Source organism: Choloepus didactylus, chromosome X (assembly GCF_015220235.1).
Source record: "Choloepus didactylus isolate mChoDid1 chromosome X, mChoDid1.pri, whole genome shotgun sequence".
Lineage (NCBI taxonomy): Eukaryota > Metazoa > Chordata > Mammalia > Pilosa > Megalonychidae > Choloepus > Choloepus didactylus.
The window spans coordinates 59,609,553-59,753,731 of record NC_051334.1 but is presented as its reverse complement, the minus strand read 5'-3'; the positions used below and the strand labels follow the sequence as shown (position 1 = coordinate 59,753,731).

Below are 144,179 nucleotides of genomic sequence, written 5' to 3'. Positions count from 1 at the left end.
TTTAATAGAATCATTGTTATGCCCCCTGCTGGAAGCATTCCTCCATTTGGATCTAAGACCTCTAGACTAACAGAGAATAAGGTCATGGAGACAGGAAGCAAAAATTTTGCTAGAGGATCACTACAGCTAATAGTGAGTAGTTTCACTCCCATTTCCAAGCCTTGATTGTTGGATCCATGAATGCTGGATATGGAAGAAAAACACCATATATTTGACACTAATTTACAGCATATTCAGCCTCTGAGGTAACATTACCCCCACCCTACATGGTATTTCTATCTAGATGTCACTGCAACTAAGTATTCAAAAAGGCACTCCAAAGTTTTATCAAGCCAGCTGGTCCAGGATGATGGAGAACATGGAAAGACCAGTGAATTACATGAGAATGGGTCCACTGCTGCACTTTATCGACTGTGAAACAGATACATTTATCAGAAGCAATGATGTGTGAAAGACCATGATGGTGGATAAGACATTCTGTAAGTCCATGGATAGTAGCTTTGGAAGAAGCATTGCATGCATGGAAGGCAAATTTGTACTCAGAGTGTCTATTCAAGTAAGAGCAAAGTGCTACCCTTTTCATGATCAAAATGGTCCAATGTAATCAACCTGGCACCAGTTGGCAGGTAGATTACCTCTGGGAATGGTGCCGTATTGAGGACTCAGTGTTGGTCTTTATGGCTGACAGATTGGGCACTCACCAGTGGTTGCACCCAGGTCAGACTTGTGAGTAGAAATTCATGTTGCTGAGCCTATGCATACCTTCCATTCCTGCTGATAGAATGACTTTATTCATCAGTGGCTGGAAAAAGGGGCAGACTGGTAATAATGAAAAGGTCATCTTATCCATTTGATTATTAAAATCATTGTCTGTGGTGTCACCCTTTGGTGAGCATTCAGATGGAACACAAATATCTTCATGTGTTTTTCTCATTCAGAAAGGTCTATTCACATACCTCTATCCCAGACCTCCTTGTTGCAATATTTCCAATCATGACTAGCCAGTCAAACCATTGGTCACAGATTATGAAATGGGATGCACTCATAATTCTGGCTATTTCTCTCTCCAAGAAAAATGAACAACCAGGTGCAATGCTTGAAGTTCTGCCACTGGGAGGATTTCCCTTCACCACTGTCCATCAGGAATATCCCAGAAAGGGGCTGTAATGCTGCAGCTGTACACTTTTGGGTAGTGCCTGAATATAATGCAGAACCATCCATAAATTAGGCCTGAGTTTTCTCTCTTTGATCACCTGATTGTATTCAACTCTCCATTAGGTCATAGGTGTGAGCTGAGAAAGAGAAGATAATATATCAAGAGTAGTACCTGTGATCATTTGAGCCACTCCCCCATGTAAACTACTTGTGCCTTCAGGGAATGCTTGAGTCTGATCTCTTATATAGCACTTCCATTTGATGATGGAGTGCTGCTGTCCACAACCAACTTTGTGGTTGAGTAGGTTAGTAAACACTGTTAATGATGGACAGCTCAGGTCTCAGCAATTTTGTGGCCCTTGGTTAAGTGTTCTATTTCAACTAATGCCAAGTAGCAAACAAAAAGCTGTTTCTCAAAAAGAGAGAAGTGCTCTTCAGAGTGTGGCAGGGAGTTACTCCAAAATCTTAAGGGTCTGTGCTGTGATTCTCCTGTAGGGGCCTGCCAAAAGCTCCAATATAGCATCTACCACAGACACTTCAAGCATCATTAAATCTGCCAGTTCATATGGCCAAAGTGGTAAAAGACCTTGCATGGCAGCCTTGAGTTGTTTCAGAGCCTTCTCCTGTTCTGGTCCCTACTCAAAACTAAGAGCTTTTCAGGTCACTTGGCAAATGGGCCAGAGTAACACACCCAAAAGAGGAATCTGTTGCTTCCAAACTCTAAAGAGACCCACTAGGTGTTGTCCCTCTTTTTTGGTTGTAGGAGGGAACAAATTCAACAACTTATCCTTCACCTTAGAAGAGATATCTTGAATGCCCCATACCCCTGGACCACTAGAAATTTCAGAGGTGGAAGGCCCTTTAATATTTGTTGGATTTATTTCCTACCCTCTGACACATAAATGCCTTTCCAACAGGTCTAGTAGCTTCTGCTTCTTGTTCAATGGGTCTAATCACGGTAATGTCCAATCAACATAATATCACCAATGTAATATATTATGCAAGGGAAAGGCGATCAAAGTCCCTGCAGACTAAATTATGACAAAAGGCTTGAGAGTTGATATAACCCTGTGGGGCACTGTATAAAGATGTACCGCTAGCCTTTTCAGTTGAAAGCATGTTTCTTCTGATTGTCTTTATCACCAGGTATTGATAAAAAGCACTTGACAGATCAGTAGTTGCATACCTTGTACCAGAGGATGTTTTCATTTGCTCAAGCAATGAAACCACATCTGGAACAACAGCTGCAACTGGTGTACCACCTTGTTGAGTTGCAATAATTTACTCTCCCCCAAGATCCATCTGTTTTATGCAAATCCAAATATGCAAGTTAATAGGGGATATGTCGGAAAGCATATTTCAAGACTTGGAAGGTGGCACTAATCTCAATCCATCCAGGAATGCAGATGTGCATTTGTTTTACTATTTTCCTAGGTAGAGACAGGTTCTCATGGCTTCCACATGGGCCATCCTAGTATAATACCCCTCACTCCAGAGCTCAGGGAACCAATGTGGTGATTCTGCCAGTTACTGAGTGTGTCTATTCAAATTTTGCATTCTGTAACTGGAGAAATGACCACAAGATGGGTTCAGGGACTCACTGGACCCACTGTGAGATGGGACTGAGCTAAAACTCCATTGATCACCTGACCTTTATAAGCCCTTACTCTGACTGGTGGACAACTGTGATGTGTTAAGTCTCCTAGAATTAGTGTCGGTTCAGAGCCAGAGTCCAGAATGCCTGAAAAGTCTGAATATTTCCTTTTCCCCAAAAGACATTCACCCTGAAAATGGGTGTTGGTCCCTTTGGGGTAGGCTATGCGAAAGATTAACAATATAAATTTTTGGCCATGTAGCAGCGTCCTTTCTTAAGGTGTTCTGGGACTATTATCTCACTCAAAACTGGGAATTGATGGAAAGGTTGTCACTCTCTGTTTTGGTGATTGACTTCTGATCACTTTACTTAAAACTCTTCTGCTTATACAGACCAAGTAAGAAGGGAGTAGACTGTTCTTTACTAGGCACACCATAATCAACTAGCCAATGCCATTGATCTCTGAGTCAGAGTACTCTGATTACTGCTTTATTAAGTGCCACCAATTGGCCCATGTTCCCTGGGATCAAATGATCCCTATTGCACTTAACGATTCCAGTTCAGTGGCAGAAGTTGCCACTGTAATTCCTGACCTACAGAGAAGAGTGACCAAAGAGATATTTCAGGAAGCTGGGGATCCTCTCACAAATTTATTTCTCACATTTATGGTGAAAGCTGTGTCCTCTGGACCCTTCCAGGGTGGGAAAGTGGGTCTCACATTGCAATCTCCCTAAACCTTTTGATGCCTTCCTTTACAGTATACCAAGGCAATGCTGGCATTTAAGTTTAATTTAGTCTTAATTTAGTGTAGGCCATCTATTGGTCCATGTTTCAACTAACCAACCAAACTGTTTGAGCTCTTTCTAACCCCTTACAGGACAACATTGGATCCAGAATCTCTGTGGGCCCATATCAATAAATTTGGCCTAATCCAACTATGTTCCTGCCAACATTATCCCACACCATTAATATATTCCCACATATATTCCATAAATTTCTGTTGTATAAATTGGAAAGCCCATGCATTCCTTTGGTGTGAAGCACATCTCCTTATGGGTTACCCTTCATACCTCAGCCTTCCTTGTCTCCTGGGGCATGAGTCTTGTTAAAAGTCTAGAAGAAAAGAGCAGTGGTGGGGTAGGTCCTGGGAACCAAAAGCAGTGTCTTGCAAGGCAACTACCTCAGGGGAGTCTATTACAGATTTCTCAGGCTAAACAGGTTAATCTACATCCACAGGGGTGGTAAGGCTGCTTTTACTGGCATATATGTCTCAGCAGAACTTAAGTATTCAATGTCCCAACTTTCATCAAGTTCTGCTCCTACTTCCCATTACAATTTTCAGGATCCCATTCCTACCTATCCCATGCCTACCCATTCCTACAACAGACACTGTGAGTTTGGGAATGCAATTTACACTGGACTTCATTGGATTTCACAGGATGAGATTCTACATTTGTTTTTTGGAAATATAAGCTCTGTAGCTATAGGAGATAAGGGTTACTTGCAGGACAGATGTAGAAACTTCAGAAGTTCTTATGCTGGGAATTTGAAACCTTGAGCTCAACCTTTCCTTTCCCCACTCTCTCCAGTGCAGTTAGAAGCAAAAAGCTATTCTCATTTTACTCACTAGTTTTAAAAAAATGTTCTAAGTAATCAAATACAAAGTCACTAAGAACTTTGCATTTTATAAGTATTTGAATAAGAGTATCTGTGCCAGTTTGGATGCGTTATGTTTCCCAAAATGCCATTATCTTTGATGCAATTTTGTGGGGGCAGATGTATTAGTGTTGGTTAGATTGGAATCTTTGAGTGTTTCCATGGAGATGTGACTCAGTCAACTGTGAGTGAAATATTTGATTGGATAATTTCCATGGAGGTGTTACACTGCCCATTCAGGGTAGGTGTTAATTAAATCACTGGAGCCATATAACAGTGCAGCTGTGAGTGACATTTTGGAGAGCAACTTAGAGTGACATTTGAAGAGGAGCTGCAGTTAAGAGAGGACAAAATACCCCATGAGCAATATTTTGGCGAATGCCATTTTGAAACACAACCTGGGAGCAAACAGATGCCAACCACAAGCCTTCTGAGCTAACAGAGGTTTTCTGGATGCCATTGGCCATTCTTCTGTGAAGGTACCCTATGGGTGATGCCTTAGCTTGGACACTTCTATGGCCTTAAGACTGTAACTTTGTGATACCATCAGAAAACACGGTTCTAAATAGTCAGGCCTGCCTGATTCTGCATCAAACAGAGAAACAAGTCTCTGCTTTGGTGAGAAGATGAGTTTATTCAAGATACATCAACAAGGAACTGGAGGAAAAAAAAGCTTTCCAAGACCAGTTCAGAGTGAGAAGAGTTCTTTGGGCTTTTATAACCCCAAACAGACAAAGAAATGGCCAGAATCCAGAGGAAAGTAGGAGAGAAAGAAAAAAAAAAATAGAAGAGAGAAAGCTTTTGGTTAGAATCTTCTGTTATCTTGAAGTCCTCCCCTCATTCAGGCTTGTTTTTCAAGAAAAAGGCAGTGGCCTTGAGACCATCTGGTGATATCCCTTGCATGTTCCTGCAGGCAATGCTAGGAAAGTTCCCAGGAACAAAGAGTAAGTTTTTGTTGTTGAGATTAGAGCAACAGCAAGTTATTTTAACAAGGGCTTTTTATGCTTAGAATAACTCAAAGATGCTTGTGTGAGATGAACTTAATAAACATTTTCCAGGTAAAGAATTATATTGAATATTTTATAGTTATCCAGCTATCAAACCTCCCCTTTTTGTGAGACATTTTATTATTCTTAAGAAACAGTATCTTGTGAGTATTTCTTATAAAAGAGAAAGTTGGTGGCGGTCTTTCTTCTTGTAACTGCTTCCTACTGAGCAAGGGCAAAGAGGTTTTTATATTAATCTGGAAGATGCTCTGGGCATAAACCTACATATACAATACAGGCAACAGTAAGACAAACATATGGCAAGCAGAATAAAAAACATGCTCATAAGGGCTATTTTCCATTTTATAGTAAATTCATTAACCACTCAGAAAATGAGTCCAGTTTACTATAATCTTTAACATGTTCAATATCATCCTGCATATGATTTAATATTGAAGAGATATTGTTATATTTATCTGGTATATATGTGCAGCACTTAATGCCAATGAATGCACAAGTTTTCTCCTGAGCTGCATTGGGTGTCAAGCTTGCAATACTATACATGCTGTCTTCCCATAGGAGCAGGACTTAGTGTTAATTATGTTTTTAGGTTTCAAACACATCACTCTGGTAATTATAATTCTAGGAGGTATGTCCTTTGTACAGTTGTTATAGAGCAGCATCATTGCTCCTCTGGGAAACAGGACAGTGGGCTCCAAGGTTCTATTGGTCTGTCTCACAGTGCCCTCCAGCACCATGCAACAGAGCCAGTCTGAAGGCAGTGTCCACTGAAGAGCCAAAGTGACTGAGTCTTTTCTGGCAGGCAGAGGCAAAGTTGTCCATGTTAAAGGTGTTTGCAGTAACAGAAGAGTCCCATCAACTTCTGGAGCATGTCCATGTGATGTGGTTGATACCTTTATAGTTTTAGGGACCACAGAAATGGGTCTAGCTAATAACTCCAATGGGGAGACATCATGCACAGTACTAGTATCCTAGTTTAAACATGTAAGCACTTTAGTTCAAACAGAGGTCTAATTTTTTTCTATACATTTTTACTAAGGTTATGTTAGATAATGGATAGAACATAATTTATATACTTGCCTTTTTTAAAAAGTTCTTTTTTGTTGATGATGATGAAGCTCTGACTTGTAGCTAACTGCAAGCACTTTCAGAGAAGCATCAGAGTAAAACAATGTACAAACAAGGAAATTTGGCTGCTTCTGTGACATATAACATTTTTTTCTTTCTTTTTTTGCTTTTTTCTTTTGTTAGTTTTTTCTTTTTTTTTTCCTTTTTTTAAAACATTTTAAAAAATAACTAAAACCATAACTAGCAGTACTATATTGTTGTTTAATATTATGCAGCTTAGTAAACAAAAGCTTAGAAAGTTTTAATTTTTATAATGTTTAAATATTTCTTCTGTAACTTATAACATATTACATGAATTTAACCATTTTTAGCACTTTATTTTTTTTCAAGGTGAAAGAACAAATTCTTTGTAACTGTTGGGAATAAAAAGATATTCTTTAGGGCTTGACCTTGAGAAAGCAAAATGTTAAAAGTTGTTATGTTTGAGACAGAATTTGGTTTTTCATTTAACGAAAGTTAAGGAAAAGACTTAACTTTTTTAAAAGTGAGAAGAAAATATTTTTAAACAACCAAGGAATTGATAAAGTTAACACAAAGTACAAGAATTTATTTTGATAAAACACTGATTTTCTGCTTTTTTACACTGATTATTCAGAAAAAAAATTTTTTACAACCTCTTACTAGAAACACATTAATAATCCAAGGAAATTTTTTTACTTTTAAAGAGAGAAAATTATTTTTTTTGTTTGACTAAGGCTTAAAAAATTTTAAGATAGACCCATCAAATCCTTTCTGGACAAAATTACTTTCTTTCTTTCTTTTTTTAAATAAATACAGATTTTTTGTTTCATATTAAATGTTACCAAAATGATTTTGGATTTTTTTTCAAGCAAACATCTTACAACATACAATTACCATTAGAATTAAACTTGTTAGAATAATATTAAATATTTTAAAAACTTTAGAGAATGCTTTTTGAAACAGCAATTAACAATCTTTTGACAAGGATTTCCCACCAAAAAACACAATGATTTCATTTTGTATGAATTTTGAGATTCATGAAAGTATTTTGTTTTCTCAGTTTTGTTAAATTCTCTATAGGCATATTGGCTCTATGTATATGTCGATTACCATATAACTGAATGAGGTGAAGCCACAAATAAGCTTTACAATCTTGTATAACAATTATTAAATCAGAATATTTGAGAGGAATTCTCAATGTTTTTGCTATTTGGAATCCCATGGCTGCTCCTCTATGCCCACATTTTTATGTATCATAAGGCAGCTTCCTCAGCAGGTGTGGTACATATTAGGAGGATATGGGCTAAAGCATTTGCTTTGTGGTTACTAGAAGTTTTCCCAAATTAGTTAGTTACCCAGCAAAGTATTCTCTTATTTTTTAATGTAGTGTGCCAACTTAGTACTGCTAAACATTTGAGGTTTGATGACAAGTTGAAGTGAAGACATTTAGTTTTTTGTTTTTTTCCCCATATACTGTAGATTTACCATGGTGATTACCAGGTAATTGATGGATACATCTATTTGGGGCATGGATCACTTAGGAAACAAAAAATACCTTTATACATTCACAAAGTTTTATTTAATATAAAATGAGTAACTATAGTTTTATTTACTGGCCAAACATGGCTGTTAAAGGACTTTGTGCTAGTGTCGTGGGTTTGTTTCTTTACATCTCAAACCTATAGTTTCTATTAGAAAAGGCCTGAGCCTTATCAGGTCACGGTTCAGCCAGTTTGAGCTTCATTAAGTAACCTCCCAATCAAATAAGAGTATAGGGACAGACAATATTTTAAAAGTAAAGAGCACTTAATACAAGAATTCAAATTTAATGTATATTACTGAAGGAGCACTTAAGGTAAAAGGAGCATGTTTACAATGCAAAAATAAATTGATACATTACCAAGCCTGGGGACTTCTGTCCCTTCAGGATGTAAGTGGATAGGAGATCAGAAGACCCCTCCTGTTTAAGTTATAGAGTATTTATAGAGCCTTGATTTAAGGTACATTTAATTAAGTCATATCCTATATGTTTGAACCACGGGTGATGAACTACAGGTGGTGAACCACAGGTGAGCAAAAATAAAGGAAGGTATACACAGTGTTATCAGAGATTGAAATTTAACCTTAAATGTCTGCAAAACTTTACTGAACATATTTTTACTAATTAAGCTCTTATTTCTGTAAGATCAATACAACACACTTTTTACTTATATAAAAACTAAAATTTAGAAATCACTATTAGTTATATCTAACTTAGTATAGTTTTTTATTTCATTTTATAATTAGTTTAACCATTGCATCATGTTGATAAGTATACATTTGATCAAAACCACATTCAGCTTTGTTACATTACTTATGATTTATTTATGATTAAAGTAACAGCTACAGCCCTAATCGGTTTTCTTTTTTTACACAGAGGACAGTATGGTTACATGTTATCTTTATCTAAGAAGGTTGAGAGGGGCTTTTTGCTTTCCTGAAAATATTTACAGCTTTTAACTGTTTAGCTTCTCCTGTAGTACAAACTTCTAATATAGGACTTGAAGGATATGAATCATTTGTCCCAGTTATTATAGTAAGGCTTTTCACTTTCTATTATTTGGAAATTGTAGTTGAGTATTTGGGGGTAAAATTCTGTTGAATATGCTTCTATTTCAGAAGGAATAACTGGTTCTTCACCATCAGAACAGAAAGAATCAGGTGGTATATGAGAGCAGCAAGGCTCCTCAGCTGTCTGATCCCTATAGAGAGAAGGAGTCAGAGTTCTCATTTTTAGACTCCTCAGTAGAGATATTATCCTGAGACACTGGTTTGAAAATTTACACTTTTGCTGAATTTTAAATTGTATCAGTTACTTTTGATGTCCTCCCAGCAATTTCAGGTTTTTGCAAGGACCCCATTGGCCAGGTTCTTTTTCTGACTTCTTAAATTAAAAAACTGGCAGGCCAGCACTTCTGTATGATTATTTCTCTTATCTAACTGCTCTGGAAGTCCTGATATTAAAGCAGAGGTGGAAGTCTGCATATTTTTTTAACTGTAACTTTTCCTTTAACTTGCAGATTTCTCTTTCTTGAGACAGCTTGCTATAGCTAGCCATACTGCATACAATGGCCAGCTGACTGCAGCTGTAACTCATCTGTTATTTTTACTAAATTTCATAAACTTTTGTTCTTGTAATACATTTTTAATTGAATAATTACCTGAAGGTCATCCCATTTTCTGGCCACTCTGCCCCTTTACTCAATTTATATTGTGGCCACACAGATTTGCAATAATGTACTAACATTTTTTAATGACACTCTCCAAGTCTAGACCAATTATTAAGAATAGTTCTGAAGGGAGATGTAGCTGGCACACTTTGAGAGTTTCCCATGGCTGAGCAATACCAACAGAAATTACAAATCAGAGTAGGAGCTCCTCAAATACAACTCGTTCCTGACACAAATGCAAACTGTGCAAACTGCACAAAATTCAAAAGGAGAACCACAAATCTGGGGTCATGGAGAGTGGGGTTCAAATCCACCGAGTCTGCATGCATGACCCCAGGATCAACTCAACTAGCCTTTTCACACAATAGGCCAATTGAAACAAAGGAAAACAAAGTGAACACAAGAAACAAAAGATCACACACTTACCCAGCACAGGGAAAGTCTCCACTGCAAAGTCACCTTCACCCTGATGTCCCTGGTGTCTGTCTGTGACAGGCACCTCCACCTGAACCCTCCAGTCCCAGTCCTCCAGGAAAAATTCCAGGGCAGCTACTAGGCACAGAGCCAAGGGGCCCAGGGGAGCCCCACAGTGAACAAGACATGGATCAGGGCTGCATTAAAGGCAGTGGGGGTCCTATCTGGGTCACCAAATTGATACCATCAGAAAAGACAGTTCTAAATAGTCAAGCCCTCCTGATCCCACATCAAATAGAGAAACAAGTGTCTTTGCTTTGGTGAGGTGAGTTTATTCAAGATGCATCAACAAGGAACTGAAGGAAAAAATAGCTTTCCAAGACCAGTTCAGAGTGAGAAGAGTTCTTTGGGCTTTTATAACCCCAAACATACAAAGAAATGGCCAGAATCCAGAGGAAAGTAGAAGAGAGAAAGAAAAAAAATAGAAGAGAGAAAGCTTTTGGTTAGAATCTTCTGTTATCTTGAAGTCCTCCCCTCATTCAGGCTTGTTTTTCAAGAAACAGGCAGTGGCCTTGAGACCATCTGGTGATATCCCTTGCATTTTCCTGCAGGCAATGCTAGGAAAGTTCCCAGGAACAAAGAGTAAGTTTTTTGTTGTTGAGATTAGGGCAACAGCAAGTTATTTTAACAAGGGCTTTTTATGCTTAGAATAACTCAAGGCTGCTTGTGTGAGGTGATCTTAATAAACATTTTCCAGGTAAAGAATTATATTGAATATTTTCTACTTATCCAACTATCATTTGTAACCAAATAAACTACCTTTATAAAAGCCAATCCATTTCTGGTATTTTGCATTCCTGCAGCATTAGCAAATTGGAACACATTTTGGTACCAGAGAAGTGGGGTGTTGGTGATGCTGTTTGCGAATACCAAATATGTTGGAACAGCTTTTTAAATGGATAAGGGGAATATTCTGGAAGAATTGTGAGGAGCTTGATAGAAAAGGCCTCAACTGCTTTGAAGAGACTGTTGGTAGAAATATGGACTCTAAAGATACTTCTGATGAGGCTTTAAACAGAAATGATGAATGTGTCATTGCAAACTGGAAGGAAGGCAATCATTGATTAAAAGTGGCAGAGAATTTGGCAAAATTGAGTCCTGGTGTCAGATGGAAGGCAGAATTTGAAAACAATGAGCTGAGGAAATTTCAACATTAAATATCAAAACATGTGGCCTGGCTTCTCCTTGAAGCTTATAGCAAAATATGACAGGGCAGAGCTAAGCTGAGAAAAGAACTTTTGGGTACAAAGAAACCAGAAATTGATGGTTTGGAAGATTATGGACTTCCAGAAAGTGAAACCCCAGAGGCTACAGCCCCACATGAGGATTCAACCAAACATGGAACCCGACCACCATTTCAGTACAAGCCAGGATTGGAGACAGAGTTATAGAAAGGATTTGTCAAAAGCCCTATTGTTTGATGGTTTTGGCCCCTGTGTGCTTCATGCCAAGCCAGTGAGATTTTTGAGAGAACTGTATAGCTAGAGCCATGGCCAGAATGGACTGGAAAGGATAGAGGAACAAATTGAAGGAAAAATTTCTCCAAAGACAGAGCCATGGAGATTGAGGTCTGGAGTCAAGAAGTCTCAGGCTGGGAGAGTGGAGCAAGCCCATGCACGTGGAAAGGGTGAGTTTGCCCTGCAGGCAGCATGTGGTCCTTCCCCCTCTATTATCAGGAAGAGTGCTGCTACCTGAGACCCCAGAGAGGTTGGAGTGTTATGGTGCCCGCGAGTTAAAGTACGAGACAGCCAAACAGAATTTAAAGAGCCTTTTATTAGCCAGCTAGCAGGCGGCTGCCATCTCTCACTCCGCGCAGGGAGTTCAGCAAGCAGCCCTCACCTGTGTGCGCTGGTGCCTTATATAGACAGAAACCGTATCCTAGAAACGCAAGCAAGCAAGCTATTCTAACAGAAGCAGAGTTGGCAGTTTAGCTCTTGATCACAAAAAACAATTACACAAAGAGTTTCACTTGGAACTGGCGCAGTTATTGATCATACAAAACAATTTCACAAAAACAATTTCACAAAGAGTTTCACTTGGGACTGGAGCAGCTATTATTAAAGGGTTACAAAAAGTTTCACTTGGACCTGGAGCAGTTATTGTTAAAAGGGTTACGTTTGGCTGATGCGTGCAACCACAGCTTTGCCTCCCCTAAACGGTAAAGTTTTGATTTCTTTAACTGGTACAGGCCCAGTCTCACTCCCCCCTCCTCATGGCCTAATGCTGTTTACACAACACTGTTGCTTTGCAGATGTTTTGGGATTAAGGGAAAGGGACCTCACTTCAGGAGCACATTCCCCAGGGATTGGGGAAAGCCTGGCTGCCACCCCACTGTTTGGAGAGGGGAGAGTCTTTGCCCCGGAGAGGCAGAATCTGGGTGGCATCCCAGTGTTTGAGGAGGGTGGGGCTGAGAAGAAGGTAGTCTCCCCAGTGTGTGGATATGTTGGAGCACTTACCCCAGCATTTGGAGAGAAAACAGCTGCCACAAGGGGCCTTCGGAAGGGTTGGAGTCCCACTCTCTCAAGCCCCAAGGATAAAACATGGTTCTATAAATGACTCTCAGACTTTGAAGTCTAATGGAGTTTGCCCTGTGTGTTTTAGGAACTGTTTTGGTCCTGTAAAACCTGTTTTCCTTTCAGTTTCTCACTATGACAATAGGAATGTTTATCCTATGACTGTCCCTCCTTTGTATATTGGAAGCACATAACTTGTTCTAAGTTTCACAGGTTCACAGCCAGAGGGGAGTTGTACCTTAGGAAAGACCATGCCTGTAACTGATTTTGATGGGATCTTGTAACTTGACTATTGTTACTGAAATGATTTAAGCTTTTTTCATATTGTGTGGGGATGAATGTATATTGTATATGGAAAGATCATGTCATTTTGGGGTCCAGGGTGTGGAATGTGCCAGTTTGGATATATTATGTCCCCCCAATCACCATTATTTTTGATGCAATTTTGTGGGGGCAGATGTATTAGTGTTGATTAGACTGGAATTCTTTGAGTGTTTCCATGGAGTTGTGATTCAATCAACTGTGAGTGAAACATTTGATTGGATAATTTCCATGGAGGTGTTACCTTGCCCATTCAGGGTAGGTGTTAATTAAATCATTGGAGCCATATAACAATGCAGCTGTGAGTGACAATTTGGAGAGCAACTTAGAGTGACATTTTGAAGAGGAGCTGCAGCTAAGAGAGGACAAAATGCCCCAACAGCAACAGTTTGGAGAACACCATTTTGAAACACAACCTGGAAGCAAGTGGACACCAGCTATGTGCCATCTAGCTAAAAGAAGTTTTCTGGATGCCATTGGCCATTCTTCTGTGAAGGAACCCTATGGCTGATGCCTTAGCTTGGACACTTTTATGGCTTTAAGTTTGTAATGTTGTAACCAAATAAACCCCCTTTATAAAAGCCAATCTATTTCTGGTATTTTGCATTCCAGCAGCTTTAGCAAACTGGAACAGTATCTAATAGTGATATTTTGCACATTTACACCACGACATCACACCAGGGACTATCAATGCTCTTGTAATCAGTGGAAATAGAGTGTTAGTGTCTTTTAATCTAAGTAGATTTGAGAACCAATTCCAAAGACACCATAAACAATTCTGAAAGTTCATCCTTAAAATTCTCTTCCTTTAGAACCAGTCTGGGTATTAAAATCCATATCAGTCAGCATTCATAAGAGAAATGGAACCAATAGGGGGTATATACATAGGAATTATTTTAAAGAAATGGCTCATGTTAATGTGGAGGCTGGAAAGTTAGAAAATTGTAGGCAGACCAATAGGCTGGAAACACAGGCAGAATTTCTTCTTCTCTTGGAAACATCAATTTTTGTTCTTAAGGCTTCAACTGATTGGATGAGCCCCACCCACATTATAAAGGGTAACTCCCTTTACTTAAAGTCAACTGATTGTAGATGTTAACCACATTTACAAAATATCCTAACAGCAACACATATTAGTGTTTGATTAAATAACTGGGTTCCATAATGTAGCCATGTTGACACATAAAATATATCATCATAGTGCTGCATCCACATGACCTTTTATTTCCAGGTGACTCCTTAACTGTTTTTATTAGAGAAGTTGTAGGTTTATGAGAAAAATCATGCAAAAAATAAAGAGTTCCTATACACACCCTATTATTAACACCTTGCTTAAGGGTGGAATATTTGTTACAATTCATGAAAGAACATTTTAATAATTGTACTATTAACTATAGTTTATCCTTTATGATATGGTTAACTCTGTGTTGTACAGGCCTATGTTTTTTATTCTGATTTTTATAAAACCTAAAATTTCCCCTTTTAACCACATGCACATACATAATTCAGTGTTTTTAACTATGTTCACAAGGATGTGCTACCATCAACATTCATTACCAAAACTTTAAGATAAACCAAAATAGAAACTCAATACAATGTAAGCATTAATTTCTCATTCCCTACTCCCTCCCCTTCCCCTGGTAAACTATATTCTGGGTTCTGACCCTATGAGTTTGCTTATTCTAAATATTTCATACCAGTGAGTTCATACAATATTTGCCATTTATTGTCTGGCTTATTTCACTCAACATGATGTCTTCAAGGTTCATCCATATTGACACATATATCAGAACTTCATTCCTTTTTTAATTCAGTTTTATTAAGATATATTCATATACCATAAAATCATCCATGTACAATCACCTGTTCACAGTGCCATCTTATAGTTGTGCATTCATCACCCCAATCTATTTTTTGAACATTTTCCTTACCAGAAAGAATCAGAATCAGAATAAAAATAAAAATAAAAAAGAACACCCAAATCACCCCTCCATCCCACCCTATTTTTCATTTAGGTTTTATCCCCATTTTTCTACTCATCCATCCATACACTGGATAAGGGGAGTGCGATCCACAGGGTTTTCACTACATTGTTATACAATCATCTTCAAGAGTCAAGGCTACTGGCTTGGAGTTTGGTAGTTTCAGGTATTTACTTCTAGCTATTCCAATATATTAAAACCTAAAAAGTGTTATCTATATAGTGCATAAGAATGTCCACCAGAGTGACCGCTCACTCCATTTGAAATCTCTCAGCGACTGAAGCTTTATTTTGTTTCATTTTGCAACCCCCTTTTGGTCAAGAAAATGTTCTCAATCCCATGATGCCAGGTACAGATTCATCCCTGGGAGTCATATCCTGTGTTGCCAGGGAGATTTACACCCCTGGGAATCAGGTACCACATAGGGGGGAAGGCAGTGAGATCACCTGTCAAGGTGGATTAGCTAGAGAGAGAGGGCAACATCTGAGCAACAATGAGGCACTCAAGGGGAGACTCTTAGGCATAATTATAAGCAGGTTAAGCCTCTCCTTGCAGCAACAAGCTTCATAGGGGCAATACCCAAGACAGAGGGCTCAGCACATAAAGTCGTCAGTCCCCAATGTTTGTGAGAACATCAGCGACAATCCAGGTGAGGAAGTCCAGCACCTCTGCATTCTCCCCCAGCTCTTTGGGGGGCTGAATATATATTTTTACTCTCCACACAAATTACTTTAGGATGTGTTGCTATTTCATTCTAATCTATACAGACCTACCATAGCTCACTTCTTATTCAAAGTTCCATGTAATTGTAGTGTTTGAACAAACAACAAACTGTAGGAGTTATATTGTTTAGAAAATACAGAACCTACACCAACTAAACATCTCTTCCTTTGGTCTCACATACTTCATGCCTTTTGATGGCTGAATAATAGCCCATTCTGTGTATATACCATATTTTATTTATCCACTCATTGGTTGATGGACACTTGGGCTGCTTCTATCTTTTGGCAATTGTGCATAATGCTGCTACAATGAATGGTGTGCAAGTATCTGTGAATCTCTGCTTTCAAATCTCTTGGGTATACACTTAATGGGATTGCAGGCTTGTATAGTAATTCTATACTTAACTTTCTGAGGAAATGCCAAACTGACTTCCAGAGCAGCAACACCATTTTACATTCCCACCAATGAATGAATGTTCCTATTTCTCCACATCCTCTACAACACTTACTATTTTCTTTCTTTTTTCAAAAATAGTAGTCATTCTAGTGGGTGTGAAATGGTACATCATTGAGCTTTGGATTTCAATTTTCCTAATAGCAAGTGATGCTTAGCATCTTTTCATGTGCTTCTTGGCCATTTGTATGTCTTCATTGGAGAAAAGACTATGCAAGACTTTTGCCAATTTTTAAAATGTGTTGTTTGTCTTTTTGTTGATAAGTTGAAAGATTTCTTTATATATGCTGGATATAAAACCCTTATCAGCCAGAGGTGGGGCAAGATGGTGGAGTGGTGAGATGTGTGTATCAGTTACTCCTCCAGGGCAGTAGGTAGAAAGCCAGGAACTGCATTGACCAGACACCACAGAGCAATTTGACTTTGGGCATACTTCATACAACACTCACAAATGCATGGAAAAGCTGAGATCAGTGAAATCTGTAAGTTCTTGCAGGCAGGGTACCCATGCTCCTTCCTGCCAGGCTCAGTTCCATGGGAGGAGGGACCATCAGTGCTGGGAACCAGGAGGGAGAACTGCAGTTGCAGCTCTGATTGAAAACTCAGACTGCTGATCAAAAGCTCCAAATGTAGATAGACTGAGAGCAGACAACCTGGTGGAAAGGAGACAGGGATAGCAAAAACAGCAAAAAAAGAGAGAAAGAAACAAAAATAAAAACAGAGACTTTTTGGAGTTCCAGTGAACAGAAAATGGAGATGGGCAGGGCTTAAACAGAATCAGGCACAAATGAAAATCCAGAGGACGAGGACCCTTGTCTGAAGAGGTGGTTTCTCTGCTTTCTTGATTGTAACTTAATGGCCCTAATCTCCTTGCCTCTTACCATTTCAATAGCCCATTAGATCTGCAAGGAGGGCCCCTCTATATTTTTCATTTTTTTTTACCTTTTTCTCTTTTCCTAAAACAATTACTCTAAGAAACCCTTACAGAAAGCCTCAAAGACTTGCAATATGGACCCAGGCAAGAGCAGAGCTAAGATAGCTCTGAGAGACAAAGCAATAAGCCTAGTGGCTGAGAGAATTCATGAAACACCATAACTTCCCAAGAAAAGGGGGGTGTCCCCTTATAGCCATCTTCCCAGTGGGCTGGGAATGCTCCTGCCTGGTGCCAGCACCATAGCCCAGAGCTGCCCCCAAACAATCCAGTGTGACAGGAAGTACTTCCAACAACACACACATGCCACAATATCTGACATGGACAATAGCTTTTCACGCACCCACAGCTAATTTTCCAGGAGCTGGAAGGCACAGCTGTGTGAAAATGGGGAAATTAACGCACACCATTCAGCCATCTTTTCGGCAGGCTGGGAATGCTCCTACACAGCTGTGCAGCCCAGAACTTCCCTTGGGTGACAGGGCTTACCTGTGATGTAGCACAGTCTTCCCCCAGCAGAGGCCCTAGGAGGGCACGGCTTGGAAGAGGGACCCACTCGCAAGTCCCAGGGACCATACACCAATACCAAGGACTTGTGGGTCAGCAGCAGAGACAAACTGTAGTGAGACTGAACTGAAGGATTAGACTACTGCAACAGCTTTAAATCTCCAGGAACACCTGGGAGATTTGAATATTAAAGCCACCCTCCCTCCCTATACACTCAGACACATGCCCCACATTCAGGGCAGGCAGCACCAACTACATATGCAGACTTGGTGCACCAATTGGATCTCCACAATACTCAGACCCCCACTCACCACAAAGAAAATGTTGGGGAGAACAGGCTTGAGGGGAATAGGTGGCTTGTGGACAATACCTGCTGGTTATTTAGAGAAAGTGTACTCCACCAAACTGTAGATCTGACAAATCAGAGATAAGTGTTTGAATCAGTCTACATATCTTAAAAGAACCCTATCAAGTTAAGCAAATGCCAAGAGGCCAAAAACAACAGAAAATTTTAAAGCATATGAAAAAACCAGATGATATGGATAACCCAAACCCAAACACCCAAACCAAAAGATCAGAGGAGACACAGTACTTGGAGCAATTAATCAAACAATTGAAGACAAACAATGAGAGAATGGCACAGGATATAAAGGACATGAATGAGACCCTAGAAGAGCATAAAGAAAAAATTGCAAGAGTAAGTAAAAAAAGATCATCGTATGGAAATAAGAGATTGACGACCAAACTAAAAAGATTCTGGATACTCATAGTACAAGCTGAACAGAGAATCAGTGACCTCAAGGATGACAGAATGGAAAATGAATGAACAAAAGAAAGAATGGGGAAAAACTGAAAAACACAAAATGGACCTCATAGATATGATAGATAATATAAAATGTCTAAATATAAGACTCATTGGTGTTCCAGAAGGGGAAGAGAAGGGTAAAGGTCTAGAAAGAGTATTCAAAGAAATTGTTTGGGAAACCTTCCCAAATCTTCTAAACACCATAAATACACAAATCATAAATGCCCAGCAAACTTCAAATAGAATAAATCCAAATAAACCCACTCTGAGATATATTCTGATCAGACTGTCAAACACTGAAGAGAAGGAGCAAGTTTTGAAAGCAGCAAGAGAAAAGCAATTCACCACATACAAAGGAAACAGCATAAGACTAAATAGTGACTACTCAGCAGCCACCATGGAGGTGAGAAGGCAGTGGCATGCCATATTTAAAACTCTGAGAGGGAAAAATTTCCAACCAAGAATTCTTTATCCAGCAAATCTCTCCTTAAAATTTGAGGGAGAGCTTAAATTTTCACAGACAAACAAATGCTGAGAGTATTTGCTAACAAGACACCTGCCCTACTTGAGATACTAAAGGGAGCCCTACTGACAGAGAAACAAAGAAAGGAGAGAGAAAGATGGAGAAAGGTTCAGTACTAAAGAGATTCAGTATGGGTACATTAAGGGACATTAAGGGTGAGAGGGAAACAATATATCTGACAAACATAAACCAAAGGATAAGATGTCTGGTTCAAGAAATGCCTGCACAGTAATAACATTGAATGTAAATGGATTAAACTCCCCAATCAAAAGATAGAGACTGGCTGAATGGATGAAAAACTATTAACCAACAATATGTTGCATAGAAGAGACTCATCTTAGACACAGGGACACAAGAAATTGAAAGTAAAAGGATGGAAAAAAATATTTCATGCCAGCTACAGCCAAAAGAAAGCAGGAGTAGCAATATTAATCAAAGATAAAATAGACTTTAAATGCAAGGATGTTATGAGAGACAAAGAAGGCCACTACATACTAATAAAAGGGGCAATTCAACAAGAAGAAATAACAACCATAAACGTTTATGCACCCAATCAAGGTGCCACAAAATGCATGAGACAAACACTGGCAAAACTAAAGGAAGCAATTGATGTTTCCACAATAATTGTGGGAGACTTCAACACATCACTTTCTCCTATAGATAGATCAACCAGACAGAAGACCAATAAGGAAATTGAAAACCTAAACAATCTGATAAATCAATTGGATTTAACAGACATATATAGAACATTACATCGCAAATCACCAGGATACACATTCCTCTCTGGTGCACACAGAACTTTCTCCAGAATAGATCATATGCTGGGCCATAAAACAAGCCTCAATAAATTTTAAAAAAATGAAATTATTCAAAGCACTTTCTCTGACCACAATGGAATACAATTAGAAGTCAATAACCATCAGAGACTTAGAAAATTCACAAATACCTAGAGGTTAAACAACACGCTCCTAAACAATCAGTGCATTAAAGAGGAAATAGCAAGAGAAATTTCTAAATATATAAAGACAAACGAAAATGAGAACAAAACATATCAAAACCTATGGGATGCAGCAAAAGCCATACTGAGGGGGAAATTTATAGCATTAAATGCATACATCAAAAGGGAAGATAGAGCTAAAATCAAAGAACTAATGGAGCAATTGAAAAAGCTAGAAATGAACAGCAAACCAATCCTAAACCAAGTAGAAGAAAAGAAATAACAAGGATTAAAGCAGAAACAAATGACATATGGAACAAAAAAAAAATAGGGAGAATAAATAACACCAAAATTGATTCTTTGAGAGGATCAATAAGATTGACAAGCCCCTAGCTAGACTGACAAAATCAAAAAGAGAGAAGACCCATATAAACAAAATAATGAATGAGAAAGATGACATTATGGCAGATTCCAAAGAAATTTAAAAAATTTTAAGAGGATACTATGAACAACTGTATGCCAACAAACTGGATAAGGTAGAGGAAATGGACAATTTCCTGGAAACATATGAACAACCTAGACTGACCAGAGAAGAAACAGAAGACTCAACCAACCAATCACATGCAAAGAGATCCAGTCAGTCATCAAAAAGCTTCCCACAAATAAATGCCCAGGGCCAGATGGCTTCACAGGGGAATTCTACCAAAATTTCCAAAAAGAACTGACACCAATCTTACTTAAACTCTTTCAAAAACTGAAGAAAATGGAACACTACCTAACACATTTCATGAAGCTAACATCAATCTAATACCAAAAACCCGGCAAAGATGCTATAAAAAAGGAAAACTATAGGCCAATCTCCCTAATGAATATAGATGCAAAAATTCTCAACAAAATACTTGCAAATCGAATCCAAAAGCACATTAAAACAATCATACACCATGACCAAGTGGGGTTCATTCCAGGCATGCAAGGTGGTTTAACATAAGAAAATCAATCAATGTATTACAACACATAAACCAATCAAAAGAGAAAAATCAAATGATCATCTCAATAGATGCTGAAAAGGCATTCAACAAAATCCAACATCCTTTTTTGATAAAAACAATTCAAAAGGTAGGAATTGTAGGAAACTTCTTCAATATGATAAAGAGCATATATGAAAAACCCACAGCCAGCATAGTACTCAATGGCGAGAGACTGAAAGCCTTCCCCCTAAGATGAGGAATGAGACAAGGATGCCTGCTGTCATCACTGTTATTCAACATGTGCTAGAAGTGCTAGCCAGGGCAATCCAGCAAGACAAAAAATAAAAGGCATCCAAATTGGAAAAGAAGATGTAAAACTGTCATTATTTGCAGATGATACGATCTTTTATCTGGAAAACCCTGAGAAATCGACGATACAGCTACTAGAGCTAATAAACAAATTTGGCAAAGTAGCGGGATACAAGATTAATGCACGTTAAGTCAGTAATGTTTCTATATGCTAGAAATGAAACAAGAGAAAAGACACTCAGGAAAAAGATACCATTTTCAATAGCAACTAAAAAAATCAATTACCTAGGAATAAACTTAACCAAAGATGTAAAAGACCTATACAAAGAAAACTACATAACTCTACTAAAAGAAATACAAGGGGACCTTAAAAGATGGAAAAATATTCCATGTTCATGGATAGGAAGGCTAAATGTCATTAAGATATCAATTCTACCCAAACTCACCTAAAGATTCAATGCAATCCCAATCAAAATTCCAACAACCTACTTTGCAGACTTGGAAAAGCCAGTTATCAAATTTATTTGGAAAGGGAAGATGCCTCAAATTGCTAAGAACACTCTAAATAAGAAAAATGAAGAGGGAGGACTTACAGTCCCTGACTTTGAAGCTTATTATAAAGCCACCGTAGTCAAAACAGCATGGTACTGGCACAAAGATAGACATATTGATCAATGGAATTGAATTGAGAATTCGGAGATAGACCCCCAGATCTACGGCTGACTGATCTTTGATAAGGCCCCCAAAGCCACTTAACAGGGACATAACAGTCTTTTCAAAAATGGGGCTGGGAGAGTTGGATATCCATATCCAAAAGAATGAAAGAGGACCCCCACCTCACACCCTACACAAAAATTAACTCAAAGTGGACCAAAGATCTCAATCTAAAAGAAAGTACCATAAAACTCCTAGGAGATAATGTAAGGAAATGTTTTCAAAACCTTTTATTAGGTGGCCATTTCCTAGACCTTAAACCCAAAGCACAAGCAACAAAAGAAGAAACAGATAAATGGGAACTCCTCAAGCTTAGAAGTTTCTGTACCTCCAAGAAATTTGTCAAAAAGGTGAAGAGGCAGCCAACTCAATGGGAAAAATTTTTTGGAAAACTTGTATCTGACAAAAGACTGATATCTTGCATATATAAAGAAATCCTATAATTCAATGACAATAGTACAGACAGCCCAATTAGAAAATGGGCAAAAGATATGAAAAGATAGTTCTCTGAAGAGGAAATACAAGTGGCCAAGAAACACATGAAAAAATGTTCAGCTTCACTAGCTATTAGAGAGATGCAAATTAAGACCACAACGAGATACCATCTCACACCAATTAGAATGGCTGCCATTAAACAAACAGCAACCTACAAATGCTGAAGAGGATGTGGAGAAATTGGAACTCTCATTCATTGTTGGTGGGACTGTATAACGGTTCAGCCAGTCTGGAAGTCAGTCTGGCAGTTCCTTAGAAAACTAGATATAGAGTTACCCTTCGATCCAGCAATTGTACTTCTCGTTATATACCCAGAAGATCTGACAGCAGTGACATGAACAGATATCTGCACGTCAGTGTTCATAGCAGCATTATTCACAACTGCCAAAAGATGGAAACAACCCAAATGTCCTTCAACAGATGAGTGGATAAATATAATGTGGTATATACACACGATGGAATACTACACGGCTGTAAGAAGGAACGATGTGAAACATATAACATGGATGAACCTTGAAGACATAATGCTGAGTGAAATAAGCCAGGCACAAAAGGAGAAATATTATATGCTCCCACTAATGTGAACATTGAAAAATGTAAAATAAATGGTTTATAAGGTAGAATGGAGGGGAACTAGCGATAGAGAGCAATTAATGAAGGGGGAACGATAACCCAATAAGAACACATAATTTATTGTGGGTATTTTTAACGCTCTGGGAATGCTCAGGAATGACTATGGTTTGTTAATTTCTGGTGGGTATGTTAGGAACAAGTTCACAGAAATGTTGCTATATTAGGTTATTTTCTTGGGGTAGAGTAGGAACATGTTGGAAGTAAAGTAGTTATTTTAGGTTAGTTGTCTTTTACTTACTCCCTTGTTATGGTTTGCTTGAAATGTTTTTTTACTGTATGTTTTAAAATTTTTTTTGATATAGTTAATTTAAAAGAAAAGAGTTAATTAAAAAAAAAAACAAAAACAATGAAAAATATATGCCCCCCTGAGGAGCTGGTGGAGAATGCAGGGGTGTTGGGAAAGCTTCCCCACCTGGATGGTTGCTGATTTGCTCACAGACATAGGGGACTGGTGGTTTGATGGGTTGAGCCCTCTACCATGGGACTTGCCCTTGACAAGACTGCTGCTGCAAAGGAGAGGTTAAACCTGCCTACAATTCTGACTAAGGGCCTCCTCTTGCATGTCTCTTTGTTGCTCACATGTGGCCCTCTCTCTAGCTAAGCCAACTTGGCAGGTGAAATCACTGCCCTACCCCCTACGGGGGATCTGACACCCAGGGCAGTAAATCTCCCTGGCAATGTGGAAAATGACTCCTGGGGAGGAATCTAGACCTGGCATCGTGGGATGGAGAACATCTTCTTGACCAAAAGGGGGATGTGAAAGGAAATTAAATAAGCTTCAGTGACAGAGAGATTCCAAAAGGAGCTGAGAGGTCGCTCTGGTGGGTACTCTTACGTGCAATATAGACAACCCTTTTTAGGTTCTAATGAATTGGAATAGCTAGCAGTAAATACCTGAAGCTATCAAACTACAACCCAGAACCCTTGAATCTTGAAGATGATTGTATCAAAATGTAGCTTATGAGGGGTGACAAGGTGATTGGGAAAGCCACATGGACCACACTCCCTGTTGTCCAGTGTATGGATGAATGAGTAGAAAAATGGGGGCAAAAAAAAAAGGCACCCAGTGTTCTTTTTTAATTGTTCTTTTTCACTTTAATTGTTCCTTTTCACTTTATTTTTTATTATTATTTTTGTATGTGTAGTAATGAAAATGTTCAAAAATTAATTTTTTGTTATGAATGCGAAACTATATAATGGTACTGTGAGCAACTGAATGTATGCTTTGTATGACTGCATGGTATGTGAATGTATCTCAATAAAATTGAATTTAAAAATAAATAAATAAATAAATAAACAAATAAAACCTTATCACATATGTGCTTTCCAAATAACATATATATCTTATTTGTCCTTCAACTTATCCTTACCAACCTGAACATGTGTTTTTCCTCTCCTGGTGTCACACCTGTATTTCCTCTTCTTTTCCCAATAGCAGTGGTTCTCAGAGTGTGGTCTGTGGATCAGCAGCATCAGCATTATGTGTGAACCAGTTAAAAATGCAAATGCACGGGCCTCACCCTGGCCCTACAGAATCTGAAACTCCAAGAGACAGGTTGGGGGTGGAGATGCAGCAATCTGTTTGTTTTTTTTTCAAAAGCAGTGTGATTTAGCAATCTGTGTATTAACAAAAGCTACTTCTAGGTGATTCTGATGCATGCTCAAGTTTGAGAACCACTGCCTTAACCTACTAACATAGTTAATATAGCCTGTAAAAAGCATCATTTTGTTTTATCACTAATCCCATAATTTTCACATCTGATCCACCTCCTTCTGCATGCATGCCTTCATACACACAATTATCCACCTGCATTTACTTTAGTTTCTAAATGGATCTATCTTTGGATAAATATATTAAATATTATTCTGTCATCAGTGACAAAGACTGGTTGGTCATCACCATAAGAAGAATTAAGTCAAATCATAACCTGAATTTTCTAACCTTTTTCATCCTTTCACACATCCTCTAAATGCAAATTATAATCAGAATCTGAGCAAAGGTTGAATCAAGAACAAATAGTGTGGGGATATAACTTTATGGTTTTTCCATGTTCATATAACTTAATATCTATATTTATCTATTCACCTTTTTACAAAACAAAACACTTTTGAGTATATCTCCTTCTAAATCCCACCCCAGACATTGAGGATAATAACATAATAACATTTACTCTTTTATTTTCCTAGATGTTAATAGGATAAAGAATCTGGAACATCTACTTCAAAATTCTCCTTTTACAGAAGATCAATACAGCTGTTGATAAAATTGATAAAATTAGTCCCATAAGGATCTGTTAGACTTGAGGTTTTTAATCTATATAACTTTAGATCATGACATATTCTTTGCTGCTCAGTGAAAACTACTTATCCTTCAACTGTGGATAATAAAATAAGACAGAGAAAGGTAAGGGACTGGTGGTATGAAGTTTACGATATGGATACAGGAGAAATGAGATGAATCTAATGTTCTGTAGATACCCTAAATGCTTTGTGTTCTGTTATCCTTTCTATGGAAACTGGATAGGTTAGGGCTTTGAGTAATCCTAGTTAGTGTTGTTAATCTTCATTTCTTCCACTTCACCATGCTACATCTTTTCCCTATGTGATAAAGTCAAACACACCCCCAGGTTCAAAAAATGTTTTACTAATCAAGGCATATCCCATTAGGTGTTATGGAATGTATAAAATCAACTGCCATCACTCTACCCATATAATGTAAGTTAATTTTCTTTCAAAATTCCTTTCATGTAATTCCCCTGCTCAAAGCCTATGATAGTTTCTTATTTCCTATCACATTACATGTAAACTCTTCTGCATATAGATTTTAAGGTTATAATCTGATTCTATCCTTCTCATTCAACTTTATTTTGTACAGTTCCCAACCAGGAGGTCCCTTTCACCTAAGATAACTGACGTTCATTTTCTATTTGTTATGGCAAAGTTGAAGAAACAATGAAAGGAAAAACAGACACTAAAATCCCTAACAGCAAAAGTTTATTTACAATTAAAGTTAAGGAACATTTTTAATGCATGCTAAGAAAACAGTAACATTCCAAACTCACAGATTACAATCTGATAAGGAATACAAGACAATACTGGGAAAGGCTTTGGCATACACAACTATTGGAACCAGGTTATCAGCACACTTATACTATTAGAACTTTGTTATCAGAAGAGTTACAAATCACCTACTTTTATGTTACACCAACTTCATGGATAGCTTACCTTTTAACTTCTCACTGGCTATTTGAGTAAATAGCATTCAAGGTTAAATATTAAGACTGGGGAGTAGGGAAGAAATACAGATGTGATAAGCATCACAACATTTCAGAGCCTACATATGCGAATACCACATTAAAATTAAAGAAGAAACAGTATTTCCATTTTTTTCTGAAACAACATTTGGCAATTTCAGCGCATGAGAAGACACTGCTTTGGTCCATCCACTCTTTCCAGCTTTTCAAAGTGTTTCCTGGCATTGCGGATATTGATCAGAGTAGCTGCGGAAGCTGAGGGTAGGGGTGGGGAAGACAGCCAACAGAATAAGGACGGGCAGCCCAAGGAATGTCTGACTAGTACAAACAAATAAAAGGGAGCCAAATCCCTCATTATATGTCACAGAGGACATACCAGAATAGAAGATTCCAAACAAAAAGGTTTAATTTTTCTGAATAAGTAGATTTGTTTATATTCTAAGTTCTGCCTAAAATTTCCAAAATAAAGTGGGGTATTCTGTTTTGGTTTTGGACTATCTTATACTGTATTTTAATATTAACCTAAGGTAGGAGAAATCAATGGATCGGAGATAATTTAAACTTCTGGGAACATCCTGGAAATAGTTAGAACCTTTATTTCAGTGGCTGTGATGGACATGACTACTATGGTATGGAGGTACCAAACAACCCCTTTCATGTCCATATGGGAATACAGCATTTAAGAGTAGGCAATGACATATAAAACAGTTCAGCATTTATTAGTTCCTAGCATAGATTTACTAGTCTTTTAAAAATCTGTATATATCATGGATTTGGGTTCTCTTTTCTTTAAAATTCCTACATCACTTGCTTTTATAAATTCCCATGAAGAAAACCTTAATACCCTAGAGGCTAAAGATAATTCCTTTTAAGCCTCAAAATGTAAGTCTATAAATAAAAATAAACTATTTACTACTAGTACTAAAATCATTTTTAATTATGTAATAAAGTATTACCTATAGAGCAATTAGTTTAAATAATATCAGGATTTGAACCTATGTTAGCTTATTTTAAACTTACGAATGGATGGATCAGACATCACAACCATCACATAAGTGTTGGATGTAAAAATGTCAATGAAAGCAGCAAAGTTAGAGTTCCTGACTTCCATGCTCTGGAAAGAAGCAGCAAGCTTGCTATAAGAGAAAGGAGAAACACAGTTAAAGAATATAAAATAATAGCAATATAAGAATTTCTTATCTATCATGTTAAACATTTTTATCACATTATACCACCACCACTTCGTTAAGACAGTTACTCACTAATTCCTTTTTGTTTTCCAAGAAAACTCTTAATACTGAAGTGAAAATGTTTTGGAAAGTGACTAGGAGAGCTAGTGGTTTGTATATTGACTTGGTATTTACTGTGAAATAAAAGTGGGCTAGGCCTAGATCCATGTTAAAAATCACATTACAAATGATTTATATAATATTTAAGAACCTTCCTAAGTTGAATTTTTCCTATTATTGAGACTGATAACTACTCTTTTTTTTTTTTTTTTTTTTAATCATCATTTTATTGAGATATATTCACATACCACGCAGTCATACAAAACAAATTGTACTTTCGATTGTTTACAGTACCATTACATAGTTGTACATTCATCACCTAAATCAATCCCTGACACCTTCATTAGCACACACACAAAAATAACAAGAATAATAATTAGAGTGAAAAAGAGCAATTGAAGTAAAAAAGAACACTATGTACCTTTGTCTGTTTGTTTCCTTCCCCTATTTTTCTACACATCCATCCATAAACTAGACAAAGTGGAGTTTGGTCCTTATGGCATTCCCAATCCCACTGTCACCCCTCATAAGCTACATTTTTATACAACCGTCTTCGAGATTCATGGGTTCTGGGTTGTAGTTTGATAGTTTCAGGTATCCACCACCAGCTACCCCAATTCTTTAGAACCTAAAAAAGGTTGTCTAAAGTGTGCGTAAGAGTGCCCACCAGAGTGATCTCTCGGCTCGTTTTGGAATCTCTCTGCCACTGAAGCTTATTTCATTTCCTTTCACATCCCCCTTTTGGTCAAGAAGATGTTCTCCATCCCACGATGCCGGGTCTACATTCCTCCCCGGGAGTCATATTCCACGTTGCCAGGGAGATTCACTTCCCTGGGTGTCTGATCCCACGTAGGGGGGAGGGCAGTGATTTCACCTTTCAAGTTGGCTTAGCCAGAGAGAGAGGGCCACTTCTGAGCAACAAAGAGGCATTCAGGAGGAGACTCTTAGGCACAAATACAGGGAGACCTAGCCTCTCCTTTGCAGCAACCGTCTTCCCAAGGGTAAAACTTATGGTAGAGGGCTCAACCTATCAAACCACCAGTCCCCTATGTCTGTGGTCATGTTAGCAACCATGGAGGTGGGGTAGGCGAATACCCCTGCATTCTCCACAGGCTCCTCAAGGGGGCACTACATCTTTTTTTTTTTTTTTTTCCCTTGTTTGTCTTTTTTCTTTTTTTTTTTCTTTTTTTTTTTTTTTTAACTTTCCCTTCTTTTTTCAAATCACCTGTATGAAAAAAAAGTTAAAAAGAAAACAAACATACAATAAAAGAACATTTCAAAGAGACCATAGCAAGGGAGTAAGAAAAAGACAACTAACCTAAGATAACTGCTTAACTTCCAGCATGTTCCTACTTTACCCCAAGAAAGTTACCTAATATAGCAACATTTCAGTGAACTTGTTCCTACTACATCCATCAGAAATTAACAGACCATAGTCATTTCTGGGCATCCCCAGAACGTTAAATAGCTTATCTGTTCTTCTTGGATTATTGTTCCCCCTTCCTTAATTGCTCTCTACTGCTAGTTCCCCTACATTCTACATTATAAACCATTTGTTTTACATTTTTCAAAGTTCACATTAGTGGTAGCATATAATATTTCTCTTTTTGTGCCTGGCTTATTTCGCTCAGCATTATGTCTTCAAGGTTCATCCATGTTGTCATATGTTTCACCAGATCGTTCCTTCTTACTGCCGCGTAGTATTCCATCGTGTGTATATACCACATTTTATTTATCCACTCATCTGTTGAAGGACATTTGGGTTGTTTCCATCTCTTGGCAATTGTGAATAATGCTGCTATGAACATTGGCGTGCAGTTATCTGTTCGTGTCACTGCTTTCCGATCTTCCGGGTATATACCGAGGAGTGCAATCGCTGGATCGAATGGTAGCTCTATATCTAGTTTTCTAAGGAACTGCCAGACTGACTTCCAGAGTGGCTGAACCATTATACAGTCCCACCAACAATGAATAAGAGTTCCAATTTCTCCACATCCCCTCCAGCATTTGTAGTTTCCTGTTTGTTTAATGGCAGCCATTCTAACCGGTGTTAGATGGTATCTCATTGTGGTCTTAATTTGCATCTCTCTAATAGCTAGTGAAGCTGAACATTTTTTCATGTGTTTCTTGGCCATTTGTATCTCCTCTTCAGAGAACTGTCTTTTCATATCTTTTGCCCATCTTATAATTGGGCTGTCTGTACTATTGTCATTGAGTTCTAGGATTTCTTTGTATATGCAAGATATCAGTCTTTTGTCAGATACATGGTTTCCAAAAATTTTTTCCCATTGAGTTGGCTGCCTCTTTACCTTTTTGAGAAATTCCTTTGAGGTGCAGAAACTTCTAAGCTTGAGGAGTTCCCATTTATCTATTTTCTCTTTTGTTGCTTGTGCTTTGGGTGTAAAGTCTAGGAAGTGGCCTCCTAATACAAGGTCTTGAAGATGTTTTCCTACATTATCTTCTAGGAGTTTTATGGTACTTTCTTTTATATTGAGATCTTTGATCCATTTTGAGTTAATTTTTGTGTAGGGGGTGAGGTAGGGGTCCTCTTTCATTCTTTTGGATATGGATATCCAACTCTCCCAGCCCCATTTGTTGAAAAGACCATTATGGCTCAGTTCGGTGACTTTGGGGGCCTTATCAAAGATCAGTCGGCCATAGATCTGAGGGTCTATCTCTGAGTTCTCAATTCGATTCCATTGATCTATATGTCTATCTTTGTGCCAGTACCATGCTGTTTTGGCAACTGTGGCTTTATAATAAGCTTCAAAGTCAGGGAGTGTAAGTCCTCCCACTTCGTTTTTCTTTTTTAGAGTGTCTTTAGCAATTCGAGGCATCTTCCCTTTCCAAATAAATTTGATAACTAGCTTTTCCAAGTCTGCAAAGTAGGTTGTTGGAATTTTGATTGGGATTGCATTGAATCTGTAGATGAGTTTGGGTAGAATTGACATCTTAATGACATTTAGCCTTCCTATCCATGAACATGGAATATTTTTCCATCTTTTAAGGTCCCCTTCTATTTCTTTTAGTAGAGTTATGTAGTTTTCTTTGTATAGGTCTTTTACATCTTTGGTTAAGTTTATTCCTAGGTACTTGATTTTTTTAGTTGCTATTGAAAATGGTATCTTTTTCTTGAGTGTCTCTTCAGTTTGTTCATTTCTAGCATATAGAAACATTACTGACTTATGTGCATTAATCTTGTATCCCGCTACTTTGCTAAATTTGTTTATTAGCTCTAGTAGGTGTATCGTTGATTTCTCAGGGTTTTCTAGATATAAGATCATATCATCTGCAAACAATGACAGTTTTACTTCTTCTTTTCCAATTTGGATGCCTTTTATTTCTTTGTCTTGCCGGATTGCCCTGGCTAGCACTTCCAGCACAATGTTGAATAACAGTGGTGACAGCGGGCATCCTTGTCTTGTTCCTGATCTTAGAGGGAAGGCTTTCAGTCTCTCACCATTGAGTACTATGCTGGCTGTGGGTTTTTCATATATGCTCTTTATCATGTTGAGGAAGTTTCCTTCAATTCCTACCTTTTGAAGTGTTTTTATCAAAAACGGATGTTGGATTTTGTCAAATGCTTTTTCAGCATCTATTGAGATGATCAATTGATTTTTCCCTTTCGAGTTTTTAATGTGTTGTAATACATTGATTGTTTTTCTTATGTTGAACCAGCCTTGCATGCCTGGAATGAACCCCACTTGGTCATGGTGTATGATTTTTTTAATGTGTCTTTGGATTCGATTTGCAAGTATTTTGTTGAGGATTTTTGCATCTATATTCATTAGGGAAATTGGCCGGTAGTTTTCCTTTTTTGTAGCATCTTTGCCTGGTTTTGGTATTAGATTGATGTTAGCTTCATAAAATGAGTTAGGTAGTGTTCCATTTTTTTCAATGTTTTGAAAGAGTTTGAGTAAGATTGGTGTCAGTTCTTTCTGGAAAGTTTGGTAGAATTCCCCTGTGAAGCCATCTGGCCCTGGGCATTTATTTGTGGGAAGATTTTTGATGACTGATTGGATCTCTTTGCTTGTGATGAGTTGGTTGAGGTCTTCTATTTCTTCTCTGGTCAGTCTAGGTTGTTCATATGTTTCCAGGAAATTGTCCATTTCTTCTACATTATCCAGTTTGTTGCCATACAGTTGTTCATAATATCCTCTTATAATTTTTTTAATTTCTTCAGGATCTGCAGTTATGTCACCTTTTTCATTCATTATTTTGTTTATATGGGTCTTCTCTCTTTTTGATTTTGTCAGTCTAGCTAGGGGCTTGTCAATCTTGTTGATCTTCTCAAAGAACCAACTTTTGGTGATATTTATCCTTTCTATTGTTTTTTTGTTCTCTATGTCATTTATTTCTGCTTTAATCCTTGTTATTTCTTTTCTTCTACTTGGTTTAGGATTGGTTTGCTGTTCATTTTCTAGCTTCTTCAGTTGATCCATTAGTTCTTTGATTTTGGCTCTTTCTTCCTTTTTAATATATGCGTTTAGTGCTATAAATTTCCCCCTTAGCACTGCTTTTGCTGCATCCCATAGGTTTTGGTATGTTGTGTTCTCATTTTCATTCGTCTCTATATATTTAGCAATTTCTCTTGCTATTTCTTCTTTAACCCACTGATTGTTTAGGAGTGTGTTGTTTAACCTCCAGGTATTTGTGAATTTTCTAAGTCTCTGATGGTTATTGACTTCTAATTGTATTCCATTGTGGTCAGAGAATGTGCTTTGAATAATTTCAATCTTTTTAAATTTATTGAGGCTTGTTTTATGTCCCAGCATATGATCTATTCTGGAGAAAGTTCCGTGAGCACTAGAAAAGTATGTGTATCCTGGTGATTTGGGATGTAATGTCCTGTAGATGTCTGTTAAATCTAATTCATTTATCAGATTGTTTAGGTTTTCAATTTCCTTATTGGTCTTCTGTCTGGTTGATCTATCTATAGGAGAGAGTGATGTGTTGAAGTCTCCCACAATTATTGTGGAAACATCAATTGCTTCCTTTAGTTTTGCCAATGTTTCTCTCATGTATTTTGTGGCACCTTGATTGGGTGCATAGACATTTACGATTGTTATTTCTTCTTGCTGAATTGCCCCTTTTATTAGTATGTAGTGGCCTTCTTTGTCTCTCAAAACATCCCTGCATTTGAAGTCTATTTTATCTGAGATTAATATTGCTACACCTGCTTTCTTTTGGCTGTAGCTTGCATGAAATATTTTTTTCCATCCTTTCACTTTCAGTTTCTTTGTGTCCCTGTGTCTAAGATGAGTCTCTTGTATGCAACATATTGATGGTTCATTTTTTTTGATCCATTCTGCGAATCTATATCTTTTAATTGGGGAGTTTAATCCATTTACATTCAACGTTAAAACCGTGAAGGCATTTCTTGAATCGGCCATCTTATCCTTTGGATTATGTTTGCCATATTTTTCCCTCTCTCTATTAATATCCTTTATTGTACCCATACCGAATCTCTTTAGTACTGAACCTTTCTCCAAGTCTCTCTGTCCTGTCTTTGTTTCTCTGTCTGTAGGGCTCCCTTTAGTATCTCCAGTAGGGCAGGTCTCTTGTTAGCAAATTCTCTCAGCATTTCTTTGTCTGTGAAAAATTTAAGCTCTCCCTCAAATTTGAAGGAGAGCTTTGCTGGATAAAGTATTCTTGGCTGGAAATTCCTCTCTCTCAGAATTTTAAATATATCGTGCCATTGCCTTCTCGCCTCCATGGTGGCTGCTGAGTAGTCACTACTTAGTCTTATGCTGTTTCCTTTGTATGTGGTGAATTGCTTTTCTCTTGCTGCTTTCAGAACTTGCTCCTTCTCTTCTATGTTTGACAGTGTGATCAGTATATGTCTCGGAGTGGGTTTTTTTGGATTTATTCTATTTGGAGTTCGCTGAGCATTTATGATTTGTGTATTTATGTTGTTTAGAAGATTTGGGAAGTTTTCCCCAACAATTTCTTTGAATACTCTTCCTAGACCTTTACCCTTTTCTTCCCCTTCTGGGACACCAATGAGTCTTATATTCGGACGCTTCATATTATCTATCATATCCCTGAGGTCCATTTCGAGTTTTTCAATTTTTTTCCCCATTCTTTCTTTTATGCTTTCATTTTCCATTCTGTCATCTTCCAGGTCACTGATTCGTTGTTCAACTTCCTCTAGTCTTGTACTATGAGTGTCCAGAATCTTTTTAATTTGGTCAACAGTTTCTTTAATTTCCATAAGATCATCCATTTTTTTATTTAGTCTTGCAATATCTTCTTTATGCTCTTCTAGGGTCTTCTTGATTTCCTTCATATCCCGTACTAGGGTCTCATTGTTCATCTTTAGTTCTTTGAGTAGCTGCTCTAGGTGTGTCTCTTCTGGTCTTTTGATTTGGGTGCTTGGGCTTGGGTTATCCATATCGTCTGGTTTTTTGATATGCTTTATAATTTTCTGTTGTTTTTGGCCTCGTGGCATTTGCTGTCCTTGATAGGGTTCTTTTAGGGTTTGTAGACCAGTTGAAGTCCTTATCTCTAATTTATCAGATCTACAGCTTCGTGGAGTACACTTTCTCTAACTAACCAGCAGGTGGCGTCCACGAGCCACCTGTTCTCCACAAGCCAGATCTCCCCTGCTTAGCCTTTTTGGTGAGTGGGGGAGTGAGTCTTGTGGGGCCCAATTGGTGTCCCAAGCTTGCGTGTGTAGTTGGTGTTGCCTGCCCTGTATGTGGGGCGTGTTTCTGGGCAGTCGGGGAGGGGGGGTGGCCCTAACAATCAAATCTCCCTGATGATCCTAGAGTTTTAAAGCTACTGCAATAGTCTAATCCTTCAGTTCAGTCCTGCCACAGTTTGTCTCTGCCACTGACCCACAAGTCTTTGGTATTGGCGTATGGCTCCTGAGACTTGCAAGTGGGCCCCTCTTCCAGGCTGTGCACCCCGGGTCCTCTGTTGAGGGATGACTGTGCTATGTCACAGGTGAGTGCCGTCCCCCCAGGGCAGTTCTGGGCTGCTGGGCTGTGTTGGGAGGCTCCCAGTCTGCTCAAATGATGGCTGAATGGGGCTCTGTTAATTCACACTGCTCCCCCTTCCCAGCTCTGGGACATTCAGCTGAGGTTGCAGGGAAGGCTAATGTCCACGCCCAGTTTTGTGGTGTGTGCCTGTTATTTGAAGCACTTCCGTCACACTGGGTTGTCTGGGGCAGCTCTGGGCTATGGGGCTGGCGATGGGCAGGAGTGTTTCCTGTCCACCAGGATGGTGGCTGTGAGCGGACACCCCCCTTTTCTTGGGAAGTTGTGTTGTTTAGTGAATTTTCTCAGCCACTGGATTATTGCCTTTTGTCTCAGAGCTCTCTTATTTCTGCTCTTGACTTGACGTGCCCAAATTTCAATTCTTTGAAGCTTTCTGTATTGAGCTTCTTAGAGTAATTGTTTTAGAAAAAGCAAAAAGGATTTAAAAAAAAAAAAAAAAAAAAAAAAAAAAAAAAACGGCCCTCCTCAGAGATCTAATGGGTTATTGAAATGCTAATAGACAAAGCAACCAGGGCCATTAAGGAAAGGTGCCCTGGGCAGAGAGATCAGCCTTGCTTCGGGATTTGCATATGCGCCTCAAGGCCTGATCTCCGCCCTTCCCCTTTCTGTGTTCACCAGAACTCCAAAAATCCTCTGCTTTTACTTTGGAGCTTCTCGTGTTGTTTTCCTTCTATGCCCGTCTCCTCTCTGCTGGGCTGGCTGCTCTCAGAGTCTCTGGTGTCTGGCCTCAGTCTATCTATGGTTGGAGTTTGAATCAGTAGAATGAGTTTCCGATGAGAGCAGCCACTGCAATTCTCCCTTCTCCTTCCTGGAGCTGACAGCCCCTCCTCCCCCGGGACTGAGCCTGGCAGGGAGGGGCGCGGGTCCCCTGGCCGCAAAAACTTACAGATTTCGCTGATCTCAGCAGTTCCACGTTTTCATGAGTGTTGTATGAAGTATGCCCAAAGACAGATTGCTCTGTGGTGTCCAGTCCACGCAGTTCCTGGCTTTTTACCTACTTTCCTGGAGGAGTAACTAAAACATACAGCTCACCAGTCTGCCATCTTGCCCCGCCTCCAACTACTCTTTTTGAATGTTATATTTAAATTCAAGAAGTGATCCCATTTCTTTGAAAACAAGTATATTTACTTGTCAATTGCTATTTCTTCTTAAAAATATTAACATGCCAGATAGTGTTAAACTATAGTAAGACATAAAATTAGTTAAGTTTAAAACTATTATCTGGGCATCAAAGTTTTACTGGGATAAGAATTTTGATTATCAAATCTTTGCTAAATTATGATATTCAGTTATTCCTTCTTCCTATATTCACAATGCTAAGATTCAAATTTTATTTAATCAAAGCTGAGACAACATGATAGGTAGGACTTGTTTCTAGACTCTTCATTCTGTACCAGAAATCCTGCTATCTATTCCTGAGTTTAGTACCTCACTATTTTAATTACTGTAGTTTTATAGTAAATTTTGGTACTTGGTAAGGCAAATTCTCCTTCCTTCTTTTCAAAACTTTCTTGAATATTTTCTGTTTATTCCCATCTCCAAAGAATAACAAATATCTTGAAAAGGTACTCTACTTGGACATTTTTCAAACATTTCGGTAACAGTTGAGTTGGCATTAAAGGATGCACCTCAGTCAACTGTAGGGTCCCTTAGAGTTTAGCTTTCTTTTTGATTGAAGGAACTATTCTGAATATAGAAGTGCAGTCAACTATAGTCATTTAAACCTCTCAAAAACAACAATTTTTTCCTGTGATAAACAGATGACATTTACAAGATTTCTTACCTGCAGCTAAGCTTGAACTGCTTAATAATATTGCTGATTTTCTCAAATCTGTGGGCATCACGCTGCTCTTTACATTGATAGTGAGAAATTACCTATGAAAAAGGACAGTGCTCTTGGAATACATGCAGTATAGTCATATCACCCTTTACTCTTCCTCAATGCAAACATCTGTCAGTCTCTTGGTTACCCTGATTTTCAGGGTAGACTTAGCACCTGGATTACTGTCTCTTCTTCTCTGTCCCATATCCTATTATTTTATGTGATTTCAACATTCATATGGATGACCCATCCAGTACTGTTTGGTTATAATTTTATTATGTCATTTAAATATTATCTATTTTGGCACACTACTGGTTTTCTCACTTTAATCATTAAATGTTCACTTTATTCCAATATTAATACACAAGATAGTCTTTGATTTAAAAAGTACAAATCAAAAAGGAAAACTATGTAATAATTCTTAGCTTTTCTTGAGTTATACTTAATATATTTACTTTTTAATTTTTTATTGAAGTTTAGTTTTACAGAAAAATCATGCAGAAAATACAGTTCCCATATAACCCCCACCACCACACACACACATGGTTTTTCCTATTATTAACACTTTGTATTAGTTTGGTACTTTGTTACAATTATATTGTTATAATTTTTCTATTAACTATACTCCATAGTTTACATTATAGTTCACAGTTTGTGTGGTACAATCCTATGGTTTTTTGAAAAAAAATATTGTAGTAACATATATACAACCTAAAATTTCCCCTTTTAACTACATTCAAATATATAATTCAGTGGAGTTAATTCAGTGGTGCTGCCATCACCACTATCCAGCACCAAAAGTTTTCTATCACCCCAAACAGAAACTCTGTACCAATAAACATTAACTCCCCTTTCCCTACCCCCATCTTGGCCCCTGATAACCTGCATTCTAGCTTCTGACTCTATCAATTTGCTTATTCTAATTATTTCAAATGAGTGAGATCATACATTATGTGCCCTTTTGTGTCTGGTTTATTTCATTCAACATGATGTCTTCAAGGTTTATCCATGTTATAGCATGTATCAGAATTTCATTCCTTTTTATGGTCAAATAATATTCCATCGTATGTATAGGCCTCATTTTATCTATTAATCTGTTGATGGACTCTTGGGTTGCTTCCCTCTTTTGGCAATTGTGAATTCTTAGCTTTTCTTGAGGTATACTTAATGTATTTGATTATAATGAAGGCTATAACCAAGTAGCTTTTGGTATTATCTTTAAAAAGCATAGCAAGGTGATCCCAACCCCTGAGGATTTACTATTTAAAAATGAACTTATTCATGATGTATACACATATCAGGTGAAAATACACCCCTAACACTTTCAGATTTTAATCAAACCACACAAGTATTACCTAGAGACTGAATATGCAGATGCAAAGTTTCTAATAGGAAGCAAAACTGAGTCATGTGCTAAAAGAAAATTCAGTGAAATTTCCTGAAACAATGCGAAACTTTCAAACCATAATTCCCATACCAGTGACAGAACAGGTACCTCTTGTTTGACTCCGTCCCTCTCAGTGAAAACAATCATACCTAACCTTGGTCTTAAAAAGAAACAAAATCCACCTGTTACTGTTAATGAAGACTAGTGAGCTTATATTAGGGTAACCCCTATGACCATTTTATGGTGGATGTGGCAGGGGAATACTGCCAAAGCAGGATTCTGCCATGCCATGTACATTAAGACAGACTGAATAGCTTACTTGCTTGTTGCCACTCATTCCAACAGGAAAAACAGGGCTCAGGGTAGTGTAAGTCCAAACAAATGACCCTTACCAGTGGGCTGAGGCAGAAAGACACTGTAATTAGGACTCCTTTCCTCAGTTGCACCAGGTGGCAGGAAGGATGGCTCACAAATACCCCTGCAGTTGCAAATGTTTCCACAAAGGGAAGGGGGAAAATGCCTGCCCTTGTTGGTATAATAGCAAAAGGAACCAATTTTGCCAACTCTATGCCATTAAGTGCTTAATGTTATCTTGTCCCACTTTTATCTGCACAACAATGATATAGATATTATTATCTGTATTTTATAAAAGAGGAATAAGATCAGAGAGATTAAGAAACATGTATAAAATTACCAAGCTTTGGTAGAGCTCAGATACATAAAATTATTTACTGTGAGTTGCTCTTAGCATTACATTTACTAGGCTAATTTGGCAATTACTTATGCAGTGCTTTTTGACATCCTACATTAGTTTCTATTACTGTTATTTAAAACTTTTATTCATAAATATAATATTGGTCATTGTATCTGCCTAGAGCCATTCATACAAATAGGCTCTAATATAGTGCTAAGTTCAATTTATAAGAAAAATAAAAATACCAAACTGCATCTTTCCTCCTCCACTTCTTTTGAACTCTTAATTATGTTACTGAGTTGACCATTACATCTGTTTCATGTCAAAAGTTTTTATCTCAGTCTTTGGGAGACAGGGGTGGGATGAGAGTTTTCATTTCATTTGGGTTTCCTCAAAAGGATAATATTTCTCATTTCAAAACGAAACCCAAGAGGAAATAGGAATCATTTGAAAAAAAGGAAGTTATTAGCAGAATGAATCTAAAATCTATAAGGCATACCTGTAAAAGTCTATTTTTTTACTAACTACTGAACAGCTAAACACCAAAGGACTTCTTTTAGGTTATTTGTTGACAATACTACTTTATAAAATAAGGCTGTGCATGCAGAAGTAATGAAAAGAGGGAAAAAGGTTCTTCCTAAAAGTGGCATTGTGATGTTCTCTGTTGCTGACTAGAAGGTACAGTGTGAATACATCTGCAGATCAGACAGTTCTCACCAGAAAAGTAGCTCTCTCAAATAGAAGCACTTCATCAGCCTCAATAATTTCAGCAAAATTCCTTAGGTTCATTTCCAGTTGCTGAACATTGGGAATCAGCTGATAAACAATGCTGGACCAAGCCTAACAGACACAGAAACACAGTGTTATATTACTAACAGGTAGCCAGAACAGACTTGTGCAAATGAGTAAATATACTACAACATATGGATAGTGAAACATGATGATAATCAAGTCCCAAACAAGCACTGACAGCAAGTATGATGTAACAAAACGAAATGAAGCTAATATTTGATTTTTATCCTTAATTGGATTTTTTAAAAACTCACTTTTGTAAAATGCTGAAGAAACTTTTCCATATAATTAAAAGTAAACAGGTGATTTAATTCTATCTAGTTGCCCAACAAATATTTAAGTCTAATAGTGTAGAAAACACTAAAAGATCAGAACCTAACAATGCTTTATTTAAAATACATCCAAGAATCAATTTTGTGAACATACCAGAGTCATATGGACACATGGCCTCTCCCCTTGGAACATATACTATTATAAGAGAAATTAGTGCTATTATCATTCCAAAAGGTTTATTATCAGCTGTATAAATTATTGATCCAATTGAATTTAAAATGGTTCAATGTATGTTTGCCCAAAACTGACTCATCCAAAGGATGTGTTGTATGACTAATGTAAAGTCCTGAAATTTACTGCACCTTCTCTCTATTTTCTTAAGGCTATTTTATTTTTTTTCCATTAAAACACTTTCTTCAATGTCACCTCAATCTGTATGATTAGTTGTACATTGTTCTTCTCTCCCCTGATAGAGGGCAGGAACCCGGTCTTAGTCATTTGTGTATCCAACAGCATCAAACAGATATGCAACGAGTGCTTGTTGAGTAAAACAATATAACAAGTCGGCTCCATGCAACACTGATATAAGAGATAGTAGTGTCATGTGTCCGTTCCAATTAGTTTTATTACTTAGGAATGGGGGTTCAGGTTCCAAGTTCCCAAGTCAGTGTTAATGTCACTGCTGAATTTACTTTGGAGAAGGCACCAAAGCTAACCACAGCAGAGACATTGTCACTCATAGTGTAGTGATTAGTCAATTGTCTTTGGACCTGTTATGTATTGCCATCCTTCAGACCACAGTTGTTTCTTATCAGTGTGTTCATGTCCCTCCTTATTCATGGTTACCTGTTCTATGGGAATAAGGCTTTGAGAGAAATTCAGCCCATATTAATCTAGAACAGTATTTCCTAGATATGATCTCGAAAGGATTTGTTATTAGAGTAAGGGTGCAACAGCAAAATATTATTGGAGAAAAATGAATAAGTTTAAAACATATCAATGGCTATTTCAAAGTTCACTGTATTTTCTCCTAAGCAAGTCAGGTTTCTGTGCTTCTGGTTGCAGATACCTGTCAGATGCAGGTGATACTGAGGCTGTAGCTACCAGTGACAGAGAAGGATGCTTTCCCACCTAGGTTCAGACTTTTAAATGGATACCAGAAGCAGTCTGAAGAAAAGGTCTGACCACTAGATCAGTAGGAGAATAGGAGGAAACAGGATAAGAAGTCTGTGCGAACAGGGAAATTTCAGCTGCATAGCACATCTATTGTTGTTACCTCTATGACTATTACAAGCAGTGTGGTATCCATTCCAGCAATGGCAACAATCCTTCTGGTTAAAAGAATGCTGGCTTCCAGTTGGCATGAAAGTTGAAGCTACCATACTCTAGGCATAACATGTCTCATTCTAAAATTCCCTCTAAAAATTTAGAGGATCTTTCCTCTAAAAATTTGTCTTCTATTGTCATCATTGTTCTTAGGCAAACAAGGTATTCTGTAGAGGTACCTGAATACCAGATACAGCTGCAGGTAAAAAAAAAATGATGGCCAGTAAGTGAAACCTCTGCTGTCACAAAGATCAATATCAAATTAACCGTGACCAAAATGACTAATTTACTGTGATTTAGTAACTATGTCAACCCAATCTAATATCATAATAGAAATCTTTTAATGTTAAATTACATATTCCTCAATTTATTGTGGATTTTTTAGTCCAACAAATTTAAATGGCTATGGAGTAATTTTAAATATTTCAGTTTTATTTAACAACCTTCTAGCTCTTTTCATGCTCTTAAAATGAGAAAACTCAGGGAACTATACACACCTTATAGAGAGTTTCATCCCAGATAGACGTTCGGAAACAAGAACATTCCAATGGACGAGACAAACGCCTCAGATCTTCTTCTCGCTCTTTAAAAATCTGAATTAAAAAGTTCAACATAATGATAAGCATATAACAGCTCTCATCCTTCCTTGCAAAATGTAAGATATAATTATTTCTGCATATTTTAATCAGGAGCTTTTCTCCTTCATAAGAGGAATTTTAAGTTTGTGAATTATTTTACAGATTAGGATAGCAGAAATTATTTCAGGTCAGGTCTAAAAGTTCAACATTCCAAATACTAGAATTCTTCTTGCATAAACTACATATACTGAATACTCACAGAGAGTACTGTGTTGGAAAATAAAATTTACCATTCAGAAGAGTCTTGATAAAATATATCTAATACCCCAAACCACCAAATCTGGGTCATTTTTTAAAATAATTTTTTATTGTGAACTTTACCATATATACAAAACAGTGACAACTTTCAAAGTATGATTTCACAAGTAGTTAGAGAGCAAATTTCAAAGAATGTCATGGGTCACAGTTCCACAACTTCAGTCATTTTCATTATTGTAAAATATAACATACATACAGAAAGGTGTCGTCTCTCAATGTACAGCTCAACAAGCAGTCATAAAGGTAATTTAAAAATTGTTATGGGTTACAGTTCCACAGTTTCAGTTGTTTCCTTATTATGCAAAACAAGGTATATACAGAAAGGTGAAGACCTTCAAGGCACAAGTCAATGAGCAGCTATAGAGCAACTCCCAAGGGATGCTATAGGCTACATGTCATCTACCTCCTTCCAGCCATTCCAACACCCCAGCATCCAAATATATATATATATAATTATATAAAGTTTCAGTATTCATAGACCTTTGTTAAATCTTATATTGTTTGTTGCTAGCCCTTCCTCTCACTTAATCTCTTTCTCCATCTTCAGGGGTGTCTAGACAGTGAGCACCCTAACTTGTTCATATTGAAAGGGGGTGTCAACAGTATGGGGAAGAGGGCCACATCAAATTGTTGATCTTAAAGAGGCTGTTGCCTCTGGGTTTTAGGACTTGTTTGGTATAGGAACACTCTGATGGATTTAAGTTTCTGAAAGATAAAACTTGGTGAGTACATCTTCTATAAAATCTCAGGTAGGGACCTTGGTATTTGGGGACTACTTTTGGTAAGGGCATGGCATACTATGGCCATTTGGGATGTCTAGCTGGGGCTTGCATAAGAGAAACCTCCAGGATAGCCTCTTGACTCTATTTGGGATCTCTCAGCCACTGTGACATCAGCTTGTTATGTCTTCTTTTCCCTGTTTTGGTCATATAGGCATTTTCAATCCCTCACTGCCAGGTCCAGGCTCATTCCTGGGAATCATGTCCCAAGTAGCTGGGGAGATTCATTCACCTGGGAGCTGTGTCCCTCGTGATGGGAGATTCATTCACCTGGGAGCTGTGTCCCTCGTGATGGGGAGGTTAATGAATTTATTTGCCAAGAGAAAGGCCACATCAGAGCAACAAAAGAGGCTCCCTGGAGGTGCTTCTTAGGCATAATTATAGGAGGGCTCAGCATCCTATTTACAACCCTAAATTTCACAAGAGCAAGCCTCAAGTCGAGGGCTTGTTACTAAGTACTGTGTTCCTAACTTCACTTAATATACATTCCATCCCAAGATAAATGGTCAGTTTCTTACATTATCTTAACTTAGTTGTACATCATCATCACTCTCAAATTTAAACAATTATCATATCCTAAAACATCCCAGAGCTCTTATCAGCTGCTAATTATTCATCCCTAGTATTAGTGTAGAGTTGGTAACATACCTATTAAATATAGTCTTTAATATGTAATGGGTAGTTTTTCCATACCACTCTGTTGTTACCCATCTGTATCAGTGTCATACCTTATAGGCATATCATGCTAACACTTACTTAGGTTTGTGGTGCTACTCTGTGGGTTACATGACTTTAAACAACCATTTATGAACATGTTCACCTTCAATGCATCACACTTATAATCCCATTAACAAGCCATAGTCATACCTGACCATTTCCATACCATTAAGATCACCCTCATTATCACATCTGTACATATTAGATTATTTTCCCCATTCACTAACTTCAGACTATCCCAAAGTCCCATATATTCTACATTATAAGACACTTATTTTACATTTTTCACAGAGTTCACATTAGTGGTAACATACAATATCTCTCCTTTTGTGTCTGGCTTATTTCACTCAGCATTATGTCTTCAAGGTTCATCCAAGTTGTCATATGTTTCATGACCTCATTCCTTCTTACTGCCATATAGTATTCCATCATTTATATATACCACATTTTGTTTATCCACTCATCCATTGAAGGACATTTGGATTGTTTCCATCTTTTGGCAATTGTGAACAATGCCACTATGAACTTAGGTGTGCAAATATTTGTTCATGTCACTGTTTTCAGATCTTCTGTGTATACTGAGAAGTGAAATTGCTGGATCATTGGGTAATGCGATACCTAGTTTTCTGAGGAATTGCCAAAATGTCTTCCAGAGTGGCTGTATCATTACATGTTCCCACCAGCAATGAATAAAAGTTCCAATTTCTCTACATCCTCTCCAGCATTTGTAGTTTCCTATTTGTTTAATGGCAGCCATTCTTATTGGTGTGAGATGATATATCATTGTGGTCTTGATTTGCATCTCCCTAATAGCTAGTGAAAATGAACATTTTTTTCATGTGGTTTTTTGCCATTTGTATTTCCTCTTCAGAGAAATGTTTTTTAATAACTTTTGCCTATTTTATAATTGGGCTGTATGTACTATTGTTGTTGAGTTGTAGGATTCTTTCTATATGCAAGATGTAAGTCTCTTATCAGATACATGGTTTCCAAATATTTTCTCCCATTGAGTTGCTGCCTTTTTACCTTTCTGACAAATTCCTTTAGGTACAGAAATTTTTAATTTTGAGGAGTTTCCATTTATCTATTTCTTTCTTTCATTGATTGTGCTTTGGGTGAAGGTCTAAGAAGCAACCTCCTAATACTAGGCCTTGAAGATGTTTCCCTATATTATCTTCTGGGAGTTTTATGGTACTGTCTGTTATATTGAGGTCTTTAATCCACTTTGAGTTAACTTTTTTCCTTTTTTAATTTTTTTTAATAATTAAATTTGGTTGTTTTGAGACATATTCACATACCATACAATCATCCATGTTGTACAATGATGTTCATCCATGTTGTACATGATGTTCATAGTACCATCATATTGTGCATTCATCACCCATCCATGTACATCCATGTTGTTCATGACATACATCCATGTTGTACATGACGTACATCCATGTTGTACATGATGTACATCCATGATGTTCATAGTACCATCATATTGTTGTGCATTCATCACCCCAATCTATTTTTGAACATTTTCCTTACACCAGAAAGAATAAGAATAAAAAATAAAAGTAAAAAAGAACACCCAAATCATCCCCCCATCCCACCCTATTTTTCATTTAGTTTTTGTCATCATTTTTCTACTCACCCATCCATACACTGGATAAAGGGAGTTTGATTCACAAGGTTTTCACAATCACTGTCACCCCTTGTAAGCTACATTGTTATACAATCATCTTCAAAAGTCAAGGCTACTGGGTTGGATTTTGATCATTTCAGTTATTTACTTTTAGCTATTCCAATCACATACCATACAGTTATCCACAGTTTACAATCAGTTGTTCATGGTATCAACATATAGTTGTGCGTTTATCACCACAGTCAGCACTTGAACATATTGATTACTATGAAAAAAAAGTGTTTTAGTGAAAAATAAAAAAGATAATAAAAAGAAAAACAAAATATCATACAATAAAATAATAAGGTCAGACAATACCACCACTACCAAGGATCCCATATCCCTCCCTTATAGCCCCCTCTCACACACATTCAGCTTTGGTATATTGCCTTTGTTACATTTAATGGAAGCATATTACAATGTTACTGTTGACCATAGACTCCAGTTTGCTTTGATTGTATTTTTTCCCCAATACCATCCCTTTTTCAACAATCTGCATGGTTGACATTCATTTATTCTCCCACATGTAAAAACATTTTTATATTTGTGTATTTAGTCACAGTCATTGACCACTCCAGTTATTGCTAAGTTATACAGTCCCATCTATTTTTACCTCTGGTGACATACATGCCCCTATACCACCTCTTTCAGCTTTACTCAGAGATATCTTTGTTTAGTGTACTTACAATATTGTGCTACCATCACACAGTATTATGCTACCAATTTCTGGATCTATACAATCAATCTGGCTTAACATTATGTAGTCCTTCAGCATCAAAAGCCTGATCTCTACCTTCTTTCTATCTCCTGATAATCTGTTATCAGCTTTTAACTCTGAAAGTTTGCTCATTAATGTTAGCTCATATTAGTGAGACTATATGGTATCTGTCCTTTTGTTTCTGGCTAACTTCACTCAACATAATGTCCTCAAGGTTCATCCACGTTATATGCTCCTTGTCTCTGTTCTGTCTTACAGCTGCGTAATAGTCCATCGTGTGTATATACCGCAGTTTGTTTATCCAACTCATCCATTGAAGGACATTTGGACTGTTTCCATCCCTTGGCAATCGTGAATAATACTGCAATAAATATCAGTTTGCAAACGTCCATTTATGTCTTAATTTTCAGTTCCTCTGAGTATATACAAGCAATGGGATAGCTGGGTCATATCACAAATCTATACTTAGCTTCCTGAGGAACCTCCACACTGTATTCCAGAGTGATTGCATCATTCTACATTCCCACCAGCAATGAATAAGTGTGCCTCTTTCTCCACATCCTCTCCAGTACTTGTAATTTTTGGTTTATTGGATAATGGCCTTTCTGGTAGGTGTGAGATGATATCTCATTGTGGTTTTGATTTGCATTTCCCTAAGAGCCAGTGAAGTTGAGCATTTTATCATATGTTTTTGAGCCATTTGTATTTCCTCTTCAGAAAAGGGTCTGTCCTTGCTTTTGCCCATTTTCAATTGGGTTGTTTGCCTTTCTGTGGCTAAGTTGTAGGATCCCTTTATATATTCGGGATATTAAACCCTTATCTTATATGTGGTTTTGAAATATTGTCTCCCATTGCATAGGCTGTCTTTTTACTTTGCTGACAAAGTCCTTTGATGTACAAAGGGGTTTGATTTTGAGGAGACCCCATTTGTCTATTTGTACTTTGGTTGCACGTGCTTTGGGTGTAAGGTCTAGGAAACCATCTCCTATCACAAGATCTTTAGGATATTGCCCTACATTTTCTTCTAAGAGTCTTATGGTCTTAGTGCTAATGTTTAGGTCTTTGATCCATTTTGAGGTAAGTTTTATATAAGGTGTGAGATAGGCACCCTCTTTCATTCTTTTGGAAATGGATATCCAGTTCTCTAAACACCATTTATTGAACAGGCTGCTCTGTCCCAGCTGCTTTGGCTTGACTGCCTTATCAAAGATCAATTGTCTGTAGATGCAAACGTATATTTCTGAACACTCAATTAGATTCCATTGGTCTGTAGAACTATCCTTATGCTGCTACCATGCTGTATTGACCACTGTAGCTTTCTAATATGTTTCAAAGTCAGGTAGTGTGAGACATCCCACTTCATTCCTCTTTCTCAAGATATTTTTGGCTATTCTGGTCACCTTGCCCTTCCAAATAAATTTGGTTATTGGTTTTTCTATTTCTGCAAAGTATGTTGTTGGGATTTTAATTGGTATTGCATTGAATCTATAAATCAGTTTAGGTAAATTGCCATCTTACTATATTTAGACTTCTAATCCATGAACATGGTATGTTTTTCCATTTTTAAGGTCCTGTTCAATTTCTTTCAGCAGTTTCTTATAGTTTTCTCTGTATAGGTGTTTTGTGGCCTTTGTTAAGTTTATTCCTAAACACTTGATTCTTTTGGTTGCTATTGTAAATGGAATTTTTTTTTTCCTGATTTCCTCCTCTTGTTGCACATTACTTGTGTATAGGAACACTACAGAATTTTGCATGTTGATCTTGTAGCCTGCCACTTTGCTGTATTCATTGACTAGTTCTGGTAGCTTTATTGTAGATTTTTCTGGATTTTCTACTACAGAATCATGTCATCTGCAGTTAAGTTTTACTTCTTCCTCTCCAATTTGGATGGCTTTTATTTCTTTTCCTTGCCTAATTTCTCTAGCTAGAACTTCCAGCACAATGTTGAATAACAATGGTGACAATGGGAATCCATATCTTGTTCCTGATCTTAGAGGGACAGCTTTCAGTCTTTCCCAATTGAGTATGTTAGTTGTGGGTTTTCCATATATTGCCTTTATCATATTCAGAAAGTTCCCTTCTATTCCTATCCTTTGAAATGTTTTCATCAAGAAAGGATGTTGAATTTTGTCAAATGCCTTTTCTGCATTGATCAAGATATTCATGTGGTTCTTCTGCTTTGATTTATTAATGTGGTGCAGTACATTAATTGATTTTCTTGTGTTAAACCTGCCTTGCCTACCTGGAATAAATCCCATCTGGTGGTGGTGTTTAATTCTTTTAATGTGCTGCTGGATTAGATTTGCAAGTATTTGTTGAGGATTTTTGCCTCTATATTCATTAAAGGGATTGGTCTATAATTTTCTTTTTTTGTAGTATCTTTGTCTGATTTTGGTATTATGGTGATGTTGGCTTCATAGAATGAGTTAGGCAGCTTTCCCTCCTCTTCAATTTTTTTTGAACAGTTTGAGCAGAATAGGTACTAATTCTTTCTTGAATCCTTGGTAGAATTCACATGTGAAGCCATCTGGTCCTGGGCTTTTCTTTTTGGGGAGGTTTTTGATGACTGACTCTATCTCTTTACTTGTGATTGGCTTGTTGAGATCATCTATTTCTTTTCAAGTCAATGTGGGTTGTTTATGCTTTTCTAGGAAGTAGTCTATTTCATCTAAGTTGTCTTTGTCTAGTTTATTAGTATATAGTTCCTCATAATAACTTCTCATTATCTCCTTCATTTCTCCAGGGTCAGTAGTTTTGTCTCCTTTCCCATTTCTGATTGTATTTATTTGCATCCACTTTTTTTTTTTGTTGTTAGCCTACCTAGGGGTCCATCAATTTATTGATTTTCTCAAAGAACCAACTTCTGGTTTTGTTGATTCTCTCTATTAAAGTTTTCCTGTTCTCAATTTCATTTATTTCTGCTCTCATCTTTGTTATTTCTTTCCTTATGTTTTACTTCGGGGTTAGTTTGCTGTTCTTTCTCTAATTCCTCCAGGTGAACAGTTAATTCCTCAATTTTTGCTTTCTCTTTTCTTTTAATACACACGTTTAGGGCAATAAATTTCCCTCTTAGCATCACCTTTGCTGTATCCAAAAAGTTTTGATATGGTGTGTTTTCATTGTCATTTGCCTTGAGGTATTTACTAATTCCTCTTGTAATTTATTCCTTTACCCATTGGTTTTCTAAGAGTGTGTTGTTTAGCATCCATATATTTGTGAATTTTATGACCTTCTGCCTGTTATTTATTTCCAATTTCATTCCATTATGCTCTGAGAAAGTGTTTTGTATAATGTCAGTATTTTTAAATTTGTTGAGACTTGCTTTGTGACTCAATATGTGGTCTATCCTAGAGAATGTTCCACAAGCACTTGAGAAAAAAGTGTATCCTGCTGTTCTAGGGTGTAGTGTTCTATAAATGCCTGTCAAGTCTATTTCAGTTATCTTACAATTCAACATCTCTGTTTCTTTACTGATCCTTTGTCTAGATGTTCTATCCACTGATGAGAGTGGTGTATTGAAGTCTCCACCTATTATTGTAGAGGTATCAACTTCTCCTTTCAGTGTTCTCAGTGTTTGCCTCATGAATTTTGGGGCACTCTGGCTTGGTGCATAAATATTTATGTTTGTTATGTTTTCTTATTGAATTGACACTTTTATTAATATATAGTGTCCTTTTTGTCTCTTTTAATTGTTTTACTTTTGAAGTCTAATTTTTCTGATATTAATATAGCTACTCCCACTTTTTTCTGGTTGCTGTTTGCATGAAATATCCTTTTCCAACCTTTCACTTTCAGCCTATTTTTGTTCTTGTGTCTAAAGTGAGTTTCTTGTAGACAGCATACAGATGGTTCCCATTTTTTAATCCATTCTGCCAGTCTATGTCTTTTAATTGGGGCATTTAATCCATTAACATTTAGTGTTATTACTGTAATAGCAGTACTTTCTTCTACCATTTTGTCTTTTGGATTTTTTTGTCACATCTTATTTTTTCCTCTCTCTCCTTTTACTCTTTCTGATAATCTTCATTTCTACTCTTCTCCAAACCTCTCTCTCCTGTCTTTTCCTATCAGCCTGTAGCACTCCCTTTCGTATTTCTTGTAGCACCATCTCTTATTCACAAACTCTCTGTGTTTGTCTGAAAATATTTTAATCTCTCCCTCATTTTTGAAGGACAGTTTTACCAGATATAGAATTCTTGGTTGGCAGTTTTCCTCTTTCAGTATCTTAAATACATCATACCACTGTCTTCTCACCTCCCTGGTTTCTGTGGAGAAATCTGTACATAGTCTTATTGACCTTACCTTGTATGTAATGGATTGCTTTTCTCTTGCTGCTTTCAGAATTCTCCCTTTTGTCTTTGACATTGGACAATCTGATCAGTAAGTGTCTTGGAATAGGTCTACTGGGATCTATTCTGTTTGGGGCATGCTGTACTTCCTGACTCTGTAATTTTCTGTCTTTCATAAGAGTTGGGAAATTTCCAGTGAAGATTTCTTCTATTATTCTTCCTGCCCCTTTTCCCCTCTCTTCTCCTTCTAGGATACCCATAACACATGTAACTGTGTGTTTCATGTTGTCACTCAGCTCCCTAAGACCCTGCTCATATTTTTCCATTCTTTTTACCATCTGTTCTTTTATGTGTGTGAATTCAAATGTCTGGTCTTCCAATTCACTGATCCTTCTTCTGCCTGTTCAAATCTACTGTTTTATACCTCCACCGTGTTTTTCATCCCCTCCTTTATGCCCTTCATTCTCATAACTTCTGCCATTTGTTTTTCCAAGTTTACAGATTCTTCTTTTTGTTCACCCAATGTCTACTTTATATCCTTCATCTCTTTTGCCATATCTTCCCTCAGCTCATTGATTTGATCTTTTAATTAAAATTTAGGAGATCTGTTTGATTATTAATTATTTGTTTCAATTCCTGTATCTCAGTTGACTGTTAGTTTGTTCCTTTGGCTGGTCCATATTTTCATATTAGTATGGCTCATTATCTTAAGCTGTCTAGGCATCTGATTTTCTTAATTAGTTTATTCTGGGGCTTGTTTTTATTCTTTTACCTGGATTTTCTTGTTGTTTGGTTTGGTTCTCTAAACTTTGGTGTTCATTTCAACTTGTTCTGGACCTCTGACTTAGGATCTATTTATTTGATCAGAAATTTTCACTTCTTATTCTTCTGTTTCTTGCCCTGCCTCTATGTACATGTTTTTTGAGAGGGTCTCCTCATATATGGTCAAACCCAGTCAGGGTTTCCCAGTCCAGAGAGGCCCAGGTCTCAGGATGAGGGTATGAGTTTCCCTGAGAATGAGACCCTCATGTGAGGCCTCTAGACTCTGCTTTTTCTATCCAGTTGCAGCTATCTGAAAAGAGCTATTTATAATAACAATTTTAAAAAGAAAGAAAGAAAAAGAAACAAAAAAGAAAAAAGAAGTCCTTTTTTAAAGCCTTTCCCCAACCTGGAAGTTTTGTCAGTGTCAGAATAGAGTACTTAAAGATGCCCTTTGGGCTATTATCTGGATAATTACTCTCCAACAGCTTTAAATCTGCCCTTGCCAGGGAGCTATTGAAATGTAAAAAATAAGGAGTCAGAGAGCAGGAAAGGACGCAGAAGTAGGGAAAAAAAACAGCCTTTTTGGAGCCATGGAATGGGTGCCTGCTTTTATGTGCCTCCCCCTTCCCAGAGCCCAGCTCTTCTCTAGCACCCCCAGCTCCAAAAGTTAATTAATTTCTTAATTCTGCAGTTGAGGCTGGGTTGAGCCCCCTTTTTACTCCCAGCAGATTTTTTTTTTTTTCCTTTCAGGGAGCCTACAGTGAGATAGTCTGTGGGGTCTGGGTGGGGAGGGCTGCCAGACCGCTGGTCAGGGGAACTTACAAATTTTGCTGCGATGTCAGCTTTCCACCCATTTCAGACTTGTGTACAATGTGTGGTCACTGGAGACCCCCAAAACACTGTTTATACAGTTCCCAGCTAATTACCAGCTTCCCTAGAGAAGAGACTAAATTCCACACCTCATTACTCCACCATCTTTCCCTGCCCCTCCAAGTTAATTTTTATATAGGGTGTAGGTAGGGGTCCTCTTTCATTCTTTTGGATATGGATATCCAGCAGTCCCTGACTCATTTGTTGAAGAGATGGTTGTGTCCCAGTTCATTGGATTTGGGGGCCTTATCAAATATCAGTCAACCTTAGATCTGGGGGTCTATTTTTGAGATGTCGATTCAATTCCATTGATCAATAGGTCTATCTTTATGCCAATACCATGCTGTTTTGACTACTGTGGCTTTATAGTAAGCTTCTAACTCAGGAACTGTAAGTCCTCCTGCTTTGTTTTTCTTTTTTAGAATGTTTGTAGCCATCTGAGGCATCTTTACCTTCCAAATCAATTTGATAACTAGCTTTTCCAAGTCTGAAAATTAGATTGTTGGAATTTTCATTTGAATTGCATTGAATCCATAGATCAGTTTGTATAGGATTGACATCTCAGTAATGCTTTGCCCTCCTATCCATGAACATGGAATATCTTTCCACCTCTTTAGTTCCCCTTTTATTTCTTTTAGCAAATTATGTAAATTTCTGTGTAGATGTCTTTTATATCCTTGGTTAAATTTATCCTAGGTACTTGATTTTTTTAGTTACTATTGAGAATGGAATCTTTTTCTTGAGTGTCTCTTCAGTTAGGTCATTTCCAGTGTATAGGAACATTACCGACTTATGTGCATTAATCTTGTAAACCACCACTTTGCTAAATTTGTTTATTAGCTCAAGTCACTGTGTTGTTGATTTCTTGGGGTTTTCCAAATATAAGATCATATCATCTGCAAATAATGACAGTTTTACTTCTTCTTTTCCAATTTGGATGCCTTTTATTTCTTTGTTTCACTGGATTGCTCTGGCTAGCACTTCTAGCACAATGTTGAATAATGGTGGTGAGAGCAGGTATCCTTATTTCATTCCTGATCTTGAGGGAAGGCTTACAGTCTCTCTCCATTGAGTACTATGCTGGCTGTGGGTTTTCATATATGCCCTTTATCATATTGAGGAAGTTTCCTGAAATTCCTACCTTTTGAAGTGTTTTTATTAAAAAAAAAAGATGCTGAATTTTGTCAAATGCTTTTTCAGCATCTTTTGAGATGATCATTTGATTTTGCCCTTTTGATTTGTTAATGTGTTGTATTACATTGATTTTTTTATATTCTGAATCAACGCTATTTTAAAAGTTTATTGAAGATTCTTTTTCTACTCAAAGCTTTGTATATAACTTTTAAAACCCTTGCAACTTAAAACATAAGTCAAAATTATGTAGTCCCTTCCCTAAAACTGAGTCATTAAAACTCTGATGAAAGTTCAGGAAAATAGTAAATCATAAGTTGAACACATTCAATTTAAGAAAAATGAGATAGGGGTTGAGGGATATGGTAGCGGTTTGGGGCAGGTGGCTTGCCCTTTTTACTATGTATACTACTGCACTAAAATTTATAACAAGCAGGACTTTATTTCTTAAAACTACCTTCTTAAGTATAATAATATAATACAGAAAATGCTACTTTAAATATGGAATGAATCAAAATACACTTGATAAAGAAATTCAGGATGCATAAGGAGAGATAACTACATCAAATTATGCCATGCACTAAAATTAATCTGACAACTATGTACACTTTCAATAACAGTTTTTCCAAGCTTATATTAAAAAGATATCATGAAACTATAATCCAATAGGAACAGGTCAACCTCTTTTTTGCAGGTGTTTCAAAAGTTGTGATGGCATAATTGTTCCACTCCATAAAGCATTCAGTCTTGAATACAATAGCCAAATAAAAGGTTTTTGTTTGTTTTAATTTGCCACAAGTCAGGAAAAAAAAAATCATTTTCAACCCTATGTTCTGATTGGGGTTTTAGGAATCAAGGTTTGCCAAAGAGAATAAGAACCTTTGTAAGGGGTAAAGCTTCAGTGATGTAGAAGCCTTTTGTATATATATACCCCACTACTTTGATAACCAGGTGATTTTGTTTTAGAAGACCTACAGACTATGCCCCCAAAATGTCAACTTTTAACAGGGCTCAGACCTAACTCACTGATTGTTTCTATCTGGGTGGTCACTTGCAATCCATGTTTTCATCTTGGTTTCAACTAAGTCTTATTTCACTGTTGTTTATTATGTTTCCCTCAGTTTGAAAGTTGTCATACAGAAGGTAATGCTCCCAGTCCTCTTTGGAAGTCTACATTAGAGAGCAACAAGTGACAAGAGACTTATCATTGACTCCATTCCCCAGGCTTCTCCAGTTTATACTCAAATCTCTAAGATCTAAGGGACAATAGGCATAAAGCAATAGGCATAAAGATTCTTCTTACCTCTATGCATGCCTACTGAGGTCATCGATGCTCACCCTTGACAGGCACATTAGATCACTAAGGTCCTCAAGGGAGTTCTCATGAGAATGAACCCAATTCTTACTTGCCTGGTCACTGGCCAGGCTCTCCAAACAATTATAAACATAACAGAATTCTTAAAACACAAAAGTGTCCTCTTTAACTCAGAAATGAGTAAGAAAACATGTACAATATATAAATGCAAAGCAATAAATTCTAATCAATGTTGCAGAAAGATTCTGTTAAGTGTAACACCAATAAGCTCAAACTAACTTTCTTAAAAACATATTTAAGATGGGCTAGCTGACAGTCCAAAAATTGCCCATTTAAGTGCTCACTTACATTCTATTTAAACATTTCTGGAGCAAGTGTGTTCATTATAATGGACAAAAAACAGATAGTATTATCTGGACCTAACTCTAAATGTGAAAAGGGGTAAACAGGCACACTCTTAACCCTTTTTCCAAAGAAATATGTTTAAACAGCTTTACCATGCAGAGCTATGGCTTCCCAGAAGGGTTGCAAATCAGCCTCCACAGATGAGCTAGTTTCCATTGAAGTAGCTTGGTTAGGGGACACTACAGTCAGTCTCGGGGGAGCTCTAGAGTTTTGAGGTGGAGGAACTTTTCCACACAGGAAGCTGATCAAATCTTCTCTATGTATAGTTCTTCTGCATTTTTTAACCCAAGCCAACACATCCTTATTGTGTCGCTGATAGCCAATCTGAATTCCAATATCAAAACTTTGCTGATGAGTATCCACGCTTTCTTTGTAGAGATTGGTGATGGCGGTGGCTGCATTTTTGGAAGGGGACCCAGAGAGAAACTCCTGGCTGCTGACACACTCAGTCTTTGTAGAGCTGGGCCATGGCAGTGGCCAAGTTCTGGAAAAGGTGCCACAGCTTCTGCTGCTTCTGCTTGGGCTGTGCGGCAGCCTCTGCCTCCTGCAGCTTGGGGGGCAGCTGCTCGTCCTGCTCATCCTCGACCAGACACTGCCACTCCCACTTGGAGAACCAGTGCTCTGGCCCATGCTCCTGGATCTTGGCTTCACCCGCCTCCTTCTGCTACTCCATCCTCCACAGCCTCCCATGGCCTTGCCGGCACTGCTGCCGCATCCTCCTCAGGCAGGGCCCCTGCGGGAGCGTCATCTTCGAGTGGTCCAGAGATGGGGCCCAGCAGCCAGCTGTGGCTCCTCACAGTGACCCCAGCCTCCTGCACCCAGAGGGCCTGCGAGCCCTGCACCATGGTCCCGTGCTGCCTGGGACGACCCCCGCCCCGGGCCTCCCCACCCCCAGGCCCTGCCGGACAGCACTGCAGCCCAATGACCACCGCCACTCGCCTTGCCTGTGGGCACTCTCCTACTGCTCCCCCATGGTGCTGCGGCCTCCCTAGGGCCACCGCTGCTGACCGCTGAGGCGTCCGCACAGCCCGGCCTGTACCGCCAAGCCCACCCTGAAGACTTTTTATGTTGAACCAGCCTTGCATGCCTGGAATGAACCCCACTTTGTCATAGTGTATGATCTTTTTGATGTGTATTTGGATTTGATTTGCAAGTATTTTGTTGAGAATATTTGCATCTATATTCATTAGGGAAATTGGCCTGTAGTTTTCCTTTCAAGTAGCATCTTTATCTGGTTTTGGTATTACAGTGATGTTGGCTTCATAAAATGAGTTAGGTAGTGTTCCATATTCTTCAAATTTCTGAAAGAGTTTAAGTATGATTGAAGTCAGTTCTTTCTGGAAAGTTTTGTAAAATTCCCCTGGGAAGCCATCTGGCCATGGGCTTTTATTTGTAGGAAGCTTTTTAATGACCGATTGGGTCTCTTTGCTTGGGACTGTTTTGTTGTGGTCTTCTGTTTCTTCTCTGATCAGTTTAGGTTGTTCATGTGTTTCTAGGAAATTATCAGTTTCCTCAAAATTATCTAGTTTGTTGGTTTACAGTTTTTCATAGTACCTGTGCATGTTTTTTAAAATTTCTTCAGCAATGTCCCTCCTCTCATTTATTATTTTGTTTACTTGGGTCTTCTCACTTTTTGACTTTGGCATTCTAGCTAAGGGTTTGTCAATCTTGTTGATCTCGAACCAAGTTTTGGTTTTATTTCTTGTCTCTATTGCTTTTTTCTTCTCCATATCATTTATTTCTGCTGTAATACTTGCTTTTTCTTTTCTTATACCTGCTTTAGGATTAGTTTGCTGATCACTCTCTAGCTTCTTCAGTTGTTCCATTAGTTCTCTGAATTTAGGTATTTCTTCAATTATAATGTATGCATTTAGAGCTATAAATTTCACCCTCAGTACTGCATTCACTGCATCCCATATATTTTGATATGTTGTGTTGTTTTCATTCTTCTCTATATATTTAGCAATTTCTCTTGCAATTTCTGCTTTGACCCACTGAATGTTTAGAAGTGTATTGTTTAAACTGTAGATATTTGTGAATGTTCTAGACCTTTGATGGTTATTGAGCTCTAGTTGCATTCCAATGTGGTCAGAGAATGTGCTTTGAATAATTTCTATCTTTTTAAATTTATTGAGGCTTGTTTTCTGCCCAAGCATATGATCTATCCTGAGGAAAGTTCCATGAGCACTAGAGAAGAATGCATATCCTGGTAATTTGGGATGTAATGCTCTATATATGTCTGTTAAGTCTAATTCATTTATCACATAGTTTAGGTTCTCAATTTCCTTATTGGTCCACTGGTTGTTTTATCTATAGAAGAGAGTGGTGTATTGAAGTCTCCCACAATTATTGCGGAAACATCTATTGCTTCCTACAGTTTTGGCAATGTTTGTCTCGTGTACTTTGGAGCACAATGATTTGGTGAATAAACATTCATGATTGTTATTTTTTCTTGATGAATTGTCCCTTTTATTAGTATATAGTGTCCTTTGTCTGTTATGCATCCTTACATTCAAAGTCTATTTTATCTGAAATTAGTATTGTTATCCCTGCTTTCTTTTGTCTGTAGCTTACATGGAATATTTTTTTCCATCCTTTCACTTTCAATTTCTTTGTGTCTCCGGGTCTAAGATGGGTCTCTTGCAAGCAACATATTTATGGTTCACAATTTTCAATCCATTCTGCCAATCTATATCTTTTAATTGGAGAGTTTAATCCATTCACACTCAATGTTATTAATGAGAAGGCAGTTCTTGAATCAGCCATCTTATCCTTTGGTTTTTATTTGCCAGATGTATTTTCTCCCCTATTGTTCCTTTAAGGTACCTTTACTAAAGCTCTTCAGTTCTGAGCCCTTCTCTCAACTTCTCTCTCCTTTCTTTTTTCTCAGCTGGTACAGCTCCCTTTAGTATTTCTTGTAGGGCTGGTCTCTTGTTAACAAATTCTCTCACATTTATTTATCAGTGAGAATTTTAAGCTCTCCCTCAATTCTGAATGAGAGCTTTGCTGGGTAAAGAATTTTTGGCTGACAATTTTTCTCTTTCAGAATTTTAAATATGTCATACCATTGCCTTCTTGCCTCCATGGTACCCACTGAGTAGTCAGTACTTAGTCTTATGTTGTTTCCCTTGTATGTGGTTAATTCATTCTCTATTGCTGCTTTCAGAACTTTCTCCTTTTCTTCAGCATTAGACAATCTTATCAGAATATGTCTTGGAGTGCATTTCTTTGGATTTATTACATTTGGAGTTCATTGGGCATCTTTGATTTGCATGTTTATGTCATTTGGAAGGGTTGGTAAGCTTTCCCCAACAATTTCTTCAAATACTTTTCCTAGCCCTTTACTCTTCTCTTCCCCTTCTGGAACACCAATGATTCTTTTATTTGTGTACTTCATGTTGTACATCATTTCCTTGAGATACATTTCAAAGTTTTTGATTTTTTTTCACCATTCATTCTTTTGTGCTTTCACTTTCTGACACTTCTTTGCATTCACTTATTCTTTCCTCTCTTTCTTTAAATCTGGTGTTATGTGACTCAAGAAACTTTTTAATTTGATCAACAGTATCTTGTATTTCCATAAAACCTGCTATTTTTTTTAATTTACTCTTACAAATTCTTCTTTATGCTCTTCTAGGGTCTTTTTCATTTCATTTATATCCTGAGCCATGATATTGATGTTTGTGTGTACTTCTTTGTTTAATTGCTCCAAGTTTTGTGTCTCCTCTGGCTTTTTAATTTGGAGATTTTAGTTACCCTATCTTCTGGTTTCTTCACATGCTTTATAATTCTTTTGTTGTTTTTGCTTACCTTGATAGGGTTCTATTAGGATATGCAGGCTTATTTGAACATTTATATATAATTTTACAGAGCTACAGCTTGATGGAGTGCACTTTCCCTGACCTACCAACAGATGGTGCTCCTGAGCCACCTCTTTCCTTCAAGCCTGTTCTCCCCAACTTCATGTATGCCCTGAGAGGAGAGCCAAATGATGTGGAGATACAATCAGTGCACCAATTTTCCTGGTGCACTGGGGACCACCAGCCCTGTGGGTGGGGGGCATGCCCTGTGCAGTTTGGCATGGAGTCTGCTCCAGGACACAGTGGTCCTGGCCATTCCTGGGGCTGTGGGTAGAGTACTCTGGGGCTGCAGAGCTGCACATCTCACCTTCCTGCTCAATTGCCCCACAGTTCCTCTCTGCCAGGTGCCCACAAGTCTCTAGGATTGGAGGAGGTCTCCTGGCACTTCCATGGGACACCCTGCCTCTAGGCTGTGCACACTCTGGGCTTCCATGGAGGAACAGTGTATATTTGTGTGTATATACACACACACACATAAACACACATGCATAAATGGAAATATTGATCTCACTTAAAATTATTATAAGAAAGCACCCTAGCCATTTTTATTTCAAAATTTCCAAATCTGAATCTTCAAAGAAATAAAGAGCATAATTTCCATATCTAAGCTTAAAATTCCACAAAACATTAAGATATATTTGGGGATATTTACATGTGCATTTGGAAAAAACAAGAGGAGTACACAAAATAAGAAATGATTAAAAAACACATAAGGATACTCCAACACCAAAGCCAGATAAAGATACTACAAGAAAAGGAAATTACAGACCAACCTCTTTAAAGAATATAGATGCAAAAATCCTTAACAAAGCACTTGTAAATCAAAACCCGCAGCACATTAAAAGAATTATACACCATGACCAAGTGGGTTTTTTCCAGGTATGCAAGAGTGGTTCAACACAAGATAATCAATTAATGTAATAGACCACATCAATAAACCAAAGGGGAAAAAACCACATGATCATCTCAATTGATGCAGAAAATGCATTTGACAACATTCAACATCCTTTCTTGACAAAAACACTTCAAAAGATAGGAATAGGAGGAAACTTCATCAACATGATAAAAGGCAAATATGAAAAACCCACAGCTAACATCATATTTAATGGGGAAAGGCTGAAAGCTTTCCCTCTAAGTTCGGGAACAAAACAAGGATGCCTCCTGTCACCATTGTTATTCAACATTGTGCTGGAAACTCCAGCTAGAGCAATTAGGAAAGAAAAATAAATAAAAGGCATCTAAATTGGCAAGGAAGAAGTAAAACTTTCACTGTTTGTAGATGACATGATCCTATATGTAGAAAATCCTGAAAAATCTACAGCAAAGTTACTACAGCTAATAAGTAAGTACAGCAAAGTGGCAGGATACAAAATCAAACTGCAAAAATCAGTAGTGTTTCCAGACAATAGTAAGGAGCAATCTGAGGAGGCAATTAAAAAGTCCATTCACAATAGCAACCAAAAGAATCAAATATTTAAGAATATATTTAATCAAGGACATAAAAGACCTATATACAGAAAACTACAAAACATTGCTAAAAGAAATCAAGGAAGGCCTAAATAAATGGAAGGACATACTGTATTCACGGACTGGAAGGCTAAATATAGTTAAGATGTCAATTCTACCCAATTGATTTAAAGATTCAATGCAATACCAATCAAAATCCCAATAACTTACTTTGCAGAAATATAAAAACCAATAATACAATTTATTTGGAAGGGCAGGGTGCTCCAAATAGCTAAAAGTATCTTGAGAAAGAAAAATGAAGTGGGAGGTCTCACCCTACTTGACTTTAAAACATTAGAAAGCTACAGTGGTCAAAACAGCATGATACTGGCATAAAGATAGATATACTGACCAATGGAATTGAATTGAGAGTTCAGAAATAGACCTTCTCATCTATGGACAATTGATCTTTTTTTTCAGCCACAAATAATAGTTCACTTTTGTGTAATCTCCAATGACAAGTACATTTTTCATCAATCCATACTTTTTTATTCCCTATATCTTTTTTAAAAAATCATTTTATTGAGATATATTCACATAAACTACAATCATCCACAGTGTACAATCAGTTGCTCACAGTACCATCATATAGATGTGCATTCATCACCAAATCAATTTTTGAATTTTGTCATTACTCCAAAAAATAATAAAAACAAGAATTTAAATAAAAGTAAAGAACACCCAAAACTTCCCATCCCCCATCCCCCTATTATTCATTTAATTTTTGTTCCCAGTTTTATACTCATCTTGGACAACTGATCTTTGATAAGGCAGTCAAGTCATCTCAACTGGGACAGAGCAGCCTCTTCAACAAATGATGCTTGGAGAACTGAACATCCATATGCAAAAGAATGAAAGTGGACCCCTGTGCTGGTTTGACTGTATTATGTCCCCCAAGATGCCATTATCTTTGATGTAATCTTGTGTGGGCCAACGTATCAGTATTGATTAGACTGTAGTTCTTTGAGTGTTTCCATGGAGATGCAACCCACCCAACTGTGGGTGATGACTCTGATTGGATAGTTTCCATGGATATGTGACCCCACCCCTTCAGGGTGGGTCTGAATTAGTTCACTAGAGCACTATATAAACTCAGACAGAAGGAGCAAGCTTGCTACAGCCAAGAGGGACACTTTTAAGAATGCCCAGGAGCTGAGAGAGGAGCTTCAGATGAGAGACAGTTTGAAGATGGCTGTTGAAAGCAGACTCTTGCTCCGGAGAAGCTAAGAGAGGACAAATGCCCCAAGAGCAAATGAGAGTGACATTTTTGAGGAACTGCAGCCTAGAGAGGAATGTCCTGGGAGAAAACTATTTTGAAACCAGAATTTTGGAGCAGACACCAGCCACATGCCTTCCCAGCTAACAGAGGTTTTCTGGACACCATTGGCCATCCTCCAGTGAAGGTACCCTTTGTTGATGGACACTTTATGGCCTTAAGACTGTAACTGTGTAACTAAATAAACCCCCTTTATAAAAGCTGATCCATTTCTGGTGTTTCGCATCCTGGCAGCATTACCAAACTAGAACAACCCCTATCTTGCACTTATACAAAAATTAACTCAAAATGGATCAAAGACCTAAACGTTAGAGCTAAGACCATGAAATTTTTAGAGGAAAATGTAGGGAAGTATCTTAAATACCTTGTTGTAAGAGATGGTTTCCTAGACCTTACACTCAAATTACAAACAATGAAAGAAGAAACAGATAAATGAGATCTCCTAAAAATTGAAAACTTTGCACATCAAAGTACTTTCTCAGGAAAGTAAAAAGGCAGCCTATACAATGGGAGACAATATTCTGAAAACACATGAGATATGGATTTAATATCCAGAATGTATAAAGAGATTGTAGAATTCAACAAAAAGACAAAAAAAATTAAAAAATGGGTAAAAAACATGAATAGTTTTCCAAAGAGAAATACAAATGGCTTAAAAACGTGAAAAATGCTCAACTTCACTAGGTATTAGGGAAATGCAAATCAAAGCCTCAGTTAGATGCCATCTCACATCTACTAGAATGGCCATTATTAAAAAAAAAAAAACAGAAAACTACAAGTGTTGGAGAGGATGTGGAGAAGTAGGTACACTTATTCATTGTTGGGAATGTAGAACGGTGCAACCACTCTGGAAGGTAGCTTGGTATTTCCTCAGGAAGCTAAGTATAGAATTGCCATCTGATCCAGTAATCCCATTACTAGGTATATACTCAGAGGAACTGAAGGCAAGGACATGAAAGGACATCTGTATACTGATTCCCAAGTGATGGAAACAACCCAAATGTCCATCAGTGGATGAGTGGATAAACAAATTGTGGTATATACATATGATGGAATATTATGTAGCTGTAAGATGGAATAAAGTCATGTGTGCAACAATATAGATGAAACTTGAAGACATTATGTTGAGTGAAATTAGCCAGAAACAAAGGACAAATACTGTATGGTCTCACTAATATGAACTAACTGTAATGAGCAAACTGTGAGAGCTAAAGTTAAGAACACAGGTTATCAGGAGATAGAAAGAGGGTAGAGATTGGGCATTTGATGCTGAAGGATACAGAATGTTCAACAGGGTTGACTGTAAAGATTCAGAAATGTATAGCACAATACTATCTCATGATAGCACAATATTGTAAGAATAATGAACAAAGCTGAGTGTAAGGGTGCAAGAGGGAGGCTAGGGTCATGTATGACACCAGAAGGTAAGATAGAGGATAAAAACTGGGACTGTATAACTTAGCAAAACCTAGAGTGGACAATGATGGTGAATAAATGTACAAATATAAGAAAGTTTTTACATGAAGGTGAATAAGTGAATGCCACCATTGCAAGGTGCTAAAAATGGGATGGTATATGGAAATAATTCAATCAATGCAAACTATGGTCTATAGTTAACAGTAACATTGTAATATTCTTCCATTAACGGTAACAACGGTAATATACCAAATCTACATGTCGATAAGAAGGGAATATATGGAATTCTTGTTGCTGTTTCTCCTTTTTATTTTTTTATTCTTTATTTTTTTTCCTCTTCTTTCTTTGTGGAAGAAATGGAAATGTTCTCATATGGATTATGGTGGTGAATACATAACTTGGTGATTCTACTGGGAGCTATTGATCACTTAGCATGGATTGTATGGTGTGTGAATAAAACTGTTTTAAAAAGAAACAGAAAGATACAAGTGCTGAAGAAGATGTGGAGAGAGAGATTTACCTACTCACTGTTGGTAGGGAAGTAGAATGGTTCAGCCCCACTGGTGGGAAGTGTGGTAGCTCCATAGGAGGCTAAGTATAAGCCTACTTATAATTATGCCTAAGAGTCACCCCCAGAGAACCTCTTTGGTTGCTGAGATGTGGCCTCTCTCTTTCAGCCAACACTGCAAATAAACTCACTCCCCTCCTCCTATGTGGAACATGACTCTCAGTGGTGTTAAGTATCCCTGGCAACACAGGCCATGACTCCCAGGGATGAGCCTGGTCCTGGCATTGTGTGATTGAGAATGCCTTCTTGACCAAGAGGGGGAAAAGAAATGGAACAAAATAAAGTATTTCAGTGGCTAAGAGATTTCAAATAGAATTGAGAGGTCATTCTGGAAGTTATTCTTATGCATCATATATTCTTTTTTAGTTTCTAGTGTATTAGAATAGCTAGAAGGAAATACCTGAAACTGTTGAACTATAATCCAGTAGACTAGATTCTTAATGACTGTATAACTATTTAGCTTTTATCATGTGACCATGAAAACCTTGTGACTGACACTCCCTTTATCCAGTGTATGGGCAGATGAATAATAAAATAAAGAAAAAATTTTAAATAGATAATAGGGGTGATAAGGGGTATGGGATGTTTTGGATATTCTTTTTTCTTTTTTTCTTCTTTTGGAGTAATGAAAATGTTCCAAAATTGTGGTGATAAAAGCACAACTATATGATGATACTGTGAGCCACTGATTGTATACTTTGGATGGATTTTATGGTGTGTGAATATAGCTCAATAAAATTGCATTTAAAAAATCATAAGGAGCTTATTTGCTGGAATGCTTTAGATTTTTCTATTACAATTTTGGTCAGCGAATGCAGTGACTTTTTCCTTAAACATTTATTTCATAATAATTTCAAACTGACAAGATAGCTGCAAAAATAACACAAAACTCACACAGATAACTCCAACATACCCCCACCCAGATACACAGATTTTGCCACATTTGCTGTATTGTTTTATCTATCTATCCATCTATCAATCCATCTATCTGTCTATTTAGGGAACAAAATGAATTTAAAGGAAACAACATAGAACAAAACAATAAAAAAGGTAATAACAAGCCCTCACAAACTGAAGACACAAGTTACACACAGGATTTTCTGCTAAATTAAAAAATAATATGAGAGAGAGAGAGAGAGAGAGAGAGAGAGAGAGAGAGAGAGAGAGAGAGAGAGAGAAACTAGACATTCAAAAGTAATTTTATGAGTCATATATGGAACCTTATCAAATGGTTTTTGAAAGCCTGTAAGCTAACCTAGAAATGCCAAAATGACATACCCAAACAGTGGATAACTGGAGGCAATTCTGTACATAGTTATCAGAAAAAGATACTCCTTAACATGGCTACTACCAAAGAATCCTTTAGTTAAGTAAAGGGTACCCTTAGATTCCTAGTCTCCAATCTAAAGAGGAACTGTATATCTCTGCATCAACAGAATATTATAAAAGTGCTTTCCTCAGCTTTGACCTTGGAAACAGAGGATCTTACCTCTCAGCTTAGACCTTAGGATATAACTCTCTTATTTTATATTGAGCAATCTGAGGCTAAACTATATTTGTGACTTGCCAATCCTGGAGTCTCAGCTAACTAGGAGTGTGCTCATTCTACTGTGTCTTCTGTGGCTTAAACTTAAGTGTGCTAACCCCCAAGCTAGAAAATAGGGAAATAAACCATATGGAGTGCAATTATGAGGGACCTGGCATAGTGGTTGATATATAGTGTGGTTGGCACTGAAACTAATGCATATCAGTTTCCTAAGTCAACCTAATAAGAAGAGCAATGTTTCTTCTTCTTAATCCTTGGGGGCCTTCTAGCCTTGAGAGAATCTCCCTGCTCTGAAGGACAGTAAAATAGGGACAGCAAATATATTTTTAAATAAATAAATAGATAAATGCTTTTGGATCTTTACCTGATTCCAAAAATTATTTGAGAAATGAATCTTGTCTTTCATTTACCACAGAAAATTTGAGTATTTTTAAAAACAAATGACATAAGGAGTGACATCATCAACAGGGTGACATGAGACATCTCTGGAAAAGTCTCCCCTTGGAATCAGCTAATAAAAGCACAAATTACACTTGCTTGGAACTGTAGAGGATGTTAGAGACTGAGGCAGGACTCCACAAATGCTGAATCAAAGGGACAGAAAAGTAATCTCCAAGACAAGGTAGGAGATATTCTTCCTGGACACATCAGTCTAGACCTATACCTGTCACTCGGCCCCACAAAGCTTTGGAGTTGCACAGAGGCAGCATGGCCCAGGTCCCTCCTGCCACAAATGCAGACTATAAAGCCACTCACAGCAGTGAGTTATGACACCACACATATCCAGGCACAGAGACACAAGTCTGCAGGAACCAGGGTGGAACATAAGCTGTTGAGGGGTGCTGCACACAAAAGTATCACCAGTGGGGAATAAGAGAGAAAGAGCCATGGCAAAATTGTTGGCAACAGGTGTGCACACTCAATCCAGTTTCTGTTGGCTCAACCACCTGAATGCAAAAGAGACTTCTCCAGACTGAATTCATCCGAGTCCCCGGGGAAAGATACCCTAATGGGGAAGAAACCAGAGGCAAAAAGCCTCACAGAAAAAAAGGGGTAGGGGACTGAACTGCTGTAAGACAAGATGGGTCCCAGAATTGAAAAGTGTTAAGAAAAGGGGGTATTGAGTGAGGGAGAGAATTTGAACACATCTTAGGAACTGAGGAGAAAATCTGAACAAAAACAAGAAGAACAGATCAACATTCCAGAAGAAGGAACAGAGGAGAATAAGCTTTCTCCTGGTGGCAAAATGAATGCCCAAAAAGTGCAATCTTAAAAATTGTACTACATATGCAAGACAAGAATCAGATGAAAAAGAACAGAAAATCTGAAGAGTTAAACACAGGATACTCTAAAGATCCAGAATAAGTTGGACCAAGTATGAAAGAAGAGCCTTAACACAAAGCCAATAAACAATAAAACCTTAGACAAGATGGAGAAACTGATCTTCAGAGTTAACACAACAAAATAACCATATGCACAGAGATCAGCAAAAAATCACAAGACATACTAAGAAACAGGTATATACAGCTCAGTCAAGGGAACAATTAAAGCTTCAGAGAAAATGCAGAATTTGGAACAAATAATCAAAGATGCTTGAGCAAATCTCCTAAGTAAATTCAAGAAGATGAAGGAAAACACAGGTATAGAGCTAAAGGATATTAAGAGGGCAATGTGCGAGCATAAAGAAGAATTTGAAAGTTTAAAAAGAAACATAACAGTAATTATGGGGATGAAAGGCACAATAATGGAGATTAAAATAATACTAGAAGCATGCAACAGCAGACTTCAACAGGCAGAAGAAAGAATCAGCAAATTAGAATTCAGGACAATCAAAATCATAGTTAGAAGAACAGATAAAACAACAGAAAAATTAAACAGTGTCTCAGGGATTTGAGTGACAGCACAAAGCACACATACATGTCATGGGTGTTCCATAAGGAGAAGAGAAGGAAAAGGGGGCAGAAAGAATATTTGAGGAAATAATGGCCAAAAATTTCCCAATTCTTATGAAAGACATAAATATACATGTCCAAGAAGTACAAACAGAATAAATCCAGTCTGAGACACATACTAATCAGAATGCCAAATGCCAAAGAAAGAGAATTCTGAAGGCAGCAAGAGAAAACTGATCCATCACATATGAGGGATCCTCTACAAGACTAAGTTCTGATTTCTCATTAGAAACCATGGAGGTGAGAAGGCAGTGATATATTTAAGGTATTGAAAGAGAAAATCTGCCAAAGTTTTTTATCCAGCAAAACTCTCCTTCAAAAGTGAGGGAAAGGGGTAACCTCATCTATATGGTGACATAAGACATCATCGGAAATAACCTCCCCAGAGATTTAGCAAATAAAGACACATCCTATTTGCTTAGAATCTGGAGGATGGGAGAGACTACAGAAGGACATCCCAAATGCTGAATCAAAGAAGCAGAAAAAACTCAGGTAGGAGAATTCTGTCTTGGACTGCCAGTCAGTCCCATTCACCTCCAGCTCATTGATCCCATGCAGCTTAGGAGTCACACAGAGGCAGCACAGACTGGTCCCTCCCACTACAGACAAAAACTATAGAATGTCTCACAGCAGCAAGTTAGAACATCAGGCATATCCAGGCACAGGGACCTAAGCCCGCAGAGACCCAGTGTGGAACACAAGGAGTGCTGCACACAAAAGGGCCCCAGGGGCAGAAAGAGAGGGATAGAGATAGGGAGAGGGAGAGGGAGAGGGAGAGGGAGAAGGAAAGGGAGAGGGAGAGGGAGAGGGAAAGAAAGACTGGGAGAGAAAGGCTTGCAAGAATTGTGCCTTCACTCAATCCAGTCTCTGTTGGCTGCACTACCTAAAGGAAAAACAGACTTTTCTGAAGTGATACACCTTTCTGGATTGACCCTATCTGGCTCCCCAGGGTGGGCAACCCAGTGAGGAAGAAATTGGAGGCAGAAAAGCATCACAGAAAAAAAGAGGTAGGGGTGTGTGCCAGTTTGGATGTATTGTGTCCCCCAAAATGCCATTATTTTTGATGTGATCTTGTAGGGGCAGACATGTTAGCATTGATTAGGTTGGAACCTACTGGTTCAGTGTTTCCATGGAGATGTGACTCAATCAACTGTGGGCAAGACTTTTCATTGGATTATTTCCATGAAGGTGTTGCCCCACCCATTCAGGGTGGGTGTTTATTGGATCACAGCAGTACTCCTTTAAAAAGAGCCAGACAGGCTCAGATGCAGAGCAACTGAGAGTGACATCTTGAAGAGGAGCTGCAGCTAAGAGAGGACAAAATGCCCCAAGAACAACATTTTGGAGAATGCCATTTTGGAATGCAACCTGGGATCAGTAGACACCAGCCATGTGCCCTCCCAGCTAACAGGTTTTCCAGACACCATTGGCCATCTTCCAGTGAAGGCACCCGATTGCTGATGTCTTACGTTGTTTACAGCCTTAAGACTGTAACTGTGTAACCAAATAAATCCCCTTTATAAAAGCCAATCCATTTCTGGTGTTTTGCAAAATGGCAGCATTAGAAAACTGGAACAGGGTGTTAAACTGAACTGCTACAAGATAGGATAGGTCCCAGTACTGAAAAAGTGTAAGGAAAACAGCGCACTGAGTGGGGGAGAGAATTTGAAATCTTAGAAGCTGGGGAGAAAAGTCTGCACAAAAACAAACAAAACAGATCAAAATTCTTGGAGAAAGAGTAGAGGAAGGAAACATTCTCTTGGATGTGAAACAATTGCACAAAAAGTGACAAATAAAAATTGCACTGTATATCCAGGACAGGAATCAGAAGAAGAGAACTGAAAAATTCTGAACACTTACAGGTGACTCTAAAGCTCTAGAATAAGTTGGACCAAGCATCAAAGAACCTTAACACAAAACCAATCAACTATAAAACCCTAGACAAGGGGGAGAAATGGACTTTCAGAGTTAACTCATCAAGATAATCATATGCCTAGTTATCAGCAAAAACTTACAACCATACTAAGAAATAAAATATGGCTCAGTCAAGGGAACAAATTAAAATTTCAGAGGCAATTCAGAAGTTCAAACAACTAATCAGGTGGCAGAAAGATGGTGGATTAGAAGAGTCAGGGCAAAAAACATCTCTGTGAAAAACACTAGATAAAAGACAGAAAGTGTTCCAGAAAACCAGTTCCAGCACTGCACCAACTGGACAGGGTCTGCTAAATCCATAGGGACTGTGCACTTGGTGAAACCGAGAGTCTGCATTCAGAAACAGGTGAGGCTGCTAGGGAGCCAGCAGCCACACTGCAGGCAGGAGAAACCAGGGGTTGGCACTTGGAAAGGCACTAGTTTAAAAATCCCAAAAGTGGATGTGGATCTGGCAGAGAGAGCCACACAGTCGAACATGGGGGGACTGCCTTCCCCACCCCAGGCACCCGCCCCGGTATCTGGCATGTATGGTAGCCTTTCGCACACCCACAGCTAATTGTCCTGGAGCTAGGAAGGTGGAGAACCACGAAGAGGAGGAAATTACCACACCCCATACAGCCATCTTTTCAGCAGGCTGGGAATGACCCTGCATGGCACTGTGGCCCAGAGCTATGCCGGGCAGTCAAGTGCAGCGGGAAGTGCTGTCCAAATCCTGGGCACCCCCTCAGTATCTGGTGTGGATAATAGCCTTTCACACACACACAGCTAATTGTCCTGGAGCTAGGAAGGTGGTGGTCTGCTGAAGGGGGAATTTACCATGCCCTGTACAGCCAACCTCTCAGCAGACTGGGAACACCCCTGTGAGGCACAGCTGCCCAGGGCTACCCATGGAAACTGCACCCACCTGTGATGTGTCTCTTCCCCTCGCAGAGGCCCTTGGAGGCAGGACCCACATGGAAGTCCCAGGAGCCCTACAGCGATACCAGGGACTTATGGGTTCATGGCAGAGACAGACTGTGGGGAGACTGGGCCAAAGGTTTGAACTCCTGTGACAGATTTAAGCCTCCAGGAACACCTGGGATATTTGATTCTTAAAGCCGCCCTACCTCCCTAACTGCTACACACCCCCCACACTCAGGGCTGGCAGCAACAACTACACACGGAAATTTGATGCACTGATTGGACCCCCACAAGATTCGGATCCCCACTCACCACATAGACAAAGTTGGGGACAACTGGCTTGAGGGTAATAGGCAGCTCGCAGGTGCCATCTGCTGGTAACTCAGAGAAAGTGCACACACCAAGCTGTAGTTCTGACAAAATAGAAATAATTGTTTAAATAAAGCTGCATATCCTAAAAGAACCCTAGAAAGATAAGCAAATGCCAAGAGGCCAAAAACAACAGAAAATTTTAAAGCACATGAAGAAACCAGAAGATATGGATAACCCAAACCCAAACAACCAATCAAAAGATCAGAGCAGACACAGTACTTGGAACAATTAATCAAAGAACTAATGACAAACAATGAGATCATGGCACAGGATATAAAGGACATGAAGATGATCCTAGAAGAGCACAAAGAATGATTTTCAAGAGTAAATTAAAAAAATAGATGATCTTATGGAAATAAAAGAAACCATTGATCAAATTAAGAAAAGATTCTGGATACATAGTAGTAGATTAGAGGAAGCTGAGGGGAGAATCAGTGAGCTGGAAGAAGCCAGAACAGACAGTGAAAGTACAAAAGAAAGAATGGGGAAAAAATAAAAAAAAAATCAAAATGGACTTCAGGGATACCATGGACAACATAAAGTGCACAAATATAAGAATCATTGGTGTTCTGGAATGGAAGAGAAGGGCAAAGGTCTAGGAAGAGTATTCAAAGAAATTGCAGGGGAAAACTTTTTTTGTGAGATTTTTATACACGGAGCTTCTGCTGGTCTGGACTGGAGGAGACAGGCAAGGAACAAATTGAAGGAAAAATTTCTTCCAAGACAGAGCCATGGAAGTTGAGGTCTGGGGTCAAGAGGTCTCGGGCTGGGAGAGGGGAGTGGCCGACATGCACAGAAAGGGTGAGTTTGCCCCGAAGGTTGACAACGGGCCTTCCACCTCAATGTTCAGGAAAGGTGCTGCCACCTCAGGCCTCAAAGAGGGTGGAGCACATTCCCAGGGGACTGGGGAGAGCCTGGCCACCACCCCACTCTTCTGAAGGGGTTGAGTGTATGGCCCGGAGATGGAAGAGAATCCTGGTGCTGCAGTTACAGTCTTAAGGCCATAAAGTGTCCAAGGTAATACAACAATTGGGTACCTTCACTGGAGGATGGCCAATGGTGTCCGGAAAACCTGTTAGCTGGGAAGGCACGTGGCTGGGGTCTGTTCCAAGTTCTGGTTTCAAAATGGCTTTCTCCCAAGATGTTCTTCTCTAGCTTCAGCTCCTCAAAAATGTCACTCTTAGTTGCTCTTGGGGCATTTGTCTTCTCTTAGCTTCTCCAGAGCAAAAGTCTGCTTTCAATGGCCATCTTCAAACTGTCTCTCATCTGCAGCTACTCTCTCATCTTCTGTGCATTCTTCAAAGTGTCCCTCTTGGCTGTAGCAAGCTTGCTCCTTCTGTCTGAGCTTATATAGTGCTGTAGTAAACTAATCAAGGCCCATGCTGAATGGGTGGGGCCACACACATTTCCATGGAAACAACGTAATCCAAATGTTCCAACTTAATCCCCACTAACATGCCTGCCCCCACAAGATTGCATCAAAGAACATGGCTTTTTCTGGGAGACATAATATATACAAACTGGTACAACTAGCTATTAGGGAGATGCAAATTAAGACCACAATGGGCTATCATCTCACATCAATTAGAACGTCTGCCATTAAACAAACAGGAAACTATAAATGCTGGAAAGGATATGGAGAGAACTCTTATTCATTGCTGCTGGGACTGTATAATGATACAGCCACTCTGGAAGACAGTCTGGTGGTTCCTTAGAAAACTAAATATAGTTATCCTTCGATCCAGCAAGTGCACTTCTTGGTATATACGTGGAAGACCTGAAAGCAGTGACACAAACAGATATCTGCAGGCCAATGTACATAGCAGCAATATTCACAATTGCCAAGAAATGGAAACAACCCAAAAGTCCTCCAACAGGTGAGTGGATAAACAAAATGTATATACACACTATGGAATACTACATGGCAGGAAGAAGGAACAAGGTCATGAAACATATGACAACATAGATGAACCTTGAAGACATAACGCTGAGAGAAATAAGCCAGGCACAAAAGGAGAAATATTGTATATTACCACTCATGTGAACACTGAAAAATGTAAAATAAATTATTTATAATGTAGAATGTAGGGGATCTAGTGATTGACAGCAAATAGTGAGGGGGGACAATAATCTAATAACAGATAAGTTATCATGGGTAAACTTAATGTTCTGGGAATGCTCAGGAATGACTATGGTTTGTTAATTTCTGGGGGGAATGGTAGGAACAAGTTTGCAGAAATGTAGTTATTTTAGGTTACTTGTTTTTCTTATTCCTTTGCTGGGTTAGTCTAAATATTCTCTTGTGGTACAGTAGGAACATGTGGGAAGTAATGTAGTTATTATAGGTTATTAGTTTTTTTATTATTTCTTTATTTTGCTTTTGTTTGAAATGTTCTTTTATTGTCTGTTTTTTAATTTTCTGATAAAGTTAATTTTAAAAATACAATGAAAAAATATGTATGCAGAGCCCCCCTGAGGACCTGGGGTAAAATGCAGAGGTGTTGGGCTTCCTCACCTGGATGGCTGTTAATGTTCTCACAAACATTGAGGATTGGCAGGATGATGGGCTGAGCCCTCTATCACAGGACTTGCCCTTACGAAGCTTGTTACTACAAAGGAGGGACTAAACCTGGTTATAATTGTGCCTAAGAGTCTCCCCCCTGAATACTTCTTTGTTGCTCAGATGCAGCCCTCTCTCTCTAGCTAAGCCAACTTGGTGGGTGAAATCACTGCCCCCCCCCCCCACATGGGATCTGACACCCAGGGGTGTAAATCTCCCTGGCAATGCGGGATATGACTCCTGGGGATGAACCTGAACCTGACATCATGGGATTGAGAACATCTTGACCAAAAGGGGGATGCGAAATGAAACAAAATAAAGTTTTAGTGGCTGAGAGATTCCAAATGGAGTTGAGAGGTCACTCTGGTGGGCACTCTTATGCACTAATAGATAACCCTTTTTAGGTTTTAATGTATTCAAATAACTAGAAGTAAATACCTGAAACTAACAAACTGCAACCCAGTAGCCTTGACTCTTGAAGACATTTGTATAACAATGAAGCTTACAAGGGATGACAATGTGATTGGGAAAGCCTTGTGGATCACAGTCCCCTTTATCCAGTGTATGGATAGATGAGTAGAAAAATGGGGACAAAAAACTAAAGGAAAAATAGGGCAGGAGTTGGGGGGGGCAGTGTGGGTGTTCTTTTTTTATTCTTATTTTTTCTTATTCTTGTCTTCACTTTTTCAGGTACAAGGAAAATGTTCAAAAAAATGAATGGGTGTGATGAATGAACAACTATATGATTATATGATGGTAATGTGAACAATTGATTGTACTCTTTGGATGATTGTATGGTGTGTGAATATGTCTCAATAAAATTGAATATAAAAAAAGAAAAAGAAACAACTAATCAAAGATGTTCAAACAAATCTCTGACAATTCAAGGAGATGAAGAAAAATATGCACAAAGAGTTAAAGGATATTAAGAAGACAATGTGTGAGCATAAAGAATAACTTGAAAGTATAAAAATAAACATAACAAATTACAGGGATGAAAAGCACAATAGTAGAGATTATAAATACATTAGAAGTATACAGCAGCAGATTTGAACAGGCACAAGAAAAAGTCAGTGAACCAGAAGACATGAAAAGTGCAATCATACAGTCAGAAAAACAGAGAAAAGAATGGAAAAAATTGAGCAGTGTCACAGGGATTTGAGTGACAGGATGAAATACACAAAAATATGCATCATGGGATCATGGATGTCCCAGAAAGAGAAGAGAGGGGAAAAGGGGCAGAAAGAATATTTGAGGAAATAATGGCTGAAAACTTCCCAATTATTATGCAATATATAAATATATATGTATAAGAAGCAAAACATACTCCAAACAGAATAAATCCTAATAGACCTACTCCAAGACACATACTAATTGGCAGAATGTCAAATGCCAAGGATAAAGAGAGAATCCTGAATGAGAGAAAAGTGAATCATCACATACAAGGGATTGTAAATAAGACTAAGTTCAAATTTCTCATCAGAAACTATGGAGGCAAGAAGGCAGTGGTATGATATATTTAAGGCACAGAAAGAGAAAAGCTGCCAGCCAAAAATCCTTTATCTGGCATAACAGTCCTTAAAAAATGAGAGTTTAAATTATTCATAGATAAACAGAAACTAAGAGAGTTTGTCAGCAAAAGGCCTGCCACACAAGTTACTAAGGGGAATTATGTAGGTTGAAAGGAAAAGATGGGAGAGAATGACTTTGAGTAGTGTGAAGAAATGAAGACCCAGGGAATATGTATGCTATTGAAGCTAAGTTGGTATCTTTTCAAATTCATAGGTTATACAGATGTAGGTTGTGCAATATAAACCCTGGAGGTAACCACAAATAAAGTGTTTTAACAATATACAGAAATAGAAATGAGAAAGGGATCAGTCAGATACATCATAAAATATTAACTGTACAGAAAAGGAGGTCGCAACAAAAGAAAAGAGAGGCAAAAAATGAGATATGACACATAAAAATGGAAGAAAAAAATGGCTGAAGTACTGTCTTTACAGCAATAATGAATGTCAATGGATTAATCTCCCCAAACAAAAGAGTCTGATCTGCAGAGTGGATAAAGAAGCATGATCCAATTATATGTTGTTTATAAGAGACTCATCTTAGACCCAAAGAAATTAATAGGTTGAAAGTGAAATGCTGGAAATGATATTCCATGCAAATTGTAACCAAAAAAGCTGGGTAGCTATACTAATATTGGAAATAATAGACCTAATGTCAAAAGCTGTTTGTTCCGGTTTGCTAATGCTGCTGTTATGTAAAATACCAGAAATGGATTGGCTTTTATAAAGGGGGTTCATTTGGTTACAAATTTGCAGTCTAAAGGCCATGAAAATGTCCTAATTAAGGCATCAACACGAGTATACCTTCACTGAAAGAAGGCCAATGGTATCTGGAAAACCTCTGTTAGCTGGGAAGGCATGGGGCTAGCATCTGCTGATGCTGGGTTGTGTTCCAGCTCCTCTCTCAGCTACTGTGCTTTCTTCAAAATGTTGCTCTTGGGGCATTTTGTCCTCTTTTATCTTTGCCAGAGCAAACACTGGGCCAGCATTTCCAAAATTTCAGCAAAAGTCTGCTTTCAGAGGCCATCTCCAAAATATCCCTCTCAGCTGCTCTGAGGTCCTTCTGTTTGCGAGCTCTTTTATAGGAATCCAGTGATTAAATCAAGCCCAACCCTGAATGGGCAGGGCCATACCGCCATGGAAATAGTCTAATCAAAGGGAGTACCCACTGTTGGGTGGGTCACATCTCCATGGAACCAACCTAATACAAAGATTCCAACCTAATCAAGACTAAATACATCTGCTCCCACAAGACTGCATTAAAGAATATGGCTTTTGGCTGGATATAATATATCCAAACTAGCACACTGTTATAAGAGACAAAGGACACTATATATTAATGAAAGGGGCAATCCATCAGGTAGAAATTATAATCATAAATATTTGTGCATCTAACTATGGTGCCTGAAAATACATGAGGCAAACACTAGACAAACTGAAGGGAGAAATAGACACTTCTACAATAATAGTTGGAGACTTCAATATACCACTCTCTTCAATAGATAGAACATCTAGACAGAAGATCAATAAAGAAATAGAGAATATGAATACTATGATAAATGAACTAGACCTAACAAACAGAATATTGCACTCCCAAACAGCAGGATATATGTTCTTATCAAGTGCTCATGGATCACTCTCCAGGATAGACCACATGTTGGGTCACAAAACAAGTCTCAAAAAATTTTAGAAGACTGAAATTACATAAAATACTTTTTCTGACCATAATGGAATGAAGCTAGAAATTAATAAGAGGTGGAGAACTGGAAAATTCACAAATATATGGAAGTTAAACTACACAATCTTAGAATCAGCAGGTCAACAAGAAATTGCAAGAAAAAATAGTAAATATCTTGAGATGAAAGAAAATGAGAACAGAACATACCAAAATTTATGGGATGTAGTGAAGGCAGTGTTGAGTGGGAAATTTATACTGCAAAATGCTCACCTTATAAAAGAAGAAAGAGCTAAAATTTAAGAAAAGAAACCTAAAAGACACCTGTAAGAATGAGAAAAAGATCTGGAAGAAGACAAGCATGCCACTGTCACTGCTGTTATTCAATGCTGTTATTCAATACAGGACTGGAAGTTCTTGCCAGAGCAGTTAGGGAAGAAAAAGAAGGAAAGGGCATCTATATAGGAAAAGAAGTAAAACTTTCACTTTTGCAGATGACATGATCCTACATATAGGAAATCCCAAAAAATCGCCACCAAAGCTACAAGAGCTAATAAATGAGTCCAACAATGTGGCAGTATACAAGATCAACAAGCAAAAATCATACTGTTTCTAAACACTAGTAAGGAGCAATTTGGGGAGGAAATCAAGAAAAAATTCCATTTACAACAACAACTAAAACAATCAAATATCTTGGAATAAATTTAACCAAGGATATAAAGGACTTGTGCTCAGAAAACTACAAAGCATTGCTAAAAGAAATCAAAGAAGACATAAATAAACAGAAGTATAATCTGTAGACATGGATTGGAAGCCTAAATATCTTTAAAATTAAGATGTCAATTCTACCCAAATTGATTTACAGATTCAAGGCAATCCCAATCAAAATTCTAACAGCCTACTGAGCAGAAAAGGAAAAGTGAATTATCAAATTTATTTTAAAGGGCAAGGGGCCTCAAATAGCCAAAAACATTTGAAAAAGAAGGAACTTGGAAAAATCAAACTAATTTTTTTCCTTGCAATTTTATTGAGATATAGTTCCATACCATACAATCAGACAGAGTTTGCAATCAGTTGCTCACAGTATCATCATACGGTGGTGCATTCACCACCAGAATCAATCTTTGAACATTTTCATCACTCTAAAAAAAATAAAAATAAAAATAAAAATAAAAGCAAAAAGGATCACCCAAATCAACTCATTCTCCCCATCCCCCCTACTATCATTCACTTTTTGTGTCCCCATTTTTCTACTCATCTGTCCATACACTGAATAAAGGGAGTGGGAGCCACAAGGTTTTCTACAATCACATGGTCACACCATAAAAGCTATATAGTTATACACTCGTCTTCAAGAACCAAGGCTACTGGGTTGCAGTTCAACAGTTTCAGATATTTCCTTCTAGCTATTCCAATACACTAAAAACTAAAAAAAGGGATATCTATATAATGCATAAGAATAACCTCCAGAATGACCTCTTGACTCCATCTGAAATCTCTTATTCTCCGAAATTTTTTTACTTTCATTTCTCTTCCCACTTTTGGTCAAGAAGGCTTCCTCAATCCCACAATGCCAGGTCCAGACTCATCCCTGGGAGACATGTCTCACATTTGCAGGGAGATTTACACCCCTGGGAGTCATGTCCCATGTAGGGTGTAAGGGCAGTGAGTCCACCTGCCAAGTTGGCTTAGAGAAAGAGGCCACATCTCAGCAACAAGAGGTTTTCTGAGGGTGACTCTCAGTCACAATTATAAATAGACTTAGCCCCTCCTTTGCAGTAACATGCTTCATAAGGGCAAGCCCCAAGATCAAGGGCTCAGCCTACTAAATTGGTATTCCCCAATGTTTGCAAGAATATAAGGAATTCCCTGGGTAGGTAAATTTAATATTTCCACATTTTCCCCAAGTCTGTCAAGGGGGCTTTTCAAATACCTTTTTATCCTCTGCCCAAATTACTCTGGGATATATCAGGGCTTCACACTAACCTGCACAAACCAACCAGATATCACTCCCTATTCAAGGTTCCATGTAATTATTTCAAGGTTCCATGTAATTATCTACCTGACTTTAAAGCACATTACAAAGTTACTGTGGTCATAACAGCATGGTACTGGCATATAGATATATTGTCCAATGGAATCAAACTGAGAGTTCAAAAATAGATCCTAACATTTATGGCCAATTGATATTTGACAAAGATGCCAAGTCCACTCAACTGGGATAGAACAAGAATAGTCTCTTCAAAAAATGATGCTGAGAGAACTGGATATCCATATCCAAAAGAATAAAAGAGGACCCCTATCTCATGCCTCATACAAAATATAACAAAATACACCAAAGGCCTAAATATAAGAACTATTACCATAAAAATCCTAGAAGAAAATGTGGGGAAGTCTCTTCAAGATATTGTGGTTGGCAATGGTTCCTTAGGCTTTACACAAAAGCACAAGCAATGAAAGAAAACAGATTAATGGGACGTCCTTAAAATAAAAAAAAAAAAAATTGTGCTTCAAAGGACTTTGCCAATAAAGTGAAAAGACAACCTAATCAATAGGAGAAAAACTTGGAAGCCACATCTGATAAAGGTTTGATGTTCAGAATATATAAAGAAACCCTAAAACTCAACAGGAAAAAGGCAAACAACCAATTGAAAAGTGGACAGTAGACTCAAATAGACATTTCTCCAAAGAGGAAATACAAATGGCTAAAAAGTACACAAAAAGATGCTCAACGTCACTAGCTACTAGGGAAATGCAAATCAAAACGAGTTTCACACCTACTAGAATGGTAACTATTAACAAAACAGAAAACTACAAATGTTGGAGAGGATATGGAGAAATAGGAACACTCATTCACTGCTGGTGGGAATGTAAAACAGTGCAGTCACTGTGAAAGATAGTTTGGAGGTTCCTCAAGAAGCTAAGTATAGAATTGCCATATGATCCAGCAATCCTGCTATGAGGTATATAGCCAGGAGAACTTACAGCAGGGATTTCAACAGACATTTGTACACCTATGTTCATAGTGGCATTATTTACAATTGCCAAAAGATGAAAACAACCCAAGTGTCCATCAACTGATTAAAGAGTAAACAAAATATGTTATATACATATGATAGCATATTATTCAGGTGTAAGAAGGAACGAAGCCCTGCTGCATGTGACAACATGGATGAACTCTGAAGACATTATGTTAAGTGAAATAAGCCAGACACAAAAGGACAAATATTGCATGATCTCACTGATATGAACTGTATTAGTTAGGGTTCTCTAGGGAAACAGAATCAACAAGAGATATCTATAAATATAAGATTTTATAAAAGTATGTCATACAACTGTGGGTATGCACAAGTCCAATTTCACAGGGCAGGCAGCAAACTGGCAACTCCAATGAAGGTGTTCAATGAACTCCTCAGGTAGCAAACTGGCAACTTCGATGAATTTGTTTAATGAACTCCTCAGGAAATGAACTGGCAACTTCAATGAACTCCTCAGGAAATGCTCTGCTGGCTAGCTGAAGAAGTGAAGGTCCTCTATCTGTCTTGCTTAAAAGTCTTCAACTGATTGGATTAAATCCAGCTGACTGAATTCTCTCATTGTGGAAGATATGCCCTTCGTTAATGTAATCAGTCACAGATGCAGCCAACTGACTGATGATTTAATAAACCAGCCTTCTGGTTTATTAACCAGCCAGAAATGTCCTTGCAGTAATGGTTATGCCACCTGGCCAAGTTGACACATGAACCTAACCATCACATGAACTAATTATAATAAGCAAATTCTAGAATACAGGTTACCAGGGATAGAATGGGTATAGAGAGTGGGGAGCTGATGCTTAATTTGTGCAGAATTTCTGTTTAGATTGATTGAAAGTGGACATGGATAGAGGGGGTGATGATAGCACAATATTCTGAGTGCAATGACCAGTGCTTAATTGTTAATGTGGCTGAAAGAGGAAGTTTTGGGTGTTTGTTACTAGAAGGAAAGTTAGAAGATAAAACATGGAACTGTATAACACAGTGAATCCTGTTGTGGAAGATGGACTGTGGTTAATAGTAAAAGTACACAGAATGTTATTTTATGAATTATAACAAATCTATGACACTATTAGGTATTAATAGAGTGATGTATGGGAAAATACACCTAATGTAAACTATGAATTATAGTTAACAGTAATATCTTAATATTCTTTCATCCATTATAGTAAAGGTACCACAGTAACACAAAATGTCAACAATAGATGGATATATGGGTATGTTGTATTTTTACATGACTTCTGTAAATCTACTTCTCTAATTAAAAAAAAAACAATAATTTGTTTAAAAACATGCTAAGTGAAAGGAACCAGACATGAGTACTACATATTGTATGATTACATTTGTATAAAATGAAAATAGAAATAAACATAGAGAGACAGAATTAGATTAGTGGTTATGTAGGGCTGGGAAGGATAGAGGGATTCAGAGGTGACTGCTAAAGGTATTGAGTTTTTCTTTTTGGAGTAATGAAAATGTGCTAAAACTGATTTGTGTTGAATGCACAGCTCTATGATTATGCTCAAAGCTATTGATTAAAATGCCCTGGGCACCCACCTTGGTATCTGGCATGGCCCTTTATACACCCTCAGCTGAAGGCCCCTGAGCCAGGGATGAGCCACAGCAGCAGGCAGACAATCAAGGAAGTGAGTAGTTTCCATGCCCTATGCAGCCATCTTTGCAGCACGCTGGGAGACACCCTTTGTAGCACTGCGGCAGAATGCTTCCTTAAGCAAACGGGATTTGGCTCACTTCTGATGGCACACACTACTCCTTTGTAGAAGCCCATGGAGTGCACAGCCTAGAGGCAGGGGTGCTGCATGGAAGCTCTAGGAACCCTACACCAAGTCCAGGGACTTGTGGGCCATGGCAGAGAGGGACTGTGGGAAGTCTGAGCTGAAGGGTTGGACGCATTCTGCAGACACAGGATATTGCAGCTGCAGCCCTGGGAAGGGCTGGGAGTACTGGGTCTTAAAGCTCTCTTCCCTGCCAAACTACACAGAGAATGCCCCCACCCATAGGGCTGGTGGTCCCCACTGCACATGGAAAAACTGTGCACTGATTGGATATTTTCATGGTTTGGAACCCCATTTATGGCATAAATGAAGTTGGGTAGAAATGGTTTGAGGGTAGGAGGTGGCTTGGGAGCAACATCTGCTGGTAGGTCAGGGAAAGTGCACCACAAAAAGCTGTAGCTCTGTCAATTTATAGATGACTGTTTAAATAAGCCTGCAAAACCTAAAAGAACCCTATCAAGATAAGCAAATACCAAGTGGCCAAAAACAACAGAAAATTATAAGCCATATGAAGAAACCAGAAGCTATGGAAAGCCCAAATGCCCAAATTAAAAAATCAGAGGAGATACAGAACTTGGGAAAATTACACAAAGAAGTAATCACAAACACCAATACCATGGCTTAGGATCTAAAGGAAATAAAGAAGAGCCTAGAAGAGCATAAAGAAGAATTTGCAAGTGTAAATTAAAAAATTGAGGATCTTATGGAAATAAAAGAAACTGTTGATCAAATTAAAAACATCCTTGATTCATAAAGCACCAGATTAGAGGAAGCAGAGGAACAAATAAGCAAATTTGAAGAAAGTGGGTTGGAGAGTGAAAGATAAAAAAAAGTATGCTGAAAAATATCAAAAAATTTGAAATGTATCTCAGGGTAACGATGGCCAACATGAAGCACGCAAAAAGAATCCTTGGTGTTCCAGAAAGGAAAGAGAAGGGAAAAGGACTAGGAAGAGTATTCACAGACATTGTTGGGTGAACTTCCCAACCCTTCTAAAGGACATAAATATTTAAATCATAGATGCCCAATGAACTCCAAAGAGAATAAATCTAAAAAATCCCACTCGGAGACGTATTCTGATCAGACTGTCAAATGCTGAAGAGAAGGAGCAAGTTGTGAAAGCAGCAAGAGAGAAGTAATTCACCACATACAAGGGAAACAACATAAGCATAAGTAGTGACTACACAGCGACCACCATGGAGGTGAGAAGGCAATGGTATGATATATTTAAAATTCTGAAAGAGAAAAACTGCCAGCCAAGAATTCTTTACCCAGCAAAGCTCTCCTTCAAATTTGAGGGGGAGCTTAAAATCTTCACAGACAAATGCTGAGAGAATTTTAAAACAAGAGACATGCCCTACAAGAAATATTAAAGGGACCCCCAAGGGCTGAGAAAAAAAGAAAGGAGAGAGAGGTCTGGAGAAGGACACAGAACTAAAGAGCTTTAGTATGGTACAATAAAGGAAATAGAGATGGAAAAAATATAACTGAAAAATAAAAAGAAAAGGATATGATGGCTTATTCAAGAACTGCCTTCACAGAAATAACATTGAATGTGAAAGGATTAAACTTCCCAATTAAAAGATATAGATCGGCAGAATGGATTGAAAAATATGAATCATCAATATGTTGCTTACAAGAGACTCATCTTAGACCCAGAGACACAAAGAAATTGAAAGTGAAAGGATGGGGAAAAATTCCACACAAGCTACAGCCAAAAGAAAGCAGGATTAGCAATATTAATCTCAGATAAAATAGACTTTAAATACAAGGATGTCACAAGAGACAAAGGACACTATTTACTAACATGGACAATTCAACAAGAAGAAATAATCATAAATGTCTATGCAATCCAATCAGGGTGACCCAAGTACATGAGACAAACATGGGCAAAACTGAAGGAACCAATAGATGTTTCCACAATAATTGTAGGAGACTTCAATACATCACTATCTCCTATAGATAGATCAACCAGAGGACTAATAAGGAAATTGAAACCTTAAACAATGTGATAAATGGATTCAACATAGACATACATAATTACATGCCAAATCTCCAGGATATACATACTTCTCTAGTGCCCATGGAACTTTGTCCGGAATAGATCATATGCTGGGCCATAAAACAAGCCACAATAAATTTTAAAAGATAGAAATTACTCAAAGCACATTCTCTGATCAAAATGGAATACACCTAGAAGTCAATAACCATCAAAGATCTAGAACATTCACAAATATCTGGAGGTTAAACAACACACTCCTAAACAATCAGTGGATTTAAAAAGAAATAGCAAGAGAAATTGCCAAATATCCAGAGATGAATGAAATGAGAGTACAACATATGAAAACCTATGGGATGCAGGAAAGGTGGTATTGAGGGGTAAATATGTAGCACTACATGCATACATTAAAAAGGAAGAAAGAGCTAAAACCAAAGAACTAATAGAACTGGAGAAGCTAGAAAATGAACAGCAAACTAATCTTAAACCAAGAAGAAGAAAAGAAATAACAAGGATTAAAGCAGAAATAAATGACATAAAGAAGAAAAAAACAACAGAGAAAATAAATAAAACCAAAAGTTGGTTCTTTGAGAAGATCAACAAGATTGACAAGCCCTTAGCTGGACAGACAAAATAGAGAAGACACAAAGAAACAAAATAATAAATGAGAGAGGGGACATTACTGCAGATCCCTAAGAAATTTTGAAAATCATAAGAGGATATTATGAACTGTACACCAACAAAATAGATAATGTACAGGAAATGCACAATTTTCTGGAAACACAAGAACAACCTAGCCTGTCCAGAGAAGAAACAGAAGACATCAACAAACCAATCACAAGCAAAGAAATCCAATCAGTCATCAAAAAGCTTCCCATGAATAAAAGCCCAGGGCCAGATGGCTTCACAGGTGAATTCTACCAAACTTTCCAAAAAGAACTGACACCAATCTTACTTAAACTCTTTCAAAAAAGTGAAGAAAATGGAACACTATCTACCTCACTTTATGAAGCTAAATTCACTCTAATACCAAAACCAGGTAGAGGTTACAAGAAAGGAAAACTACAGGCCAATCCCCCTCATGAATATAGACACAAAAATTCTCAACAAAATACTTGCAAATCAAATCCAAAGACACATAAAAAAATCATACACCATGACCAAGTGGGGCACGAAGGATTGTTCAACAAAAGAAAATCAATGTAATACAACACATTAATAAATCAAAAGGAAAAAATCAAATGATCATCTCAATAGATGCTGAAAAAGCATTCAACAATTCCAGCAACCTTTTTTGATAAAAACACTTCAAAAGTTAGGAATTGAAAGAAACTTCCTCAATATGACAAAGGGCATATATGAAAAACCCACAGCCAGCATAGTATTCAATGGTGAGAGACTGAAAGCCTACCCTGCAGTATCAGAAAAGAGACAAGGATGCCTGCTGTCAGCACTGTTATTCAAAATTGTGATGAAGTGCTAGCCAGAGGAATCCAGCAAGCCAAAGAAATAAAAGGCATCCAAATTGGAAAGGAAGAAGTAAAACTATCATTATTTGCAGATGATATGACCTTACATTTGGAAAACCCTGAGAAATGGATGACACAGCTACTTGAGCTAATAAACAAATTTAGCAAAATGGTGGGATACAAGATTAATGAACATAAGTCAGTAATGTTCCTATACACTGGGAATGACCTAACTGAAGAGACACTCAAGAAAAGGATTCCATTTTCAATAGCAACTAAAAAAATCAAGTACCTAGGAATAAACGGAACCAATGATGTAAAAGACCTATACATAGAAAATTATATAAGTTTACTAACAGAAATAAAAGGGTACCAATAAAGATGGAAAAATATTCTGCATTCATGGATAGGAAGGCTAAATGTCATTAAGATGTCAATTCGACCCAAACTCATCTCCAATTCAATGCAGTTCCAATGAAAATTCCAACAAACTACTTTTCAGACTTGGAAAAGTTAGTTATCAAATTTATTTGGAAGGGAAAGATGCATTGGATTGCTAAAAACATTCTAAAAAAGAAAAGCAAAGTGGGAGGACTTACACTCCCTGACTTTGAAGCTTACCATAAAGCCAAAGTAGTCAAAACAGCATGGTACAAAGATAGACATATTGATCAATGGAATTGAATTGAGAATTTGGAGATAGACTCCCAAATCTATGGTTGACTGATCTTTGATAAGGCCCCCAAAACCACTGAACTGGGATATAAGAGTCTCTTCAACAATTGGGGCTAGAAGAGCTGGATATCCATATCCAAAAGAATGAAAGAGGACCCCTACCTCACACCCTACACAAAAATTAACTCAAAGTAGATTAAAGACCTTAATATGAGACAGTATCATAAAACTCCTGGAAGATAATGTTGGGAAACATCTTCAAGACCTCGTATTAGGAGGTTGCTTCTTAGACCTTATACCCAAAGCACAAGGAATGAAAGAAAAAATAGATAAATGGGAACTCCTCAAAATTAAAAGCTTCTGTTCCTCAAAGGAATTTGTCAAAAAGGTGAAGAAGCAGCAAATGCAGTGGGAAAAAATATTTGGAAACCATGTATCTGACAAAAGGCCTATATCTTGCATATATAAAGAAATCCTACAACTCAATGACAATAGTACAGACAGCCCAATTATAAAATGGGCAAAAGATATGAAAAGACATTTCTCTGAAGAGGAAATACAAATGGCTAAAAAACATATGAAAAAATGTTCATCTTCACTAGCTATTAGGGAGATGCAAATCAAGATCACGAGACATCTCACACCAATTAGAATGTCTGCCATTAAACAAACAGGAAACTACAAATGCTGGAGAGGATGTGGAGAAATTGGAACTCTTATTCATTGCTGCTTGGACTGTATAATGGTACAGCTACTCTTTAGGACAGTCTAATGGTTCCTTAGAAAACTAGATATAGAAATGCCCTTTGATCCAGCAATTTCACCTCTCAGTATATACCCAGAAGATCTGAAAGCAGTGACATGAAAAATGTTTGCATACGATGTTCATACTGGCATTACTCACAATTGCCAAGAAAATGGAAACAATCCAAATGCCCTTCAACAGATGAGTGGATAAACAAAATGTGGTATATGATGGAATACTATGTGGCAGTAAGAAGGAACAAGGTTGTGAAACATATGACAACATGGATGAACCTTGAAGACATAATGATGAGTGAAACAAGCCAGACAGAAAAATAGAGATATTGTATGTTACCACTAGTGTGAACTCTGTGAAAAATGTAAAATAAATATTTTATATTGTAGAATGTAGGGGACCTAGAGATAGGCAGCAATTGGTGAAGGGGGAATGATAATCTAATAAGAACAAATAAACTATTGAGGGAAATCTCAATGTTGTGGGAATGCTCAGGAATGATTATGGTTTTTAAATTATCTTGGGTATGGTAGGAACATGTTGGAAGCAATGCAGCTATTTTAGGTTATTTTTTTCTTATTCCTTTGTTTTGTTAGGGTTTGTTAATTTTCTTGAGATATGGCAGGGACATGTAAGCAATTTGGCTTTTTAGGGTTTTTTTTTTTACTTATTCCTTTATTTTGTTTGTATTGTTTTAATTTTTTGATAAAGTAAAAAAAAGCTATTGCATTGAAAAATTAGCTTCAAAAAAACAAATGGAACGGAGTCCTGATATATGCAACAACATGGATGAACCTTAAAGACATTATACTGAGTGAAAGAAGCCAGACACAAAATGACAAATATCGTATGATCTCACTGATATTAAGTATTTATAATTAGCAAAAACACATACAGTTAGAATATAGAATATGGGTTACCAGGTACTGAATTGGGGGTAGGGAATGGGGAGTTAATGCTTAATCTGTACAGACTTTCTATTTAGGTTGATTGTAAAGTTTTGGAAACAGATGTTGGTGATGGTAGCACAACACTGTGAATGTAATTAACAGCACTGATTTACATATATGAATGTGGATAAAAGGGGAAATTTTAGGTTGCATATATGTTCCTAGAATAAAAATTAAAATATAAAACATAGGTGATGGTAGCCACAATTATACTGTGATTGTAATTAACAGAAATGAAATGTTATATATGTGAATGTGGTTAAAAGAGGAAAATTTAGGTTGTATACATGTCACTAGAATAAAAATTAAGAAATAGATTCAGTGGAAAAAAAGGACAAATCTCACTTGTTTAGAACTCTGGAGGAAGGTAGAGACTGGAGAAGTATTCCACAAACACTGAATCAAAGAAAGAGAAAAATATCAGGTAGGAAACTTCTGTCTTGGACTGGCCTGTCCTCTTCCCTCCCCTTCACTCCATCCCACACAGTTCTGGAAGCACCCAGATGCAGTGGCCAGGAACCCTCCCACTTCCTACCAGGGACATAAAACATAAAATCTCTCACAGTAGTGAGACAGATTCCCACATATATCCAGACACAGAGACCCAAGTCCACAGAGGCCCAGGGCAGAACACAATCTGCTGAGGAGTGCCAAATATATAGGGGCCCAAGGAAGACCTTCCAAAATGGAGGATTAGGGAGGGAATGGCAGATCCTATTTCTTTCACAAAACAGCAAGTAGCCAGGCAGAAACTGTCCAAATCAACATTTTGGGGATCCAGGGAACAGTGGAAGACAGTAGAATGCCCATGAAAGTGCAGGATGAAAAGATGGAGAAAATGAAGGCAGAAGTTTTATTTCCATCTGTGGATCTTGGTGTCCATCCAGCAGCAGTGGGTGGCATGATCCTTGCCTGGGGGACAGCTGCAGATTGGGATGGCTATGGGTGTATTCTGCCCCACGTACAGAAGGGGCACAGCCCAACACTGAGTCAGATACTGGCTGGGGAAGTGAGATCCCCACAGTTTCAGCCCCACCTCATCAGATACTGATGTATACCACAGTTTCAACTGCTTTAGAAAAGGAATAAGTAGCCAAGGAGTGCTATTTGCTGGGCAGTTGGAAAATGCAGGGATAAAAGAAGGGCTTTTGGGAATCTTTCCAGACCCTATCTCAGGGCCCAATGGAGCTGGTCTACACCCCCTGCAAGGGTACAAGCCCAGTTTTGGAAATACTGATGATCCAATGTTCGATGAATTGCCCTAATACAAACCCAAGCAACAAAAAACTAGACAAGAGAGAGAAACCAACCTTCAGAATAAACCCATCAAAATAATCCAATGACCAGCTATCAGCAAAAAAACACAAGGCATACTAAAACACAGGAATATATGGCCCAGTCAAAGGAACAAATTAAAAAGTCAGAGTAGACACAGAATTTGGAACAAATCAAAGATTCTCAAAGAAATCTCCTAAACAAATTCAATGAGATGGCTAAAGAAGTAAAAGATATTAAGAAGACACTAGGTGAACATAAAGAAGAATTTTAAATAATACATAAGAAAATAACAGATATCATGGAAATGAAAGACACTGTAAAGGAAATTAAAAATATACTGGAGACACACAACAGCAGATATGAAGAGGCAGAAGAAAGGATCTGTGAGCTAGAAGACAAAGCAACCAAATTTGAACAAAAGAACATAAAGAGAAAAAAATGGAAAAATTTGACAAGGGTCTCAGGGAAATGACTGACAACATGAAGCACATAAACATAAGCATCACAGGTGTTCCAGAAGGAGAAGGGAAACAGGCCAGGAAGAAAAGTTGAGGAAATAATGGCTGAAATTTTTTCAACCCTTAAAAAAAGATATAAATATGCAAATCCAAGAATCCCAACATACTCCAAATGGAATAAATTTGAATAGACCCTCTTCAACACATATACTAAGCAGACTGTCAAAATTCCTAATAGAAAAAGATAATTCTGAAAATAGCAAGAGAAAAGTGATTCACCACGTACATGGGAAGTGAAATATGACTAAGTGCTGAGTTTTCATCAGATACCATGGAGGCAAGGAGGCAGTGGTACAATATATTTAAGATACTGAAAGAGAAAAATTGCCAGCCAAGAATTCTTTATGAAACTAAGGTGTCCTTCAAAAATGAAGGAGAGTCTCCTAGGGCGGGGCAAGATGGCAGACTGGTGAGCTGTATGTTTTAGTTACTCCTCCAGGAAAGTAGGTAGAAAGCCAAGAACTGCGTGGACTGGACACCACAGAGCAATCTGACTTTGGGCATACTTCATACAACACTCATGAAAACGTGGAACTGCTGAGATGAGCGAAATCTGTAAGTTTTTGCGGCCAGGGGACCCGCGCCCCTCCCTGCCAGGCTCAGTCCCGGGGGAGGAGGGGCTGTCAGCTCCGGGAAGGAGAAGGGAGAACTGCAGTGGCAGCCCTTATCGGAAACTCATTCTACTGATTCAAACTCCAACAATAGATACACTGAGACCAGACACCAGAGAATCTGAGAGCAGCCAGCCCAGCAGAGAGGAGACAGGCATAGAAAAAAAACAACACGAAAAACTCCAAAATAAAAGCGGAGGATTTTTGGAGTTCTGGTGAACATAGAAAGGGGAAGGGCCCTGAGGCGCATATGCAAATCCTGAAGAAAAGCTGATCTCTCTGCCCTGTGGACCTTTCCTTAATGGCCCTGGTTGCTTTGTCTCTTAGCATTTCAATAACCCATTAGATCTCTGAGGAGGGCCCGTTTTTTTTTTGTTGTTGTTGTTTTGTTTTGTTTTTTTTTTTTAATCCTTTTTTCTTTTTCTAAAACAATTACTCTAAGAAGCCCAATACAGAAAGCTTCAAAGACTTGCTATTTGGGCAGGTCAAGTCAAGAGCAGAACTAGGAGAGCTCTGAGACAAAACGCAATAATCCAGTGGCTGAGAAAATTCACTAAACACCACAACTTCCCAAGAAAAGGGGGGTGTCCGCTCACAGCCATCATCCTGGTGGACAGGAAACACTCCTGCCCATCGCCAGCCCCATAGCCCAGAACTGCCCCAGACAACCCAGTGTGACGGAAGTGCTTCAAATAACAGGCACACACCACAAAACTGGGCGTGGACATTAGCCTTCCCTGCAACCTCAGCTGATTGTCCCAGAGTTGGGAAGGTAGAGCAGTGTGAATTAACAAAGCCCCATTCAGCCATCATTTCAGCAGACTGGGAACCTCCCTACACAGCCCAGCAGCCCAGAACTGCCCTGGGGGGACGGCACTCACCTGTGACATAGCACAGTCATCCCTCAACAGAGGACCCGGGGTGCACGGCCTGGAAGAGGGGCCCACTTGCAAGTCTCAGGAGCCATATGCCAATACCAAGGACTTGTGGGTCAGTGGAAGAGACAAACTGTGGCAGGACTGAACTGAAGGATTAGACTATTGCAGCAGCTTTAAAACTCTAGGATCACCAGGGAGATTTGATTGTTAGAGCCACCCCCCCCTCCCTGACTGCCCAGAAACACGCCCCATATACAGGGCAGGCAACACCAACTACACACGCAAGCTTGGTACACCAATTGGACCCCACAAGACTCACTCCCCCACTCACCAAAAAGGCTAAGCAGGGGAGAACTGGCTTGTGGAGAACAGGTGGCTCGTGGACGCCACCTGCTGGTTAGTTAGAGAAAGTGTACCCCACGAAGCTGTAGATCTGATAAATTAGACATAAGGACTTCAATTGGTCTACAAATCCTAAAAGAACCCTATCAAGTTCACCAAATGCCACGAAGCCAAAAACAACAGAAAATTATAAAGCATATGAAAAAACCAGATGATATGGATAACCCAAGCCCAAGCACCCAAATCAAAAGACCAGAAGAGACACAGCACCTAGAGCAGCTACTCAAAGAACTAAAGATGAACAATGAGACCATAGTACGGGAGATAAAGGAAATCAAGAAGACCCTAGAAGAGCATAAAGAAGACATTGCAAGACTAAATAAAACAATGGATGATCTTATGGAAATTAAAGAAACTGTTGACCAAATTAAAAAGATTCTGGACACTCACAGTACAAGACTAGAGGAAGTTGAACAACGAATCAGTGACCTCGAAGATGACAGAATGGAAAATGAAAGCATAAAAGAAAGAATGGGGAAAAAAATTGAAAAAATCGAAATGGACCTCAGGGATATGATAGATAATATGAAACGTCCGAATATAAGACTCATTGGTGTCCCAGAAGGGGAAGAAAAGGGTAAAGGTCTAGGAAGAGTATTCAAAGAAATTGTTGGGGAAAACTTCCCAAATCTTCTAAACAACATAAATACACAAATCATAAATGCTCAGCGAACTCCAAATAGAATAAATCCAAATAAAACCACTCCGAGACATATACTGATCACACTGTCAAACACAGAAGAGAAGGAGCAAGTTCTGAAAGCAGCAAGAGAAAAGCAATTCACCACATACAAAGGAAACAGCATAAGACTAAGTAGTGACTACTCAGCAGCCACCATGGAGGCGAGAAGGCAGTGGCACGATATATTTAAAATTCTGAGTGAGAAAAATTTCCAGCCAAGAATACTTCATCCAGCAAAGCTCTCCTTCAAATTTGAGGGAGAGCTTAAATTTTTCACAGACAAACAAATGTTGAGAGAATTTGCTAACAAGAGACCTGCCCTACTGGAGATACTCAAGGGAGCCCTACAGACAGAGAAACAAAGAAAGGACAGAGAGACTTGGAGAAAGGTTCAGTACTAAAGAGATTCGGTATGGGTACAATAAAGGATATTAATAGACAGAGGGGAAAAATATGACAAACATAAACCAAAGGATAAGATGGCTGATTCAAGAAATGCCTTCACGGTTATAACGTTGAATGTAAATGGATTAAACTCCCCAATTAAGATATAGATTCGCAGAATGGATCAAAAAAAATGAACCATCAATATGTTGCATACAAGAGACTCATCTTAGACACAGGGACACAAAGAAACTGAAAGTGAAAGGATGGAAAAAAATATTTCATGCAAGCTACAGCCAAAAGAAACCAGGTGTAGCAATATTAATCTCAGATAAAATAGACTTCAAATGCAGGGATGTTTTGAGAGACAAAGAAGGCCACTACGTACTAATAAAAGGGGCAATTCAGCAAGAAGAAATAACAATCATAAATGTCTATGCACCCAACCAAGGTGCCACAAAATACATGAGAGAAACACTGGCAAAACTAAAGGAAGCAATTGATGTTTCCACAATAATTGTGGGAGACTTCAACACATCACTCTCTCCTATAGATAGATCAACCAGACAGAAGACCAGTAAGGAAATTGAAAACCTAAACAATCTGATAAATGAATTAGATTTAACAGACATATACAGGACATTACATCCCAAATCACCAGGATACACATACTTTTCTAGTGCTCATGGAACTTTCTCCAGAATAGATCATATGCTGGGACATAAAACAAGCCTCAATAAATTTAAAAAGATTGAAATTATTCAAAGCACATTCTCTGACCACAATGGAATACAATTAGAAGTCAATAACCATCAGAGACTTAGAGAATTCACAAATACCTGGAGGTTAAACAACACACTCCTAAACAATCAGTGGGTTAAAGAAGAAATAGCAAGAGAAATTGCTAAATATATAGAGACGAATGAAAATGAGAACACAACATACCAAAACCTATGGGATGCAGCAAAAGCAGTGCTAAGGGGGAAATTTATAGCACTAAATGCATATATTAAAAAGGAAGAAAGAGCCAAAATCAAAGAACTAATGGATCAACTGAAGAAGCTAGAAAATGAACAGCAAACCAATCCTAAACCAAGTACAAGAAAAGAAATAACAAGGATTAAAGCAGAAATAAATGACATAGAGAACAAAAAAACAATAGAGAGGATAAATATCACCAAAAGTTGGTTCTTTGAGAAGATCAACAAGATTGACAAGCCCCTAGCGAGACTGACAAAATCAAAAAGAGAGAAGACCCATATAAACAAAATAATGAATGAAAAAGGTGACATAACTGCAGATCCTGAAGAAATTAAAAAAATTATAAGAGGATACTATGAACAACTGTATGTCAACAAACTGGATAATGTAGAGGAAATGGACAATTTCCTGGAAACATATGAACAACCTAGACTGACCAGAGAAGAAATAGAAGACCTCAACCAACCCATCACAAGCAAAGAGATCCAATCAGTCATCAAAAATCTTCCCACAAATAAATGCCCAGGGCCAGATGGCTTCACAGCGGAATTCTACCAAACTTTCCAGAAAGAACTGACACCAATCTTACTCAAACTCTTTCAAAACATTGAAGAAAATGGAACACTACCTAACTCATTTTATGAAGCTAACATCAATCTAATACCAAAACCAGGCAAAGATGTTACAAAAAAGGAAAACTACCGGCCAATCTCCCTAATGAATATAGATGCAAAAATCCTCAACAAAATACTTGCAAACCGAATCCAAAGACACATTAAAAAAACCATACACCATGACCAAGTGGGGTTTATTCCAGGCATGCAAGGATGGTTCAACATAAGAAAATCAATCAATGTATTACTACACATTAACAAGTCAAAAGGGAAAAATCAATTGATCATCTCAATAGATGCTGAAAAAGCATTTGACAAAATCCAACATCCCTTTTTGATAAAAACACTTCAAAAGGTAGGAATTGAAGGAAACTTCCTCAACATGATAAAGAGCATATATGAAAAACCCACAGCCAGCATAGTACTCAATGGTGAGAGACTGAAAGCCTTCCCTCTAAGATCAGGAACAAGACAAGGATGCCCGCTATCACCACTGTTATTCAACATTGTGCTGGAAGTGCTAGCCAGGGCAATCCGGCAAGACAAAGAAATAAAAGGCATCCAAATTGGAAAAGAAGAAGTAAAACTGTCATTGTTTGCAGATGATATGATCTTATATCTAGAAAACCCTGAGAAATCGACGATACAGCTACTAGAGCTAATAAACAAATTTAGCAAAGTAGCGGGATACAAGGTTAAAGCACATAAGTCAGTAATGTTTCTATATGCTAGAAATGAACAAACTGAAGAGACACTCAAGAAAAAGATACCATTTTCAATAGCAACTAAAAAAATCAAGTACCTAGGAATAAACTTAACCAAAGATGTAAAAGACCTATACAAAGAAAACTACATAACTCTACTAAAAGAAATAGAAGGGGACCTTAAAAGATGGAAAAATATTCCATGTTCATGGATAGGAAGGCTAAATGTCATTAAGATGTCAATTCTACCCAAACTCATCTACAGATTCAATGCAATCCCAATCAAAATTCCAACAACCTACTTTGCAGACTTGGAAAAGCTAGTTATCAAATTTATTTGGAAAGGGAAGATGCCTCGAATTGCTAAAGACACTCTAAAAAAGAAAAACGAAGTGGGAGGACTTATACTGCCTGACTTTGAAGCTTATTATAAAGCCACAGTTGCCAAAACAGCATGGTACTGGCACAAAGATAGACATATAGATCAATGGAATCGAATTGAGAATTCGGAGACAGACCCTCAGATCTATGGCCGACTGATCTTTGATAAGGCCCCCAAAGTCACTGAACTGAGTCATAATGGTCTTTTCAACAAATGGGGCTGGGAGAGTTGGATATCCATATCCAAAAGAATGAAAGAGGACCCCTACCTCACCCCCTACACAAAAATTAACTCAAAATGGACCAAAGATCTCAATATAAAAGAAAGTACGATAAAACTCCTAGAAGATAATGTAGGAAAACATCTTCAAGACCTTGTATTAGGCGGCCACTTCCTAGACTTTACACCCAAAGCACAAGCAACAAAAGAGAAAATAGATAAATGGGAACTCCTCAAGCTTAGAAGTTTCTGTACCTCTAAGGAATTTCTCAAAAAGGTAAAGAGGCAGCCAACTCAATGGGAAAAAATTTTTGGAAACCATGTATCTGACAAAAGACTGATATCTTGCATATATAAAGAAATCCTACAACTCAATGACAATAGTACAGTCGGCCCAATTATAAAATGGGCAAAAGACATGAAAAGACAGTTCTCTGAAGAGGAAATACAAATGGCCAAGAAACACATGAAAAAATGTTCAGCTTCACTAGCTATTAGAGAGATGCAAATTAAGACCACAATGAGATACCATCTAACACCGGTTAGAATGGCTGCCATTAAACAAACAGGAAACTACAAATGCTGGAGGGGATGTGGAGAAATTGGAACTCTTATTCATTGTTGGTGGGACTGTATAATGGTTCAGCCACTCTGGAAGTCAGTCTGGCAGTTCCTTAGAAAACTAGATATAGAGCTACCATTCGATCCAGTGATTGCACTTCTCGCTATATACCCGGAAGATCGGAAAGCAGTGACACGAACAGATATCTGCACGCCAATGTTCATAGCAGCATTATTCACAATTGCCAAGAGATGGAAACAACCCAAATGTCCTTCAACAGATGAGTGGATAAATAAAATGTGGTATATACACACGATGGAATACTACGCGGCAGTAAGAAGGAACGATCTCGTCAAACATATGACAACATGGATGAACCTTGAGGACATAATGCTAAGCGAAATAAGCCAGGCACAAAAAGAGAAATATTATATGCTACCACTAATGTGAACTTTGAAAAATGTAAAACAAATGGCTTATAATGTAGAATGTAGGGGAACTAGCAATAGAGAGCAATTAAGGAAGGGGGAACAATAATCCAAGAAGAACAGATAAGCTATTTAACGTTCTGGGGATGCCCAGGAATGACTATGGTCTGTTAATTTCTGATGGATATAGTAGGAACAAGTTCACAGAAATGTTGCTATATTAGGTAACTTTCTTGGGGTAAAGTAGGAACATGTTGGAAGTTAAGCAGTTATCTTAGGTTAGTTGTCTTTTTCTTACTCCCTTGTTATGGTCTCTTTGAAATGTTCTTTTATTGTATGTTTGTTTTCTTTTTAACTTTTTTTCATACAGTTGATTTAAAAAAGAAGGGAAAGTTAAAAAAAACAAGGAAAAAAAAAAAAGATGTAGTGCCCCCTTGAGGAGCCTGTGGAGAATGCAGGGGTATTCGCCTACCCCACCTCCATGGTTGCTAACATGACCACAGACATAGGGAACTGGTGGTTTGATGGGTTGGGCCCTCTACCACAGGTTTTACCCTTGGGAAGACGGTTGCTGCAAAGGAGAGGCTAGGCCTCCCTATGGTTGTGCCTAAGAGCCTCCTCCCGAATGCCTCTTTGTTGCTCAGATGTGGCCCTGTCTCTCTAGCTAAGCCAACTTGAAAGGTGAAATCACTGCCCTCCCCCCTACGTGGGATCAGACACCCAGGGGAGTGAATCTCCCTGGCAACGTGGAATATGACTCCCGGGGAGGAATGTAGACCTGGCATCGTGGGACGGAGAACATCTTCTTGACCAAAAGGGGGATGTGAAAGGAAATGAAATAAGCTTCAGTGGCAGAGAGAATCCAAAAGGAGCCGAGAGGTCACTCTGGTGGGCACTCTTACGCACACTTTAGACAACCCTTTTTAGGTTCTAAAGAATTGGGGTAGCTGGTGGTGGATACCTGAAACTATCAAACTACAACCCAGAACCCATGAATCTCGAAGACAGTTGTATAAAAATGTAGCTTATGAGGGGTGACAAGGGGATTGGGAAAGCCATAAGGACCACACTCCACTTCGTCTAGTTTATGGATGGATGAGTAGAAAAATAGGGGAAGGAAACAAACAGACAAAGGTACCCAGTGTTCTTTTTACTTCAATTGCTCTTTTTCACTCTAATTATTATTCTTGTTATTCTTGTGTGTGTGCTAATGAAGGTGTCAGGGATTGATTTGGGTGATGAATGTACAACTATGTAATGGTACTGTGAACAATCGAAAGTACGATTTGTTTTGTATGACTGCGTGGTATATGAATATATCTCAATAAAATGAAGATAAAAAAAAAAAAAAAAAGACATAATGCTGAGCAAAATAAGCCAGGCACAAAAAGAGAGATATTGTATGTTACCACTAATGTGAATTCTGTGAAAAATGTACAATGTTTTATACTGTAGAATGTAGGGGACCTAGAGATACCAATTAGTGGAGGGGGAATGATAATCTAATAAGAACAGATAAACTATGGAGGGTAATCTCAATGTTATGGGAATGCTCAGGAATGATTATGGTTTGTAAACTTTCTTGGATATAGTAAGATCATGTTGGAAGCAATAGAGTTATTTTAGGTGTTTTTTTTCTCTTATTCCTTTGTTTTCTTAGGGGTTGTTAATTTTCTTGGGGTATGGTAGGAACATGTTGGAAGCAATGTAGTTATTTTAGATTATTTGTTTTTCTTACTCCTCTGTTTGGACATGGTTTATTAATTTTCTTGGGGTATGGTAGGAACATATTGGAAGCAAAGTAGTTATTTTAGGTTATTTGTTTTCCTTAATCCATTGCTTTGTTTGAAATGTTGTGGGGTTTTTTTGGTTGTTGTTTGCCTGTTTGTTTTTAATTTTTTGATAAACAAAGTTAAAAAATTGAAAAAAAATCAGTAGAAAAATGGGAGTAAAAACTAAATGATAAATAGGGTGGGATGGGGGGATGGTTTGGGTATCCTCTTTTCACTTTTATTTTTTATTCTTATTCTGATTCTTTCTGATGTAAGGAAAATGTTCAGAAATAGATTGTGGTGATGAACGCATAACTATATGATCATACTGTGAACAGTTGATTGTATACCAGGGATGACTGTATGGTTTGTGAATATATTTCAATAAAACTGAATTAAAAAAAAAAAAATGAAGGAGAATTTAAAATATTTATAGATAAAGAGAAGCTGAGAAAGATCATTAACAAGAGACCTGTCTTTCAGGAAATACTGAAGGGAGTTCTGCTGGCTGTAAAGAAAAGACAGGAGAGAGAGATTTGGAGAAGAGTACAGAAATGAAGATTATCAGTAAGGGTAACTAAAAGGAAAAAAGAGAAAAAAAAATAGATCATACAAATAAAAGCCAAAGTATAAAATGGTTGGAGTAAGCACTGCCTTTACAGTATCACCACTGAATGTTAATGGTTGAAACTCCCCAATCAAAAGACACAGATTGGTAGAATAGATAAAAAAATATGATCCATCTACATGCTGTTTACAAGAGCCTCATTTTAGATCCCAAAATACAGAGTGAAAGTGAAAGAATGGAAATAGATATTCCACACAAGCAGTAACAACAACAAAAATGCTGGGGTAGCTATACTATTATCAAACAAAATAGGCTTTAAATGCAAAAACATTAGACAAAGAAGGACGCTATATATTAAGAAAAGAGACAATTCACCAAGAAGGAATAACAATCATAAATATTTATGCACCAAATCAAGGTGCCCCAAAGTACATGAGGCAAACATTGGCAAAACTGAAAGGAGTAATAGATGTCTCTGTAATAACAGTGCAGACTTGAACACACCAAATTCTTCAATAGACAGAACACCTCAGCACAGGATCAATAAGGAAACAGAGAACCTAAATAATACGATAGGTGAACTAGATCTAACAGACATTTACAGAACATTGTAACCCAAAACAGCAGGATATTCATTCTTCTCAAGTGCTCATAGAACATTCTCCAGGATAGACCACATGCTAAGGTACAAAACAGGTCTTAATAAATTTAAAAAGATTGAAATTATACGAAGCACTTTCTTTGATCACAATGGAATGAAGTTGGAAATCACTAACAGCCAGAGAAAAGGAAATTTCACAAATATATGGAGATTAAACAACATGCTTCTTAAACAATCAGTGGGACAACAAAGATTTGCAAGATAAATAGGTAAATATCTCAAGATGAAAGAAAATGAGAACACAATGTCTCAAAACTTATGGGATGCAGTGAAGGCAGTGCTGAGAGGGAAATTTATAGCCCTAAAGATCTACATTAATATGGAAGAAAGAGTTAAAATCAAAGATCTAACTCCACTCATGGAGGAACTAGAGAAAGAACAGCAAACTAATCCCAAAGCAAGCAGTAGGAAAGAAATAACAAATATTAGAGTGGAAATAAATGAAATGGAGAGCAAAAAAAAAAAAAAAAGAGAATGAATAAAACCAAAAGTTGGTTCTTAGAGAAGATCAATAAAATTGACAAACTCTTAGCTAGACTGACAAATACAAAAAAGAGAGAAGATGCAAATAAATAAAATCAGAAATGAGAGGGGGGGAACATTACTACTGACCCCACAGAAATAAAAAAGATCATAAGAGGATACTATGAAAAACTGTAGCCAACAAACTAGACAACTTAGATGAAATGAACATTTTCCTAGAAACACACAAACAACCAACACTAACTCAAGAAGAAATAGAAGACCTCAACAAACAAATCATAACAATAAAGAGCTCAAATAAGTCATCAAAAATCTCCCAGCATAGAAAAGCCCAAGAGCAGATGGCATCACAGGTGAATTTTATCAAACATTCCAAGAATTAATACCAATAATGCTTGAATTCTTCCAAAAAATTAAAAAATAGGGAACACTACCTCTTTCTATGAAGCCAACATCACTCTAAAACCAGAGCCTGATAAAGATACTATAAGAAAACTACAGACCAATCTCTCTAGTGAAAATAGATGCAAAAATCCTCAACAAAATACTTGCAAATCAAATCCAATAGCACATTAAAATAATTATACACCATGGGACCAAGTGGATTTTATCTCAGTTATGCAAGGGTGGTTCAACACAAGAAAATTGAAGGGGAAAAACCACATGATCATCTCAATTGACGCAGAAAAAGCATTTGACAAAATCCAGCATCCTTTCTTGATAAAAACACTTTGAATGGTAGAAACTGAAGGAAATTTCCTCAACATGATAAAGGGCATTTATGAAAAACCCACAGCTAACATTGTACTCAATGGTGAGAGACTGAAAGCTTTCCCTCTAAGATCTGGAACAAGACAACAATGCCCATTGTTACCTCTGTTATTGAACATTGTGCTAGAAGTTGTAGCAAGAGGAATTATGCAAGAAAAAGAGATAAAAAGCATTCAAATTGGAAAGGAGGAAGTAAAACTTTCACTATTTGGAGACCACATTATCTTATATTTAGAAAGAACCTCCCAAACCATGACAAATCTACTAGGGCTAATAAATGAGTTCAGAAAAGTGGTGGGATACAAGATCAACATGCAAAAATCACTAGTGTGTCTATACAACAGTAATCAACTATTCAAGGGGTGTATCAAGAAAGCAATTCCGATTACAACAGCATCTAAAAGAATCAAATATCTAGGAATAAACTTAACCAAGGATGTAAAGGACTTGTACAAAGAAAACTACAAAGCATTGGTAAAAGAAATCAAAAGACCTATATAAATGGAAATACATTCCATGTTCATGGATTGGAACCTAAATTTCATTAAGATGTTAATCCTACCCAAATTCACTTACACATTCAATGCAATCCTCATCAAAATTTCAACAGCTTACTTTGCAGAAACGAAAAAGCTAATTGTCAAATTTATTTGGAAGGGTAAGTGGCCTCAAATAGCCAAAAGCATCTTGAAAAAGAAGAATTAAGTGGGAGGACTCATGGTTACTGACTTAAAGCATTTTATAAAACCACAGTGATCAAAAGAGCATGGTACTAGCATAAAGATAGACATATGGATCAATGGAATTGAATGGAGAGTTCAGAAACAGACCCTCAGATCTGTGACCAATTGATTTCTGACAAGCTTCCTAAGTCCACTCAACTTAGACAGAACAGTCTTTTCAATAAATCATCTGGGAGAACTGGATACCCATATCCAAAACAATGAGAAAGGATCCCTATCTCACTCACACCTTATACAAAAATTAACTTGAAATGGATCAAAGATCTAAATGTAAGAGTCAGTACCATAAAACTCCTAGATGAAAATGTAGGGAAACATCTTCAAGGTCTAGTGATAGGCAGTAGTTTCTTAGACTTAACACCCACACAAGCAATGAAAGAAAACAGAGAAATGGCACTTCCTCGTAATTGAATACTTCTGTGCTTCAACGTAGTTTATCAAAAGCATGAGAAGGCCGCAATGTGAGAAAATATTTGGAAACCATATATCTGATAAGTATATGATACCCAGAATATATAAAGAAATATACAAAGAAGTCCTACAACTCAAGAACAAAGCACAAACAACCCAACTAAAAACTGGGCAAAAGACATGAATAGACATTTTTCCAAAGAGGTTATAGAAATGGCTAAAAAGCACAGGAAAATATGCTCATCTTCACTAGCTAATGGGGAAATGCAAATCAAAACCATGGTGAGATATCATATCACACCTACTAGAATGGTCACTTTTAAACAACAGGAAACTACAAGGGTTGGAGAAGATGTGGAGAATTAGGAATACTTCTTCACTGCTGGTGGGAATGTAAAATGGTACAGCCACTGTAGAAGATGTTTTGGTGGTTCCTCAGAAAGTTATGCATAGAGTTGCCTTAGGATCTGGCAATCCTGCTACTAAGTATATATCCAGAAGAACTTAAATAGGGATGTGAACAGACATTTACATACTAGTGTTCATAGTGGCATTATTCACAATTGACAAATGATGGAAACAACCCTAGTGACCATCAACCAATGAATGGATAAACAAAATGTGGTATACACATATGATGGAATATTATCCAGCAGTAAGAAGGAATGAAATCCTGAAGCACGCAACAACATGGATGAACCTTGAGGACATAATGTTGCGTGAAATAAGTCAGACACAAAAAGAAAAATATTGTATGATCTCACTAATATGAACTACTTACAATATGTAAACTCATAGACATAAAATCTAGAATACAGGTTACCAGGAGATAGAATGAGGCTAGAGAATGGAGAGCGGTTGCTTAATATGTACAGAATTTTTTAACTAGGTTAAACTTAAATGTTTGAAAATGGATAGAAGTGTGGTAGCACATTATTGTGAGTATAATTAACAGTGCTGAATTGTGTGTGAAATTGGTTGAAAGGGGAAATTTAGAGTCATGTATGTCACCAGAAGGAAAGGTGAAAGTGAAAACATGGGACCGTATAAAACACTGAATCTTGTGGTGGATGATGACTGCATTTGACAGTACAAATACAAGTTCTTTCATGATCCAGAACAAGTGTACAACACTATTACAAGGAGTTAATATTAGAGTGGTATATGGTAAAAAAAAAAATGTGCCTATTGCAAACTATGGAAGTTAGTTAACAGTAATATCTTAATATTTTTTCATCGACAGTTACAAATGTACCACACCAATATTAGGGTTCAATAATGGGGGAGGGGAGATAATGGGTATGGGATGTTTTGGGGTTTATTTTTATTTTTTCTTAGTTTTTATTTTTTTACTGGAGTAATAAAAATATTCTAAACTTGATTGTGGTGATGAATGCACAAATATGTGATGATAATGTGAGCCACTGGTTGTATATTTTGGATGGGCTGTATGATGTGTGAATATATCTCAATAAAATTTCATTAAAAAAGAAAGTATGTGAAGGAGGTGTGGAGACACAGGGCAGAAAATATAGGTCGGTGCCAGATTAAGAAGGACCTTGATTGACAGGTGAGAAATTTAGAACCACTGATTTTTAATCAGGGGCCAGGGAAGTAAAATGACAAAAGTGAAAAAAAAGAATAGAAATGAATTATAAAACTTACAAATAAATAGAGAGAATTATAAACATTGGAATGAGATAAAACTAAAAGAAGAGAAAATGTTGGAGGGAAGAAGCATAGAAGAAGAATTGCTGATTCTGAATCTGGAAGGCACAAGATAAAAACATCCTTTCAAAACATAAAAGACAAAAGTTTTTAAAAGACAATAATGAAGAATAACTTCAAGGCCTTAGTATAAGGGAATACTTCTTGAACAGGACACCAAAAGCACTTTCAATAAAGGAAAAGATTAGTGCATTTGACTTCATTAAAATTAGGAACTTTTGATTCTCAAAAGACATTGGGGGGGGGTAGAGATGGCAGCATAGAGAGGTGTGGAATTTAGTTAGTCCTCTAGAGCAACTAGTAGGTAGCCAGGAACAACTCGTAAATAGTCTGGAACAACTGCTGGGGAACAACTGTGACTGTCCACACATCATATACCAGCCTGGAATGGGTGGAATGGCTAAGACTGCAGCATAAAAGCTGTAAGTAAAAACTTCGGAAATGCACTGGAAGCCCCCTTCCCCCAAGGCAGGCTAAGCTGCAAAACTTCACTGTGGGTGAAAGAAGCAGTCCCTGCTGGAAGCAAGTGAATATAGCTCAACCTAGCTCCAACTGGGGTTTTAATTAGCAAATGTAGACTGCTGAAACACAAACCCTTAACAAGCAGCAAAGAACTATGAGGTCACTCCCAGTGGAGAGGAGGTGGGGCTGATGGAAAGAAAAAGTACAGAGGTTTTTGGAGACAGCTGAGCTTAGAATACTGGAAAACAACTGTGTCCCAAGAAAAGGAGCACAGAAGACCAGGTACTATTTCTGGCTGACAGGTGAAACTGGAGAGCTGGGGACTGGCTCTGAAAAGGGGCTTTCTTTCCCTTTTACTCTCTCAATCTGAGTGGCTCAGTGGAGAAAGCCTCAGGCATTTTCAGCTCTCAGCAGGCTGACCCAGGCAGAGGTGGAGTTAACAGAGTCAGAGAGACAAAGGAGTAATTCAAGTGCAGAAGATAACTCCCTAGGGGGTGTATCTTCCTTAAGAGGAAGGAGGTGGGGCCCAGCTCAAGTACCTGCCCTCCCTTCTGAACTCAGACCCCAGGGCCTGGGGGGAAACAAACAATCAAACCAGAAACAACTTAAGCTGATAATTAAAGGGACCACACCTCTTTACACCAGTGGGGAATGACAGATTGACAGGCACCACCTGCTGGGCAGGTTAGGAAAAGCACAGTGGCTAGAGGCCTCACAGGGAAGTCTGCCAATCTTCTAAGACACACCCTCAGGGAAACCTGATACTGAATATAGCCTCTTCCTGAGAACTCAGCCCATTCTGGTCTGGGAAAATCTGATTGGGGTGATCAAGGAAACCAGATGCCTAGACAACACAAAACTACAAATCACACTAGGGAAAATGAAGATATGTCCCAAAGGAACAAACTTACATTTCAATGAGGTACAGGAATTGAAACAACTAAATAAAGATCTTCAAATAAATATGCTAAATCAATTCAACAAGCTGAGGGAAGACATGGCAAAAGAGATGAAGGATATAAAGAAAACATTGTGCAAACATAAGGAAGAACTTGAAAGTTTGAAAAAACAACTGGCAGAACCTAGGGACACGAAGGGCAGAACACAAGAGATGAAAAACACAGTGGAGATATACAACAGATTTCAAAAGGCAGAAGAAAACATTCAAGAACTGAAGAACAAGACACCTGAAATCCTACACACAAAAGAACAGATAGGGAAAAGAATGGAAAAATATGAGCAACATCTCAGGGAATTGAAGGGCAACACAAAGCTTATGAATGTGTGTGTCATGGGTGTCCCAGAAGAAGAAAAGGGAAAAGTGGCAGAAGCAATAATGAAGGAAATAATCACTGAAAATTTCACAACTTTTATGAAAGACATAAAATTACAGATCCAAGAAGTGCAGCGTACCCCAAACAGAATAGATATGAATAGACCTATGCCAAGACACTTAATAGTCAGATTATCAAATGTCAAAGACAGAGAGAAAATCCTGAAAGCAGCAAGAGAAAAAAAATCCATCATATACAAGGGAAGCTTGATAAGACTATGTATGGATTTCTCAGTAGAAACCATGGAAGCAAGAAGGCGGTAGTGTGATATATTTAAGATACTGAAGGAGAAAAACTGCCACCCAAGAATTTTGTATCTGGAGAAACTGTCCTTCAAATATAGAGGGAGAGTTTAAAATATTCTCTGACAAACAATGAGAGAGTTTGTGAACAAGATACCTGCTCTACAGGAAATACTAAAGGGAACACTACAGACAGATAGGAAAAGACAGGAGTGAGAGGTTTGGAGCACAATTTTTGGTGATGGTAGCACAATAATGTAAGTACACTGAACAAAGATGACTGTGAGTATGGTTGAAAGAGGAAGGTTAGGGGCATGCGGGACACCAGAAGGAAAGGGGGAAGATAAAGACTGGGACTGTATAACTTAATGAAACCTAGAATGGTCAACAATTGTGAAAAATGTACAAATATGTTTTTACATGAAGGAGAACAAATGAATGTCAACCTTGCAAGGTGTTAAAAATGGGGTGGTATTGGGAAAAAAAATACAATCAATGCAAACTAGAGTCTATAGTTAACAGAAACATTGTATTAGGCTTCCTTTAATGTAACAAAGGCAACATACCAAAGCTAAATGCCTATAAGAGGGGGATATAAGGGAGGGGTATGGGATTCTTGGCATTGATGATATTGTCTGACTTTTTTATTGTACTTTATCTTTTTTGTTGTTGCTTTTTAGCTGTCTTTTTTTTCTTTTTCTTTTTCTTTTTCTCTTGTCTTTCTACCTTTTTTGACTCTTCCTCTTTCTTTGTGGAAGAAATGGAAGTGTCCTTATATAGATAGTGGTGGTGATGGTGAATGCATAAATATGTGATTATACAGTGAACTATCAATTATTTACTTAGGATGGAATGTATGGTGTGTGAACAAAACTGTCTTAAAAAAAAGGGTTGATGGATGAACCCTGAGGACACTATATTGAGTGAAATAAGTCAAACACAAAAGGACAAATATTGTATGATCTTACTGATATGAACTAACTATAATATGTAAACTCATAGACATTAAATATAGGTTACCAGGATATAGAATGAGGCTAAAGAATGGTGAACAGTTGCTTATTATAAGCAGAATGTTTAACTAGGTTGAAGTTAAGCATTTGGAAATGGACAGAGGTGATGGTAGCACGTTATTGTGAGAATAACTAACAGTGCTGAATGGCGTGTGAATCTGGTGGAAAGGGGAAGTTGAGTCATGTATGTCACTAGAAGGAAAGTTGGAGGTTAAAACCTGGGAATGTATAACACAGTGAATCTTGTGGTGGACAATGCCCATGATTAACTGTACAAATATTAGAAATTTCTTTCATGAACTAGAACAAGTATGACACTATAACTAGAAGTTAATAATAGAGGGGTATATAGGGGAAAAAATGTACCTATTGCAAACTATGTACTACAGTTAGTAATATTTTAATATTCCTTCATCAACAGTAACAAATGTACTATACCACCGTGAGTCAATAATGGAGTGGGGGGGGGGGGGTTAGAGGTATGGAAGGATTTGAGTTTTCTTTTTTATTTTTATTTCTTTTCTGGAATAATGAAAATGTTCTAAAATTGAAAAAAAAAATTAACTGTGGTGATGAATGCACACCTATATAATGGTACCGTGAACTGATTGTACACTTTGGATGACTGTATGGTATGTGAATAATCTCAATAAAACTGAATTTAAAAAAAAAGACTTAAGAGAATGGAGATCACTCCTGATGCTGGGAGAACTCCAAGATGAATATTTATTTTAGGGGTAGAAAGGGCAACTATATAATGATAGATCCAATTCACTGGAATGTGCATGGATTTACGTTAATCAATAGACTTATGATATATAAAGCAAATATTGGTGAAATTAAAGGCATAAATTGAGAATTACTGATGGGCCAAAGAGACAAAAAAATTAGAAACATTTAGATTTGAACACTATACCTGGAGATATATAGTCTCTGTACTCAAGCCTTAGAGACTACTCTTCTTCAGTATCTGAATGTAGATAGCTGAGTAGGAGTTATTTAGAAGCTAATGTCTTTGGAGAAGGCATCAACTTACTCTGGTTTGGCTGAAGACAAGGTGTATCAAAGAGAACCTTGGAAGCTAGTTGGCCTCATCAAGGTCTCCGGCACAATAACTGAGACTAAAGGCAGATTCCTGGTTGGGTAGCCATGCAGCAGGACATGCCATGCCAGTGAAGTAAGGAGGGGTGTGGGCAAGGAGCTCTCAGCAATAGAAACAGGGCCTGGGGCCCTCCCAGTGGGGAAGGAACAGGGGACAGTGGGATGTAGTGAAGTCATAATGGGGTAGTTCCCAAAAGATATAATCTGGAAAGACACACATGATCCCCCAGTTCCTGGGCATCTGTAGACCTTTCTATTGCAAAATGCTCCTCAGTTTACTGCCATCTGGGGAAGCTGGACAGAGAGGTAGGTTCTATTGTGGGATTATGGGGAAACTCCTGCCCAGTAAAGTCTCAGGAACCAAGGAGCCCACTGGATTTGAAACATTATCCCAGGGGAGGGGAAGTTAGGAAATAGGAAAAACATCTCTCCATTCACATAATTTGTAGAGTCCCAGAAATTTAGGCTAATTACTTTCACCTGTCAAAATGTCCTAACTCTTGGAACTTTCATATATTGCTGGTGGAAATGCAAAATGGTACAGCCACTTTGGAAAACAGTTTGGCAATTCCTTATGAAGTTAAAAATACTCTTTCCATATGACCCACTCCTTGGTATTTACCCAAGAAAAATGAAACTTATGTTCGTACATAAACCTGTATGCAAGTGTTTATAGGGGTTTTATTCATAATCTCCAAAAATAGAAGCAACTCAAACGTCCATCAATTGGTGAATAGATAAGCAAATGGTGGTACATCCATACAACGGACTACAACTTAGCAATAAAAAGGAAAAAACAACATGAAATAACACGAATACATCTCAAATGCATTATGCTAATATACCGTAAACATTAAATTTTTGAAAATTTGCTACACAACTTTCCAAAATGAATCCAATGGTGTCAAAATATCAAATTTGATACCCACAGTCATCTATCTTAAAATAATGGAAAAAAATGAAAAGCATTTCTGTAACTGTTGGAAATTTTAAAACTTTTCTCCCTCTCCTTGAACTCATATTTCCATTTCTCTTATCCCACAGACTTACTCTACTGGAATGCCCAAACATCTTTTATTCATGAACTTTTTTTTTTTTTTAATTCGATTTTATTGAGATACGTTCACAAACCATACAGTCATCCACAGTGTACAATCAACTGTCCACAGTGTCCTTATATAGTTGTACATTCATCACCACAATTGAATTTTGAACATCCTCATCACCACACACAAAAAAAGAATAAGAATAAAAATTAAAGTAAAAAAACACCCAAAACATCCTATCCCTCCCTATTGTTCACCTACTTTTCGTCCTCATTTTTCTACTCATCTGTCCATACACTGGATAAAGGGAGTGGGAGCCACAAAGTTTTCACAATCACATGGTTACACAGTGTAAGCTATATAGTTATACAGTTATCTTCAAGAATCAAGGCTACTGGGTTGCAGTTCAGTTTCAGGTATTTCCTTCTAGCTATTCCAATACACTAAAAACTAAAAAAGTATATCTATATAATGCATAAGAATAACCTCCAGAATGACCTCTAGACTCTATCTGAAATCTCTCAGCCACTGAAACTTTATTTTGTTTCATTTCTCTTCCTCCTTTTGGTCCAAGAAGGCTCTCTTGATCTCTTGATACCAGGGCCAAACTCATCCCTGCAAGTCACATCCCATGTTGCCAGAGAGATTTACATCCCTGGGATTCTATTCATGAACTTTTTATATTGCTATGCCATAAAAACACATATAAACTAAACTTTAATTTTTTCATTTACTGTTACCATAAGACTCTAGGGTTAAAATTTTTTCTTGTGGAATGATTTTTCATTCCATATGTTATTTAAAAGTACAATAATAATGAAATGTCAATAAGTACGTTGAAGCTATTGATAAATAAAATTTTATCGATTACAGAAACAAAAATGTATAGGTAATGCATCTCTTAATGATATGTAAGTGCACAAGAGCAAAAGGAATTTTGTTATGGGTATGTCACTCAATTCTTTGACCTTCTTCTTAGTAAGATGCCAAAATTCATGTAATACTCTATAATAAAAATTATTTTAATGATCTAATTTTAATATTAACTGATAACTTGATTAAAATCTCTTGCAGTTTTTATAAAAAGCAAAAAAAAATAAAAGATAAAACATAGTACCATACTACACAGTGAGCCCTATTGTAAATGACAGTTCATAGCACAATTAGAAAAATGTTCTTTCATGAATTATACCAAATGTGTACCATACTAATGCAAGGTGTTAATAATAGGGTGGTATATGGGAGAAAATAACCCTAGTGGTAAGCTATGAACTAAAGATAATTGTACAACATCAATATTTTTTCATCCATTGTAACAAAGGTACCACACTGATGCAAAGTGTGAACAACAGGGGTTATTTGGGAATGCTGTATCCTTTATACAATTTTTCTGTAAACCTGCAACTTGTCTAATTGAAAAAATTAAAGAGAAAACTGACAGAATTTTATTTTGAAAGCTTATGTTGAAATTCTTTCCCTCAAAAAGAATGGTACAAATTTACCTATACCTGTACAAAAGAAGTTTGCAAAGCATGTCAATCATTTGATTCAGCACCCATTCTGTTTCTTACCAGGTCCCGTTGATCCTCCTGTACCAGATCCATTTTGTGCACCAAGCAAAAGATTTTGGCATCTGGAGAGTTCTGCAAAATGGCCTCCAGGCATGATTGGTAATAATGCATGTCCTTTTCCAGTTCACGGCTCTCCACATCAAAGACATAAATCAGAACCTCCACATTTCGGAAGATGTTGTCCCGCTGGCTAGTGAAATAATTTTCCATGAAAGTGTCTTGTCTGGTAGGAAAAGAATATCTAGGTGATAAGCAAGTCTTCAGTTCAGTCACTCATATTTAGGCTGTTATTTTTGTTGGCTTAAGCAATGCAAAAGATAATCTTATGGCTTCAATTTAAAGGGCAAATAATGGCAAATAGGTCTGGGCCTTACCTTCTTACCTCATGAGCTGCACCTTGCACAACCCTTTACTCCTATCTTTGTGTTCCAAACACAATGACATTTTCTCAGTTCTTCAAATAGCCCCTGGCCTATACATTATGTGGCCTTTACATATGCTATTCACTCTATCTCAGATGCTACTGTCCTACCTCTTCATCTAATTTTCTCCTATTCAATTCTTCAGATTTCAGTTAAAATCCATACTTTCTCAGAGAAACCATCCCTGACCCTGATTTGATCTAGTCCTCTCTACTATATGGTTTTATAACAATATATTCCTCTTCTTTTTAACACTTACTAAAAGTTGTACTATACATGTTTGAGTTTTTAAGTAATGGCATTCACTTCCCTAGACAGCAAGTTCCATGAGGGCAAGGACCATGTCTGTTATATTCACAATTGTTTCCCAGCTTCTAGCAGAGAGCCAACATGGAGTAGGTATTCAATGAGTATTTGTTGAATGAATAACTAAATAGTCAAACACTCTAAACTATTTGAAAATGACTATACTGATAACTTTTTAGCAGAATGCTCTTCTTTGTTCCTTAAGCTGTGTACTTCTTCCTAAGAAGTTTTCAACTGCCAGCTGGCTAGCAGAAAACAGCAGCATTTTTTAGTGAAAAAGCTTGAACCTAGGTTCTAATCCTAAACTTTGCTGTTAATTAGCTGTCTGACCCTGGGAGAGTCACAGTCTCAGTGGACCTCAGATGGCCTTATCAGTAAAAACGAAGATAAAATCTTAGTGCCTAAAAGCAAGGGACTGGGACTACAGGGTCTCTTGACATGCATCATAGAATTGGAAGCAGTGATAATGAGGAAGAGTTTTATGGAGAGAGCTAATAGGGTGATTGTAAAGTGATCCATTTGCTGGCAGAAATGGAGTCATTTTCACATAGAATATTTGATTATCTTGGTTATATATATTTGGATGTATTTTTTCTTTCAACAAATATTCATTGAGCACCTACTCAATGGCTGGCTCTATGCTAGGAGCTGGGAAATAATGAGCTGAAAATAATAAATATTTGCTTTGTAAGGCACTTGGCTCGATTTTGTATATATTATCATATATAATCATCAAAACAACATGAGTTGGTACTATTATTATTTTTTTTTTTTTTCACTGCCAAAAAATCTTATTTATTCATTCACTGTTTTCTAGTATTTCTTGGCTCATAACTACACAGTCTCATGTTGGCTGTATTTTAAAAATCAATCATTTTCCTATAGCTGTGAATTAGTTTAAACATTACAATGTAATTACTATATTTATGCTTCAACTGTTAAACCCATCATGCCACAGCACTAAAAAGATTTCACTTAAAAATCAAATTTCGGGACCCAGCATCGTGGGATTGAGAACATCTTCTTGACCAAAAGGGGGATGCAAAATGAGACGAAATAGTTTCAGTGGCTGAGAGATTTCAAATGGAGTCGAGAGGTCACTCTGGTGGACATTCCTATGCACTGCATAGATAACACCTCTTAGGTTTTAATGTATTGGAATAGCTAGAAGTAAATACCTGTAAGTATCAAACTCCAACCCAGTAGTCTGGATTCCTGAAGACGATTGTATAATAATGTAGATTACAAGGGGTGACAGTGTGATTGTGAAAACCTTGTGGATCACACTCCCTTTATCTAGTGTATGGATGGATGAGTAGAAGAATGGGGACAGAAACTAAATGAAGGGTAGGGTGGGATGGGGGGGATGGTTTGGGTATTCTTTTTTGCTTTTATTTTTTATTCTTTTTCTGATTCTTTCTGATGTAAAGAAAATGTTCAGAAGTGGATTGTGGTGATGGATGCATAACTGTGATCGTGCTGTGAACAGTTATTGTGCACCGTGGATGATTGTATGGTATGTGAATATATTTCAATAAAACTGAACTTAATTTGAAAAAAAAATCAAGTTTCTTTTTTACGTTATCTGTTGATTTAACAACTCTTTCAAAGCTTTCTAAACTGTACCACTTAGAAAGTGATTTCATTTATGATGAAAATAAAACATGTAAGTGGGTGAAAGGCATATCACTAGTATGAGATGAGACATATGATTCTCATGGTAAAATGTCAGTATGTATGTATGTACTTGTATATAGCATGTGCTGCTAAACAGAGCAGGTTTGTAGAAGTAAATGCATTAAACAGGTTTGGTAATCTGTCATAAATCTAAGGGGAAATTCCAGAGTTTGATTTTTGATAATTGTGCATTGATTTTCCTTTTTCACATTAATATATTTTAATAGAGACATGAAGACTTGTGAAATTTCATTTCAGTCATTTCCTTCATGAGATGAAATCATTGTACTCTTTTCCATTTTTATATAGACCTGCCTTAATCCTAAATGGTCTTGACTTCTTCCTTCCACTATTGTTTCGTTTGTATTTTAAGACAAAGACAAATTAGTGTTTTTCAAATCTGCAGTTCTCATTTTTGTGTTGGATAACACTTTTCTCCTTTTTAAGAGGAGATAGTCTTGTTCTTCAACATTTTTCTTGATTGGTTCTTGTTTCCTTTCGATTGTCAGTGTCAAGTTTTTTGTTTTGTTTTTTTTCCATTTAGATTAGCTTACAACTCTACCCTTACAAGAGAGTGAATCTGTCTTTACCATTCCATCCTTTCACTCTACAAACAGTGAAGGCCATGCATATCTGCATTGCACCTTAATCCGTGTTCCTCTGGGTGTGAATTTATTTGTAAATAGGTCCTTTTGAAGATGCTGTTTTTAGTTAAGGCATGGCCAGCTGCATCTGGGTGGGTCTGGAAGAGCAGACAGGGAGTGAGGTCACTGGGTGACGGGAGGCAGATGGCAGCCAAGGACCCCACGAAGGCGGCAAGCCAGCTCCGGGTCTCCAGCCTTTAGGGGAGGAAGCACAGCCCCCTGACCGCCCTGGTGTCGGGCTTCCAGCTTCTTAAACCAGGAGCCAATAGATCCCTGCTGTTAAACCAAACCACCATGTGGCATTGGTCACAGCAGCCTGGCTAGGCCAAGACACCTGGGAGAGCCGGAGGGTTGCCTTGGACTGGTCTGAAGGGGACTATCTGTTTCTTTCTATTATTATCACTATTGTACAGATGAAGAAACATTGGCTCAGAGAGTGTAAGTGACCTGCCCAAGAAAACAGAGCTAAGAGAGCTGGGATACAAACCCAAGTCTAACTCCAGAACCTAGGCTCCTAACCACTGTATACCACACACTGTTGCCTCAGCACAGAAATGCAAATGACTATACTATTTAGAGCAGCATCAGGGTACAAGGCACAGTGAGTAGGGAATTGTGAAGGGGTATTTGCTGAGTGTCTTAGTCAAGAGAGAAGGAGCTGTCTCCTACTCTTCCACCAGTAGGTAACTCACCTGGTGAGTATGTGTTCATGGAATAATATACTTTAGTTATTGAAATAACTAAGAAGGAGGCAATATGGTATGGTGGCTAAGAACTTGGCACTGGTGTCAGGCTGCCTTAGATAGAAAGCTAATTTCTTACCCTGCAAAGGAGGGGATAATCTATATCACACTACAAGTACTAGATGGAACTTGTGTTAGTGCTACTTAAATATGCCACATAAAGAGGGCATTTTTACAATTACATAAAAGTCAGAGATCTTTCTTTAATTAAGTGCCAATTTTGAAGTAATTTCTACCCAATGTGTTGTCCATTGCAGATGATAGTTACTCTCATGCATTCTCCACAATGATTATACTAGATGCCATGCTTACTGCTACTGGCTTCACAAACAAGTAAGCAGATGGTACTTACCCACCACAGTCCCACAGGTTCAATACCAGGTTTCCCAGAAACCGAACATGAGAATGTTCTACATCAACTGGAAGACAAATACAACAAATCTAGTAATTGTAACATGAAAGGTAAAATTAAAAATAAACAATGCATTAACCCATGGAATTTAGAAGGACACAAGTGGAGTGAAATGCTCAAAGCCCCACTGGGAAGGTGATTTTCAGCTTAGTGGTGTGTTTAGTGGTAAGGTGGGCACCTAAACTACCCTGAGCTACAGAACTGGCTCTCATGTAAGTCATTTTACTTTTTAGTAGTTTAGTACTTAGAGCAGGAACAATATCCAATTATAATACTAATGTTAAAATTTCAACATGTAAGACAGAGACATACAGCATTTAATAGATTTTCCCTGTCCCACTCAACCCCACCCATCTCTCCCAACAAAAAAATCAAACAACAATAACAAAACCAAACACACACACAAAATCATAAAACAACCAAACTGGCTCCCTCTATTGATTTTTCTTATTTCAGTTAATGACCATATCATTTCCCACCAAACCTCACCCCTCCTTTTTGTGTCATTTTTTACTCCTCTGTCCATACTTAATTCATTGCTAAACCTACCTCATTATTTCTTTGTAATCTCTCTCAATTCCATCCCTTATTTTACAACCCACCACTAACATTAAGGTCCTTATCATCTCATGCCTACACTACTACAATAGCTCCATAGCAAACCTCTCCACCAGAAAGCCTTACCCATTTTACTTCATCTTATAGGCTCCTGCCAGGTTCATCTTCTTAACACTTCTTTGAATATGTCACTCCCCATTCCAAAAGCTTTCAATGGCCCCTCCATGCCTAGAGGGGGGCATTCAGGGCTCTTCACAATTTGGCTTTTCATCTAGCTTTATATTCTCCAATGATTCACATAAATAAAGCCTTTCACTCCAGCCCAATTTGGTTTATTCACAGTCCTCCCAAGCTCTACTTTCTCCCCAACCCCCAAACCCTACATCAGGAGTCTCAAACTTGCTAATAGGGGCCAAGCCAGTAAACATACATGAACAAAGTTGGCTAAGCATGAAGAGTAAACATCCACCCAAGGGGATGGTGGAGAGGGCAGCAGTTACTCAGGTCTAGCTCATTTATCATGTAGGAATCTGAACTCAGGGTTACTAAATCTTTAAAATTTTCAATAGTAGTAGAAAATCCAGATTGTTTTGGAAGCTTTTAAATGTTGAGAACCAATTCCAATTTTCCTAAAATGTTGCATGGGCTTCAAACAAAGCACATCTACAGCATGCAGGCTGCCTGTTTGCAACCTCTGCCTTGCATTTACCTCCCCTTTATACTTGGCCTACTCTGCCCATCTGCCTAGAAAGCCCTCCCCACCTTTCTTCCAAAAATATTCATTTTTTAAGACCCAGTGCAAATCCCACTTTCTCTAAAAGCGCTGCCTAGCCACCCCCACTTATTGTCATCTCTCCCTCTGAATGCATTCAAACATTTAATAAGCATCTACTCTCTGCCAGGCACTAAATCACAAAGAGGAATAATGAAAATTCTATCCTGCAGATTTCTCAAAGTCTAGCAATTTTCATCTACACAACTTACGTGATATTAATCTCACAGTGGTGTTTCTTCTATGAATATCCTGAAGCTCTTGCTTAAACTGACTGTTATCTAACTTTTCTTTTGTGAAATTTTGCTTTCTCATATACTAGATCATAAGCAGCAATGCATGGTTTTAAAAAAAGTATGGGCTTTGGAGTCAGACTTTAATTGAAATCCCAGTTCTACCTCTGTTTGACCTTGGGCAAGTCACTTAACCTCTGAGTATTAGTTTCCTCTTCTATTAAAAAAGGGAGGGGAGTGGCATACTATCTGCCTCACCAGATTACTGTGAGGATTAAAAGAGTTATCACACATAAAGTGCCTGGCATGTAGTAGGTGCTCAAACTACTTCCCTTCTCCCCTTTATATTCCCCTCTTTGGAAAAGGAATATCTTACATGTCTTTGTATTTCCAACAGAGTCTACGAGAGAGTAGGTGCTCAAACTGCTATTAATTTGAAGACTACGTAAACGGTCTAGTACTAAAAAAAAAATGGAAAGAAGTGCTACTGAGAAAGGGAAAGACAATAACAAAAGAAGTGACAGGATTCAGTGACTGTTTAGATATGGGGCACATGGAATAGAAATCTGGTTTCTACTCCCATATCATAGAAATTGTCTCATCCAGTGACCAATGGCCCCATTACCAAATCCAGTGGATTTTTTAGTCCTTGTCTTACTTTCTGCAGCATGACACTGTTGACTATTCTCTTCTCAAAAAATTCTCTTCTCTTGGCCTCTGATATTATACCTATGATGTCTCTGGCAGATCCTCCTTCACAGGCTCCTATTCTTCTTTCTGTCCCTTAAATGTTAGAGTTCTTTAGGATTCCATCCTTGGCAACCTTCTCTTCTCTCTATGAATTTTCCCCCCAGGGAAGCTAATCTATTTATTCATATTTCTTCATTTACTATTTGGATACTGATAACTCACAGACATATCTAGTACAGATTTCTCTCTCACCTTTCTGACTCATATATTGGACATCTCCACTTGCATGAACCACAGCTATCTCAAACTCAATGTACCCAAATATAACTCATCATATATAGTTATATATTCTTCTCACAAGATCTATTATTCTTTTAGTCTTCTCAATCTCAGTGAATTTAACCAGCTGCCTAGGCCAATATCTTAGTTTCATCCTTGAGTATACTCCTTCCTTCCCTGTTTCCCCCCAATCTTTCAGCAAGTCCTGTTGACTCTACCACTAAAATATATCCCAAATCCATTCATTTCTCACCATATCCACTATGATCTAACTAACCCAAGCCAAGTCCTTGTCATCTCTTACCTGGTCTACTAAAATAATTTCCTAATTGGTTAACCTGTTTCTACCCTTGCCTCCTTCTAATCTTTCCTCTACATTACAGATATAGTAAGTTCTCCAAAATGCAGATTCTTATTCCATTCTCACTTAAAAAGAAAAAGAAAGCATATGTCTCTGTATATGTATGAGTGTATATGCCCAAGGACGAAAAGGTCAGAAGGACAGCTTTGAAACTACTAATAGTGGCTGTCCCTAGGAAGTAGGCCTAAGAGTGAAGGATGGGAGTGGACTTTCTACATTTCTGTAATGTTTGAACGTTTCAAAAGTATTACCTTTGTAATCAAATTGAAAATTAAAAATAATAAAATATAAATATGAGCATGTTATTCCTCTGTTTAAAACTAGGGGTTTCTTCTACCCTCAGTCCAAACTACTTGACTTGGCTTATAAGGTACTTTATTATCTCATCCCTGATTACTTTCCCTCTTTGGTCTCAGTCTCCTATATGCCCTTCTGGCTCTCCTATTCTTCCTGCCCTGTTATCCAAGAGCAACTGAGAGAACAAAGAACAGAACTTTGGGGAATCACATACACTTATGGGGCAGAAAGAAGAAAGCGCTTTGGTAAAGATTTTTTTTTTAAAAGGAGAGATGACCAAAGATGAAGGAAGAAAACCAGATTAATGAAGCATTAAACAAAAGCTGAGCGAATAGAAAATTTTGAGAAAATAGGAAATCGTGGAGCCATCAACAGTGTTTGAGACTAAAATACTTCATAACCATATTTTTATGATTTTTTTACTATCCCAATAAATACATTTTAACAGCACCCTAATAAATTAATAATACCACCACTCTGTATCCTTACTTTGAAGTTCAAAATACAGTAGGCTCTAAGTTTAACCAAATAAATCTAGACTTTTTTCAACAATGAAAAATTAGAAAAGCACTAAGACATTAAAGTCAATATAATATTTTAAAAGAAGTACAATTTCACAACTTTTAAAGAAAATCAGCAATTGCATATAAAGGAATACTAAGTAAAAATTAATGCACTATACATATTTTGAGTCTATGAGTTTAGCAATAGAAGACCAGAGCTCTCTTCAGCAATGACAAATTAACTAATGGTACACTAAAGCATTAAGGCCAACATAATATTTTCAAGTATATTCTACTATCTTTAAGGAGATACAGTAATTGCTAACAGTGTATTATCAATAAAGGTCCTGCTTGAGATATCCTCAAGGCAAGAGCCCTGTCTAATTCATAGTGCCTAGCACTTAGGAAGCTCCAGAAAAAACATGTTGAATAAATGGTCTGCTTTAATTATAGGGTTCATATAATTTGCAACATTATGTTCCTACTTTAATGATGCTGCTAGATTATCTCAAAGCTATCTTAAGCATATTGAATAGTTCTAGAATTTTGGTTATAGGACTATTTACTGGTTGCAGGGTAATAAATCAACTCTTCTGATCAGCTAAAAATATCAAATGGACTATAAACAGGTGCTTCAACAAAATGGGCAGAATTTAAAACACAAAAAGAAAGACATCTGTCAGGAATTGTTAAAATATGGTAAAGCAGATATGCTGTGGCATAATGAATAGAGAATTATCATAGATTTACACTTACTAGCTGAGTGAGCTTAACTTCAAGGCCGTACTTTCTTCATCTATTAAAATGAAGTTAATATGAGGACTAAAGTAAATGAAACAGCATACAAAAGCCTAGCAAATATGTTTTTCAATAAACATTAACTTCTTCTATCTACTGAACCCATATGGTTACTAAGCCCAGATATTTAACTTGGAAGAACAGAAAAATTTTAAAATCTAGCAAATCAAGAGGGGGAGAAATCTGGAAGACAGACTTTCCAGAGGCCAGAGCCACACATGTCAATATAGAAGGAAGTCTCTAGAGGCATGATGAGACCTAGGACCCTGTTCTGATAAAAATTTTTGATCAGAGACTTAGATGAAAACTAGTGGAGATACTTATCAAATGTACAAAGTACATAGCTATTACATAAGATAAGAGAATTAGCAGCTAAAAGGCTAGCATTGAGAGGGATCCAACCCCTCTTCTACAGATAAGGAAACTGAGCCCAGAGAGATAAAGTGACTTGTCCTCAATTTCAAAGTTAACAAATATAGGATATAGGAAAATATCATGGGTTAAAACAAAATTGAATAGTTTACTAAAGTATTTATTTTTAGGTCCAAAATATTATGAGCTCAAGACCTAGGAGGACAATATGTGTTTTAATAACAATATATGTGAAAAGGAATAGCATTTTCTAGTACAACTTAGTATAATGAATGTCACTCCAGAAAAAGGGAGGGGGCTGGAATGCACTAACAGAAATGTTATGCCCAGAACAATAGATGTAATAGTCCGACTATACCCTAATCAGACCACATCTGCATTCAAGTCTCAGCACTACAGTTTAAGAAAAATGTTGACAGTTCAAACAAGTCCTTAAAAATACTTTAAAATCATGTCTAAAGAGGAATAGTTGGAGGAGTTGGGGATGTTTAACTTAAGGAAGACAAGATTTGGGTGGCAAGGGATGGCTAGGATAGTTTGAGGTAGTAACCATCCTCAAATATCTGTAGAGTCTCAAGAGAACAGAAAGAGAACCAGCTAGCAGAAATAAAGGGAAATGGATTTGGAGCTCTACCTAAGAAACAGCTTTCTAATCTTTAAGGCTGCCCCAATTATAAGAATCTACACTATACTCTGAGCACTCTGAGAACAGAGAGGAGCCTAGGGTCTGGAACATAAAGTATTTTTAAAACATTTGTTTTTCTTGAAACCAGAGTGCAATGCCTCATGAAGTAGTGGGTGACTAGTCCTTAAAAGTGTTCAAGATGCTAGAAACCCATTTCAGGAATCTTTGAAGGCCGGGTAGGGCAATGCTTTCCTCACTTAAAGGCCAGAGACCAGGAAAGAATCCATGAATGCTTGGATGCTGCAGAATGAAATGGCATTACACCCATAGGCAGAGAGGGTCTCCCTGGAGCCTAAATCCAAAGTCCTAGCAGCCATGGCAGCCCAGCTAGTCTAGTTTAAGAGGCCAGATTTAACATTCAAATCATAAAGGGCAATAACACATTTCCCAAGACAGACCTGGAACATCTATGTGTATCCAAGAAGAGAAGTAGCAGAGGACAGAGCAGATTAGCCTCTTTGCCCAGTTTACCTTTTAATGAAGACTAGGACTAATTACTGTTTTAAAAAATCTTAGAAGATTTTACTGTTATGCTTGTTAATGCCTATCAATTTCCCTTTATATAATAATAGTTAAAAACAAACACCCCCTCCAACAACAAACAAACAAAAGGATTCCTGTGCTTGTTTAAGAAACAGAAGAATAGAGAGAAGTCAGACAATGGAATTCCACTTCACAAGCAACCTGGAAAGAAAAGAACCTCCCCAAGAGAGTGAGGAGTAGTAACTAGAACATCCACACCCTTCTGAGGAGTGAAAAGGGGAAACATGCTCCAGAACAAATCCCTCAACCCCTACAATCCCCAAGCTACTGCAACCAAGTGTGTTATGCAGATTATTAATAGTTAAGATCACCTGACTTTACAATAAGATAAAACATCTTACTTGTTGCACCAAGGCGACGTGTGTCTCTGGCAATATAATTTGCAAAGATAATAGATCTCATGCTGGTCTTACCAGACCCACTTTTACCCATCAACAGCACCTAAGGATACAATGGAAAAATAGAAAGGAAAAGAAGTTAGCAACCTAGAGCAAATCAAGTTGAAAGGGACCTATTGCTCTCCTGTATTTGATGTTTTACTAAAGTAACAGTACTGGCAACCAGATTCAGATACCTGTAACTAACTAAACTGTTCCTCAACCAACAGTGAATGCAGAGATACCTAGAATTCCAGGTAAGTTACCTGTCAAGGGTCACACATCCTCTTGGGGACAGGATTGTGGTGAACTTGTTATGTTATTAATATGCACTATTAAAATATTCAGAACTAGGCTAGAGAAATACCACCTCAAGAGGAATCTGAACCCTGATCTCTTATAATCTAATGTTTTATGCACTGAACTACCTAGCAGGGGATTTCAGTATAACTGAAAGTTCATACTCCTGCTCAAAGTCAACCTTTCCACCTCTGCTCTTGATCTCATCTCTTCCACTCACCTCAACGATCTTGCTCCATTAATTTACTCTGTTTGTACTTTTTGTTTTCAAAAGCTCCCCAAGGCCTATAGGAGCAAGTCCTTAAGCTACATTTAAGACCTTCCATGATCTAGTCTATCTATTTCTCTGCCCTCATCTGCTACCACTCCTGGCCTGAAACTTTTAAAGTTCAGCCAACACTGAACTGAAATGCTTGTAATCCCTTTGATGCTGCCAGCCCTCCAGGTCCAAGCCATTTCATGCCTCTATGCCTTTGTTTTATGCTGTACTCTCTGTCAGTAACTTTCCCTTCCCTCTTCTTCCTTCAACTAATTTACCACTTCAGCCTTCAAGACTTGGCTCAGTAATCATCTCCTCGAGAAAATTCTCCAGCCTCACTGCCCTAGAGGCTAGCTTAGAGTCCCACCTCTGTCCTCCCATGGCACTCCATACATACTTGTATTGTTGCAAAGACATAATGGAATGCAGTTACCCGGTTTTTTGGGCCTATCTCTCACAAGACTGTGCGCTCCTGAAGGGCAAGGAGAGTCCCCTTTGCATCTCCAGTGCCTAACATATAACAGATGCTCAAAATACATTCACCAAAAGAATGAGCAAGCTGCCAAAACAAAGACCTAAAACAAGAGAGTTTTTAACAATGAGAATTACCCAATGAAAAAGGTGGCCTTATGAAGGAAAATAGCCTTCTTGTCAATGCCATCATTTAACAAAGACAGAAAATACTTGTCAAAGATGCTTGTAGATTCTTGCACCAGGAAGGAATTAGATAAGGCGATTTTAAGGGTCCTTTCAAATTTAAACTTTATGAAACATAGCTCCAATTACTGTGCTTTTCAAATCAAGGGGCTGTATGTACTACCTTCAATCCCAAGATATTTTGTTAAATTTCTGATTACAAATATAGGAAGTATTAATGAAAATGTACTGCATGCAGGTTCAATTTAATTGGGTATTTCAGCTACATTACTTTATCTCACTAAGGAAATGTTACCAACAACTTGGTCTAAATGGTCTAAAGTTGTACAAGAAAAGTTTTGTTTTTATTCTTAATCATATAGAAATTTCTGGTATTTTTAGGTATTCTTGTTGATAGCAACTTTAGACAGCCTTATCAGGAACATTTTCTTAGTGAAATGGAGTTAGATAACTGAATTACTAGATGAAATTAAGGCTAAATACAGTGCATTTCTTTTTTTTTTTTTTAATTAAAAAAAATCTTACCTCAATTTCTTATGAAAGACTTACCAAGGCTAACTGTGTCAGGCACTGATCTATGTGCTTTACGTGCATTTACTCATTTAAACTTCACAACAACCCTATGAGATAGATAAAATTATTTTTACCATTTATAAATGAAGAAACTGAAGCCCCCAAGAGGTTAGAAATTTGTTCCAGAGCTTCACTCTTAGCCTAAACCTCAAGGTGGGGCATAGTACCATAAAAGAACAAAGGAAGGAATGTTCAAAATTCCATCTGGAGAACTCATATAAGACCTTACAGTGGCAACATTTGAGTTAGGTTCAGAATAATGTGCAGGCAGATGCCTGTATAATGTGTGTGTGTGTGTGTGAGAGAGAGAGAGGGAGAGAGAGTCAGAGTCTGTGTATGTGTGTATGGCTTGCAGAAAGTACAAATTAATTTTTAAACTTGGGGAAAAGCAAATTCTGTGTGGTTGCAATAGGGTACATAAGTGTGGCAGATGGTTTAGTCAGGAACATATTTTCAAAGGGCATCCTATGACATGCAAAGTCATTTGGATTTTATTCCAAGGGCTTAGGTATATTACAAAAGTTCTTAAGTATATAACTGACCTAGTCAGATTTATATATTAGGAAAATTAAATCTGTTAGTGAAGAATGGAAATAGAGTCAGGAAGATGACGTACAAGCTTCCTGCAACAGTCCAGGAAAGATACAGTTTATACATACCACAAACATACTTCTTACCTTTACCACCATGTTTTTGATGTACCTAATACAAGTCTTACCTTTTTCTTCATGGCTGTATTTGGTAGCACCCACCTGCAGATATAAACCAAAAGACAGAGTTTCCATGATCTGGTTGCCTTAGAAATTGGAATTAAATAAATACAAATAAATCTGGAGGTGCAAAAGAGCATATTTAGCACAACAGCTGAGTATAGGTGTTTGCAGGACCTCAGCTGAGTAGAGGCCCTCATTTTCCTAAATTACAAAACTGGATTTATGCTTCCTAGCCTCTATTTACTTGCTCAGGAGATATTTCCTAGGAAGATTTACTTAGGAATACAAATGAGCCATTAAAATTCAAAGTTCAATTTTTCATCACCTTTAACAATTAACATATACAAGTGGTTTAATAAATCAAACAATATTTTCATACTTGAATGCCCTCTATTTTTTTAGTGAGCTTCTTATTTTTAAAATCTGGAAATATCTTTCTTCCTTCAGCTGCCCTTCCAAGCCATATTTCACTCATCACAGGCAGAAAGTACATAAAATACAAGTCTCAAATTCAGGTACAAATTGGTACAGAAAGCACGCTCAAGCCACTGGTCTCTGCCTAGTTAATGCCAACCATTTTGCTAGTCTTCCTATCCCCAAAACAATGATGTCAAATTTCCTTTATTAATAATTCAAAGCAACTCAGAACTGTCTCCTCAATAAGAACTGCCCCTCCTTGGACTAATAACACACCCTTCCAAGGGTTGTTTCTGCCCAGTTAGCCCCAGTTCTCTTTCCAGTTTATTCTGCCGTCAAAATGTTACCAATCAACCTTACTGATAAATTGAAGCAATCTATCATTGGGGCCCAATTTACAATACTCTCTTCAATTAGAAGACACACCCCCCTCCGGGTTTGACATAGTACCCTTCACCCACCCAAGCGATCCCTCTGGTTCCCCTATCGGAGGATCCATTCTCTGCCCAAGATTCTCTTTCTCCATCTTTTTCTCAGAGTCAGATTCTTCCATAGTGCAACAGGTCCTTTTAAGTCCCTTTTAAATCCGTAGTATTCTTTTTTTTTTCCTTGTTCACCCCCTCAGCCGCCTATTCCCATCGCCTGCGGCCCTTATTAGACCGGCTCTGTTACTGCCGCCCCCTTTGTCCACTGGGGGGCTGCTGTCCCCACGGTTACCTTCACCGCCCCGAACCTGGCTTCAAGGCAAGGCCGAGCTGGCCGGCTGGAAGGCCAAACGGTTCGGTGGTGCAAAGGAAGAGAGATGGAGGAGGAGAGGAAAAGAGGGGTGGATAGAGGGTCGTCCCGAGTTTGGGTCCCAGGCCCCAAGGTCTCGAAACCCAAAGGTGACTTCACCCGCAAAGGGGTGGGAACGGCGAAAGCGGAGGTGGCAGAAAAAGCAGACCCGTGCAGTTGGCACCAAGCAGTGAAACACCCCAGCCGGCTCGTTGTTTCAGTGCCTGGCAGCCCCGGAGGGTCCGCCAGCGGCGGCGGTTACGACCTAACCACCCGTCCTCCAGGAACCCAGGTACCTCACCGCAGCCACTCGAGTGCAGGCCAGAATCACGTGGGCACCTACCATAAACCCTAAGCCTGTCATGTGACTACCGGATGTGACTACCTTTACTCAAGGGGCGGGTGGGCTGGGGAAAATACCATAGAGACTGCTCCCGGAAAGCCAGAGTGGCACCCGTCGCCATCACGTGGCCTTGGCTTCCACTCTGTGCCGCTGGCCTGATTGGGTGGCTTAGGCCTGAAGGCCCTTTAACAGTGAAATGGATAGGCTCCGCCCACCCATCGCGGAGAGTTAAAGGAGAAGGTTGGAATTTCAGTGCCCCCAAGATAGACTTTTTTACCGCTACTTAGCCTTAACGGTTTGGGGTGGGGAAGGCTGAGCATTGTTTTTTTGTCTTCCTACTTTTTATTAGTCCCTGTAACCGAGCTTTTAATTAAATGAATTAATACATCCAAAGCAATGGGAACTGTGTTTTCCACATAGCGCTCAACAAAGGGTATCATTACTGCTGGGACCAGGGATTCATCGGGGATTTGGGCACAGATATTTAACTCCCTACTTGATTGATACTGGAAGGAGGGGGCATGGAGTAAGGGAAACAGATGCTTATGTACCATAATAAAAAGTCAATAAACTCCAGAATTGTTGACTGAAGGACTACTGGTAGGTATTTACATACTACAGTGAAATCGAGAGATCACCAGAAGTATTGGTTGGAAGAGTTCAAAGGAGTTGCTTCTGGCCAGAGGGACAGGGGATAGGAAGAGGTAGGCCAGAGGACTGGTGCTTTTCATTTTAAGCCCTCTGTACTATATGAATTTTTTTAACCATTCGCATATAGTGATAAGAAAGAAAGGTAAGGAAGAAAGGAAACTGGACAAACAGGGTGCTGTCTGCTCTCAGACTTGCACATCTGTATGATCGCTTCTCCCCACAAGATCGCTTCTCTGCATCAAGAAAAAATTATTCTATTCTGATCACTGCCTCTCTAGCCATCTCACTCACTAAACTCCTACCCTGTCCCCACCAGCTGCCCCAAACCAGCTCCCATTCTAGCTTTCCCTGTCTGGTGAAAGACCCAGAGTCCCAAACCTGGAAGTCACTTTGGACACATTGCTTCCCTACAAGTCAGTGAGACCAAGCCCTGATAAATCCATTTCCTACAATCTGTCCACTCCTTCTTTTGCTGCTACTGTTTCTGTTCAGGTTGTCATAGTCTCTGGCCTGCATAATTGCAATAGCTTCCTAGATGATTTTCCTGTAGTGGCAGTTCCAAAGGGTTTAGGAGTGGGTGAAATAATCTTCATCAGCCCTCCCAGCCACACCAAAAAACATTCACTGTAAGTACTATGTGCTTATTTTGTAAAGGCAGCTTACAACCAGCCAAGTTATTCCCTTTAACCTCCCTTTTATAGAAATTCACTGTCTCCCTGCCTCTGATCTCCCTTTCACCCAAACCATTTTAAAGCACAAATCAGAGGAGGCTATCTCTCTGCTTTAAAACACTTCCATCATTTAAGGAAAAAGTCTGTCAACACAAGGATCTTCAAGATCTGGCCTATACCAACCTCACCAGCCACATTTCCCCACCTACTCTCACTACCTCCCTTAGGCGCCACAAGAAACTGATAGTAGTTGCTTTGATGTGCCAAGGGGAAAAGGGGAAAAGGAAAAGAACAGATGCAGAGGGGGAGGGAGGATGAAGGAGAAAAGGAGGAAAAGGGAGGAAGTTGAAAGAGGAAAGGAGAAAGGGGAAGGGGAGAGGAGGACAGGAGTAGAAGAAGGGGAACTGAAAAAGATTGAGTAACTAAAACAAATTGAGTTGATTCCAACGAGTGGTGAATAAGACATTATGCATTCCTGTGTGGTCTGGTAGTTAAGATTCTGGTTTTCACCCAGGCATGCTTGACTGCTTACTTTTACATTTTCGTTAAAGAACCTTACATGGATAAGAGATGAGGGTTGCTTTTTATTCTGTTTCAAAAATAATTTAAATGTTTTATTATAAGTACTTTTCAAAACGTATTGATTAAGCTCTGCAGAGTTATTCACACATCCAAACAACCAATATTTATTGAGCAGCTATTCTGTGCCAGAAACTGTGCTGGACACCCAGGATAAAAATATTCCTCTGTTCCAGGCCCCAATGCCTGTCAGATGCTTCTTTCTAACATCTTAGCCCTGCTGTGCACACACACATACATACATACATACAAAAACAACAGCATTCTCTCTGTCCATATCCCACCCTAATTTTTTTCAACCACCTATCTCAGCAAATAAAATATAATTCAGATCTCTAAAAAGACTCCAATAAAATCTCATTGGAGATTATTCTCTAAATTCTGATCCCCAACCACACCCATGAGTCAAGTTTCCAGTACGTAAGCTGTCCCTCATAACTTTCCTGCCCTTGTCCTCCTCCACCCTTCCCTTCTTCCTTTTTTCCTTAGTTTATTGCCACTTCCCATACATCATGAACTCATTCCTACATCCTGCTAACATCTCTCTTCTCCTCCCCATTCCCACCCCTTTGCTTGAAATATCAGGAAATGTTCTTCCAGTTACCTAGATTTGAGGTTTTGATGAATAGAAACCTGGTGATGGGAAGATAGACTGCCAATACAAATAAACCCTTAATAAAATCTCTTTACTCACCACACTGATTCACTTCCCTGAGTACATCCAGGGGGCCAAGTTCTGTGAAAAACTTGGAAAGAAAAATCCCCGACAGAGCAGCTACAGCCCAAAAGGAAGGGCCCTTATACAGTAATCTTAACCACTCCTATGGCTGTCAAACTACAAGGGGTTACTAGCTGGGTATGTCTCTCCTAAATCCCCACAGGAGGAAGAAAAAGCAAGACTAGAAAATGGAACAGAAATGCAAACATCCTACTCTTGTGAACCAACTGAGGGCCTGAAGCTCTTTTTCAAGAAAACTGGATAAATCATCTCACCAAGAGAGAAGGATGAAGTTACTCCTGTTTTTCTATGTGTGTGTGTCCTCTATTCTGCCTTCTCCTGTATGCAGGTCCATTCTTACTTCAGTGTGGTCCAGAGTACAGTCGACCTCTTCAATTTATCTTCCTGCTGGGTATGTGCCCCCCCCCCCATTCCAGGCAGTCTGAATCATGGCCCATTGACACAAGACTCTAGGCTTCCACCCATTTGTTCGGAACACCCAAAGCCCATGTGAGACACACCAGCATGATGCTGACAGACCCTCTCTCAAAATTTCCAAACACCCTCAACTACCTTCTCAACAAGTTCTTCCAAAAGTCCAACATTTCCCTAGAATCACTAGCCACCCCATTTGGGAGTGTCTTATCCACAAATACCTATCTCTTGCCTCTAGTAAAACTGTACCCTTTTGCTTATATTCCAATTCCATTCATACCAACCAAGTCAATTCATGAAGCTTTGACTCAACCCTTTGTAACCATACATTTTGGGTCACAGAAACTCATACTTCACTATCATTAGCTCCACTTACAGTATCATCAGTCAAAAATGGGGGAATATCATATATGATAAAGAGCACACCCTCACCATCTCCAGATTCCCTGGAAAGATCACTCTCTTCAGAACTAATGGAACTCACTCCCAGGGGAGAGCTACCCAGTTCTGCCAGGGTCAGTTGGGGAACAGATGCAAATCCCCTGTGTTATCTTCCGACTTTGTGTTCAATGCTTGCATCAAATTCTATGACCATCTGACAGGAACACCAGGAATCTGGGATAAAAAATCAAAGTATCATGTTCGAGTCTAACAACAGCTCCCTAGGGCCCTGTCTTTCAGCATGCAGTAGAGCATGGATCACCCATGAGCAAATCAAACTCCAGCTGGCTACATCAGCAACCAGTAACACATCATCTGGACCAGTAGGCAACCTAACATTCACTGTCTCTCTAAACCCTAATCAGGAAGTATTCTTCCTTTGTGGGCATAAAACCTATCTTAGCCTATACCCGTAGTCATCAGGGACATGCACTTTAGTATATGTGGCCCCAGTACTCAAGTTTAAGAGTGGAAATGAGCCTTTTCCACTCCCAGCTTCCCAACCTGTCATCCCAAACTGGAGTCGAAGAGCAGTCCTGTTCCTAATCCCACTCCTATCTACCATCAAGATTGAGGAAGCTGTAACTACCAAAGCTACAGGAGAATGGCCCATGCAGAGTGGGTCCACCATAATCTCTCCCTCAAACTATCCATTAGCATTGAACAAATGGCCTCCACCTTAGCCCTTCTCCAGTGCCAAGTAAATTCATTAGCTGGTGTTTTCCTCCCAAACCAATGAGCTCTAGACGCCCTTACAGTGGCCCATGGAGAAATATGTGCACCCCTAGGAGAGGATTGTTATTTTTATGTTAATCAGAGCTCAAATGTAACACAGGGTATTAACTCCCTTAGAGACCAAGCCACTCGATTGTCCACCCAGTCCCAAAATCTCCCATTTGATTTATTCGAGTTTCTGCCACCTGGGATGGATGCCATTCTTTGCTTCATCCTTTTCCATTTAATGGGGTTAGACACCCTGTTCTCAGCATTGTGAGTTTTCATCTCTCTCTGTCTTAGAATGCTGCTCCTCAACAGTAACAGCATGAGTTATAGTACAGATCAGACTCCTTTATAAGATGTCGACAGACAACCAAGGAATCGCATCAGAACAAGAAGGATGCAAAAACCCCCATACATTCCCAGAAGAATCCTTAGATATGATAGCCAGAGAAATCCACTCCCATTATAGGCAGGGACAGCACCCCCTCTGTCAGCAGGAAGAAGTTGCATAAGACTGACCTTCCACCTTCAGCACTCCTTAAGATTAAGGGATGGAATTCTCTGAGAGGGGAATGAAGCAGTTGGGGGAGGGGGGAGTAAACGTAAGATCCATAACAAGAAGTTCCTTTGACATGCACACACCTATCTTTCACACACCTAGCCCTCAATCAGGTCGGTGCTCCAATAGAATTGAAAAAATGCAGCTCATCAATCCCTTATTAGTATAACAAGAGGGGGACGGACCCCTCCAAGTCCTTATAATGCAAGGATCCCAACTTCAGAGGGCTGCTCCTCTGTTGGAGAATGCCCGCACTCACTTCCTTAGAGCATATACTTTCCCTATGCATTGAATTTTTTGACTGTAAAAAAAATCTCTTTAATGCACTTAAAGCTTATATTTCCTAAGTCACACACCCAATTTAGATCTAGGGAAAATATTGAATTAACTCACCCAAGAGTTCTAAAGCCATATTTTAAATTAAGATTTTTATTTCAAAATAATTGTAGATGCACCTGCAGTTGTAATAAATAATACAGAGAGATCCTGTATATCCTTTACCCAGTTTCTCATAATGTACTACTATAGTACAATATTCAACCAGGAAATTGACACAGATATAGTCAAGATTCAGAACATTTCCATAACAACAAAGATCCCTCCTGAGGACCTTTAATAGCCACACTACTTCCCTCCCACCCTGTCCTTAACCTCTGACAACCACAAATGTGTTTTCCATTTCTATAATTTTTTTCATTTCAAGAATGTTATATAAATGGAATCATAAAATATGTAACCTTTTAGGATTGACTTTTTTTCACTCAGCAAAATTCTCTGGAGATGTATTTAGGTTTGACATCTGGGTTGTTTCTCAGTTTGTGCTATTATGAATAAAGTTGCTATAAACATTCATGTACAGGATTTTCTGTGAAAATAAACTTCATTTCTCTGGGATAAATGTCCAGGAGTATAATTGGTGGGCCATATGCTAAGACTGTGCTTCTGAAGGTAGTGGGAGGAGAGGAAGGACTTCAGTGGTGATGTCTCAGTGGGGGAGAAGAGGGAAGGAATGTGGACAGGAAAATTCTTTGTGCAAGCAGTGAAGGGGTGTGGGACTCTGTGATGGTTCGGTTCATGTGTCAACTTGGCCAGGTGAAGGTGCCCAGGTGTCTGGTCAAGCAAGTACTGGCCTAACCATTACTGCAAGGACATTTGTGCCTGGTTAATAAACCAGAGGTATGGTTTATTGAATCATCAGTCAATTGATTGCATCTGTGGCTGATTACATCAATGAAGGGAGTACCTTCTGTAATGAAAGAATTCAATCAGCTGGATTTAAACAAATTAGTTGAAGACTTTCAAGGGAGAAGAGAGAGAACTTTAATTTCCTCTTCAGCCAGCCAGCCTCTCCTGGGGAATTCATTGAAGACCCTCATTGGAGTGCCAGGTGCAGCCTACCCTATGGAATTTCTCTTATTCACCTAGCCAGCCTCTCCTGAGGAGTTCATCAAAGACCTTCATTGGAGTTGCCAGCTTGCTGCTTGCCCTATGGAATTTGGACTCATGCATCCCCACAGTTGCATGAAACACTTCTATAAAATCTCATATTTACAGATATCTCCTGTTGATTCTGTTTCCCTAGAGAACCCTGTATTACAGACTCTAAAGCTGGCTTTTCTACTCTCTGCAGTGATAGGCCTAAATCATCCATAGGGAGGACACTTTGGCATGGATTAGAGACAGAACAGGCAACCAGATTTTTGGTTTTCTAAGCAAGGTTTTGAAATTTGAGGATACAGTATGGGGCTACTGCTCAAGGAGATAGCAAACAGCAGTTATGGCTAGGTTTGGATTCTGGTAAAGGCAACTTTTCAAATATGTAAAAAATATTTATAGGGGGACCCCAACAATGTACACCACAGTTTGATTTTGATAAAATCTGGAAATAAACTGAATATCCAAATAGTTAAGAAATCGATTCATTCATTCCAAGACATATTTTAAGTACATATATATGAGAAGTATAGGGATTGAAAAATTTAAAATAAGACACAGTCCCTGCCCTTATCCCTATAATGGAATATTTTGCAGTCATTAGGAAAAAATGTTAGGGAATCATTTTTAATGATGTGGAAGACGTTTTTAATATTTTATCAAGAGAGAAGAGCAGGATACACAATTATTATTTCACTTATGTTTAAAACAATTGCTAGAAATCCAGAAGAGAATATATATAAATTTATTAATAATGATTATTTGTGAGTAGTGTGATCATGGATTTTTTTTTGTACTCTTCTGTTTTACCAACTCCCCATTTCTGCAATGGCCACAAATTACTTTTTTGTTTGTTTGTTTTTTCATTTTTTAATAACAACTTTATTGAGATCTAATTCACATACCATAAAATTCACTCATTTAAACTGTACAATCTATGATTGTTAATATATTCACAAATATATATGTGCAACCATCACCACAATCAATTTTAGAACATTTTCATCATCTCAAAAGGAAACCCCATGCTCATTAGCGGTCTCTCCCCATTTTCCTCCATCTTCCCCTAGGCAACAACTACTCTCTTTTCTGTCTTTACAGATTTGCCTATTTTGGGCATTTCATAGATACAGAATTATACAATATGTATAATTGTACATGCACAATTATACAATTATAATTTCACTCAACATAATATTTCCACAGTTCATTCAAATAATATTCTATTTGTGGTATGCAGAAAAGAGTAAACCAGCAAGTGTGAGGCTACTAACCTTAGAAAGACCTGCTTGCAAGGTTGACTCTTGGCTGGTGTCCGGAAACTTGGATTTGGGGACCTTCCCACCATTCCCTAACCGAGAAGAGTGGTTTCCTGTGACTTAACTGTTGTTTTTTTTTTTATAATTCAATTTTATTGAGATATATTCACATACCATGCAGTCATACAAAGCATACAATCAACACAAATTACTTTTATATTTATTAAAAATGTGTCATTTTCTTTTAAACCTACTTCTGGGCTGAGAGCCTTCATATGTATCTGAATTGGCCTGATCATCAGACAAACTGTTTAGTGAAATTTACCCGGTGACCCATACCTGACATCTTATATATTTCTTTGATTACTCGATATTCCTTCTGTTTCCTGACTTGGTTTCATGCCTATAACCCTTGAAGAGGTAGGAGTCCTACCTCCTGTGTCCTTTAATGTGAATCTCCATGACCAGCTCTGTTGCCCATATTTGATGTTGATTCTCAGATCCAGGATGAATTTTGATACCTTACCATATATTATTTCTCTTTTTATAGGGTATTGTCTCAATTTGCTAAAGCTGCCAGAATGCAATACACCAGAAATGGGTTGGCTTTTACAATGGGGATTAATTAGTTTACAAATTTACAATTCTAAGGCCATGAAAATGTCCAAATTAAGGCATCATCAGGATACCTGGACTCTGAAGAAAGGCTGCCAGCATCTGGGACACCTCTGTCACATGGGAAGACACATGGCTGGCATCTGCTGGTCCTTCTTTCCCAAGTTTCATTGCTTTCAGCTCCTGGCTTCAGTGGTTATCTCAGCTCCTCTGGTGACTTTTCTCTAAACTTCTCTGGGTTTTTCTCTCTGCTCTCCTAGCATCTCTGTCTTTTATCCTCATAAAGGACTCCAGTAAAGGATTAAGACTCACCTTGAATTAGGTGAGTCATTTCTCAATTGAAACAAGCTAATCAAAAGGTCCCACCCACAATAGGTCTTCCCCCACAAGAATGGATTAATAGAACATGGCCTTTTCTGGGGTACATAACAGCTTCAAACCAGCATAGGGATGCACTGAAAATGTCTCCCTCTTACTCTCCTCTTCTATTTCTTTATGGATGTATACAGATTTTCTATTGCTGCTGTGACAAACAACCACGAACTTAGTTGCTTAGAACAACACAAACTTATTATCTTACAGTTTTGAGTATCAGAATTCTGAAATGATTTTCACTGGGATAAAATAAATGTGTTGGCAAGCTTGAATGCATTTCTGGGGGCTCTGGGGAAGAATCTGTTTCCTTGCCTTTTCCAGCTTTTAGAGACCACCTGCTCTCCTTGGCTTATGGCCCCCTTACTCCATCTTCAAAGCCAGCAACACTAGATCAAGTCCTTCTCATGATGCCATCTCTCTGGCTCTGTCTTTCACAGTCACGTCTTCCTCTTCCACTTTTAAGACCCTTACATTGGGTTCACATGGATAATCCAGGATAATCTCCCCATCTCAGAGTCAGCTGATTAGCAACCTTAATTCCATCTGCAACCTTAACTTCTCTTTGCCATGTAATATAACATATTCACAGATTCCAGAGATTAAGACATAGACTTCTTTTTGTGAGGGGGCATTATTCTGCCTACTAAAACAGTTATAGAAGTAAATATGTTCATATATTCATTTTATCACTGTACTATACCTTGATATCAATACATACATAGCTGCCTCATTTTTTCCTAACAGCTGCATAGCTGTTTTACCTGTACAGCTATATCATAATTTATTGAACCAGTCCCCCATTAATAAACGTTTAGGTTGTTTCTGAACTTTTTCTATTATATAGAATGTTGCAATGTGTGTCTTTATACACGTTACTTCACATATATACAAGAGTGGAGAGAGTGGATAAATACATAGGAGTGGAATTGCTAGGTCATAGAATATGCACATTAGTAACAATTTACATACCCACCAGCAATGCATAGAGTGTTTTCCTAGACTTTGTTATCAAACTTCTGGCATTTGCCAATCTGATAGGTGAAAACTGATATATTGTGATTTTTATTTGTATTTCTCATAAGTGAAATTTATAAGCAATTTTCATTTATTTAGCAGTCATTTGCACTTCCATTTTGATGATTTTTCTATCCATAATATTTGCTCATTTTTTTCTATTGGATTCCTACTCTTTTACTCCTACCATGCTCTCTTGATAACTACCTCAAGTAGCAACAAGGCAAAGAAAAATAAAATAAAATAAAGTAAGAAAGAATTGTGAAGGAAGAAATAAAATTTCAGATGACACGATTGTATACATAGAAGTTCCAAAATAATCTACAGGTAAAAGATTAGAATTAATAAGTGAATTTAGGAATGTCACTGGATATAAAGTTAATATGCAAATTTCAATTGTATTTCCATATACTAGCAATAAAAAATTTTTAAAAGATACTATTTACAACAACAGTGAAAACAACACATATCTAGGAATTAACCTAAATAAAGATTCACAATACCTGTACATAGAAAGATTATCATGAACAAAACATAAACTAAATGGAGGGATATGCCATGTTAATTTATGGGAATACTTAATAATTTTTAAATGTCACTTCTGCCCAAATTGATCTAAACAGTCAATGTGAGTCTAATGAAAATCTGTATTTGTGTCTATATGTATGTGGACCTTGACAAATTCATTCTGAAATTTATATGGAAAGCCAAAGATTGGCCTAGAATAGCAAAGACAGTCTGGAAGTAAAATAAGGTTGGAGAACTTAAACTACCAGATATCAAGACTTATATAGCTAAACTAATTTGTTGTTATGATATTGGTATTAACATAGACAAATAGACTAATGGAACAGAACAGAGTCCAGAAACAGATCCAAATCTATCTGCAATGCTGTGTGGAAACAATGGTCTTTTTCAAAAATTGGTACTGGATCAAATGAATAACCATATTGAAATAAAAAAAGGATTCTTGACCCCTAACACTACACACAAAAATAAGCTCCAGATGTATTATAGACCTAAACATGAACTTAAAACAATACTTCTTCTAGAAGATAATATAGGGGAATAGCTTCATAATACTGAAGTAGGCAAAGATTTCTTAAACTTGACACAAGAAAACACTAAATATAATTGAAAAGTCTTATATATTGAACTCATTGAAATAAAAACACTACATTTTTCAAAAGTTGCCATTAAAGAAAAAGGCAAGCCACAGAGTAAATATTTGCATATATATTTGAGAATGAATTCGTATCTAGAATACATAAAGAAATCTCATACAGCAATAAGAAAAAGCCAGACAACACAATAGAAAAGTAGGCAAAATACATGAACAGACACTTAATAATATAGAATATCCAGGAACAAGACAATGATGCCCACTTTCACCATTGCTATTCAAAATCATATTGGAAATTCTAACCAGAGCAAAAACTGAGGAAGTAAAAGAAATAAAGGGCATCCAAATTGGGAAGGAAAAAGTGAAACTATCTATAATTTCAGATGACATGATCCTGTGTATAAATCCCAAAGAATCCACAAGAAAAACAGCAGAGATAATAAATAAATTTAGCAAAGTTGCAGGCTACAAGATTAACAAATTAAAATCAATTGTGTTTCCAGGCACTAGCAATGAATGATCCAAAAAGTAAATTAAGAAAATAATTACATTTATAATAGCATCTAAAAGAATAAAATATCCAGGAATAAATTTAACCAAGGAGGTGAAAGACTTGTACACTGAAAACTACAAAACACTGTTGAAAGAAATTAAAGACAAATAAATAAATAGCAAGACCCTCTGTTCATGGATTGGAAGGCTTAATATTGTTAAGATGTCAGTATCATTCAAAGCAATCTACAAATTTAATGCAAACCCTATCAAAATACCAGTGGAATTTTTTTGAAGAAATGGAGAAGCTGACCCTCAAATTCATATGGAATAGAGAGGGACCCAGATAAATAAATCAATCTTGAAAAAGAAGAAAAAAGGTGGAGATCTCACACTTCCCAATTTCAAAACTTACTACAAGTCCACAGTAATCAAAACACTATGGAACCAGCATAAAGATAGACATATAGACCAATGGAATAAAATCAAGAGTCCAGAGACAAACCACACATTTATGGAGAACTGATTTTCAACAAGGATGCCAAGACCATTCAACGGGGAAAGAACTGTATCTCCAACAAATGGTGCTGAGAAAACTGGATCTACACATGCAAAAGAATGAAGTTGAGCTACTCCCTCACACCACATATAAAAATTAACACAATAGGGATCAAGGACATAAACATGAGACTAAAACCATAAAACTCAGAAGAAAACATATGAGAAAATCTTCATGACCTAGATTTGGCAATAACCCCTAGAACTAGGACATACTTCACCCATAGGATGGCTATTATTTTTTTTTTTAAAAGTAAGTGTTTATGAGGATGTGGAGAAATTGGAATACTTTTGCATTGTTGGTGGGCATGTAAAATGGTGCAGACACTATGGAAAGTAGTTTGACAGTTCCTCTGAAGGTTAAAAATAAAATAACCACATGACCTAGTATATGTCAGTATTCTCCAGAGAAACAGAACTGACAGGAGATAGATAGATAGATAGATAGATAGATAGATAGATAGATAGATAGAGGTGTCTGTGTGGTGTGTGTGTGTGTGCATGTAAATATTATGAGATTATAGGAAGTGGCTTACATGATCATTGGCAAGTTTGAATTCCGTAGGGAGTTCTAAATAAAAACAAAAACAGTCATACCTTTTTCCTAACATAATTCAATTGCCCCCTACAACCAGAAATGCAATAACCCTTTCCCCACAAGAGGACGATATTGTGTGATATTAACTCTTAAACTTGAGATCATGTAGCTTAAATACTATGACGTGAAGTTAATACAACATACATGATAATAGGATAAAGTAATGAAGACAACAAAGATATTTGCTTTATGTATATATACAAATATACTCAACAAAATAAGGAAGAAACACTCATGACCATTATAATCCTCATTTTTGCAACTGGTCACATGGACATAGCTTGTATTTATAACTACCTTCTTCCATGGCACCATTCTACATTCCCTTTACACTCAACAAACACTTCAGCCGGTCTTGGTTCCTCGCCTGGTGGGGTGACTGAAACCTTCATTCCTGAATGATCTGTGTTGTTGGTAGTCCTGCCTGGATTGGTTTGTGGAAATTTTCCATCGACTTAACCACAAGTCATAGTAGTACTATGATATGCCCGAAGGAATCTCCTGTATTTCAGGCAAACTCTTCTTTACCTCCATTGTGTTATTGCAGTCCTATTTCCCCTTAATAATCAGGCTCAATCACCCCAGCCAATACAGTAGTTCCCCTCTTTGTTGATTCAAGGCCATGAGAAGACCAAGGTGGCCAGGTGACAGTCTTAACTTCCAATTCAGTGGAATCATTGTTGTGTCGCCTGGTGGAAGCACTCCTCCTTTTGGAAATAAGATCTGTAGCCCAGCAGAGCTTAAGGTCACATGGACAGGAAGCAAAAATTTTCCTAGTGGATCACTAGGGGTAATAGTGAGTGGTGCTATTCCCATTTTCTTTGGTGATTAAGTACTGCCACTTGGCTTCTACCAATCTGAGATCAGATCAATCTCATGTGTTTAAGGATCCAAGTTCAGTGGCAGCAGTTCCCATAATAATATCTGACCTATGGAGAAGAGCTGCCCTCACAAATTTATTCCTCACAGTCCTGGTGAAATGTATGTCTTCTGGACATTCCTGGGGTGGATGAGCATGTCTTGCATGATAAATCTGCTCTAACATTCCAATCTCTGTAAGCCTTTAGATCACTTCATCTACATTATACCAGGGTAGTTCTGGCATTTTAACTTCAGATAATGTAGGCCACTTTTTGGTCCATGCTTCAGCCAACCATCCATATGAACAGTTAGAGCCCTTTCTAACTCATTAAGCTACAACACTGAATCTATAATCTTTGCTTAGTGGGCCCATATCAATAAATTCAGTCCAATCCAATTTTATGTTCCTACTACCATTATCCCACACCCTTAATATCCATTCCCACACATATTCCCCTGATTTCTGTCTATATAAATTGGAAAAATCATGCAGTTCTTTTAGACTGTAGTGCAACTCCTCTTGGGTCACATTTTGTACCTTGCCTTTCAGGGCCTGTTGGGACTTCAGTCCTAGTTGTAGGTCTGGAAGTAAAGAGGGGTGTTGGGCATGGCTCATGAGAGATGTCAGCAGTGTCTTGCAAGCCAACAATCCCAGAGCATTCCATTTCAGTTTCATCTGATGAAACATGTTTAATCTCTTCAGATGGAGACCTAAGGGCAATTTCTTCAAGGTTGTCAGTTACAGGTTTATCAGGCACAGCTTGGTTAGTCTCTTCAGGTGCAGTTTGTATTGCTGACTCTTCAGGGCAGACAATTACAGGCTTAGCTGACAAAGAAGACCCATCTAAATCTAGGGATTCAGTGTTCCCACTGTCATAATTATCACCCCATATATTCCAATTTTTAGGATCTCATTCCTTCCCAATCAGTGTCCTCACCTTAAAAGCAGACACTCTTCAAGGTTGGGAATTCAATTTTCACTGGAATTCAGCCACTTGCATAATGAGACTCTGGGTCTGGTTTTCTGTAGCTACAAGTAATAAGAGTTTCTTTCAGGACACACATAGAAACTTTCATGTCCTTCATGCAGTTCTTCAACTGGGAATTTGAAGACTTGACCTCATCCCCTTCTTTAGCAACTGTATCCAGTGTATTTAGGAATAACCAGCCAACATCACCAAACTGTGTCAAGGTATCAGATACATTGTCATCCATAGCCTTGCCTCTTCTCTTATAAGCATTAGTATCTAATGGTGATATTTTGCATATCTCTATTGCCAGTTCATTCTATGGACTATCAGTGCCATCTTGATCATTGGAAACCTATTCACTAGTGGCTTTTAATCAAATCAGATTACAGAACCAACTCCAGAAACTCAAGAACCAATTTAGAAATCTCATCCTTAAGATTCTGTTTTTCAAGAACCACTCTTGGTACCAAAATCTATATTAGTCAGGGTTCTCCAGAGAACAAACATGATGAGATTATAGGAAATGCGATTGCAGGGATAGGCAAGTCCAAATTCCATGGGGCAGGTTGCAAGTTGGGAGCTCTGATGAAGGTTTTGATGAATTACCCAGGAGAAGTTAGATGGCTTAAGAAATGTAAAATCTTCTGACTACTGAAATCATCAGTTCCACTTTAAGGCCTTCATATGAAGGCAGTCTCCTTTGTAGATGTAATCAACCATAGATGCAATCAACTGACCAATGATTTGAACCCATGAAATACCCTCACAGTAACAATCAGCCCAATGCTGGTTGGATATATGAGTCTGGAAGGTAGGGAAGAGGTCAGGAGTGGAGATATAAATTTGGAAGTCACTGACACAAAGATGATATTTAAAACCATGAGACTGGATTATACCACAGTAAGAAAGGGTATAGGTAGAGAAAAGATGAAAGCCTAGTACCAAACTCTGGGACATGTCAACATTGAGAGGCAAGAAGAACAGAGGCAGAAGAAGAGCCAGCAAAGGAAAATGAGACAGAGCAGCCACTGAGATAAGAGAAAAACCAAGCAAATGCAATGTCATAGAGAACAACTGAAGAAATTGTTTCAAGAAGGAGGGAATGCAGAATATTTGCATAATATCTAAATGTCTTCCTGAAGGCATTTATGGGTAATAAAGGGAAAAGCAGTAACTTCTTTACACTGAAGAAATCCAGAAGACACCAACATGACAAAGTGATCATGAGTAATAAGACAAACTGATTACAGAGTAATATCCCTTATGAATAGAAATGCAAAAATACTCAACAAAGTACTAGCAAACTGTCTAAAACAGCACATTAAAAGGAACTTATCAAGAAACTAAAATGAGAATGAGAGAAAATATTTGGAAATCATATCTTTGTTAAAGAATTCCTACAATTCAGCAGGAAACAACCCAAACAATAAAGGGATGAAGACTTAAATAGACATTTATACAATGACCAATAAGCACATGAAAAGTTGCCCAACATCATTAGTCATCAGGCAAATGTAAATCAAAACCATAATGAAATACCACTCCATATCCACTAGGATGCATATTATAAAACAAAACAAAACAAAACAATAAATGAAAAATAACAAATCTTGGCAAGAATGCAGAGAAACTGGAATACTTTTTCATTGCTGTGGGAATGTAAAATGGTGCAGCCACTGTGGGAAGCACTTCTAAGTATATACCCCAAAGAATTGAAAACAGGGACTCAGATATTTATGCAACATTATTCACAATAGCCAAAAGGTGAAACCAACAAAAGTACCCATTACGTGGTGATGAATGGATAAACAAAATGTGGCATATAAATACAATGGTTTATTATTCTAACATAAAAAGAAATGAAGTTCTTTTATTCTTTCTTAATGCTGAATAGTGTTTCATTATATGTATATACCACGTTTTGTATACCTATTCATCAGTTGATGGACACTTGGGTTGCTTCCATTTTTTGGCAATGTGAATGATGCCGTTATGAATGTCTGTGCACAAATATCTGTTTGAGTCCCTGCCAGGTCACATGGTAATTCTATAACTAGCTTTCTGAGGAACTGTCAAACTGTCTTCCACAGCAGCTGCATCATTTTACATTTCCACTGGCAATGATTGAGTGTTCCTATTTCTCCACATCCTCCTCAACACTTATAGTTTTCTCGTTTTTAACTAGTAGCCATTCTTATCAATGTGAGATGGTATCTCATTGTGGTTCTGATTTGCATGTCCCTAGTAGCGAATGACATTGGGCATCTTTTCATGTGGCTTTTGGCCATTTGTGTATCCCCTTTGGAGAAATGTCTATTCAAGTCTTTTGCTCATTTTTTAATTGAGTTGTTTATCTTTTTATTGTTGAGTTGTAGGATCTCTTTATGTATGCTGGATATTAAACCCTTATTGGATATGTAGTTTCCAAATATTTTCTCCCATTGAGTAGGTTCTTTTTTCACTTTCATGATAAACCCTTTGATGCATAAAAGTTTTTGATTTTGATGAGGTCCCATTTAACTATTTTTTTCTTTTGGTGCTTGTGGTTTAAGTGTAAAGTCTATGAAACCATTGTCTGACACAATATCCTGAAGACATTTCCCTATATTTTTTTTCTGGAGTTTGATAGTCCTGGTTTTTATTTTTTGGTTTTGATCCATTTTGAGTTAATTTTTGTGTATGGTGTGAAAGAGGGGTCCTCATCCTTTTTTTTTTTTTTTTTTTTTTTGTATATGGATATCCAGTTACCCTAGTACCATGTGTTGAAGAGATTATTCTTTCCCAATTGAGTGGACATTGCAGTCCTGTCAAAAATAAATTGGCCAAAAAAAAAGTAAATGAACAATGGAGGGGAGGAAGGGAATGCGATGTTTGGGATGTTCTTTTTTATTTTAATCTTTATTTTATTTTTTGGATAATGAAAATGTTCAAACTTTGTGGTGATAAATGTACAACTATATGACAATACTGTTAACAACTGATTGTACACTTTGAATGATTGTATGTTATGTGATTATATCTCAATAAAATCGCATTAAAAATTAAAAAAAAAGAAATGAAGTTCTGATACCTGCTACAATTTGGATGGACCTTAAAGACAACATGTTGACTGAAATAAGCAAGACACAAAAGGACAAATATTGTCAGATTTCACTTATATGAAATACTTAAACAAATACATAAAGAGAGAGAGCAGATTACAGTTTACAAGGGCTGAGGGGAGGTAAGTGGAAATGTGGAGTTATTGCTTAATGGGTGCAGAGTTTCTATTTGGGATGGTGAAAAAATTTGTTAGTGGATAGTGGTGTGGGTAGCACAATATTGTGAATGTAATTAAAATCACTGAAATGCAAGCATAACAGTGGTTAAAGTGAGACGTTTTGTATTTATATGTTATCACATTTTAAAACTTCATAAATAGACATGCTGACATCATGATGAGAAGGGCACAACTCTGAGGTATTCCTAACATCAATGAGAAAACACTATACAATTCCTAATTGAGGAACTTTCTACAAAACAACTGACCCATACTATTCAAAAGTGTCAAGGCCATGAAAGACAAGGAAAGATAGAGGAAGTGTCACAGATTAGAGACTAGGGAGACATAACAATTAAATGAAATGTGGTGTCATGGAACAGACAAAGGGCATTAGTGGAAGAACTGGTGAAATTCAAATACGGTCTGTTGTTTAGTGAATCATATTCTCCCAATGTTAACTTCCTGGTGTTGATCATTTATTATGGTTGTGTAAGATTTAATAAGGGGAAATTGGGTATAGGGTATATGTGAACTCTGTACAAAATTTCCAACTTTTTTGTAAGTCTAAAATTATTTCAAAATAAAAAGCTAAAAAAATGAGGGCATGACCAATTATGAAAATGATAATGAAAGTTCACCCAAGACAAAGGCAGACAAATGGTCACATGTAGGTGACTTCAGTGGAATTCCTATCTTCCAAGGTCTGTTCCTAAATTTGAAGACCCAGGAAATTAATTTTGCCAGCTTACCCAGAGGCAATTTCAGGAGTTGACACACATTAACCAAATACACCGATATAAAAAACATGTGCCAATGAAGACATACATTTTGGTTAGCTGTCAAGGTACCCTCAATGCTGTATGAACAAAATAGGCAATTATATATTGCTTGTGAATTCAAATTTTCTTCCAACAGGATAACATGTAATTAGATTTTTACATTATTGATATTAAACACACTTCTGCTTCCATGAAACTTAGTTACTTTGAACATAGATGTTCTCAAATTCTCTCAATTACATATTTAATGATAATTTCTTGAATTCTTTATTTAAATGGTTAGTCTCATCCATTATGTGCTTTTCCCCAACTTAATTCTCAGAGGACAACTGATTTTCCCAATTCTTGGTAGGCCCATCACTCCTATATATTTTCCACACTCTTTTTTGGATAAGTGTATATTTGGTGGCACTAATAAGACTTTCTATAACATTATGGTATTAATCATACTTTAAAAATATCCTTTACCCTTTACCTATCTCACCAGCAACTATTTCTGACTTCTGCTTCAAGGTCCAGCTCAAATTATATCTCCTTTATGGACAAAACCCTCTTCAATTCCAGGTTTGGATAAGTTCTGCTTTCCACCCTTTCCCACACTAGAAATTGTTGAGGTTTTTGGTCATTCTAATAGCAAGTGTATCTTTTCGTGAATTTATTAGCATTTTCTAATTAATAATCATTTTGAGCATGTTTTCAGGTGTTTATTTGCCATCCATATATCATCTTTGATAAAGTGCTCATTAAAGGCCTTTGCAGATTTTAAAATTTGGTTGTTTGGTTTTTTATCAAGTTTTGAGAGTTGTTTGAATATTCTGAATACTAATTTTTCATTAGATATGTGAATTTCAAATATATTTTTCTAGTCCTAGCTTGACTTATCATTCTCCTTAAAGTGTTTCTCAAAGAGCAGAACTCTGGAATTTTGATAAAATCCAGTTTTCAATTTTTTCTTTGATGGATGGTGCTTTATGTGCCATATCTAAAAAACTGTTCCCAAAACCAAAGTCATGAAGAATTCCCCCTATGTTTTCTTCTAGAAGTTTTAAGTTTTAGATTTTGTATTTAAGCCTTTGATCCATTTTGAGGTAATTTTTGTATGGTGCAAGTTATGGAACACAGTTCATTTTTCTTGCCTATGGATGTCCAATTGCTCCATCACCATTTATTAAAAACACAATTAATGGCTCCATTGAATGGCTTTTGCAGCTTTATTGAAAATCTGTTGATTATACATGTCTGGACCTATTTTTGGACTTCATTTTCTGTTCCATTTATCTATACGCATATTCTTTCACCAATACTACACTGACTTGATTATTATAGTTTTTAGTAAGCCTTGAATCAGATTATGCAAATCCTCCAAATTTCTTTTTCCTTTTCAAATCTGTTTGGGCTGTTCTAATCCCTTTGCCTTTATACATACATTTTAAAATCAGATTGCCAAATTATACCCAAAAAAAGGCTGCAAGTGTTGTGACTGGAATCACATTGAATTTATAGATCAGTGTGGGGAGAATTGACCTCTTAACAATATCAAGTCTTCCAATCTATGAACATGGTATATTTACCCATTTATTTAGGTGTTTCTTGATTTCTTTCATCAGTGTTTTACAGTACTGAGCATACTGATAATTATGCATTTTGCTAGATTTTCACCTAAGTAGTTCATTTTGGGGTACTTTGTAAATTGAGTTTTTATAAATTCCAATTCCAATGGATTATTTCTGACTTATAAGAATATGATCGATGTTTGTATATTGACTTTGTATCCTGAGTGCTTAAACTCATTAGATTTAGGAACTTTTTTGGGAAATTCTTTGGGATTTTCTACATGGACAATTCTATCATCTGCTAGAAAAAACAGTTTTATTTCTTCATTTCTAATCCACATGCCTTAATTTTCTTTTTCTTGCCTTATTACACTGACACAGGACTTCCATTACAGTGTTGAATAGAAGTGGTAAGAAAGGATATCCTTGACTTGTTCTTTGCTCTTAGGGGGAAAATATTCTGTCTCTCATCATTAATTATGATGCTTATTATACATGCCATTCTATTCTGATAGGACATTTTTTAAAATAAAAACTTATTAGAGAAGTGGATTTACAGAAAAATCATGCATAAAATTCAGGATTCCCATTTACCTTCCCATCATCAACAATTGCATTGGTGAGGAAAATTTGTTACAATTGATGATTGCACATTTTTTTGCAATTATACTATATATTAACACTATGTACACTTTTTACAGTTGATGAAAGATTATTAAAGTATACTGTTAACTATTGTCCATAGTTTACATAGTTTCCCCCATGTTACCAACCTATTATTTTTTTGATGCATATCTTTATTTTATTACTCATCTAGCCATACACTGGATAAAGGGGGTGACACTCAAGGTTTTTACAGTCAGTCAAAAGATGAAAGCTATATAGTTATACAAACATTATCAAAGATCAAGGCTACTGGATTATAGTTCAACAATTTCATGTATCTCTTTCTGGCTATTCTAATACACTAGAAACTAAAAATAAATATCTATATAATGGTTCAGTAGTCATAATCATTTGTTAAATTTGAAATTCTCAGCTACAAC

At 37.8% G+C, this 144,179-nt stretch overlaps 1 protein-coding gene and 1 pseudogene across 13 annotated transcripts; both read right to left on the bottom strand.

Moving 5' to 3' along the window:
• Window positions 1–26,389: 26,389 nt before the first annotated feature.
• Window positions 26,390–123,492, bottom strand: RRAGB (Ras related GTP binding B). Of its 13 annotated transcripts, none has more exons than XM_037821312.1 (12): window positions 123,466–123,492; window positions 121,937–121,970; window positions 121,195–121,265; window positions 119,394–119,493; window positions 114,901–114,984; window positions 112,902–112,968; window positions 108,758–108,998; window positions 41,334–41,429; window positions 39,163–39,285; window positions 36,326–36,417; window positions 27,273–27,388; window positions 26,390–26,507 (listed from the first exon to the last, which is right to left on the bottom strand). In XM_037821312.1, the coding sequence occupies exons 3-12, from the start codon at window positions 121,237–121,239 to the stop codon at window positions 26,410–26,412; spliced, it is 1,062 nt and encodes a 353-aa protein (XP_037677240.1). In that variant the 5' UTR covers window positions 121,240–121,265; window positions 121,937–121,970; window positions 123,466–123,492; the 3' UTR covers window positions 26,390–26,409. The 13 variants fall into 13 exon arrangements, with proteins under 13 accessions (XP_037677240.1, XP_037677239.1, XP_037677243.1 ...); XM_037821311.1 differs by lacking the exon at window positions 123,466–123,492 and adding an exon at window positions 123,419–123,454; XM_037821315.1 differs by lacking the exon at window positions 123,466–123,492 and adding an exon at window positions 123,424–123,443.
• On the bottom strand, window positions 52,891–55,060 carry LOC119522716 (annotated as a pseudogene).
• Window positions 123,493–144,179: the final 20,687 nt, after the last annotated feature.

Bases quoted from the DNA above. Each gene is read 5' to 3' on its own strand.
- RRAGB (XM_037821308.1), bottom strand. From the start codon at position 122,901: ATGGAAGAATCTGACTCTGAGAAAAAGATGGAGAAAGAGAATCTTGGG. The intron at 112,969-114,900 runs GTAAGATATTCC...TTTGTCTTCCAG, and splicing joins TGTTGGAAATACAAAGACAT to TTGATGTAGAACATTCTCAT. The intron at 39,286-41,333 runs GTGTGTATAGTT...TGTGTCTGTTAG, and splicing joins GGGATGAAACTCTCTATAAG to GCTTGGTCCAGCATTGTTTA.